Here is a 144,179-nt window from a genome sequence, read left to right as displayed (position 1 = left end):
ATACTGGCAACTGCAAAAATGATGCCAGGTACAACTTGATCAAATCAATCAAAAGGAATCAATTTAAAGGATTCTGGCTCTTTCATCTCTGCATGTTGACACTGGTAAATGTAGTCTTGACGAGGTCAGTTGTATGGGAGATGGCCAGGCCATTCAGGGCCTTAAAAACAGATAATATACCCTTAAAGTCAATCCTGAAGCAACTTGTAAGCTAATGAAGAAAAGCTTGGTGGGGACTGATATGATGCCAGTCAAAGGCCTGGTTGCACTGCAGCCAGTCATCTAGACAAGGCAGGGACAACTGGCTGAGGGAGCCACAATTATCAAGCCAGGTAGAGATAAACACATGGACCATGTAAGTAATTGGAAGAGAGGATTATTTTGACTCTGAACATATCTTGATCTGATATTATTTCTCACGACTCTTTTTATCTGCAGTTCAAGTGTAAGAGCAGATGAAAAATAAACGTCCCTTTACAGATCAGAGCTGTAACAATTAAAAGTTGTACCCCAAGGACAGAGCAGGGACCAAAGGCAGCAGAGTAGTGTTTGATGATGACCTGTGTCAAACTGCAATCATTAGCATATTAAGCTAATTAGTTTGCTTCTGAGAATGGTCAATAAGTCCAGGTTCAAGAAGACATCATAGAATAGCCATATCTGTGGTGTTGCAGGTTACGTATCTGCTCTTACCCCATGGAGATTTATAGCGTCCCTGCCTTTTACTACATAGCAGATGACTGGTAAGTAAGGTATGAAACGCTAAACTGTTGGGGGGTCTTCTCTTCGTAGTTTTTCGCTAAAGCCAAGCCAAGCAGATCAAAAGACTGAAAGAAACCAGATGGTCATAGCAGTACCAGCTCAGAATGAAAGACAAAAATGTATCCAAAGAAAAAAAAAAAATCCAAAAAAGAAATCATCTGCTTTCTCTGCTGAGACTGGTGCCTAAAAAGCCATCCATCAGCAGGGACAGAATCACTCCTTCTCAAATCAGCCAGACGTTTAGCCTCGATCCCAGGTGGGTGGGCAGTAATTGCCAGGTGTAACTCTGCCCACCTGGCCAGCTGCCAATGGGACACCAACAGGCAGGAAGAAGTGAATGAGGGAAATTTTCACGGTGCAAACAGACAGTTGGGACTAGCATGGAGAGGTGAGGCATTGCATGCCTGATGACTCATCTGAGATATGCGCTACAGAAATCCCATTTCCATTGTTAAGTCACTGTCATGTCTTTGCTCGTGCTGAGTTTGGCTGGCAGTGTTCCCCCTGTAAACACTGCTGATCTGCAGCTCCGCCATCCTGAGCCTCTGTGGTGCTTGTCATTATGCTGCCTCAGCAGCGCAGTGCCCCGAAGAGAAGCGCAATCACGCTGGTGGAGGATTTTAGATTTCACACCCGTACTGTGGGAGGGAATGGGACATGGGGGGCTTTGGACAAGGTGCTAATTGAGGAGGCGAAACACCACCTGTGTGTGATCCAAGGCGAGCATTCATCCAAATAGCTGATGCAGGGGCTTCAAAACCAAGCTGTGAAGTGAGGCGTCGTCTCACTGCTTCCTTCACTCAAAGGAATGCTGAGAGAGGCTTTTTTGAATGGGACCCCAGATATACTTCAAAATCCCCCTTAATTGCACTTGAATGTGGAAAACAACGGGCTTATTGTTATTTCATGTCTGCGTGGGTGTAATGCACCACAGCCTCCCAAAGACGTAATTGTCTGTCATAGCAGGGATTCCACACTTACATTTTCCACAGTTTGGAAACACAGAGCGAAGCAGGCATCGTCAGAGCGGAGATCTGCCAGTGGTTGTGGCGCTGATGGCAGAAGGCCTGATTCAGACGTCCTCTTGGCGATTGGGCCTGTCAGATAGGCTGGTCGAGGTAAATTGGAGCAAAGCTGAAGACTGCTATTCCAGTCATCAATCACCTGCCTGTAGCTGAAGAGTTGGCCAATCCGCGCGGATGTGGCCCCAGGATTCATCAGAGGGGACAAGACCTGACATCCAGAAAAATGAGTTCAACCCTGTAGACGTCAAGACAGATCAGAGCCCAATGTCACTGACTCACGCGGCATGAGAGTTTACTGTTCAAAAGGGGTACTAGAGATAGCAAATGCACAGATCCTCTCTATTTTTGCATATATTATGACACTGGGTCCCCCTTGATTGCAATCTTGACATCCCTCTTGCCAAAAGTTGACTGCAAAAAGTCTGCACATGTCTTTCGCTCTCCCCCACACTCTGATCCAGGGTTGAAGTGATGAAGGGGAGAGTCATCAGGCTGAAAATGATTAATACCCCTTTTTGTCCACCCTGGCATCTGGAGCACATCTGCCCCGCTGGGACCAGGATAGAGACGGTTCTCTGCTTCAGGGATTAAGCTGCCCTTTGCCCCCTCTCCTGAGGCTGCAGGTATGGGATCTTTCTCTGCAGCAGGCTCCGCCCCTCCTCAAAAACCCCTCTCGGGTAGTGCAGCCGGGGCCCACCTCAGAGCTCAGCACATTAAGCGGGGATGATATTTATGATGTGGAAATGGCCTGCTATTTATTCAGTACACAGAGGATTCACCGTCTCTCAGCCTCCTTTCTGTCTTTCTTTTTACCTCCTTTTCTTCACAAATCGGTCTCGCCTAAACTCTTCTCTCCTTCGATGAAATTAATTCCCCTCCTGCCCCTTCTCTCTCTGTCTTTCCTGTCTTGCCTTTCCATCTGTCAGGATCTCCCCTGCTCTCTATTTTGAAATATTCTCAGTGCGGTACACCTTTACGGTTTGTTATTGATACACAATAATAAACTCACTGAGGGCCTGGAAGTGTTCCTTTGGGTGATGTAGTCATGTGTTGAGAAAGGAGATTTTTGACTTTACCTTCAGACATAAAAGCGGAGAGAAGATTGATTGCTCACAGAGAAAGGATAGTGCCAATTTCCACAGAAGAAAGACTTAATCTTTAGGAGTTTACTGTCAGGTAAACTTGTGCTAATATCCATAACATTATAAGCTGACAGCTGTAAGGTGAGTATGTAAAACATATTTACGTGTCTGCACGTTCAACATATGCTCTTCATAGGTGAGAAGTGCCACTGCTTGTACATTAAAGTGTGAGCCATGAGGACTTTTAAACGTGCCTTGAGACAAAAAATATATTTAAAAAGGCTATATTATTTTTTTACGATCCTATCAGGAAATCAGAATCAATCATTTCTGTCTTATGAGGATGTGAAAAAAAATCATAATGATAATTTGCCAGTTGTTTAAACAGAAATTTGAATTCCCACTCAGTTAGTTGTTAGTGGGTGATGTACAAAAACACATATAGTCAAAATTGAGCATACTTGATTTAACACTGCTTTATACAGGATCATGAGGTCTATGGTAAACAGGGTCAAACTGGTTGGCTAAATGCTGCAAAGGCTGGCAGTGTTACAGCTTGTCCATAGGCTCCTCCTTTTTGTCTCCTTTTTTCTCATTTTTGTTCTTCTTCTTCTTTTTTTTTATTGTTAACCTCATATTTGGAGCTTGTCTGAACATTTCATGGCTCATTTGTTGTCCATTGACACCAAACTGCAAACTGGTTACGTTTGCAGCATATGGTCTGCAGCGGTGTTTTTACTTTTTCTGTTCCTGCATGTGTCCGGGGATCCTCCCATGGTTGCATTGTGTACACATGAGATCAGCTGTTAGCTGCTTGTAGCATGTCAATGCTAACAGGTGCCAGGCCCAAATGTTCCCCATGAGCTGAGGAGAAGGAAGCAAGGATGACATGCTGGTACTGTGGTGTGAGCTAAGAGGGGATGACATCAGCCTGTCCTTCTACCCATCATTATGAGGAAATACCAGCAGAGTAGCATCATGCTATTAACCGTCATGGCTAACAGGTCTAACACCAGCCACACTGTAGGATTTCTGTGAGCAAAGCAGGATGCAGGAGAGAAAACAGTGCTTTAAATTCTTTACTATGTCAACACACACACACACAACGTTGATAAAGATGTAGTCAACCAGCATGAAGTCACCATGAATGAGATTCTGTTTTCCAGGAAGACAGGTCCAAATAAAATGGATTCATAGCTCATATTTTGAATGCATCAACCACATCTATAAAGAGCCACAAATAGACTGAAAAACAGATGAAAGTAAATAGAAACATAATGCAAAAGCCAAAGCCCACAGGATACACAGGACACCAATAACATATCAATACCGCCAATACCACATCATGAGATCTGTGACCACTTTGAGGAGTGTTTTCTAGTCAGGCTGACACACACACACACACACACACACACACACACACACACACACACACACACACACACACACACACACACACACTACCCAGGTGGCTAAGAGAAAAGAGGGAAGCCGATGGGAGGAGTGTATGAGAGTATGACAGTGGATCAATAGCTGTGTTTGTGGCGGTGCTCCCACAGGAGAGCAGCAGTATATGAAAAGCCGTTGCTGATGGCTGAAGGTCCTCTCAGAACATTCCCGGTGTGTTTAGCCCAGAGCCAAGGTTAAACCCAGCACAAAGACACCACAAAACCTCCGCCCACCTCCCCGGGGCAACATACACTCACACAGGCTGGAGCCCACAGGAGCCTTTCTTCTTTTTTCGCGTGCGTGTGTGACACTATGTGTGTGCCTCACAGCAGCAAAACAGTGAATTTTGTGACACAGCCAAATGCCTGCTAAAAAAGCTTCTGCTCTTCCCTATTTTCTTTTTAAATTGTTCAATCATCCTATGAATATAATTGCAATGCGTGGTGATAATTAAATTAAAGGTGATAGTTAAAGCAATACAGTAGCTACATTTCATTTAGGGGGTAATACTCTTGTTGTAAATAAAAAATGGAATTTAATGGAAGTACGCTGTAATTGTGAGCCTAAGCAGGGTTAACCTCAGTGATATATCTCCATTTAATTTCCATCTTAAGGCCTCTTTATTGCTTTTACTAGCATTTAACAGCCCCTCTGAGAGAGAGGCAATAACTGTGGGGCTATAACACAGCTGAATCATGCTTTTAGAGCAGTAAAAGGTATATATCTAAGAATCACTACACCCTCAGAGACTAGAAACTACACTGGCCTGAACAAATAAATGTACCACTGTTTTTCTCTGGTTGAAGTTAGATGTACGAGTGAGAATAAGTCACTCTCCTGAGGATTATTTTTCTTTCAGAATTTCAACTTACTCTCAAGATTCTCCTCACACGAAGGCTGTGTTGTTGTTGTTGATTACAGAGATGGAGAAAAATAGGAAGCTTGTCCCACTCTCTACAGTAATGATAGGATACTCTATCAAGCGGCTCTCTAAGTGTCCACATTCCTTCACTTCAGTTGTCCTGCTCTCGTACAGGCTGTAACTAGCTGCGATGTGGCTCGACAGGCCGTCATCGCCACAGAGGACTGATGGAATACTAATTAGCGTGCTACTGCTTGAATTATTCATGCATCTTAATTAGCCAAGAGATTTCCCATTAGGCTTTTAGATGTGACTGAAGAGTTGGGCTTCTGTTTAGCGCCAGAGACAGTAAACAAAAAATGTATTCACATAGGATGCAATGTGGGATTTATGCATATATGTACTCACCTGCTCTGAAATTAGAATTTAATATCTGAAGCTAATGTGAAGGAAACATTTCCAGAGGCCAAAACAATCTAAAACTGCAAATAATTTATCACAACTTTACACAACATTTGCAGCGCAGCTCAAAAATGCCAGCTCACCTGAACTTTTCCTTTGTAAAAGTGTATGAATAATAAATAACAGCTGCTTCTTTGCAAGGCTGCACAGAAACATACTGGTTCTGCTGCCCTGTTGCAAGGTTCACTGGTTAGCTAATGTGCTACAGCTAGGACAGCACACAGCGGCTAACAGTGCATGATTTTCCTCTACTTGTCTCCGTGCTTCTCTTTTATGCTGAGCTACCGAGGGCTACACAGCTCAGGCTGTAGACACATCCATCTGCTGCAGTTTAGCAGGGAAATTAGGCGCTCAATGTAGCATATTTGTTTAAGTAAAGTAATTAATAACCTGAAAATATAATAATGTGCTCAGCAGCATAAAGCTCTTCTTCAGGAGAGTGTAGCTACCGCTGCTTTCAGTGTCTGTACACATGTGCTGCTTTTTTTGGAACATGAGGGAGAAATGACAGCAGACAGGTGAGAGGAGAGAAGGAATCAAATGTTGGTAAATACATTAGGTGAGACACCGACAAGGTGCTCTGCATGACATCACTCAACAAGGTGCACATTGGACACCCGTTTGGTAGTTAACACTGCAGCACTGACTCTTGTATCAGCAAAGTAAGGACAGGGGGTGAAACAGGAGCCCAAGGATTAGTGCGACATTAAACCCGGCCTCTAATCATGCTGTACAGAAATTGTTTTTTTTATAAATATTTGATGAAATGTCATCTGCAGCTCTGAGGTGCCGGGAGGAGGGTGTGAGAGCGGTGAGAAGAGGACTGGTATCAGTTGTCACACAGACTCACACAGAGTGAGCCATGTTCATTGAAAGATGATTGGAGGAAATTTATAGCCACTGTTGTGGAGATCTAACATAGTAAAAAGTAAAAGTGAAAGTTTTTTAAGCATCGATTTGAGGAAGTTGATCACACATCAATGTTTTGACCTGATTTCAGGGAATGTGTCTCTTGCACACTATTCAGCACCGGATATCCAAGCCACATCTTAAATAAGAGTAAAAATCATTTTGAATGTATTATTATTATTGTTATTAAGATTAAAGTGCATCACACTCAACAACATAAATACAGTTACCTCCAATAGGGAGGTTATGTTTTTGGGGGAGGTTGTCTGTTTGTCTGTGAACAACATAACTCAAAAAGTAAAAAAAAACTGATCTTGATGAAATTTTCAGGAAATGTTCAAAATGGAGTAAGAAAGAAGTGATACAATTTTGGTGGAGATCTAGATCAATTTCTGGATCCAGGATTTTTTTTTTAAAAGATTCTATATCATTGTGCCGTATGGCCGTTTTCACCATATGTGTATATAACCCCACGATAAATGGTCGGATTGCTTTGCAAAACAATACAAGTCAAGGTCACCATAATTTCTGACAGATGTAAAAGTACGATCCAGATCCTGGCAATACTCTGGATACTAAAATCTGGAATATGAAATATGTACCAGGTCATCATATTTTTCAACACTCTCAGGGTACAAATTATCATACAAACCTGCAACTAACACCAAATTGTAGCAGACAGTCTGCTGAAAGGAAGTATAACATTAAAGTAGGACTATAGTGATGTGTGACAATCACACCATGCTTGGCGAAGGTCTGCGCTCTTTCAGTGCTTTTCGAGTTAGAGCAGTTGCTCACTGTTGGACAGACTTACCTTAGGCATTTGTTAATTACATCAGAATCCAGGAGTCTTTTTTTTTTCTCATGTTCTTCTTTTATCATCTGCTGTCGGGAGTATCTAAAATTGTGCACTCCACAATGTCTCTTAATTTTCTTGTCAATACTAATTAGCACCAATAGGGCATTTCTTTTTTTTCTTTTTTCTTAGATGACGAGATAGACTTCTCACAATGTCAGCCCTGATTTCACATGTTCGAATACCAGTGGCTCTCTCCTTTATTTCTATTAGTGGATCATCTAAACAGCTAGATAACAAAGTTTCACAGCAGGTGTCGGGTGTTGGTAACAAACCTGGACCAGTACTTTTTCTTAGTTGTTGTTTGGCGGGTACATTGGTAGGTCTGAAGCTAAGCGGATGACACAGTAAATACTCTGTTTTCATCTCAGTTGTGTCAATTATTTATTTTTATAATGAGCGTCTCATTTTTATTGCAAAATCAGATGTTTTATCTTGAGTCTTATAAGTTATTTTCTTTCTAACCAACCTGCTCCTCCTGGGACTTTTTTCTTTTACAAAATAAAATCAGTTTGAAACTTCTCTTCTCAAAGCTTGTACTTATTCCCAGGTTGTCAAACAAACAAACAAACATCTGTGAAAGCCTCAGTGAGTCACGACAATGTGCAAGGGAAACTGAAGTGTCTGCATGAGATGCAGCAAACTCAACTGATCATTTTTCACTGAGATCTAAGACATCCAGAGCTGCGGTCTCTACAGTGAAAAAGTGAAAGGCTGGTTATGGGTCTGACACTGCAGCCCCGCTCTCACCAAGCGGTCTGGCTCGCTCCTGTTTGCGTTTTTACAGCCAACTGTTTCCCCCTCTTGGTAGGCGGCGTGTAAGCCGGGTAGTCACATCAGCCACATAATAGTGTGACGCCACAAGTAACCTGCACTTAATTCCACTGAAGAAGAAAAACGCAACACAGTAAAGAAAGAACAATGATGTAAGACATTTTTCTTTTCATGGGGTTGACATGTGGCTCTTTGTTACAAAGCGCAATCAAGCTTTGTTTCAAAGAAGGCTGCGTGCTGCTAGGAGAAATACAGCTGCTGTAACAGGGTAAGTGGCGATTCTTAGACCAGTCATTGGACTGCAATGTTTCTAGCTTCACCATCTGTGGTTGGATCAGTTTGTCTGGCACCCCAACAAAAAGGGTACAAAAACTTGGGCCACTATGGGTTGGTAATCTGAGGACCTGTTCTGGTTTTGGGCCCCATTTACACGACAAGGTTTCATCAGAAAACGCTGAGACGCGGAGAAAATTCAGTGGAAAAAAATCTGCGTTTACTCAGAAACGCTAAGGGACTAAAAACGCTATAGAAAGGATGCCAGGCCCGTAGGTGGGGCTTTTATGTCCAGAAGCCACTTTTGGGAGATCTCCACCAAAGTCGAGTTGGGCCGATCTTTTGGTGTAGTGGTGAATATAAAGTGCAGAAGTGGAGCAACAGATGCACATTTTGTTGAAAGTCAGTCAGCAGATTCAGCAGATTAAGCAACTCAAGCACAACATGGTAGTCAGCGATGATCGTAACAACGGTACTGTTGTCCTGTATGCACTTACTCGAAGCAGAGCGTGACGTCAGCATATCCACTGAAAACACCAGCTTACTATTAACATGGCAATGGTATCGGCAGCCTTTCAAGAAAAAACCCAGTCTGGAGGCTGTTTTCAAAAGTTTGTGTTTTAGGTCTGCTAAGACACTGTTTCTGTGTAAATGCGAGGCCAAAACGCAACAATACTTTTGAGTTTCACACTAAAACCGTTGTCGTGTGAACTGTACCTTAGTCAATGAAAATGCCACAAAATGCATGCTGTTAAGATGAACCGAACTGAACCGCTTGGTGGAAACTGGGCTTGAGAGACCAACGCTGGGATCTTTCATAAAGGTAGAGGCCAAAAGCCCTTGTGATGTTTCCCTTTACTGACTAAAGATTTATTAAATGAATCTAACCGTGTATGTATTTTAACATAAACCAGTTAAACTGAGCCCTGCGATTGACTGGCGACCAGTCCAGGGTGAACCCTGCCCCTCACCCAATGTTAACTAAGATAGGCTCCAGCCAACCCTGAACAGGACAAGCGGTTTAGAAAATGAATGAATGAATAGTCAAATAGAGCATTTACAGAACAAGCAATAAATATCAGACATCTGATGGAGAGTTGTGCTGACTTAGATCACTTAATAGATCTAGAAACAATAGGTGTTAAAATTAAAACTACTCTTGTTTTTCTTTTTGCCTGTTTGTCTTACATTTATAAAACACACACACACACACACACACACACACAAACACAACGGGTCTCCCCAAACGACTTCTGTGAGCAGCTGCTGCACTAAACTCCTCGGGATCATTGCCTACATGATCGAGCCTCACAATGGAGTTAGTCAGGTGTCCTTGAAAGCGTGCGCAGAGGACGATGGATCCAGGTGGAGGGAGACAGGAGGGATCTCCCTGATCGCTGCCTCTGCTCCACTAAGACAGAAAATTGACAGCTGTTTCACTGCTTGGAAAGCATTTCTTCGTCTCTGCTGAACAACAGTGAAATGACTCATGAAGAATGGTTGGTTCTCAGGTGTGCCTGTGCAGTTCTCGGTCTCATTGGCTTTGTATTTTTTTTTTTTTCTTCGGCACCTTGTTAAAACTGATGCTTTCTATCAGTCTTATATCCACAAACTTTGGTTTGATCTGGTTGGATTACTACAGTGGCAAACAAAACAGCACTTTACATAGCACTTTAAAGCAATATCATGACAAGTTATAGTATTATACAAAATGTTTTTGACTAATGTTGTCTTGTTAGGTAAAGCAGTAGTCCTACCACAGTAACTGGTGTCATATTTGTCTTGTGGATTATATACAAAAGGTTCCACAGAGATGTTCACACCTACTCCTCTTTATTATCTACTTCTTCAAGGTTTGTTGGCCACTGTGGAGACCTTGGTCTGTCATTTGATTTGGTGTGAAATGTTAATCCTCCTTATCGATCCAGATGGGATCATCAGTGGCAGCAGACCAGATAAATATGTATACTTTATTATGAAGTCGTGCCCTGAGGCTGCACCTGATATCAGCAAGAAAAGAAGAGTGCAGTCCCAGGCAGAGGAAGCAGGCTTATGCAGAGAAATGTGTGGGGATGGATGAGTCTCTGTTTATGGTGGCCTTGGTGGCAGCTTTATGGCTTGACATGCTTCTGCTCATACACAAACGTAAAAAAAACTAAGATGGTGAAATGGCCTTGTGAAAAAGCTTAGTCTATACATTCAAAGGGAAAATGTACCTCCATGTGTTTGTGCCACATGACCCTGTCAGCTTACCAGAGCTCATTACAGAAGAAGCTGCAGTAGCACTGGTGGCAATGAGAAGCAGACGTGACCCTCAGACATTGAACCAACATGAAAGTGCTCTGCTGACAGGCAAAAAGAGAAGAAGAGGGAGAGTAAGGAGGAGGGAACATGAAGAGCTGTACACAAGCCGTATGTGATATCTTACATAACTTAGGGTTAATGAGGAAACAACAGCATGTGAAATACTCTTCATGTTATCTCGGGTGGCTTTGCTCACTTGGGACACTGTTCATTAAAGAGACAGCTGTAACCATCCACAGATTCATCAAACACACATCCCACTCCATATAACATCATGAGCATAAAGTGAAAGTGACCCGCAGTCTCAAAAAGATGCTCAGGCTCATTTTTCCTAGATCAGTGAAGTAAACATACGACACCTCCACTCCGTTTCAAGCTGTGTTCCAGCATTGTCATCTACTTATTAACTGTAAGTTAGTATAAATATTTATACAGACAGATTTCCACTGGTGTAATGATGGAGACACTTTTAGAGCTAGACAGGATCATATGGCACTGCAAACCAATGCAAAAGGAAGTGACACTCCCTGCCAGCCTTGATGTGGCACACCTCACTTATGTCACTCAAATTTAAAATAATTTTCTTCATAAAATAATAAAATGTTTTAGCTTAAACACCAGACATGTTGTTTAGTCAACGTATAACACAGTCACAGTCTTACAGGAACAGGGTTGAACTTCAAGAGTTATTGCAGAGCTATAGGGCTTTGTTACTACTATGTTATAAGGAATGCATATGAAAGGGATAATGTAGCTAGCAGGTAGTTATAGGACATGTAACCCCAACATGTTGTGGCAAGATCCCAACGCAAAGCTATTTAACACGCTTACCAAAATGTTTAGGCCACATTGTTCAACAGTATCATCTTGACAGTAACTAACAGGTTTACCATCCCTCACCGTTTTTCTCAGAGCTCTTATCTGTAGACTGATTTGACATGACGTGTGATCATTTTGCCTCTGGTGTTGCTCATGTTAGTGAAAGTCACTTATTGAGGGGTTGTCAAAGGGTTTTAACCAATCAAAACCAAGCATCTCCCAAAGCCAGAGGATAAGTGAGAAACACAGGTAATGAATACCTGCAACAAACACCATTTAAATCTATAAATAAAGAATAGAATATATTCTTTAAGTAAAAAAAACTTACTATTTTCACAAGAACAAAAAAAATCAGCACTAAACAATAAACTATGAGTACTGAGATGATGTGTAAAAAAAAGCGAGTAGTTTTTGAATGCTGGATGGCATAAGGTATGAGTTCATGTTTGTTATGATTTGGTTTAAAGTCTTTGCAGACGGGAGAAATGACCTGTGGTAGCGCTCTGTCTTGCAGGGTGGGAGTCTGAGTCTGCTGCTGAAGGAGCTACTTAAGTCCCCCACGGTCTTGTGCAGTGGATGGGAGGGATTGTCCATAATAGATGCAAGCTTTGACAGCATCCTCCTCGAGGGAGTCTAGGGAACAGAACTGGCCCCCCTGACCAGTCTGTTCCCTCTCTTCCTGTCCCTCTCAGGGACATGTAAGTAACTATACTGAAAGATGTACAAGTTGCGTTCAAAGTAAGTCTTTAGCCCACCAGATTCTACTGGACCTGTCTTTGGGTTGTATTTCCAGGTGACAGCTACAAGTTATATTTCAATACAAACACGTTCCATGTTGCTCTTGAAAACCCACAGGCTCTGCACAGCATCAAAATCTGATGAAGGCCAGAGTTTGAATGAATCATTCACTCATATATAGAACTACAGGCAAAAGCTAAGTGGACACAAGATGTTGATATTTAACATGAATTCTGAAATGCCCTTGAAGTTCCTGTTATTTCAGTTGACATCAGCTGTGTATCATGTTAAAGGGGCTGTGAGGAGTTTGAAAGTAATCTTGAAAAAGTCTCCCTTCTAGATATATGCCTGATTGTAATCCACACTCTAAAATGAGATTATCAGGGCCAATATTGCTGGTTGCAGGTTATTTCAAATTGCTACTATTTAGCTTCCAGGATTGATTTACGGTACATCTAGGTCTCTATGACAACACCACACCGACTGACTAAGTTTACCAGTGAGAAGAAATAAAACACAGGGATCTGTGTTTTTCTCTGCTAAAAGCGATTTGTAATTTTGTAGTGATGGTGGACACAGGAGCCTAACTGTCAGACAGAAAAGGACAGAAGAGAAGTAGAAGAGGAGTGATGCAGCCCGATACAGTCTAGCTAATTAGCCTTTAGCTCTGGCTGTGTCACTCCACAACACAGGGGCTAAGCTGTTTGTGATAATGTTGATTCCAACCCACAGTCAGCAGTTACTCTGCAGTGGTCTGTTCAAACTTAAGAGTCTATCAATAAAATGAAGAGTGAGGTTACGTTAGCTCTGCTTGGTAGTTGACTGGAAGGACATAGCTAACCAGGATTCACTACCATTACACCTAACGGACATGTCTTAGAGCACCGAGCTGCCAGCTGCGCTAAATATAAACGGCTGCTAAACTACTTACAAACTAACAGAGTTGTTGTTATGTTAGCCTACAGATACATCAGAGCACCAGGCTGCTGACATATAACAGGCTGCTACAATGTTTGCCTGATGTCACGTTTCAAACCGTAGCACTACGTAACTTTACTGATAAGCCCCTTACCTTGGCGCATTGTATCCATTATTAAGTTGTCTTGAACAAAGAAAATTTGTTTTGACCTAATCTCCATTTAATTTCAAATCAAACCCAGCCTTGCTAAAAGTAATTTACGACAGTGTGCGGAGACTCCGGTCCACAAGGTGGCGAGGGAGTGCAATTAAAACAGATCCTCCTCATAGCATCTTTTAACATATAGAGAAAATGTTCCTAACTGGTAGCATATTCCTGCAACATAAAGTATTCTTCTGATTGAATTTAGTTTTTGTCACATTACTCTTGCTCTGTGATTTGAGTTAGAGATTCTCATCTTGTAAAAAGGACTGATGGTAATTTTTTTGGTTAAAAAGAAGCTCCAAACAGTCTTGAATAATTAAATCAGGGGAGGTTCTTCATTGGTGCATCATAGCTTTTGTTGATGTGACTTAATGAAAATAAGATACTTCCAGATGTGATCATTCTCAGACTAAACAGAACACATTGCATGAAGTTACGACAGAGTTTAAATGTGGCATTAAAAAGGCATGTGTTTGACTTATAATTGATCAAGTAGCCAAACACACTTTAAGTGTGTGTATTGTTTACACCCTGATGTTGCACGAAAGCGCAGAGGAAACCTTCACTTTAATGAGTGTTTCAGAGGGAGAAGCAGCCTCTGGCCCCCTCTCCCTCTGTTATCCTTTCAGGGGTAATTGGACAGAGGGATACACTGCTCTCTTCTTGAGCAGACACGTCTCCTCGGTGTACCCTCCTATGTGCCTAATCACACCTCTATTTGCATGGAGGGCCCTGAGAATCAGCCTCAATAACACCACACGCCTTTGAAAGATGAGTTTTTAATCTGGGAGAGGAGATGAGTTTCTGACCTGCGCCTGTTTGTTTCCATAGTTTCTTTTTCCTGTCGCATAAAAGTGACCTGTGGGTAAATTTGCAGAGGCAGGATAGCTACTCGGCTCCCTAAGTACTGTCATTGTGCATTCATTAATATCCCCATATCTGACATGGCGGGGAAAATGGTTCTTGGCGAAAAAGGGCGCTTGTCGCAGTGGGTGAGACTTCCTAACAGGCAATCAATGGACTGACAGCGAGTGTGTGTGTGCAGACAAAGAGGGCTGGGCTCTTTAGGAGAGGTGTGGATATTTATTCTTCTCCCATTGCCCTCTATTGACCCAGGTAATGGAGAATTTTACAAGGGGAAGTGTTTGAAATATCTTTTGGATGTGTGTAATGTGTTCATCTATGAGTGCAGCCTCTGCTTTCCTTACTGCATTATCAGCGTATCTATCTCTCAATCCATCACAAAACACAGCATCCTACATTGCAGCGTTACACTGCACATGCAATATAGCTTTATACTGATCAATGTCAGAGAGTTAATTACAAACCATTCAGCTTTATTTGAGTTTTGATCCTAATGTTCATGAAAAAATCCAGGACAAATCCTGTGAATCTGAACCTGATTTAATGTTTTTTAAGAAGTTTTTAAAGTCAGTGTCCTACGTATGAGTAAAAAAAACCCCAAGTAAAATAAATAAGGGTAGTAAAATAAGGATGCACAGTTGGAAGATTTTTTTCTTCTTTAAACTTGTTCAAAGATAAATTCTCCTATCGGCGCACTTTAACACAATTTAAAGTGTTACATCGACTGCATTTTACTAAAGCCAAACTTGCAAAAATATTTTCCAAACCTAAACCTAAAATGTGACAGGTGTAAACAAGGTCCTGCCACCATTTATCATATTATTTGGCTTTGTTCAAAGCTTGTTACATACTGGTCTTCCTTTTTTGACTCACTGTCTCAGTCTTATGGCCGCATTATTGCGCCCTCTCCCATAGCTGAAATTTTTGGTTTATTTCAAGCCCCAGCATCTTCAAATATACCCGCTCACATGCAAAAAGTTATAGCCTTTTCCTCTTTATTAGCTGGATGAGTGATTCTTTTTAAATGGGAGGATATGATATCTCCATCACACAACCAATGGCAAAGAGATGTGATGTTCAACCTTAAGCTGGAGGAAATTTGATGTACTCTTGACGGCTCCTGTAAGAGCTTTTATGTAACCTGGGAGCCAAAGGTTATCTGGTCTGGAACTTTGATGTAACACCATTTGGGGGTCTTTCCTTTAATTTTTGTAAATCAGAATGCACTCTTTTATTAATAGAATTATTTTGTGGGTTTTTTTTTTATGTGTGTGTGTGTTTGTATGTTGACGTGTGTATGTATATGTGTTTCCAAACTGTATAGATATTCTTATTTTATTTTACTGTTTACTGATAATTGACTTCTGTGTGTGTGGATTTATGTAATATTTTTATTGAAAAAATTGAAATCTTATTCAAATAAATTGTTTAAAAAGAAAAAATGGTTATACTTATCACTGTTTTGTGGAAAACTGTTAGATATTTTTTTTCCTTTTAACAGTGGCGATTGCTCTAAGAAGAAAGAAGGAAGAAGGAAGCTCAGCTTCCCCTAAAATGTCCCCAAAAAGTGGTGATATGTACTGCTGTGTGTATATTTAATTGACAAAATATACGCTAGAATTTCTTCATCTTTTGTTCAGAATCAGCTACCTATCACAGGTAACTGGCTCCACCTCCTTCTCATTCATCCCCGCAGCGTCTCAGTGCTTTAACACAGCTGGATGCTGAGCGTCTTCTGACTTCACCATGGACGCATAGAGTGGGTTCTTCCACTGTGGAAACTGGACGGTCATTGGATAAATGCTGGGCTTTGTCCCGCCCGTCGGACGCTCAGCGTCTCTTGGGGTCTTTGAGGCAGTGGGCTGGCCTGGACGCTGGGCTTCTGCTTGATGATTGAATGATCTGTCTGAGGCCGAATCCCTTTTTGATTGACAGTGAAATGAGCCAGTCAGCGATCTTGAAGTATAACCCTCCACAGGAGCATATTCTCAGTTGTTCTGAACTGATCGGGATCGTTCCCCAGCGAGTTTACCTTTTTAAAAAACGCTGAGCATTGAGAGAACACTGGTAAAATCCCTGGAAAAAACACCTGGTTGGTACGACAGGGTCACAGATCATTTTCTTGAAAAGGAACGGAGGGCAAAATTTACGTTCAAATAAATGAACAAATTTATGATGTAGGCCGGAAAAAAAAAGAGCTTCCCCTCCTTGACTGACCAGCAGTCGCCACTGCCTTTTAATGCTGTAGTTATCTGAAGAAATTATAATGCACATTTACACCTGCACTCAAACGATTTCTTTTGTTCTTTTTTTTTCTGTATACTTGTGTGGCATTTAGACACATAACTTAATCTGTAACTGCTCACTGCAAGCCTGAGCTAAAGCTGCAGCTAGCAAAGTGCTGATATGTGGTCAAGAAATAGCACAGGTATACAAGTGAACATGCATTAAATGTGGTTGTTTTTAAAGGCCCGTTTTTGCTCAGAGTTACATACGGATACTTATATGGTCAGAGCCCTCTATCCATGCTCTGCGTTCATTCCGTTCGTATTTCGTTTTCGTTTTTCGTTTCCATGAAGCTTATTGATACGGACCAAATGAAGCAGTTCCACTGGAAACCGTGGGGGCAGTGTTGCTGTTATCACCTGACACAAGGCTTTAGTGAGACACGAAGAAGAAATAACAATGGTGGCACTGTCCCGATGTATTTAGCTGCCTCACCAACCACTGCCTGTGTTTTTGTCTTTTATGTAAGTTGTACATTATTGTTACCCCCTCCACAGTTGCCATGCTTGATTTTGAGTTTCGTTATCACAAACTTTTGACTCTGGGCTGAACCCCCACCTCTGGTAGATGCATTGGTTAACTACAATGCTAACGTAGAGGGCGTACGCAACAAGCAGCAACCTCTGGTCTAAGAATACGAGACGTTGGGGAGACTGCGTCCAGTAATTATACAGTCTATAGTATGGAAGTATGTGGGCAGTGACAATAAAAACGGACGGATACATTTCGCTCGTAAAAGGAGTATAAATGGGCCTTTAGCCAAATAATGCTACAATATATGTACCCAAGCTATTTTTAAGTTCTCGGTTATACATTCCCAGTTCTCAGCAAAATATGGACGTCACAACACATTTATTTCAACATATCCAACCACGTCTAATTTGGTTTTGTCTATATTCATGTTGACTTCTGTCCTCGTCCAGCTCTCTTTCTTAGAGCTTTAGAGTTGACACACCTTTAAAGCCAGCCTGGGTAATGATAACAAAACAGAGCAGCCCACATTAACACTAATCTGACCAGTGTTCCTTGTTCTGCCTCTGAACTCCTCCAAGGCTTAAGAGCAGATCAGTGAGGAAGAGCAGAGCTCCTCTACAGCAGGTGGGAGCTCCCACTAATGAACGTGAGCTACAGAGTAAACACACTGAGCTTGTGTGCTCAGCAAAACTACCTCGGGTAAACAAAGGTAAGTTTACAATTACTCATCATGCTGTCAAGCATATTCAGTTCATGCAAATTGCTGCCGTATGATTTAAATGTTACGAGCCAAGATGTGTTAAGCTGGCATAAGTTTACCTCTAGGGGGAAGGAAATCATTTGCAACCCTGAATACAAACAAACCTTCAAGCATATTTCACAACACAAACAGCTTCCAAACAGAGCACACACACAAACACAAACAAACAAATATGCACCGTTCAGTTTTGATGTCCAGGTAAATTTTCACTCACATCCACAGCACAGGGGTAAAAATAAACAGTTACTGCATTAAACAAGTGTGAACAAGGAAGTCTTGGCACACATGCCCAACTTCTCGACCTTGTTTACTGAGTCTGTTTAAACTGGATATGCAAGTGTGCCCCAGCAGCCTTCATCTCGCCATTTCTGCTCCGCCTTATATCGTTGCCAAAATCACAGGTGACAGACCACTTTTACCAGGCGCTCTGCACAAACCCTCCACCCAGCATGCACTGCAGGCGCAGTCATTTGATGGGGATAGCAACCGACGTGCACAGGTATCAAATATTCAGCCCGAGTATGAGACGGCAGAGCGAGAAAAGGAGACGGCGAAAAGCTACAGTTATCGCTATTAACTGTCAAAGTCACCTTCTCCCTGAGGCAGAGCTTCCAACGCAAACACACAACACATTCACCACTGCAACTCGCGTGATTCATGAGGTCAAAGGATCAAGTTGGAGTGATGGCAAGAGAGGGGAGAAGCTTGGCATGTCTCACAGTTCAGCTAACTGGAGAAAAAAAAGATTTGGTATGAAAAAAATCTGAGAAAGAATCTGCACTGACAAAAAATTGATGGGTTCACCCTAAATTTCTTCACTGTATCCATATCATCCACTGGTTTAGACTCACCTTAATTTTGTTCTCAGCACAAACCATATAAGTATTGTGGGATGGTGGAGTCAGTGAGCGTGTCAGCCCACTCACTCCGCCAGGAAAACCTCAGGAGTGTAATTATCAGGCAACTTGAAACAGTATCCTGGTGTCTCAGTGCTGTTTTTAATCAGTAGATATCTGCTTCATAGTTCCCCTCTACTGAGCGTCATCCAGGAGACGGCTCTCTTCTGACTGTAGGCTTATATCCTAACGCTGTTTTGTGGGAGACAGGATCACTAATCGCTAGCCAAAAACAACAAAGTTTCTTCCTCTAATGTAAGACTTTGCAAGATTTGAAAAAAGGATGATTTGAGCACAGATTTGCTCGCTAAAGAAAATGAAGGTTATTGAACAAGAAAGCAGCTGGGAAGGAAGATAATGAGAGTAGTTGGGTATAACTGTGGATAAATACAAGGAGTCTGGTGCCAGGACAAAGAATCAAAGTTTGAAAAGATACGAGTAACAGAAGGGTGGAAGTAAGGAAGGAAGGAATGAAGGAAGGTTGTATGACAGTATGAGATTAAAGACTTAATGTAGGAATAGTGCTGTGGAATGAGGAGGTGTCAGACAGAAATGAGATGAAGGAGAGATGTGCAGTAGAAGAACAATGTCAAGTTGAACAAGGAGCAGATCCTAAATTTCAAAACAAAAAGCAAATTCATGGATGTGTGAACGATGAAACAGAGACAAAGCAGAATGGAAGGTAAGGATGGAAAAGAAGTAGATGATGGAAACAGCTTTTTCAACAGCTTTGAATGTGTTTCTAATACTTTTTACATTATGGTTGACATTTTTAGTTTCATTACAGTCTAATCAAGTACTTATAGTATAAACATCAACCTCAACACCATAAAAATCAGGCCATCTGCCTGAGTTCAGAACAGCCATATGTTGCCTCAAAGGTGATCTTAAAGGCTTTCTGCTGAATGATCGCTGCGTAAACAAGAAAAGCTTTGATGTAAAGAAGTACAAACACACACACACACACACACACACCTACACACACACACACACACACACACACACACACACACACACACACACACACACACACACACCATACTGTCAACCTCCTAGAAGAGGTTGTTTTGAGGATGGATAGAGATTTTTTTAGACTGTTACTATTTTTAAATCAGTCTGCTTGGGTCTGCTGTCAGTGGTAGTTATGGTCAGTGACATCATATGTCTTAACTGCTCAATAACTGTTTGATGACTTGCATTGATTACCCTTTTCTTTCTTGCACCTTCTTTTACATCATGTTGGACTAGCTGGACTCAGCCATTAGAGCTAATGATCAAATAAAAAAAAGATAACGTGTAATGCAAAGTCGTGTAACATAGCATAGAGTAAGTTAGCTTAGCATAGTGTAATGAAGCTTAGACTAAACTGTTCATTGTGATTGGATGATGGAATTTGAAAGTTAAAACCCTGTCAAGGTAAATCATTCAATCATTCTTAGACAAAAATGGAGAAACTAACAACCATTGGACCATTCCACTATACATTTTGGCTGAACAGTGGATATTTGGCAGTCTGAAAGACAAACAGGGCCCCAATGGGGATGAACCAAGGTGGACCAAAGCTCAGAGAACATTTCTTTGCTTCATATGTACACATCTTTATCTAATCTTCTCATAGCATATATCTTTGTATTTTTTTTTCACTTTTGCATTATTATTATTATTATTATTATTATTATTATTATTATTATTATTATTGTTGTATTTATATATATATATATATATATATATATATATATATATATATATATATATATATATATATATATATATATATATATATATATATATATATATATATTTTTTTTTAAACTACTTGCACCAACAGGCCAAGGAAAATTCTGTGTAATCTAGATCATTCAGAAAATTCTTTTTTTCTTCTTTCTTCATATTCCAGCTTGAATAAAAACAAAAAACCTTTCTTTTCAAAACTCCGACTTCATCCTCGGAGTCCAAATAAAATATATAAAATCAAAACAGATAAAATATATAAAATTCTACTGATATTCCCCCCATCTCTGGAACTAATATTCTTCTCAAGGATAGAATTTTTGGGATGTTTGGAAAAATTAATGAATAAAAGTTAGAACAGACTTAAAAAAAAATGTCTGAGAAGGAAAAAAGAGTTGAGAAAGAACGAAAAACCTCTAGTGTCAGAAAAGTGGTTTGGTCATATGGACAAAAACCATGTACAACCAGATCAATGTTGGATTGAAGGAAGGAAGGAAGGAAGGAAGGAAGGAAGGAAGGAAGGAAGTGCATGATGGGTAACTGTCCTGGAGATGTTCCAGAATTTCCCAAGAACAAACTTGTGACCAAACTTTGCACTCAAAGCTCAAAGACGGTCACATTGTATTGATTGAAGGAGAAGCTCCGAGATGGGCTGAAAACAAGACATTGTCATGGAAAAGGAAGATTCAGGAGGTGTGTTGCTTATTGCAACGCTTTAAATCTGCCTTCTCTTCGCTCAATTTCTGCAGACAGCCAAGGTAATTCAAATCGATCCTAAGTCCTTCAATTATGGAAACACTGACAACAGTTTGGAGAGAGGGAAATGGATTTTTCTGCTCATCCACGAGCCAAGGCCGAGTCTGAGGACCTCGACGTCAGGGTAGTATCAAAACACAGCGCCGTCAGCCGGGCTGCTCCCTCACTCTTGACGTTTTTACTCTCTCCAGCATTGTGGTGCTTTTCATCCATAAAACCTGTCAACAGCCATTTTTTATGATTTCAGGTAGGTACTAAGACAATAACAGCCAATCCTGCTGTCTCTTCATATACTTCAGTGAAAGAGAAGAGAAAAACACACAGATAAGAAACGCCTCTGTGTTCAGATGATCCCATGGGGGGAGATAATGTTTGCTTTTCTTTTTACAGAGATAAGAACTCTGGCAAAAACACAGGTTTACACTGCACACAAGGACACATGGATATGCTGACACACACACAAGGGTTGAGGACAGAATTCACTACCACACACACACACACGCACACACAGACACATTAACACACAGGCTCTGGCCTCTTATCTGCCCACTGCTTGGTCGGCAGATACACAGGCGGAAAATTGTAAATATTGAGCAACCCCTTGTCCCGGGAAGATGAAGTACTATAGCCGGAGGGATTTCATACTGCTATTGCTTTATAACAAACTAATGTGCTCATAGTTGTTGCCTCCAAACGACTCAATAAATATCCAATACTTCCTGAGAGAGAAAGCCTTGACCCTGTTGTCTGAAAGAGACTGCAAAGTGGCAATTACTGTTTTGACATCAATTCAGAACCCCATGAAAAAACTGTCGCGTTTTGAAGAGGCAAAATGGACAATTACAGCGACAAATAAGCGAGCAAACAAAGGTGAAAAATAAAACTCTCACAGAATAACAATTCATCTTAATTAAAGGAGTAGTCCGCCCAAAGGATCGTTTAAAACTCATCCCCAGAGGGGCTGGTTGGATTTAAAGCAGCGGGTAACATGATAGAACTCTCCCGGCTGACCTCCAAAACTTCCTCCCTCCCTCATCTGTATTTATATGAAGCAGCAGCACTAATTTTGCCCGGTAAATCAGTGCGCACATTTATGTGACCTCCAGCTTGACACTGAATTAAACAATATCAGGGCCCTGAGAAGCCCGTTTTAACAAGCCTTAAATTCCTCCTTCCAATCCATCAGCAGGGATATTTCTGACACACGGAGGGAAGAGCATGAAATAAGGCAATTATTGAACCCTTCAGTAAATTTTTACGGCTTTGCACACCGGCACAGTCCCACACAGAGTCACAGACCCCCAAGTTAGATGCCTCTGGGTGATAGAGACACAAAAAGAAAAAAAAAAGAGAGAAGACAAATAAATTACTGCAGTCAAAAGCTAAAAACTTCTGCTTATTTCTCCCTCTACTTTGTGTCAAGTCCTGTTGACTTTGGTTGTATAAAGAAAAGTAACTTGCATGTGAGACACAAGCTCCAGTTTGGAGTGTTCCTCAAAACCTCTGGTGCATGCGGCAGGAAGGAGGGGAACAAAAAAAAAAGAAAAAGAAACAGCATTGTGCGTGTGTCTTTCATGGAGGTGGCAGTCGATCCTGTGTGTCTGGGCTTCCTCTCAGATTGCCTGACAGATAATCCATCACACAGTCAGTGCATCTGACAGGAAGAGGTCTCAGTCAACTCTCAGTCTCCGTACGACGCACACAGGGCCCATGAAGGACACTCCTCTGTCACTCCTCTCAAGTCTCTCCTGGGACGACGCTCACTTGAGTTTCATTAGAGAACTGAAGGTGCGTGATTTGTGGAATTTAAGAGTGTTTGTAGCTAGAAAAGAAGAAAAAAAAGCAGGCAAGATTGATATGAAATGAAACATGTAAGAACGTCGGAAATAAGTTGCATGGATGTTTTCTGAGTAATTTGTATACAAATATAAGCAAATGGATTGCAAAAGCTTGAGCTTATTGCAAAACTTGAATCCTCACTGATGTATTAAACATAATTAATGTGATCAATGAAAGATTAAAGTCTTTTGGAAAAACTGTTTTGGATTAATTCTTCTGCTGATTCAGATTAAAATGTTAAGCTATAAAAAAGCCTGTTCTTGTTGAAAAGTGAAACAATACATTTTATTTTACATTTCCACTAATTCTCAAAATTTTAAACTGATTTTATTTTGCTGATTAGCTGTGTTTTATTTTGAGCAGGACTAATTTGTTTCTCCATGAATTCAGAGTGTAAAGACAGGTAGAGCAGCAGATGAGTCACACTTCTGGTGGTTTTAGCTGCTCTGCTGTGTTACATTATGTTTATGTAAAAAAAAAGAAAAACCCATGATTTTAATCTTTTTTTTTCTGTCGAAATAACCTAAAGGCATTGTGTAAAGTTTCGAATAATTCTTAAATAATTTCGCTCACAAACTGACGCCCCATCATGACCCACAGAGGAAAACGAAATAATCAATGACAGGAGTATATTTCCTTCTCCTGAAGCGTACTGGGTCAAACCTGAGTGAATATTCAGCACTCACTGGAGGATATGTTTTAAACTTTGGCAGTTAAGAGTGAGTTGATAAGCAAAAGTCTTCTTTTTTTTCTCCATTAGATCATTTTATTTCAAATTAGTTTGTTCTCATGTTTGATTGTGAAGCAGATTTAACAAAAACCTGCTCTGTTGAAGTATCGTTAAAGACTGGGAAATTCTACACCCAGAGCTTTGCTCGGTCAAGGACGAAAGAGTAACAGTTAAACAAGAACCAGTAACTATTTTAAGCTAACAGAAAAAGAAATCTTAAAATAAATAAATAAATGAAACAAACAAGCAAAAAACCTGTCTTCCACTTTTTTTTTTTTTTGCCCTAACAACAAGGTAGAGGTCATGCAACCAGGGTTGTCTTATGTTAAAGACAGTACAGTTATGGCTACCTTCCTCCTGGAGCAGGGGTGGCCAACCTGCGGCAGGGGAGCCGCATGTGGCTCTTTGCCTTTCAGTGTGCGGCTCTTTGATCCAGTCATAAAAATATTATTACAGTTAAGAGTAGTGGTGTGGCAATCAATCTAAAACATTGGTATACTGATGCCAACGTTGGGATCAGTGTTGATCAATGTTTGGGTGTACAGATTGATACTTAAGTTTCAGTGTCTCTTCTCTAGTACAAATTTAAACACACTTACAAACACAATAAATCTTGCTTTGAAAATTGGAAAGTACTGATTTTCATTTTCTGTCATTTCGTTTATGTGTGAGAGGAAGTGTGTTTGTAAGACCACATGTGTGACGTGGCTCTCTGTAGTACAATGGTCATTTTTGTGGCTCTTGGTGTCTGACTGGTTGGCCACCCCTGTCCTGGAGACTTCTGTGCAGAATAAATTGAAATTGAAGTGGATGATCATCTGGCATAACTTTTAATTAAATTATAATTTATTTCATTTTATATTTGCTCCTGTTCTATGTTTTTATGTATCTTAGTATTGTATTCTGTTACTTTTGCTGCTTTTAATCTGTACAGCACTTTTGTCAACTTCGATTGTTTAAAATGTGCTCTATAAATAAAGTTTGAGTGGAGTTAAAAGAACAACAGAAACATGGATTTTGTCTTTATTTATTTCAAATTATTTACACAGTTTCTACACTGCATTCATGATATTGCATTAATATACATTCATGATTAAAAAATACACTTAGTACATTTCCCTCATCCATTTTTCTTCTCTTGACACTTTTTGTTTATGAATTTATTGCTTAAATTAAAAAGATGGCAACATGGCTTACAAAAACTTTTAGCCCTCAAAAAGCAAGCCTGATATGAACAGCCCACTCACCGTTTGCCACAGAGCACCGTACAATTAAGACATGATGTACAAAATTCACAGAGAGGATTCTTCATCTTCCTCGTTTGAGAGACGGATAAGGCATCAGATGGAGCCATGGATCGTGATCTGTTTGAACAAATCAGTCACTACAGGTAAAACTGATCCACTGTGTTAACATCTAGCTGTTATGCTGCCTTTGTATTGCCACTTCATCTGAAAAAAAGGCAAAGACAGGATGCCTATTTGACTAATGTTGTGTAAAAATGCCACAGCCTACAGTAAAGGAGGCCCCTTACCTTGAAAAAACATGGAATGCACGAAATGTTGCGTCTCTTTCTAAGTTGAGACATAAGAGCTTGAAGATCACACATCAAGGTTTTAAAAATTAAAAAAGTCAGGGATGCAATTACTGATTTAATGATGAAAAGCCAAGTGTTAATGAAATCCTGTCTCATGTTGAGCTAACATCACAGTTCAAACCCATGATACTGACACTCATTTGGCAAAGATGGTGTGATTTAAAAAGTAAAGGCTTCTGAAAGCAAAGGCTTCAAGTCCTAGAGGTTTGCACACTCAAACAAAGGCTGATAAGAGGCTCTAATGAACAGTGTTCAGTGTTGGTGGGTGGACAAACTGCAGTGAGGTCTCAGTGAGAGTCTCTTATTTCTTGATGGCAGCCACTGCCTTCTTAGCAGCGTCATCCAGGTTCTCAGCTGCTGTGATGGGCAGACCACTCTCTGTAAGAATCCTCTTGGCCTCGGTGACGTTGGTTCCTAGCAACAAAAAAAGGGCACATTTTCAACTGGCAACAACAAAAAGAGACAAAAACTTGGCAAACAAGGTTGGACCTCGTCTGCCATCTGCACTGACGTAAAAACCACGCTGTGTGAAAGACGAAGAGCTCCTTTGGAGAAACCAGAGCGCCTGATGACAGATGGATGGAGTTATGGGTGAACGGCAGCAAACTCAACCGCTGATCCGAGAGCAGCTTTGTCTCTGAACAATGTCAGTGAACCAAGAGGGCAATTTGTGTGCATGTGCTCCCCTGGCTGCAGTGAGGTCAGGGGGAGCAGGTGCCGGGTGATGCTGTGGAGCGCTGACCTGCAGCCAACGAGAGAGAAAGAGACAGAGAAAGAGGGAGAAAGAGAAAGACGGTGACACACCCCACAGCCCTGGAGGCTCTACATCGAACTGACTGCCTCCCAGCGCCGCACATGGTGCAGTCAAACATGAGCCTGACAAGGCTGTCACAACATGGGGCAGGGGGTGCCGCAGTGGACGCAAGGACACGAGAGAAGGAGAAAGAGGAGGAGAAGGTCAAATCAGGCAGAATCACCCACACTGCTTTTTCGACAGACAGAATCTGTTCATGTCCTATTTACAGACTCCACACATGAGGACGGATGGCAAAGAAAATATGTAAACAAACTAGAAAAGTACTCAGAGAGCGCAGACCTCCGCCAAGCATATTGTGATTGTCACACAACACTTTAGTCTGTCTTTAATGTTGTACTCCCTTTCAGCAGACTGTCTGCTACAATTTGGTGTTAGTTGCAGATTTGTACCATAATTTATTACTGACAGTGTTGAAAATTATGATGACCCAGTACATATTTTATATTCTGGATCTTAGTATCCAGAATATTGCCAGGATCTGGATCTTACTTTTACATCTGTCAGAAATTATGGTTATCTTGTCTTGTATTGTTTTGCAAAGCAATCCAACCATTTATGGTGGAGTTATATGCATATGGGGAAAATGGCCCTATCTCACAGTGATAAAGAATCCTTTAAAAAATATCCTGGATCCAGACAGTGATCCGGATCACCTCCAAAATTTAATCACTTCTTTCTTATCCTATTTTGAACATTTCCTAAATATTTCATCCAGATCTGTCCCTTACTGTTTAGGTTACATTGTTCACAGATAAACAAAACAAACAGTCAAACTCAACCAAAAACAGAACCTCCATGGCGGAGGTAAATATATGTTGTAATATGGTATCAGCTCTTTCTAACTTGTTGTATGTTCATACTTGTTACTTCTACCCTAACTTGATATATCTTTAGGCGACAAAAAATTGGTCTTTTCTTATCCATCCTAATATATGTGTTATACAGGTTTTGGTTCAAATCATCATGTAGTCATCAAACACCACACACATCTGTAATTTAACAACCATCTGTACAATCAGCATCTACACCGACATCTTTCAAATGCACTTAAAAAGATCCACAATTCAACAAACTCCCAAAACACTCCTCTAATCTTATTGTTGGTATTATGTCTTATAAAAAGTACAGCTAAGACACTGTTCTTTTTCTTGACTGAGTAACACTGCTTCCAGCCTCCATCTGCAGAAAGTTTAAGATAACATTCTCAGTGGTATTGCTGTTGTCTTTTTATGATGTGTGACTGAACCAAACTAAACAAATCTTAACTTATTTCCTTTGCAGCAGGCATTGAAAGTTTATTGTTGTTTTCCTTTAATGGTGTTAGGCCTGTGTCTGTTTAATCTGTCACCTTTCAGATTTCTCTTTCTCTGATGTGCACCAACATCAGAAAGTTGTTCATAAAAACGATCCTTGCTTGTGTTTATCGTTTATCGCAACTCTGTGGCATTTTCATTTCAAACTGGTCTCGGTTAGCTCTGCTCTCATATCTAGTCTCTACACTTATCTTGTCACAAACACATGCGGGTTGTAATTTCTTGAGAAAAACCTCATTTAGATGTCTTCAAACTTTGAAATATTTCAAGAGATGAGAATCCTAGTGGGGGAAAATGAAGTAAAATATGTTTTTCTTTACTTTGGCAGCCTGCTGGTATTCATCCCATCCTGCTCCAAACTTTTTGCGACAGTGACAGAGTTCCTGTGAGAAATGATGGTCTTGTTCTCAACACTCCACCAACATTTAAATGTAGGTGTGAGAGAGGTGTTCATTGTTTAATCAGCTGAATGTATCACTCTCTGATTTTTTAAAGTTTCAAATTAGGGCTGCACGATATTGGAAAAAACTGACATTGCGATTTTTGGGGGGTTTGGGATATATATTGCGATATCAAACAAAGAAGAATTTTCACCAGATGACTTGAATAGCGCTGTTTGGGAAGAATTTGGTTGACTCACAATGACACCATTGTATTCCTATAATACAGTTTAATCCAGGCTAAGGGGGTTTATCTGTGAATAATGAAGATTGCTGTCTATGAAAGAGATCCAGGAGGCCATGTCTCTGTACAAAATAGAATAGGTTTCAATTTCAGTTGCTTTTTTCCCGTTTCTCCAATAAATTGGGGTAAATGCGATAGTCACATCACATGCGCAATGTGACTATTGCGCATGTGCATATTGCGACGGCGATGTTCAAAAGATATATTGTGCAGGCCTATTTCAAATGTACAAAAGGCAATTTTGACAGCTCACCTGGCACCTACCCCACAGTATCAGTCACTAAAATTAAAATAGCTTTGTATATCGAGGTCTTGTTTCAGTCTCGTATCAGATTTGTTTCAAACAGTTTTGTAGCAGATAAAACCAGAAAAAAAAAATCTAAGGTCAGTCTTCTTGCTGATGGGACTTAGGTCAAACAGAGGCATCAGTATTTGATTTAAGCCTTTTTCAGAACCAGCTTCAAACTCTATGCAGGAGAATTTAAGGACTTGATTTTGAGAATATAACAAAACCATAAAATCACTTCCTGCTTTTTTAATGTGCCGTTCTGACTCTTCCTTGACAAAAAAATGAATTTCTTCACTATTTGTCAATCAAAAAAGCATTTAACATCTAATTAGCTTTTTATGAAACAGATAAATTATCTGCAGCTGTATGCACATTAATCATAAGCAACAGCCTGACACATATGTGTTAAGTGTTTACTTTGGATAAGTAATTAAAAATATGTGACAGACATATAATTGCCTCTGGTGCACACTTGTGTCTGCCGTCACTCTTAGAAAGAAAATGTGATGCTAAATGAATGGGGCCCTGTGTGTGTGTGTATGTGTGTGTGTGTGTGTGCATGCTCAGACGCTTACAGGTTGACCTTAGCTCTCTTGGCTTGGCGTGTAATTAAGACTGCATGATATGTGAATTCTCTGGAGGCTCCGCCGCCCTGATCAATAGACCTTTCATGAAGAATTCTATTACCAGCTCCACTTAACGCCTAATATTTCATCTCTTTTGTCCAGCCAGAAAATAAGTCATTCCAAACACATTTTTTTTTGCAGGCTCACACTCCCAACAATCAATTCTGCGATGTAATTAATTAGAATAAGAGCAGGAAGAGACCTTGCTCTGGCACGCAAACAGGGGATTGAGTGTCCCAAGTCATTTTATGTTCCAATAGCACACGATATTCTCTCTCAGTGTGTCCTCAGACAAGTTTAGAGTCTGCAGAAGAGGTGTTAGCTCCTACTAAAGAAGGAGGAGTGCTGTATGCTTCAAAATCATTAGGCTGACCTTTGACCCTCACTGGGGTTGATGGATCCATACTGTCTTTTTTGATGGGTTTATCCATCAGATGTTTGATGCAAGATGAAAAACATCAAACTTGTTACAAGACTGAGGATGCTTTATGAGCCCACGGCAAATACATAATCCAGGAGATGCTTGGAAAGATAAATACGCCTATGGAAATGCATATAGCACTAATGCAAAGTAAACAGCGCATTCATTTTTATTTTTTTTTCATTTAATACACAAGAGACAGGTGCATGTGCAGCAGTGATAGAACAACCTGTGTTAGCTGTGTAATGTGTAGGTGGGTGAATCACACGTCTGAGGGAGAGAAGACGGACGAACATACATCTATGTGAGTCTTTGTCTATATATGTGTCTACCTGTGTGTGTGTGTGTGTGTGTGTGTGTGTGTGTGTGTGTGTGTGTGTGTGTGTGTGTGTGTGTGTGTGTGTGTGTGTGTGTGTGTGTGTGTGTGTGTGTGTGTGTGAGAAAGTGAGCAGAGTGCAGTTCCAGTGCAGGCAGTAGGGAGCACTCATAGCTCACAGCACAGCAGCAGAGAAAAGGACAGAGACCAGCTGGAGTAAGCGTGTGAGTTGAGCGTGTGTGAGTGTGTGTGGTGTGTCTGTGGAGAGTATACCAAGAATAAAAACACGAGTGTTCACCTGCAGCCACTAGGTGCTGCCAGAGACCTACTCACAGCCTGGGAGCAAAGACTTGGGAGTTTTATGCATGCACACATGTGGGAAACCGACAGCATGAAGAGGGTGTATTTTTTAGTTAAAAGCCTCAGAAGCGGACAGAGCAGCTAGAAATAAGGGGAAAAAGGGAATACAACAAATAGAGAAGATCATCAAGCTGTATCTCCAGGGTTTTAGTTCCCTATGTTTATGACCGTCTGTTTAAACTCCCATTCTGCTCAGCTGTTTTCTTTAAAACATCCTCTCATATAAACCCAAACAGTATTGTTCTTCCCAAACGGCTAAACAATGGCATGAGTCGACCAGCCCTACATCACCCCTCAGCTCGGAGTCTCCAAACACACTGCTCAAGCCAAAACAATACAGCAGCAGACAGAGTATTTGGCATGGTGATCTATTGCCACTTCACAACACGTTTCTGTTGAATCTCTGCTCTAATTAGTAAGCTGACTTGTGACTATTGTGGAAATGTCACTTTAATGCGTGTGTCGATTACAGGCCTGCATATTTCAACTACCCTCAGAGCTGTGCCAAAAACTCCAACCAGATGAGCTCTATTGCTGCTGCAGTTTTTAAATATGAGAATGTACCGAGTTTGGGATGTGATAAGAGACGAGTCGTCTCAGAGTCGTCTCAGTCTAACAGAGTAATTCTGTAGTGAAGCTGGTTTCTTGAGTTTAAGAGGTAAAAGAAAGTCTTTGAAGAAGGTTAAGATAAGAAGAAGCAATACAGGGCCGAACATCTTATCTTGAGACTGTCTGTAGTTGATAGGTCTGTTGGAACATTTCTGAACTTTTCTTTTTTTTCTAACCAAACATTATACTGCAGGTTACATGGAAAAGTCTTGGAAAAAGTAGCTCCATTCCTTGGCTAACAGCAGACTACATTAACTGCAGCTTTTTGACCAGCAGGTACTTCATTATCTTTATTTCTATACTAAGATGATGATATTTCGAAAACTTACAGTAACTTAATTAGCTGAACCTACTGTCTGATGACAGTAGGTTGAGTAACTCAGCCATTATCAATTCACACTTGCGTTGTCATATTGAAGATTGACCTCATCACTGGAAATATAATTAAGTTAACTTCTCACTTTTATGCAACTTGGGGGAAGTATCATCATGATGCAAAGACCTGTGTGAAATGTTTGTTTGGTAAACTGTGACATTTTCCAAGTAATGTATTATTAAAGACTTCCTAACCTCTCTTGCTAGATCACTTTCCAAAGAGATTTGGCAGACTTTACTCTCTGTTTTGGATTGTTTTAGACTAAGTGGTGGTTTCAAACAGATGGAGAAGAATCCCCATGTAACAAAAAAATTGCTAAAGGCTTTCTGGCAGATTTTTCAGCTCTTTTGGCATCACAGCTGAGATTCTTCCATTACTCTGTTGACACCATGACTAACAAGTCTGATATCCCTTCCCTTAACATAATATACAGCACTTACAAATGAACATTTCAGTTGCAGGCAGGCTTGGTAACATTGCTACCATGAATGACTGAAAATGAACATGTGTCTTTCATCACTCAGCGTTATAAGACTTGCTCTGGCTTTGATTGTTAATCCTTTTATTAATCAGAACCAAACATTGAGAGTTTTCACCCCACAGCTCAAAACAGATGAGTCCTGCTCCTCCCACCTTCATCCTGTGTGTCAGACATCAAATACTTTTGATTCAAACGCATGGCTAGTCCCCTGAACAATGCAGACACACTCTCTCTTTGATGTGCTCGCCAGTGATTAATCAGTGTTTTCATGTTTCTTGTCTAGACGTTTGTTTAAGAGAGACAACACGACAGGCAAATGTGTTAGATCCAAAGAGCAGCCCTGACACTGATAGTTATCTAGTCATTAAGGTTTAATCCAAGTTGAACTGACAAAAAACTTCATTGAATGAAGAACAAACATTGCAATAAGCTGTGTAAACAAGTATTTACATCGGGTCTTATCTGAAGAACTATTCAACTGTTGTAAGTTTTCAGAAAAAAACACAAGAAACTATCTGGTAAATGATCAATATCTATAACCCAGCTTTAAGTGACAACAGCCAAAAAAAACTGTGCCTCTGCTGACAAGTCAAGCTGTGGATTACACCCCTTAAAGCAGGGGTCACTTACTTTTTGAAGATGAGGGCTACCTCAAAGAAAATGAGTGGTACGAAGGACTACAAACTTCCTAAACAAGACTGCACACATCACTTTTTATTACCAATAATAATAGCAGTAGTAGTGACTATAGCCACATTTCCACCAAGCAGACTGGTTCGGATCGTCTCGGTATGGCGCGCATTTTGCGGCGTTTCCACTGACTCATCCCAGGACGGATCCCTAAAAACTGAGACGAGCCGGCCTACTTTTTTGGGACCCTTTCGTATGGGTGCCAGACTGAACCGATCCGCTCTCAGAAGGTGGAGCAACAAACTGCAGACCGTCGATTGGTCAAAAGAATCGTCACTTACCCCGACAGCGGCTGCATTTCTCCTGGCAGCACACAGACTTCTCTGAAACAAAAGCTTGATTGCACTTTGTATCAAAGGGCTACATGCCAATCACAGATAGAACGAAATGCTGCACGTCTTCCATCTGTGCTCTTTGTATACTGTGTTGCGTTTTTCCTCTTCATTGGATTTTATAGCACGGTAAGCTGCAACAGTGTTGCGCTATTTTTTAACAGCTGCGGCTTTAGACATCTGGCCTACACGCCGCCTACCACGAGAGGGCACAGTTTGCTGTGGAAACACAAACGGGATCAGGCTTAACTGTACCAAACCGGCCCAAACCGTACTGAACCGACCCGGACTGCTTGGTGGAAACGCAGCTTATGTGAAGCGACTGCTCACATGTCAATGTTAATTATTCCACAATTATTACTAACGATTTACACAACAATTATGGTAGTAAACATACATATCTGGAAAAAGCTGGATTATGGCCAGTGCTGTTTTTTAGAACATGCCTCGCCGGCGCCTTGAGTTCATCTTGCAGGCGCCCAGGTTACCACGGGCACTGTGTTGGTGACACCTGCCTCAGGGAATCGCAGAGAACTACAGATTTACTGTGGCAGGCTCAGTGGATGTTGTTATATTTAATACTTTACTGTACCATTACCTAACTTTGTACCAATTTACCTGAAAATATCTAAGAGTGCGGTCACACTGGCCATCCAAACCGGGTCGTGCTTAAGCATTATTTACATGAAGCGCGATCTCATCAGAGTCAGCACAATGAGACACAGAGAGCACTGCTACAACTTTAGAGACTTTTGGACTTATATTAAGTAGTTTTTGCCCAACACAGCCCTCTAACACCCCGCTTTGTTTAAAATGAGAGTCGAGATGAGCGCTCGCAGTGATTATACGCCATGGATCACACGCACTGTCCGTGTGCTTGTGGTCATGCATGAAGTATAAACCATGCCGAAGCCCACCTCTCAGAAGCTTGCCAAAGCAGAGAAGTGAATCGTGCTCAAGCATGGCACGGTTGGCCAGTTTGACTGTGTCCTAAAATACCAGAAAAAAAGACTTAAACAGAAAACTAAAAGGGGTGGGGGTGTGCACAATTCTTTATTTGGAACTTTAATATACCTGAAAAAGTCTCTATCCCTCAGTTTCTATTTTTTTTTTTTTTGTTTTCTTAGACTGATAAAAGAAAAACAACAACAACAAAAAAAAGCAGATGAATAAAACCCTTTCTCGTTTCTGCAACAGTACCAGTCATGATACTTGGATGTGAGGTCATCTTATTCTTGACCTTTTACCTGTAGCTGATTAAATGTTATCATGTCTTATCTACAATATGAACGTTGTTTTTCCCTTTCAAACAAAGATCTATATATTTATTGACATGTGTGTGTACAGTATGAGAGTGTATGTGTGGAAACTGCTGTATAAAATCACCTTTTGTATTGTGTTCAGCCCCTTTTCCATGCAATACTTATCTGTGCTATTTATAGAAACAACAAAAAAATGTTGGTTTACACAATTTAATTTCATACATTAAAATCTTTAGTACTTTTATTTATCTTAACTTCCCTCTTGTTATTAATGATGTTAACATTCTATTATTGGTGTTAATTTGATGACATTGCCCTCAGGTTTTCTGAGGTATCTAGGGATGAATAAACAGGCGTACAGATTGCTATGCAGAGGCATAAAAAAACAATTGACCTGACTGCATATTAATTCAAAAAGCTAGGTTTGTGAGATTGTGTGTACGTACATGTACACATGTGTACATGTTTATCTGTGTGTGTGTGTGTATGTGTACAGCTGCAGCAGATAGCCATTACAGATGTAATGACACTGTCAGGGCTGAAAGGCCCATCTAAACCTGACTAAATGACCCTTCGTCTTTTTTTTTAATTAAAAGGAGGAATCAATAGGCCGGGGACCAGAGTTAAGCGAATGCAGTCACTTTTTTTTCCTGAAGCCCTGAGGGATATTTAGGGAGATTTTTTCCACAGTAGCAGACAGCATCCTCTCTGTGTTATAGTGTATGTCTATGCTCACACTGTGGCCAGAGGGGGCAGTGCAGTTCTCCTTTTGGTATCTTTTTCTACCAAAAGGTTCAAACACATCAGAAGGTTTTCCCTATGCTGGGTCTCTGTTGAGTCGTTGCATTTACTTGAAATGTATTTACACTGGTCCAAATGTTTTAGTCTGAAAATAATGTGGCTGAGACTGAATCCTCAATAAAACCTTCATGCATCCCTGTCAACTGGTTCCCCTCGCTTCCAGACCACATGGCTCTTCTTCCCCACATTTGGGAATACATAACTCAGCGCCAATGCAATCAACCCTGCCCCTTTTTAAAAAGAACCATCCCAATTAAAAGTGTGCCAGTTAATCCATTCTGATCCTGCTGAAGAGTGCTGGGCTGTTCTCACTGCCCTGCGGTCAAGCCGAGCAAGCTGAGCTGATTGATTCTGAACCAATCTTCTCCACGAGACTGCAGCCCAGGATGTAATGACCCAAAACTAAAGCTTGGATTAGACTCTGGCCAAAGGAAACGTGGTTGGACCGACTGCCAGCAGTCACCTTCTGGACTCAGCCTGTTTGTGAGTCCGATTGGATGACATGGTCTGCTAGGAGAACTGTGGTGTCTAATTAAGGGTCGATTTTGATTGCCAATATGTTTTCCTCTATGCGGACAATGAACCTGCTCTTTGAGGAGATGAAGACAGACAGCTGGGATATTTATGTGTACAGGTCTTGACAGACATTGACAGAGAACAACACCATCAGGTGTTATTGCAGCAAAACTTAACTTTCCACACTCCATGGCGCTCTGACCAGTCATGTCCACACTGCACTGTAGTACCTCTGCGCACAGCTGGGTTCTAGGAAGCACTTACACACCCTGACCTACAAACCCTATTAGCAGAGTGTGGGAGGACACAGAGTAAGAAGTGTTAAGGTCTGATACACACACATACACACTTATACCCGCTGCTCTCTGCTCTGGCCGCACCACTCAGCAGGATCTTGACAATTAAGCTAACCGCCGACTGGCCCTGTGCCTTCAGGAGTCACCACTGCAGTCCCACAAGCACACATACACATACAATAGAGAGCAGGTTACATTAGCATACACAGGTTAGAGGTGAGCCAATCAGTGCTGTCTCCACTGTTATTCTAGCCACTGCTAATGACGGGTGCGGCAGAAAGTGACACGTATGAGGAATGCTCTGCTGTTCTCACTGGGACACTGGGCCACAATGAAGATGGATAGGCTCCAGAGGGTACAGAAACAATGATACAATAGCCCCAAAGTTTAAAACAATGCAGGAAAGAGGGGCTCTAAATCAAGCTGCTCTTGAGCTGTTCACCAATTACCCTGGTACCACATAACTTTATATTTGATGCTTTAAACAATGATTTTTTTAAGTGATATTATCGGACTTTTGTTGCCTGTTTGCTTTACCAAACAAAAACCGAAAAAAATCATTATTATACAACCCAAGTTTCATAAGAGTTGAAATGATGTGCAAAATGTTAAAAACAGGACTGCAAAAACAGGGTTCAAATTGTTTACCTGAGGATTTGTGGTTGTTTCTGGCTTTGACCAGACAATTTAAAAAAAAACAAAACAGCAGTATAAAATTCAGGGGGCACCATGGTTTAGCATGGGTAGCAGTTATATAAATCACAGATGTATGACTTTGACTATAACTGTTGAATTTTTGACAGCATTTCTTTTTCACTTTCAAAACACAAACTCCTTCAGTTCCATGCGTGTTTCTATTCGCTTTAAAAGCATTTTATCGATCCATCCATCACATTATTACATATGATTAGCTCATCCTTAAGACCTATTGGTCTTAATGACAAACTACTCAATTCAGTGATTGACAGGTGCTGTGGCGCTGAACATGGTTGTAAAATGAAGCTCAAAGGCCAGTGTCATTAACCAGCATCATGAAATCCTCATTAGGATCAATATCTTTATGACCAGGCCAGATGGAGATCAATGGTGCATGCGTCCTGTAGGGGGATGTCATCCGTTGCATGTTTTCCAGGGGTCCCTGAGGACATGTATTGCTGAGTAGGTCAGAGAGGCCGGACCTGGATTTTTCTGAGCGTTTTAAAAAATGGGACTGTGATCTCACCTTCAAGTCTGACAACCAGAGGCACCTTCAGCTCCAGCTCTCGACAGGCCTTGGTGATGCCGTTGGCGATGATGGCACAGTTGACGATCCCGCCAAATATGTTGACGAGGATTGCTTCAACCTGTGAAGCAAAGGGTGAAAAAAAGATTCAATTTGTCAAGTATTTCCAAAAACATGAAAAACCTCAAGGCTGATAAATTACTCCGTTACATAAAGGTTATTCCTGAAAACACATTAAAGGACATCTGGATCAAACCAACTTTAAAAGGGTTGAAATCTCACTGCTGAGGGAAACACTTTAAGAGCCTCACTACCAGCTCCCTCTACAGCAGACCACACACCTAGAGGCTACACAGCACTGTCACAGAATAAAGCAACGTATAGTAAAATTCAAGAGGGCAGCAGAATGTGAAAAAGGCAATGCTAGGGTCAAATAGTAAAACTGTTTTTCTACTTGAAGAGGTGAGATAACCACCACAAACAACAACAACAACAAAATGCCTACACTATTCTAGAGCACTCATAGTACTCAGCAGACTCAACCATCTGCATCCATCCTTACCCTGACCTTTTAATTCCAGTTATAAACAATATACATCTTAAAACAAGGAGCCTTGCTTGCTGGGTTTCATGTTTTTGAAAAGCCTTCAGCAAAAAATCAGTCTTTTTAAAATGTTTCAAGAGTGCCAAACCACTTAACTGCCAGATGCTTTGCTCACTTCAGCTGTTGTGCAGTTTCTTTACCAAAGGTATCTTTGACTTTTTCACCAAGTTGCCAAGCCATGCAGCAGTGTGTGTATGTGTGAGTGTGTATGTGAGAGGGAGAGTGAGTGTGCGATTACACTAACAATCTAGCGCTTGGTAATTACCCTGGCTAGCTCAGTGGAAAAGTAGACTGTGAGCACACAGGATTAATCCTCCATGTTTGTTTATAATCACTGCTAATCTGTTACCGCCGATTTGGATGAGCAGCTTGTGGGTGTGTGCTTGGATGTGTGTATGAGAGTATCTTTGGAGAATATGTATGTTTCCAGTGTGTGGTAACGATGTTTACAGGGAGAAGAAGATCAAGGACTTGGATAGCTGTCAGAAAGTCAGCCAGGGCGCTGTCCTCTGTGTTGTATCCAAATGAGCATCTTATACACAGCAGAGAGAAGTAAGAGCAGCACAGGACTCAAATATAGAGACGGGAGCGGGTGGAAAAGAAGCAGACACCAAAAAATAAATTGAGAAAGTGTTTTCTCTGGTCAATATGGATAACTTTTACAAGCAGATTAAAAAAGGGTGAGACCAGGCAATGAGCTCTGTACAGTAAACTACTGTAACACCACACAAATAAAGATAAATAATCCTGTGCATGAGTGAATATTGTTCCCTGAATAAAACTATGCTGTCCAACGTTCATCACCTCTGCCAAGGAGGTTATGTTTTTAGGAGCGTTTGTCTGTCTGTGAACAATATAACTCAAAAAGTAACAAACTGATTTTGATGAAATTATGAGGAAATGTTTAAAAAGTAAAAAGGAAGAAGTGATTAAATTTTAATGGCAATCTGGATCACCGTCTGAATCCAGGACTTTTTTTTTTAAAGGATTCTTTATCATTGTGAGATAGGGCCATTTTCAACACATGTGTATATAACTCCACAATAAATGGTCTGATTGCTTTGTAAAACAATACAAGACAAGGTCACAATAATTTCTGACAGATGTAGAAGTACGATCCAGATCCTGGCAATATTCTGGATACTATGATCCAGAATAAGAAAAATGTACTGGTTCATCATAATTTTCAACACTGTCAGGTTCAACAGCAAATTGTAGCAGACAGTCTGCTGAAAGGTAGTATAACATTCAAGTAGGACTCAAGTGTTGCATGACAATTAGGGCTGCACGATTATCGCAATCGCAATGTCAGCACATGCAATTACGTAATCGCAAAAGAGGTTATCGCGATTGCAATCGCAATGTCAGCACATGCAATTTAGATTTTTCTCCATGATAACCAAGCAAGTCTGTAGACTCATCATGACACAACTTTTTTTATTAAATCGCAAGCACAATCGCAATCGCAATATTGTCCACCTAATCGCAAATCGCACCTTTTCTCCAAATCGTGCAGCACTAATGACAATCACAACATGCTTGGCGGAGGTCTGTGCTCTCTGAGTGCTTTTCTCGAATATAATCAAATCCGAAATGTTTGACTTGAAAAATGTTTTCAAAAATAATGATAAAGACCATTTTAGGTGTGTGTTTTATCCAACACCTACCCAGAGACAGCATTTATGAGTAATAAATAAAACCAATTGTAACTGGATGTAGTGACATCAGTATTCATGTCAGTTTTTTTTTTTTAACTTTCTTAAACCTCTTCACAAGGACTTTGACCTCTGAATATACACCAACGTGAAACAAAAAACAAATAAAAAATGCACTGGATCTACATTTTTCCCTCTAAATCCCTTAATAACATCTATTTCAGAGCTTCATCACATCAAAAATCAACAAAATCTTTTCACAAGTATGGTACAGGAGTTTCTTGAGCTTCCAGTAGCTTAAATTTCTCATGACAAGCTTTATTGTGACTGTGCTGCAAGCTGCCTCCAGCACACACCACGCACCACAACATGTGTGAATGACACAGTGACCAACAAACCCAGCAGGCATGTGGGTGATCACAGCCTGAAGGTGTACACATACCTTCACAGAGAAATGTGCAGTCACAAGCTACACAGCGAAAGAAAAACCCATATAGAGCGCTGATGTATAAGTCACTCTATAAATGGATTTGAGATGATGTGAGAAAAGTGGAGACAGTGAAAACACAGGGTGGGAGCTGCAAAGTGAACAGAGGTGTGAGTTGATAACAGTTTTTAAAACTCTGCTATGTATCCAACTGTTGGCCTGACAGTCTGTTAGACACAATCTGCAGTTCACCAAGTGTGTGTGTGGGTGTACTTTTGCTGCCTTAGGAAAAATCCACGTGTTTCTCTATAGCCGTGTACATACATGGTCTGCGCGGTGCAAGGTCAAAACTGCAATAAGTTTGACAAATATATACACAAGCTATCAAAATGAAGACCCTAACATGAATATATGAATACTGTATATTACTGATGAAATCTCATACTGTATATCTGTCAGCTTGACAACAAGACTCTGTGAAAGGTTTTTAAACTGAGCTTTGAGGAAATGTCCATGAATAATATACTATGACTGAATGAAAAGAAATAACTGGAAACACACACATACAAAGGAACACAATATGGGATTCAGAGGGTCCAACAGAATGGTACCAATAAACTCACATAATGACGACTATACAACATGGATTTTGGTTGTGCAGCACTTCACAATCTGGCTCATAGTCTGGGAAACACACACATAAAAGCACACACACATAAAGCACTGTCTCACTCCCACTGGGGGGCAGCAGAGATTTAGATGCTTTTTTCCAGGCTCACTAGGGAAGGCTCTATTCTTACCCTATCTACAGCCCATTTTTCAACCCTGTCTCTATTGGGAAGAACCATATTTCTTCCATTCATGCGACTACTATTGACACCCATGTATATTAATGATACACAGGACATGATTTATGTAGCTTGGCACAGAAGTAAATGCAGTTTATAGAAATATGGATGTGGAGAGTAGAGTTGCACTTTACCTAAAAGTTGTTGTTTTTTCTTCGTGCTATAATTTTTGTTTTTGGGTTATGACAAAAAGTTCAGCCCAAAGAGGAAAAATGTTTTCCTGGACAAGCAAACTTAAGCAAACATTTGATGTACAAGTTCTGAAACATCTGTCTCTTCAGTTAAAATATCAGATCCAGAGCTAAGACGCCCACACACACATAACCACATCACTGTAATTTGAAGTGAGATAATGTGATAGTATGTGCCCAGAGGGAATACAGACGTAAATTGAAATTATGCAGAGACACAGGGGGTAAAAGAGCAGAAAAAGCACAAATGTGCATATCCTATTCATCTCTCTAATCATATTCTCTCCTGAGACAGTTCATTCAGCTTTATAGTGACACAACTTTGGTCACATATTCTGTCCTTTTAAGGGAGAAAAAACATTTCTTTCTTTTCCTTTTTTTTTTTTTTTTTAGCAAGGCACTGATTTGTAGCAGACTTAATGGCAATACTGATGAACTAGTACACAAAATGGGCCAAAATGGTCAATCTCAGAGATTTTCTGCCCTCTCCAATCAAAGGTCTCACATATTGCTCTGTTCCATTTTGCTCACAGTGCCCCTGAAATCCAGCCTTAAGGTATAAAATAGCTCTGCACTCTCCAATCCATCTAAATTCTCCAACATCACACTCTGAAGCATTTTACCTCCTGTCACAGGACCAAGTACAGCCTCTTTCCTTAAAGGCATTCATTTCAGGTGAGCTAACTTGGCAGCAGGGTGGATTTCTTTCATCAGCGCTCCGCAGAAAGGCATCGGGAATAATGTGCCAGCACGTTCTTTTTTTACAGGATCTTTGTGTGTGCTTTCAGGCTGTTACGGCATGAGCTGGTGCCTTCTACCTGGGTCCCGGTGAAATGATTCAGATTTTTACAAAATAGGATCACTGCTTCTGGCACCCGATACCCTGCCAAGGCTTTTTTGCGTCAAAGTCAAAAAAGGGCCTTCACAGGAGAAACAGGCTTTTCTGCCTGCTATTATACGCCTCACCAACTGCATTTAGAGCAAGTAAGAAATGTAGCCCAGACAATCTGACATGCTCACGTGGCCCTGCATTGTGCTCTCCCTGTCTGTGTATCTTTATAGAAATGTCTTGAGTGCAATTTTGATGCAACACGTGTGTTGGTATAACAGACACATGCACAATATGTAACAGTACATTGAAATCTCTATGAAGAGTTAATGAGGACAACACAACAGCATATGCTGTATTTGAGAGTCTTCATATTTCCTCGACAGACTGATACATAACAAACATGATGTACTTTTCTCCTCAGCCCAGGGGGGGAGTGAAAGCATTGTATTCCTACTCATTCTGCAAGGCTCCCAGTCACAAGTTGTGCGTGTGCTGCTGAATTATCACTCAAATACACATTTTCATGCCCGCACCGCTGTTAAGAGCTGCTAATCTCTCCGCAGGAAAGGAAGAAAAGAGGAAGCATCTTGTTTCCTTTGTTACAGAGAGCAGATAGGAGTAGAGAAAGGCAGGGCTGGAGATGGGTGTGTGCCTCTCTGTGGCCTATTAAGGGCTATTGTTCTGTCTTATCTGCTGGAGACAGCCTGTACTGTCACCGCCTGTTCTGGCAGCCCCAGTGTATTTGTATTCTTCGATCTGCTGGGGGCCCCACTGTTCGGCCCTTCGGCCACAGGTTAACACGAGGGGCTCCCAAATCGAGGCAAGTCTGCTGGCTCCAGTCTCATCTTGGAGTTGGAGGATGACTAAAGCGATTAGTCCATATCTGTCTGCATTTGAACTATGATGCGGTAGATTATATGATGTGGTCAAAATGTTTTTAAGGATTCTCAACAGCTCTTTTGTTAGATGTTGCATCCAAATAAAAAGAAAGTCTTTGCTGACAGCTTTTTACTTCAAGTGAAAGAAAATGGAGCGTCGATCACATCACATACTGTAGAGATTACATTACACTTACTTCACATAAAATGTGTTGTTAGATCAAACTTCAGTGAGGAGCAATGCTGCTACATTTCTTGTCCACACAAATAAGCACTATCCACCCTTCTTACAATGCTGTCTGCCACAACACAGCATTCAGACTCTAGGTACAGCGAACAGTTTCTTAGCATCATTCCTACTTTGAAATGGCGCACAAAGTGTAATTGTGCTGGAGGGATGGGGTGTGGATAAAAGGATGAGACAGATTTCAATGTGTTCTTTGTCGTATGTGTAGGGAGCATCAAATGAGAAAAGCAAGCCATGAAATAAAGATGTTCATGTGACAATCTTTTATGTCGCGTTTACTACTTTGAGCATTATTTCTGTCAGGCTCAGGAGCTATTTTGCCTCCGCAGATCTATTCTTAGAGAGGGTATGGAGCAAGAAAAAAGAGAATGACACAAAAACAGACTGAGGGGAAAAGAAGGTCTTGAAGTCAGAGAGTGAGGCGAAGTGAAACAGATGGAAGAAGAGAGATGGAGAAGAAAAGAGACGGAGAGAGGTGATGGGAAGTGGAGCGGTCCCTGGTTTCTATTGAAGGCGAGGATTGGCCCTGGCAAGGAGGGATAAGAGGGAAATAATTATCCGGCCTGCTGAAGCATGACAGCCCCTTCTTGAGACTGCAGAGAGACACACTGAGCGTTATGTCAAAGATTGCCCGTGTCACCGGCTGAGACACCTCTTGACAGACAGTGGCATCTGAAGTTTAACTTGACGGCAAAGAACATGCTGCAACGGGCAGATGGATGCATGCTTGGATGATGTCTGGTGGAGCAAAGGTTTCATCTCAGGGACAAGCAGTTGTAAAATCATGTTCTACACATTTATTACCTCACTGTGCTTCCTTTTCCATGTCTCATTGACATCTACGAGCTTAAAGATGGAATTCACGATACCAAATGGAGGAAAAAACACGACTAGCTGCCCCCCCCCAAAAGGCAAGTCATGATGTAAACAAAGAAAAGCAATCAGAGTGCAGACCTCCACCAAGCATGTTGTGATTGTCACACAAGACTTTAGTCCTACTTTAATGTTATACTTCCTTTCAGCAGACTGTCTGCTACAATTTTGTGTTGAACCTGACAGTGTTGAAAATTATGATGACCCAGTACATATTTCATATTCCAGATCTTAATATCCAGAATATTGCCAGGATCTTGATCATACTGTTACATCTGTCAGAAATGATCGTGACCTTGTCTTGTACTGTTTTGCAAAGCGATCCGACCATTTATGGTGGAGTAATATACACATATGGTGAAAACGGCCCTATCTCACAATGATAAAGAATCCTTTAAAAAAAATCCTGGATCCAGACAATGATCTGGGTCATCTCCAAAATTTAATCACTTCTTCCTTATCCCATTCTGAACATTTCCTGAAAATTCCATTCAGATCCATTTGTTACTTTTTGAGTTGTGTTATTCACTGACAAATGGATGGACAAACTCTCCCAAAAACATAACCTCCTTGGCGGAGGTAAATATACTGAATGAGAAAAATATACTTGAGTGTTACAATAAATCAGTCTGAATAAGATGAACAAAGTGATGTCTAAGACCAGGGAGATGAGACCACAACATCAAAAAGGAAGTCAATCTTTACTTTCTTATACGTGTGAATTTTTCACTTTTTTTTCCCCAGAAGCCGATATGTGCAGATCATCTCAGTAATAAATGTTATGATTTTTTAGTAATAATAAAACAAAAAAACCTTCAACACATACAAGTCAATAATTTACTCTTATGTACTCAGAGGGCTGAGTCACCATTTCAATCAGTCATTTATCCACACCTTGAGTCTTCTCACTGTTGCCCTGGACAGCAGTACTTCATGAACACTTAGCCACCTCCCACCTCAATTCCACTCTGACTGCATTTTTCTCTGAAAAGTCAAAGAAAAGAGGCCAATCGAGGCAGAAATGGCTCTGCTTTCAAACAAAAATAGGCTGGTGTGACGGCATGTGTGTGAGTAATGCAGAGAGAAATGTGTTCAGGTGAGATCCGGATCTTAAACTCGGACATAAAAGCCTAAAGGTTGGCCTTCCATTGTGAGAGTGATTGACATAATATTACCGTGTTTGACTGTTCAATTCCTCTCCTCTCATGAAATCAAGGAAGTATTTCTCAAAATCTCTTCTAGCAATCACTCACTGCACTGTGGGTTCTGTTGTGAATCCTTAAGCCCAAACCCACATAAAATGACTCATTGGACTTAGCAGGCTTTACATGTTAACATTTGGATTGGTACCACTGACACAGCTCCTATAGCAAGACTTCCTGGGCTTGATTGAAACCAGAGATTTCAGTCCCTTCCAGACTAAGCCTCTGGTTCCAAATGACAACATAAACAGAAATCTAATCGACACTTTCGGGGATGTACACACATTACATGTTTTGGGCCACTAAAATTTATGATTAGATTGTAATAACTGATTGAATTGAATGGGACCTGGTCCGTTCCAGTTTGGGCCAGTTGGTGTTGACAGTTGGGAGATAAAATGATACAGCATGTGGTGTTTAATGATTATAATCATTCGCCTTCTGATCCAGTCCCTGCCAGGCATCCCCATTAATATTGGTTTAAACATGTTTGACAGGTGTTAGCTGCACGAATAAGGCTAATTACCCAAAAACGGTCCAAAAATGGTAAGCAAAAACAAAAATAGTGCAATCATCACTGAGCATTATCGCATGATTTCTCCCTCGATGATCTCACTTGTTTTTTTTTTTTTTTTTTATTTTTTACTTCAAGCAAAACAGCATGGATGAGCAATTTAAGCTGTGTTTTTTTCTGTGAGTGAAGTTAGCATTTTACTCTTTGTGAATATTGTCAGCTCTATACTGCCTATGTCTTCTTTAAGTTATTTTTCGGGCTTTTTATGCCTTTAATTAGAGAAGACAGGACAGCTGATAGAGCAAGATATAGGGACAGAGTGAGGAGTGACTTGAGGCGAGCAACCTAGACCGGTGGGCTGCCTATTTTATTAATAGAAATGCCATTATTTTAGATGTTTACACCCTTCAATTAAAAAGAAGACAGACAATAAACCCTTAACCTGAAACTTTCAGTAATTCCAATGAGTTTCTAGCAAATTGATATCCCAACTCAGCATTAAATTTTCTGTCCAGCATCGACTTAAGTTAAACATTTTCACAAAGTGTCTTGTGATAAACTACTCACCTCACTATTTCTTAAAGATACAAGGCAGGAAATACACGTTTAAGTGTTCCACTGTGTGAGTGAGAATCTCTGTGGTTTGGACTTGGGTTCCACCTTTATCTTTCTGTATTTCCTTCCAACCGTTGGATAGCACCCTTAATGTTATGCAGCACAACCACAGGGTTTTTCATTGTGAGGAACTCACAGAAGCTGTGATGACATTTACCACTTCAGTATAAACAACTAAAAAAAGTGAACTTGTTAGATGAACAGCTGCAGGCTACAAGCACTCTGCTGGTTGTGTGAACTTGCAAACCTCCCTCATGTCATCAAGGTAAACAACACCTTTTATCATTCCAGTCTGTTGTAGGGCAACAGTTGCTGCGAGCACAAGTTCTGATTGCTGTAGTTGGCTGCCTGCATGGTTGTGTACCAGTATTCTTCTTGGAAGTGTGCCATTAATTAGCAGATGAACTACCCGGCAATCTGTCCTTTCCAATAAGGATCATAGCTTTGTTGGAGATAACTCTCACACCACACCTTCTTCACTTTTGACACGAAGTAACACGCCTGAATTCAAGCTGTTCCACTACTTTAACTTCACCATGAGGATACACACAGAACTCTATCCTTATTCATCATTCATATCTATGAAACTTCTGTGCCATTCACATTCAAGGTCCTAAACTTTTCTAAAACCAAGTTTAAGGATCATTTTCTCCAGCTCTCATGTTTTTACATTTGTGAGGAGATTTTGCATCATTCACAGAGCCTCAAATGCCAAATCAACATGAGAGCCAAGCAAATAATCAAACAAAACATGGTGACAAGTTCAAAAATAGTCCAAACTGCATGAGAGGAAAAAATACCAAAAGCATATTTTGCAGACATCTAACTCATCATCAACATTATTATGACTCACACACAAAGAACAAGCTTTCATCCTGACAGAGTTTGAATTTGAGACCAAACGCAAGTTGCCTCAGGCTGAAATGAATTTCTGCGAAGCAGCGTAAAGTAGCTCCTCTTGCTTCCACCACTGCTTTATAGTTTCTCTTGCATTTTATATCAACGTTCTAAATTGAGTAGTGTTGTGAAGTTGTGAAATATTCAGACGTCACTAGCTTTTGCTTTGATATCACGCTTCCTGACCTGCACTGCCTCCATCTCTTCTTTTGTCATCCAGATGGAAAAATGGAAAAGGATGAACATGGTTTGATACAAAAACCTTTCCAAGGAAACCCCACACAGGTAGAGGACCCACAATCAGCTAAACTTCACGTAGAAACAGTAGCGAAACGGTGGTACAATTAGCAGAGCTCAAATACAGAATGTGAGGTCTTTTACAGGCTGGTATAACTTCATGTGTTAGTATTTTCCAATATTTGAATAATCACACCTGCAGTTCTCTTTTTCAGATCTCAAAATTCTTTACCATTCAGGGGTTAATAAGATGCCAAAAAGTAACCTGTGAGGTGATACCAGGGCAAGAGTGTTGACTGTGCATTACCTACAGCCAAAGAGGCACTTGTTCCAGTGCTACATTAAATGTAGACAAATGCATCAGGTCTCAGGGGTTGCCGCTTACAGTGGTTGACAGAGGGACAGTGAGAATCAGCAACCAGTTCAAGCTTGGCATGGCCACAATAACTGTTCCTGAGTATTTATTTCTGTGACCTTTTTAACAAATCTAAATTTAAAACAAAAATATACTCCATAATCTTTGCAAGAACTACAGCTGTTATGACACCTCACCAGTTACAAGGCTTACGATGGGATATTCCTTGGTCCAGTACTGGTATCAATCAATGTATCTGCTAAAACATGTACATTTTAGATATTAAGTTTCGCAGGAAGTGACAGAATAAGGGGACAAAGCAACAGGAAAGTGCTGTGCATGATGCAGAGAGAGGAGGAGGGACACCAACCTCTGCGGTGAGCAAGGTTGGTCGGGTGTCAGTGAGGGATGTAGAGCTTGTCTCCTGCTGCTCACCTCAGGGTATCACAATGCCCCTGAACCCACACACTACTTACTGTACGCCATTCAACACACATTCACAAACACACATGCACACCAACCCACTGCAAAGCTATCATCAGCCGCACACACATATACACACCACTATGTGCACGAAAACCACTTGGTTGTGAATTGGACTCCACAATTGGAGCCAGTGTAGGGCAGGCATATTATTCATCCCCAGAGGGTGTCATGTCACCGCTGACAGGCAGACATAAATATTCCACAACCTCTCCACCAAGGGTTAATGGCTGTCCATCAGGCAGCAATGAGACGTACAAACCACATGGGCTTGCTTTGGCACACACAGAATGGCCCCTTTCATTGAAAGCACAAGGTCACTTATAGGGGGGACAGAAAGACCCCCCTGAACAGACAGGTATACTCTGCTACTGTGTTTACATGGACATGAACACAAAAACCAAGATTTATAAACACTACCTCACACACACACATACACTTCCAGCCTTTGCACGTTTTTTTTTTTTTTTTTTTTTTTTTTAAGTGATAAGTGAGACTGAAGCTTTGCCTAAAAAGTTAAGTAAAACTCCAAGTGTAACTGTGTTTCATTCCTCTGCTCAGTGCAAAAATTATTTTATTAAACTGAAGAAATGCATAATAGTTGGGGAATGGCATACATAATCACCTCAGAGACCGGGTACAACAAACCAGCAGCAGAATATAAAAGAGCCAACATTTCCTGCTTTGTTCCTAATGCTGCACGGCCAATCAAAATTAATTTATTCTAATGTATGCATACAGAAGGTCAATTATCCAAATGATTCCAGTTCAGATTGCACCTGATCTTGGGAGCCAATGAGCCATCGAAAGGGCAGATGGGTGTGCTTTGCAAGGCAAATCATTGCTCTGGCCCTCTCTTTTTTGTCACCTCCCCACTATTTGGGTGTATAAATGTGCAGGCTATCTGCTTCCCTGAAATGCATTCCACTAATGGATAAACAACTTAGCATTTCAAGTTGTGTGGGAGGAATCAAGCCACAGAACAGGGTTGTAAATTAACTAGGTGTTGCAATGGTCAACTGCTACGCACTGGAGGCTAGTTTAACCAAAGGGAAAGTTGAAATTTTTTTTTTTTTTACAAAAATACAAATATTGAGGGAAAAGAAAATAGGTTTTAACGTGTAACTCTTTGAAAGGATAAGCATTGATGGATTTTGTCTGAGCAGGACTTTCTCTATTTATCTCCCCACTAAAGGTTGTAGGCTCAATAAACTGGGTAAAGTGCAGCCTTAGGATGTGTGTCTTAGAATAAAATGAGTTTTACCTTTATGTTGATATCTAATAAAAGTACTAGAGGAAAACTTGAAGGCTGACTCCTACATTCCACAGAAGACTGTCAGTGCCACACACATAGGAGCTGATCCACGCCAGTACTAGTCAATGCTTGCGGGTTCACAGGGTGCGTCGCAGCATGTCTTAGCTCTGCCTTAGCTCTGTCTTAGCTCTGTCTCAGAAATCATCTCCTGCTTCTTCAGCTAAACTCTAAACTCTATTTTCAACAGAGCCTGCTCACAACGCCTCAAGCTGAACAGAAAAGATTGACCAGGAGGGGAGGTCCAACACAGGAATAGCTTAAATCGTTCAATGAATTTCAAGGTAAAACCCATAACTTGACTTTTTATTTTAAGATTGTACAAATAAAAAATACTAAATGTTGGGAGATTTCTTTGTAAAGCCACTGCTGCGATCTACAGGTGTGAACCACAAGAAAAACATGTGCCTTTCACTTTTTTATGTAAAAGTGAGACAAAGTGGAATACATTCTAAAACATTTGAATCAGAGAAAAATGAAACCTCATGATTAAGTATCATGCTAATGCACTGTGGTGAAAATTTCCTGATTGTAACCACACTTCAAAATGAGATTTTGGCTTTTTCACAGCAGGTTTAATTTACAGCAGGTAGTCCCAATGACAACACCACAGCTGACAAAGTTTAACTGTGAGAAGACAGATGTGTGTTTTTCTCTGCTGGAAATGATTTCTTAAATTTATTTTGTGATGACAGACACTGGAGCTGAACCGTCAAAAAGAAAAAAAAGGACAGAAGATAACCAAACAGGTGAGTGACAGAGCACGGACAAAAGGCTAAACATGGGCAAAGCTGTGTGTGACAATGTTAATTTCAACCCACATGCAGCAGTTACACTGCAGTGCAGTGCAGCATAATTAATTGGAACACAACTGGAGAACGTGCAATTATGTAATCAGGATACAAATGGCTAAATATGTACCTTTGTGTTACAACCTTTCGTACCCCCATCAGCTGCTCAGCGTGTGGTTATGTGCAGTGCAGCTATGACAGTAAACTAGAACCGAAGACACAACAAAAACTGGTATGACATAAAAATGTTCTTGTCCCTTTCTGGCACCAGGCACCCTGACGGACACACATTCTTTGTGCCTTAAACTTATGGCATCAACAGTGCAAAGAGTTAAATGCAATAGAAGTCTTATAAGTATAACTTCAAACCCTTTTCCTCCAAGAGTCTGCCTTCTGCTTACTTTTTGATTGTTGAATCACCAATATGTCTTTAATTTTTGAACAACACGAAATGTGTTTTAGTGGTTGAACACATTATTGGTGAATTTGTGACTTCTTAGAGAATTCCAGCACACTGACTCAAATCTGGGGGAAAAAACCTAAATCCAGTTTTAAATTCCTCACTCCTGTATTTTTGTAGAGAACTCATAGAGAAATGAGGACTTAAGTTAAAGCATATAATGGTACCAGCAGGTTTTCATGTTCCCCAGTACCTTAAAGACTGGAAAAGCTGTGCAGGTGAAAATACAAGCATCTTGTCAAATTTAAAATCCTCTCGTAATTTTTTGATGACAGGTCTAGGTCTGTATAGGATGGCGCCTGGGTCCGAAACCTGGACTGTGGTCGGCCAGTTGATGACCCCTGATCTATTCCATCAGCGGAAACCAATTCTTTAACCTGAGAAATCACTAGCTTTTCCAGATAGTCATCACAGCCTTTTTGAGTGAAACATTATTCCCCTTTTTGTTTTTCTTTTCTTTGATACCACCTGTGAAAATCATATTTCTTACAACACATGGCACTATCGCATCAACACACCAAAAACACTTCCAGTATGTTTTCAAAGACATACCAAAGTGCTAATTTTTGAAACAGTGTGATTCTCAGTGTCGTAAATTTAAGAGCCAGGGTTGTAACATCAATGCAACACTTCTAAGAATACATGTGGGCACACAATGCCTCAGGGTGTCTTCAGGAAGCAACAGAGACCAATTAAGCAAGAGCAAGTATAGAAGATAATAGTTGTGTGAAATTTCAACATGCCAAATCAGCAACACCTGCACAGAGATAACTGAAACCCTGAGCAACACTGACAAAAATTGCTTCTCCTTCTGTTCACTTTTTCCTCATCTTATGTGTTTACCCTGCATCTCTGGCCTTAATACTTTTCATTCAGAGTATGAAGGGAATGAAATGAAAAAAGTGGAATAAAGGGGAAAAAAGGTCTTAATGTTCTCTTTAGTAACAAATATTTAGCTGAAGATGTATTGGCAGAAAAAATTACCTTTGAGACCAACGATTCTGATAAATGGAAGGTTATATGGTTTTCTCAGTCTTTTTCAACCCCCTGCTTTACCTCTTGGCTTAAAAAGTAGTTAATTTTGATGGAAAAGAAACATTTCACTGTTCACCCCAGGCTTTCTTAGCGCTCTATATTATTCAGGGTCTGGCTAAGCTTGTGCTAAGTTGCCAGAAATTCAGTAACCTGCTTATAACCGATGGGCACAGTTAGAGTTGAAATACAAAAAATAAATAAAAAGACATGGATACATACACCGATTGGCAATGTGAGCACACTTCGCCTTGACTTTCTTGCAGCTTTGGGATTTGTTTCGTAAAATGTCCCTAAGTTGGAGACGTGATCTGTTCTACTATGTAAATGTGAAGGATTCTAAGTTGTCTTTCAAAACGGGGGGTGGAGGGGCTCCAAGGCTGACATTTGGCCCTGCAGACTTCTGATGGAGCTCTAGAGAACAGAGCCGCATTTCAATTAGCCATTAAGGGTTTGCTCAGGTATTAAAGGGATCAGAGAAACCAATAAAATCCTCAAGAGGGAAAGGGAGAGGCTGAGTAGACTCCAGATTGATGAAGGTCTCATCCAGGGGCTTGCTCCATGTCAGGTAGTGCATATAAGGTGGACAAATAATGAGACCTTTCACCTGCAGAGGTGGGCTGAGGAGATTATCCTAATGAAGACCTAACACACGATGGTACTCAACTCCTCTTGATTCGTTGTGGACGTTTGAGACATTCCATATTTAGTAAGAAACAGAGTATTTCAATGCTGTTGTAGTGTGGGGAGTTTTGAAAAGACAGCATGAACTGACCAAAAAGTGATTTTAAAATGACGTCAGATGCTTCAACAAAGGTACAAAGATTTTGATCAGGCATAACTTGAACCAAAAAAACAAAAAACAAAACAAAAAACAAGCATATCTTCAAAAGGTGTGAGTTCAAATTAATGAAAACAAATAAACAAAAATAGTAAAACTTAAGTGCACTAAAGCTCAGAGGTAATCACCCACATCTCCAGAATACGATGGGCAATCTAAAGTTAGAGTCTAGTCTTAAACACATAAAGCACTGAAATTTATTAAACTTCATTTATAGAAGGTGCTTTAAACTTAAACACAACATTAACTTTAGTGACAAAATCCTCATCCGACATCCCTTAGAAAATATTTTTTTGCTTGTTTATGTTTGCTGGTTTTTGAGTCAAGAATGAACTTCCAAAATGTTGCTGCTGAAGTTCTGACTGGGACTGGGAAGAAGGAGCACATCTCTTGGGTATTGGCTTCTCTACACTGGCTCTTCGTAAAATCTAGAATAAAATTCTAATCCTTCTTCTGACCTACAAAGCTCTTAATGACAATGCGTTATCATAGCCTAAGCAGCTCATAGGGAGCTCTCCAGATTGCTGAGATGTCACCATGCAGGCCTGCCCCTTGTACTTACAGTCTCTAAAAGTAGTATGGGAGGTTGAGCCTTTAGTTATCAGGCTCCTCTCTTTTGGAGTCATCTACCAATCAGGGATTAGATCATTTCTCTGTTTGTAAGGGAAGGCTTAAAGCTTTTCTTTCTGATTTATAGTTTATAGTTAAAGGTAGCTCAGGTCAAGACCAGCACTCGGTTATGCTCCTTTAGGCTTAGACTGCTGGGGAGGAACTGACAGACTAAGCTTAAAGTTACTAACCACAGATCTTTCTGGGGGTCTCTGAACTCCAGTGTTTTGTAGATCCCTCTAACTTAAGACCTCTTTCTATCTCTCTTTCTTTCTTTCTTTCTGCATTTCCCTCTATCCCTCTACCAACCCCACTATGGTCAAGGGAGATGTCTGTCCAACATGGGTCTGGTTCTGCTCATGGCTTATGCCTGGTAAAGGATTTTTTCCCTCTCCATTGTAACTTTCTAAATGCTACTAGGTCTCTTCAGATGGTGGGTTAAGATGAGATAAGACTCCTTATCTTGTCTTGATGTCAGGTCATTGTTTGTAATATAAGACAAGCAGGTTTAGATCAGCTAATGTTTTATTGTTAACAACTTAAGGCTACATTAATGTGATTTGGGCACCTCTTGAGGCTCCCAACCAAAACTTCGTCAAAACTCCTCAAAGTTCCCCTCGTCATGCTACAGCTGTTACTGACCTGTTTCAAAGTTGAAGCGTTAAATGCTAGAATTTTACTTCTTTTTTTCTCTTTAACAGATATCAAAAATTGAATCACTGTAAAGTACATTGCTGTGTTTTCCTGTGTGGTTTAATGTCTTGGACTTTGACCTGCATTTGCTGAAAAACCATGTCTGTGGATTTATCCCACTCCTCTGTAACACACAATAGCACAGAGAGAGTCAAAGTAGGGTTAGGGGGGTTTCCAGTCCCACATCTCATTCGTTCTGCTAGCTGCTGTAGTAAAACTCCTCTTAATTCATTTTTTTCCGGACCATAAACCCTACCTTTAGCACCTTTAAAATCACCAGTGTGTTCTCCACTCCTGTCGTCAGTGAACCAATGAGCGAGGTGCCACACTCCCCTCCATTCCCACCGCTGTAGATAAACTCTTTCAGTTCCTTGAGAATAAACAGGAACACAGCATCTGAGCACTCTATCAGCCCACTGTCCCATATACCAGTCAAGCATCAGATGGCTTGGACATGCCTGTTTGTGTGTGTGTAGATGTGTGTGGATGTGTGGCAGAAAGCAAATGGAAGTCCTCTAAGGCAAGATGAGCTCCAGTGATTACAGCCTGAGACAGTTTTCTAATTATTCTGTCAAACATCAATCCTGTGGGCTGATGCAGGCCGTCCTGTGGCCTGATGGACAATGTAATCACTGCTGGACCCCCTCCCACCCTGACTCCTCCACCCCTGCTCTCCACACCCATTTCTACCCTCTCCCCTCACTCTCCAACACTCTCATTTTCCTTTCTTCATCGCTCTTTTCAACACCACTCTACCTCCCTCTCTGTCTGCACTCCTCAACTCACTTTTATTCTGCTTTCAGCTCTTACCTTGCTTGCTGCTGGTTAAAATAGACACTATGAGTCTATACCAAAAAAAAAAAAAAAAAAAAAGATGAAATGTCATGGGGCTCTCAAGCCATTTGTAGGAAACCAAATGCAGGATATAAAGGGGAAAAGACAAGGAAGGAACGACAGACAAGGTTGTGTTTCTATCAAGCAACTTGATCATACTGGCTTCAGGATCTTCATGGGAACTTGAACTCAAACTCATGCCCTAAATAAGTCAGGTAAATGTTTTACAGTAATCAACCAGCTAAACACTGTGGCTTGAATTTACCTACCACCTGACTTTAAATTCTAAATCACAGATCAAAAGTTGAGATGGAGAGCAATTTTCAGGGAGCTGATAACTTTTCAAAAGTCCTTTAACTATACAAACATTAGCCGGTTAAATGTAAATGACACAAAGCTCTTTAACCATCTTATATCTTATCTTTTAAACTCACATGCCATACCTGTATGGTGAATTTTGTATTTTAAAGTTCAGATGTGCACCTGTATTCTAAAAGCCCTTGTCCTAATCGCTGCAGCTGTTCCCAGGCCTAGCTGTGCAGATTAGCATCAAAGTGGCATAAGTGACAAAAACTGGGGTTTAGACCATTTATCATTATGGTTTATGCACCTCACTTCGACCCCTACCTCTGTTACTCTCTTTTCTCTACAATCTGTACTTTGATGAATGAAGCTACACTAAAGCAGGGGGAGCAATTTCTATGACAAAAGTAACCTGGAGTATTAGATATTCTGGATTAAAAACTGCCAACATTAGACTGTGACAAAGGAGGAGATTTTCTGGGATAAAGAACAAAAATCAAATCAATTCACAACCAGCAACCCTGTCCACATAAAACCACAAACTACAGATAAATTACGGAAAAAAAAGTGTCAGAAAAACAAATTTTAAAAGTTCTTCATTTCAAGGGTTGATACTAGATTAAATCAAATGAAACTAATAACAATAATAATAATAATAATAATAATAATAATAATAATAATAATAATAATAATAATAATAATAATAATAATAATAATAATTATAATAATAATAATAATAACAGTAATAATACATTTAAAAACATACAAATATATAAGACCCCTCCTATCTTACAATAATGAAAAAAAAAGAAAAAGAAAAAAAAAAGGAAAGACCTTGTATACTATTGCTGAGTCTGGGAACAGATCATAAAAACTTTTGCTGAATCCATCACAGAAGTCAAAGGGAATTTTCTCCATCATTACCATGGTCATTTTCACCTTAGCTTTGATGACCTGGTCAGCCTCACCACATACAAAAAAGCACCAATGTGGCAACCCAAACATCTACAAAACCATAGCATTTGCAGGGTAAACCTGGTCTACAGTGGTCAGTAGCTACAGAAAAAGGGTCCAAAGGAGGAAAACCAGTAAAATCCATGACCAGTGTGAAGGCTGACCCATGTGGTCTGTTCCAGCTAAAAAGCTCACAGGAGTTCGAACTGCTGATTTGAGTTAATCCAGGGTTAGACAGAAAGTGTGAGATCGCACAGGGCATCACGGTTTGTTGAAGACCAACCAGGGTGTCTAATGGAAGAAGTTGGTGCAGGGAAACGCTACAGTGCACAGGGATGTGTTGAACAAAGGAGTACAGTCCATGGAGGCCACACCTCACTAGTCCAGGACAACGCTGATGGGATGCACTTGAAAAAACAGGACCCTGAGAAGTTAAAGCGAAGAAACCTGAGGATAGTAGACAAAAATAAAAACTCTTACGTTTAGAAACATAGATAACATGTATAACTGAGCACTTGCTCTGATGGATGAAAGTTAAGCTTTCTCAGGTTAAAAGTTTGGACTTCACAGTTTCAGTTCTGAGTTTTTGGTTTTATTTTGTTGATGTCTTTTATGCCATGGCCAGGCCACTGCCATGGTCTTGGCTACATAACTCAAATGTCATTTTCTTGCTTTCCTGAACTTGGCTATCAACCATGATACTGCTGGAAAAAAAAAAAAAAAAAAAAAAAAAAAAAAAAAAACTACAAGAAAAAGCTTCATTCTCTACCTCAGAGTGTGATCAGTGCAAGAACACATTGTATACTATCATGCACAGGCATCTGAAGATCTGGTTCTGTACTTCCACTCCAGCATGTCATGTAAGGTCATGTAGGTCAAACAACACCAGAGAATAAATCTCCTGTCGTAATGGTTAAAACAAACTCAAATTCATGTGGGATTACTTAAGCTGGAAGCTTGCCATTTCCTCTTAAAATAAACTAAACTGAAACAAAGCATACAGTAAGGGTGGGTTAAAAAAAGAAGGGAGAGAGAAGAACTTTTAACATGTGGATGACAGAAAAACATTTTGAATCCTTTAAGAGTATTTAACAATAAAAGACTGTTACAGCTCGTGCACTCATCTCTATTGGATCCACACGGTTCTCAGACAGGCACTTCTTCTACCAAGGATACTGATTATTCTGAGAACTGATATTGTCTGGTAGAGTGCTTTAAATAAACCCACCAATGAAGACCTTGGAGGCTGTTGTCTTGGCAACCAAACCTTGGTGAAGCAAATGTCGTGTCACCCATAACCACTCTAGAAAGGCAATGATTCAGAGGAAGTGACGAGGACACGGTAGATACTCTGTCAAATTGTAGATCAAGAGTCAAAAAATGATGTAAATGAGTTTAAAATGTGAAGTTATTACTTGATGGGAAAGTAGCTGCTTGAGTAGAGTCTCTTCAATTACTTTAGAGATGGTCTGTTTGCATGTAGCATGAAACTTAAATTCAATATATAACCCTGTGTTTTAAACGTCCATCAACAATACCCAGAGCTTTTGCACTTAAACTGATACGTGAAAAAAATGCACAAAAAGGGCAATATTTAAAGTTTTTTGATTTGGTTAAAAAATGAACCTTCATTTAAGCAGATTAATTTGAATATCTAACACAAGATTCCACAAACCTCATCTGCTGTATAACAACTTTTTTCCATCTTAAAGGTAGCTCCAAGTTTTTCTGTGTTGAATCTCCTGTCCATCTGTTTCCTCCTCTGGCAGTAGCAGATATTGACTGAGATAACAGTGTCAGTGAGCTGTGTTCGACAATGCCTTTACTGCTCACTGAACAAGGCAGACTGCAGCAGGAGACAGTCATGTCAGCTTGAGCAGGGACCCAAAACAGCCCTCCAATCTTTCAATCTGCTGTCAATCATTATGGGGTCAATAAGAGCTGAATGAGGGGAAGTTTGAGGTTATTCATATTAGTTGAGCACAGATAATGCAGATGTAATGGTATTAAAATGTACAGACTTTTGAACAAACTAAATGTAAAGGAAAATTGAGCTGAAAAATCAGAATTCTTTCTGATGTCAACAGAGCATGTCGTACATATGTCTGTCTCTTTGTATGTGCACAATGTGAGCGCCTCTTTTCCACACAGATCTGCTGCTTTCTATCCTGACCCTGAGCTTAGAAACTAAACAAGAGATTTCTCCAGAGAAACAATGAGCCTAACGTTTCATGTGAGCCTCAACGTCTTTCCATTAAGCTAGATAAAAAAGAAGAGTGTGGATCAGACAAGAGGCTCGTATCAAATCAGGCCTGGAAAAGCCAATTACACTGACAATAATCTCTCGCTGTACTGCTGCCGGCATGTCTCGCCATACAAAGCAAGCAATACCTGCAACACAGTGAGTGAGGAGGAGGGCCACTGAGCGGAGGACAGGACATTAAAGAAAGGTAAGTATGTTTGGGAATGCTTGCTCATTAGGCTGCAAAGTAAAGGAAGAAGAAGCTGGGACTCCAAAAAATGTTCTAGGTGTTTTCTGAATGAAAAGACGTATTCTGCATCTCTGGAAGCTTTTTTTTCATCATTCATAAAAATGAACAAAAAATAAGAAGACTAGTCAAAGTAAAGCACTACAGCTGTCCTCACAGGTGTTGCACAGTGTTTGATGGAGGCCGAGAGCAAAGAGCAGCTGGTGGAGAAGGTGGAGAAGGGCTGACATCTCCCATGACCCTGGTAAAAACCCACAGGGCTGCAACAAGAGAAAGTGCAAAAAGGTTGTTGGGTTTGAGACTAACATCAAAAGGTTAATGTGAGTCCTGAAGGGCCTTGAGCTATACTGGGCCAAATGCACGCTTCAAGAGCACAGGCCCAAGCATGTTATCTCAACAACAGTGGGATGCATGAGCAGATACTGAACAGTGCAGTTGACAGCTCACATACTTATTTAAGAACGCCTTACAACAATTCAGACCCACCAGTCTTATCGATCTGTCTTATCAGTGAATTTATCCTCAGTGTTGTAGAGTGTAAAAAACCTCAATGCTGACTCCAGATAGGGGGGGGTTTAGGTCAAGTCCTACAATTCACAAGGGATTGTATGAGGTATTTCAACACATTTCTGCTCATACAAAAAAGCAGGACAAAGGAAGGCAACACATTGTAATGCATCCACACACACACACACACACACACACACACACACACACACACACACACACACACACACACACACACACACACACACACACACACATATATATTGAAAAGAAAAGTAGAAAAGTTCAATTTTGGTCTCATCTGACCAGACAACATTCTCCCAGTATTCTACAGACTTTTCAAGATGCTGTTTAGCAAACTTTAAACGAGCTTCAACATGCCTTTTCTAGAGGAATGGAGTCTTGCGGGCTGAGCGTCCATAGAGGCCATAGAGGTGGAGTGCATCACCTATAGTTTTCTCTGTAACAATTGTACCTGCTGCATCGAAGTCTTTCTGGAGCACTTTCAGGGTGGTCCTTGGCTCGTTGAGTACTCTTCTGACTATCTTTCTGACTCCCTGGTCAGAAATCTTGCAAGGAGCTCCTGTGCGTGGCCTGTTGATAGTAAGGTGGTGCTTTTACTTGCGAATAATGAATAAGGTGCTTTGATATAAGTCTGTAACCAGTTTCATTCTGATGCTGAGCAACAATCAGGTTGCGAATATCTTCAGAGCTCTTTGCCTTTACCCATCATGAGGTGTGTCGTCAACTGCTTGGTGAAAAAACAAACTTTTTTTTTGGACCATCAATTTGCTCTAGCCCAGCTGATGTTGATCTGCACTAATTGGAAGTTCAAGTAATAATTACTGACAGATTTCTGGTGGTATGGTGCATTTCCTTGCCAAAGTATACGGCCTTTCCATGGTGTGTTCAATACTTTTTTCCTGTGTTATTGTACTTAATTCCACATAATCATTATTCATTGACCTGAATGTCGTTATTTATTTTCATGTGTGGATTATCTGAGTTAATACCAATGTCTGGTAGAAATTTTGTTTGAATTGCAGCTTTGGAAATAAATGTAATGAGAACAAAGTTGACGCGTTCAATACTTATTTTCCCCACTATATATTTGGAAAATTAACCTATTGCCAGTGGCAGGGCTGACAATTTTTATATCACGCACCTAGTGTCAAAAGAACGCCTTGTAACAATAAAAACCTTAATTTGTAAAAGGACAACTGTTTGGAGAACGCTAAAAGCAAACATGTCCATCTGTTTATAGCGATGATACAAATGCAAACACTTTAATTGTAGCACAGGTTCTAGTAAGTCCATTTGCCATCATCTTGTAAACATGTCAGCCTCTGACTGCAGGGGAATTCTGATTCTTTCAAGATGATACAGAGATCTACGGAGTAAGAATAAATATTATAGTAAATAAATATTTACTAACACTAACACAATATTTTAAAGCCCATCCTATCTGCCAACATAAAAGCTGTACTGAGCCAATTAGGCCTCTACTTAATAGAAAGAGGCAATCAGAATGAAAAAAATGGTCATGAGAAATGAAAAAAAGGAGAGAAAAAATAAGATTGGATGGAGTGAAAGTGGGACTTTGACTTCCAAACTATTGCAATGCACTCCTGACAATGAGCAGTACCGTGTGTTGAGCTGTCTCTCCTTCACAAATGTGTATCGACTTTTTTTTTCAGAAGATCTGCAACTTGGGCGAGAAAGTCCTGCTGATACAGAAATTAACACGCAAATTTAAAACGTGACCAGGTGCAGTGTAGAAATGAGCCCTCCTCCATGTCACACATATTTGACATCTCAGGCCTTTTATATATAACCTCTGCGAAATAGACTCACTGAACCAGGTTAGAATGAATCTGTATTCAGCGTAAGAAGTGGTTGACACAACTGATGCTGGCTCGGTATCAGCTGTTACATATGGGAATCTCTTGATGTGTGCAACCCCAGCTTTGAGGCTTCATCCATCACTTTTGATGACACTGTTTTACCAAATAAAATCAGAGGATGATTTAAAACAGTCAACCATCTATTCAGTTCCTATATCACTGCTTCCATTTGGAGTCACAGGGGACTGGAGCCTGTTCCAGCTGTCATAGATGAGAGGCAGGTACACCCTAGATAAGATGCCAGTCTGTCACATGACTACCATGCAGAGACAAACAACCATTCATGCAAACATTCACATCACACCAACGAGCAGTTTAGGGTAACCAAGTAATCAGAGGAACACAGGACGAGAGCTGTGGGAGGAAACCAGAGAATGCTTGCACAGAACATGCAAATTTCAAACAGAAAGGCTCATGCATGACTTGGCAATTCAACCTAACACCTAATTGCAGCTATTTATTTATTCTTTATTTATTGACTGACTGATTTGTTTACTCATTTATGATTCAGATGTCTTATTTAATGATATTCTTCACTCCTTTTTAAATAATGACTTGTGGAGGCGTCGTGCTATCATGTTATGGTGTTTAAATCATTTTTTGATTCTGACTGTCTTGAGTGCTTTCATGTTGGCGCTTTGCAAATGGATGTCAAACTGGATGTCATCATCTAGCTGTAAAACAAATCGACCTACGGGTACAATAATAATTCAACCTGAGGCTGATTCAAAACATGATTCATTAAAAAGAACCTTGAATGTATTACTTATTTATTACTTTTTGTAAATGCTGTCTGCTTTAGACTCTGATCTGTTTTTTTAAATTATGGTGTTTTGCAAGGCTGTTAAGACTAGCCATTTTATTTATATATGACTAATTAAAATTCAAAAACGCATTATAAAACCCTGCAGTTTCAACTGAAATTAAAACATTTAGATTTTTTGTCTTGACTTGCAATGAGGTCATGTTTGTTCTGAAGGCACAGATTGTCTAACTCACTCCTCAGCACAATTTAGCTGTAGATTGCAAAACACTTCTTTTCAAACATTGTTGCCGATAAGCTAAGGCTAAAACTCAACTTTACACATAATGTTTAGAGTACTTCTTCGTGGTTGTCTGCTTCAGAGTGTGGAAACTGAAAGTTGTCAGTGGGTTTTTTTGTCGTTTGCAGTCCCTTAAGTGTAAATTATTTATTTAGTTTGTTTTTCTGAGTTACTTACAGAGTGTTAGTCCTGACATGCCAACATTATTTCTGAAAAAATCCTGTCTTCACAGAATGATATGATATGTACACCTCTGTAAATAAAACCCTTTGACAAGACAAAGTGTAAGCACTATGGCAAAGTTTCTCCAGTGAGTGCGGCATGCCACAGTGAATAACAGAAGTTAATGGTGTTCTTCACGCTTTGACCAACTTGAGTCAAAGGGTGAAGAGAATAAAAGAAACATTTTCCAAGCTTTGTTTTGTTGTTGGTTAATTGGCATTAAACACTTTTACTGCTAATTGCTCTGCGATCGCATTCAAAATCTATGATTGCAGTTAACCCTTGTTTCAATGAGGCAGTCTCAACCTCGACAGTTGTCTGTAAAAATAGAACGTGCAATAATATCCCCAGAGAATGGGGAAGGGCACCGTGTTTGTTGTGTCAGTACATGGCTCAGAAAGCACAAATGATCTCATCAATTGTGTGTTTGAATGGCCTCACATAATCCTCCAACATGTGCACACATAAGCGTCAGGGGAGCGTGAAATGAGAGGGGCCTAACAGTCACGCTTCCATCGTAATGTCTCTCTGCACTGGACACGTCTGTCTGACTGAGATGGTGATACTCCCTCAGGTCCTGGAACACAGACAGATGAAGAGATGGAGAACTGGAATGGTGGCAAAGGGTGGAGAGATGAGAGCAGATGGTTTGGAAAGAAGGAATCTCCATTTATAACACCAAGAAGAATTCGAAAGCCCATTTTAGGAACAACTCTGGCCAATAACAGCAGGCTGATCTAAAACAGTGTGTTAGTGTGGGTTACTGAGCCATAAATATGTTGAAACTCGTCAAGTGTGTATAGCTTTAACTATCTTCTTAGTCGTGAGTTAATGTGAAAGCAAAGTGTATAATGATTTTAATCTATAGACAGCTTTTGGTAACCAGTGTGAAGCAAAACAAGCTGCTTGGTTTAAAAGATCAGAAAGTACTGTCACATGACGGCTAAAGTGAAAACCATTGATTTTAATATTCTGACCTCCTGAACTGTGCAGTGGACGGTGAAATCTAGTTCCCCCTATCATTCATTTAGGCGGATGAAGCATCAAACAGCTGCTATACAAGCACATGAGAATAAATGAAGCTCTCTTCTTTTTGCTATGCCCTTCCTCCGAGTGCTCCACTTCACAAGGTCACTCAATCACATGCGGCTCCTCTCCCTATGGCATGCAAAGGCCCTATCTGATCGCTGGCTGGCTCCCCCTGGCCCCATGGTGTGAACCAGGTGCTGCGATGACAAAACGCTCCTGGCAGCAATAAGAGAACAGAGAGAGCAGAGCTCAATTAGCCCGTGCTCCAATCCCAGATCCTCTATTGATTTCCCACAGATGAGGAATGGCAGACAGGAGAAAGCTCAATCAGACATGCCCATGGGACCTGTCTGTGTGTATGTGTGGGGGAGTATGTGTGGGTGTGTGTGTGCCAGTGTTTGTGAGGATCAACAGGGGATGAACTGGTGCCGAGACAAGGTGCTGGGATGGGGTGAATTCATTAGTAATCCATGGTCCTTATGCATACATGATGGTTAAGTAATAGCGTTGTCTGCTGGTGGTGCAGAGGAAAACGACACGGGTCTTTAAAAGCATGCTGTGAAGATCTAACCCAGATCAAATGGAGGAAGAAACAGACAAGGCATTAGTTCCCTGAAGGGCAAATCAATCTGACAAGTCATCAGCTCCATGGTGCATCTCTGGACGTTTCCTTCACTTCCTCAAATTAACCTTCACAAGAGGAATGAGAGGTGGACTGTACAGTACGGTGTCTGACAAGCCCATTTGTCCTGCACTGATGGCTTGAGCCTTCCTCTTTGGGTGGGGAGTGTACTGTTTGACCCAAATATGATACTGAGACAAAGATTGTGTATGAATGTATTTGAATATTGTTTCCTCAGAGATAAAGAATGAATGAATGAATGCACACTTTTCAGAAAAATGATTGATGTAATCGCCTTTTCCAAGCTCACAACTATTTAAGGCAGAGGCTGCTTACACAACTCAACAAGAGGAAAAGTGGAGGGTATGCACATGATGTCACAATTTATCAAAGTCACTGCAATTACGCCCACTGAAGAGCAGAAAGCACATGTTGCCTTGTGTTCCAAGTTTGGGCTGTTATTCAGCAGATTAGTATTGTATTTTCAGTCATCATTTCTTTTAAATGGTCATCATCAACAGAAATAATTCTTTAGGCCTATATGCTGCGTGAAGCTTTGACTTGTCACTCAATGAAGCTGGAGAATGATGTCAAGCAGTTGCAGTAACAAATACTGTAAACATCACAAGACAGAAGTTTCTACATTCCATTTTTCCCCCTTGAATATTTAGCATTCATTTTCATTTATTAGTATAGTTAAAGCAGGCCAAATGGTGGACTTTTTTGTGCAGTATATGACAACCAGACATCATGGCTGGAGAGTGATGGACGAGTGGTGGACGGGATGTCTCATCTATTTTCTTGTGGACCTTTTTGCACTTCCTATACACTTTCTTACTTTTGTTTTATTGATTGCTGCTGTGACTCCTGAATTTCCCCTCGGGGATAAATAAAGAATTTTCTATTCTTATCTATTCTATTCTATTCTATTCTATTCTATTCTATTCTATTCTATTCTATTCTATCATCTTTACTGCAGGTGAACTCAACCTGAAGCACAGAACCTGAGTTAACAGAGAAAGCTAAAGAAAAAGGATCAATACCATTGAACGAAACAGCTGGATCCCCTCACCCCGTCTATATGTCAGCTTTAGTCTGTTTCACCTCCACCTGTAACCACAACAAGGCTTTTGGATATCTTCCAGCTTTTGTGCACTACCCTGACAGAAAAATCACAAACATGACTTCTGGCCACGTGTGAATTTCAGTGGTAAACAGATATCTCTGTAAATTTCAGCAGGTATATTTCTATTTTGTGGCTTTTTTCTGTTTAACACAACTGAAAGTAGTCATGCAGCAGTCTGGCCAATGAGTTCCTCTGAGATGACATGTACTGCTGGGATTTACAATATTTACAAGTACAGTGAATGAAATGCATGCATCACTGTTCATCTAACACACACGCCCAGGACTCTGCAGCAGAACTGTTCTTACTTGGCCGTGTCTTTGCTCTGTGCAGTTCTTGCAGCATTACAGCCAGTATTAAACCCTCTTGATCTAGGTCAGGCTCATCACGCCGGCTCCCATTGAGAAATGTAAATTTCATTCACAGTGTAATCGAAGCAAAAAAAGTGTTCCTTATGCCCATGAGTGAATCTTAGACAAAGCTGTACAGTGAGGTGTAAAGTTGCTGCTGTGACATTTATATGACAGTCCACAGATTATTGTCAGTGCCAATTTTGCTTTGAACTGTGAGTTGTGTGTTTAAAAATAAAGAAGTCATCCATGTGCTGCAGCCAACCTGCGTTCGACATTACAAGTTATGGTTGAATGACACTCCTGCTGCGTAATTAGTGTGTTGAACTTATATTTTCCCGGAATATGTTAACCTGGTTTTTAGTTGAGGGAATTTTCCATCACAGGGTTTCATCAAAATTTGGAAAGACTAAACTATAAAGTGTCACGACACGTTCAAATGGCTACACTAAATCAGAATCTTTTGAATATAAAAAGCTCTTAAAGCAGTTTGATTGTACAAGAAAATCACTTGAAATGCCTTTCTGACACTGCCTCAAGTGTTTTGGGTGGACAATAATAGTGAGATGCTCTCACTATTCTTTGGGTGAGTCTATCACGCAGCCAAATCCAGGTTATCCCAATTTTTATGCTGAAAATTCATCAAACTAACACTGTAAGACTTCAAGATTATTTTAAGTCATTCTCCGGGACAGACAAACCAGCATCATCAAACACCTGTGGAAGGACACAAGCTCTCTGAAAATGCGCCATGGGTATACATTAGATGTAATTATAGATCAATGAGAGGAGGACAGGAGAGGGTACTTATAGCTCTTATGAAGTGGTGGTATGGCAGAAAAAGCCCTGAACACCAGGGGTTAAATTACGCAGAGGAAGCACTCAGCAAAGGATTGTACTGGTCTGCTAAGCACACATTAAGTCTAAAAACCCTCTGATTCATTTCTCCTTTTCGTTTTGTTCAACCCATCTATGGGATCCAGCTCTAAGGACTGAATGGGTTACATTAAGACAGTTTAGCAGTTTTTCATACTCAGTTACACATAAGACACAAAGTGTGCGAGTGAACAGAACCCTGTCGGATCAGGCTTGTTTTAAATCATGTCTACGGTTAATACTGAAATATATTAGTGGATTAATTATAAAGAAATATTTTTTCAACCCATCTACTCAATGCACCATGCAACTGGTGAATCAGAGTGAGTCATTTACCTCACACGCATGTCTTTAGACTATAGAAGGGAACTGAAGCACCTGGAGAGAACCCACGCATCAACAAGAAGAACATACTCAGAACCAAAAGATCCTAGACATGATTTGAATCAGCCACCTCTTTACGGTGAAAAAACAATCCTAACACATCTATGGGAGTAAAGTTGAGGCTTTGATGGCATCATTGCACAAAACAAGTCCAGAGAAATACCTTAAGCGGGCATAAATAACTATCTTTTGATCAAAAACATGGGGGCATCCTTATCACCAGTATGGGTAAAGTTGGAGAGCAGTTCATGAAAGCTAGAGGATAAATCTTTTCCATGTTACAGTTCAGAGCTAAATTAAAAACTGCATCTCAGTGCCAACAGCTGCTTTGGACAACAAAAAAAGTTGACCTCATCTAAACTGACTTTTATCTCAAAGTTCCAAAAACTATGAAAAGCTAGACATACAACTAATTTCACCTACTTTTGGAAAGGTTTGTGCTTTTTTTGTGCTATTCCCTGCTGTCACATAAACACTACAACACAAAAGCTTGTTTGAATTTTACTTCAGGGAGTACCCTCCAAAACACTCAACACCTGCTGTCACAAGAATAATGACTTAAACATGTAGTCCCAGTGGGCTTGTTCACAGAATACATTAAAAATAGAAAAGTGACAAACAAGAACATAATACATCTAAATCAGAAACTGTAACTTCCTGTCAACTACTTAACAGTTTACCAAAAACATGAAGCTGAGTGAAATATATTTAGAAATTAAAGTGACAACATACCAAAACAAACATTAATATTTTGTGTTGTTTTTAATTATAGTTAAGATTGGGAATTCATCTCTTTTTTTAACCAAACTGGGGAGGCTTTTAGAAACTAAGAAGACCAACTGCTGAGATTTTGACAGTGTACTTATTTCCCATGCTCGCTAAACACAAAATTTCAGCTGCACAACTGCACAGCTGTTTGGGGTCTCACATACTGCATTTTGTGTTTCATGCAAGGCCAATAAGTCCCTCTACTTTATAATAGTTGCAGGCTGCAGCTCAGCAGAATATACCAACCAGAATGAATGATGTTTTCACAGACATACAGGTTACCCATGCCTTACCCATGCAACCCCACACCATCAGGCATTGACTGAAATACTTGCCGATAACAAGCTGGTTGGTCCCTCTGCTATTTAGCCTTGAGCAAGCAGTCCACGAGTTACAAACACAATTTCTAGTTTTTACTCATCAGACCAGTTTGCCTTGGTCCATCTTAAATGAGCTCAGGACCATGGGAAGGGGATAACTGGTTTATAATAGGGGTGGGAGAAAAAACTCATGTGATGTGCACTTTATGGGAAAAATATGGCTCCTGATAAAGTCTGTAGACATTACCATCATCAATTAACATGTTCATATGGTCTGGTGTTAAAAAAGAAAACTAAAAATCGCAAAAATTGTAAATATCGAAGGAAAAACAATTTGAACCGAATCAGCACCCGAAAAATTGTAACAGAATCAAATTGCGAGGATAGTATATCGTCCCAGCCCAAATTCATATATGTTTACATATTTGCAATAAGCAGTTTCAACTTTTTCAACTTCAATTTGTGAATGCAGCTAGTGTCTTGACAGGGTAGCTTTCAAAAGTTTTCCTGTCCTTCAGCAGTGATGTCCACTACATAATCGGGTTTCAAGTAGCTCTGTCTGAATTTATGTCACTTCAGTGTTTCTTTTCAGATTTCTTAACAATAAACACAGATTATTTGTAATTATTTGGTGAAACACATGTCATACATTGATGTTCTAATTGTCAGAACAATCTTTCACAGAATGGTGAAAATCTCCAGAGAGACTCTTTATACTCACTGATGTTGCTTGGCGCTTGTTAAGCTGATAAACTACCAGATGTTCGATCAGATGTTTTCCTCTAGTATTGTACAATGTGTCAAGTTTCTTGTTCTTCTGACTCAATTTACTGAAACCTTTTTTGGCATAAAATTTAAATGTGTATGTTGTCGTCTAAAAACCCGTACATTTCTAAGTTTTTACATGATATGTTTTCTTTGAGTTATTCCTGATCGAATGTGAAGTTTCACAGCTCTAACTTAAACAGAAGCAGGGTTAAAAGTGCAGAGAAATGGACAAGAGCTTTCATGGGTCTTCACCAAAGATGTCCAATTGATCCATGGGTTTATAAGTATAATGGACAAAGATTTTCTCAAGAACACACACACACACACACACACACACACACACACACACACACACACACACACACACACACACACACACACACACACACACACACACACACACACACACACACACACACACACACACACACTCAAAGAAGCTACATACACCCTCTAATGGAAAATCTGAAACAAAAATGAAAAAAATGAACATGCAAACCAATATACTGCACAAGGCTCATGGTGAATACATTTCAAGGACTAATGCATGGTCTGTAAAGTCTGGGCTGAGACTAGAACATAAGTACCCCCACTGTAGCAATGTATTCAAGCACAAGAGATCTCATGAAATACAAAAACCCACCGTATATCCAGCCCTGAAGCAGGATCGTAATGCTCAGTAAGCAAATCTACAGGAAACCCATTACATTGCAAGGCTCTTTCTCCTATAATGTAAAACCAATACAATGACCTGAACTGCATATAAGTGAAAAAGTAATACCTCACCAAGAGTGCCACTTCTCCCTTAAAGCACTCAAACCCACATACTCTCTGGCTGAAACAAGCACTGTTCGTTCTTTCTGTGCCCTGGCCCCAGAATGGCAGCCCCAGTGCGTTGGCTGTACTAAGTACCCATCCCTCCATGGCTGGCCCTCTATTTAGTACTCGTGTAAAATTCTGTAAGCTGCGAATGAACTCCATTACAGCCGTAGCTTGTTTTCTCCCTTTCTCCCTGTTCCCAACAGCTTTGCATTTCTTGTGTTGATAACACAGGGATCCGACATTTCCCAAAGGGCTGGGCTGCAGGCAGAAAGGTGATTACTTTCTCTCCAAAATAACACACCATGGGGCTCTTACATCGCAGGTGACTCCTGTGATTAAAAGCTGTTGTGCCCCTGGGGGGCTGCATGCCTGTGCAGATGCGGATGCAACAATACAAGCATGTATTTGCACCTATTTACACTTGTGTACAGTGACTGAATGAGCTGTGTGTCCTATCACACTCATGTGTTGTAGGACCCCGTGGACACAACCCCGTAAAATACAGCTCTTGTCTGTTCACCCATTGCTGTGTGAACACAGAGTGCTGTACCTTTCACAATGTGTTTCTCTGGGTCATATAGCTTTGACTGCAGCCGCTGCCTTTCAGTGACTCCATAGGTCTACATGTTGAAGCTCATTAGACATGGGCTCAGACATCTCCATATAGGGATGAAGAAGGCAGTGCCTTGGCTCCTGCAGGATTTAGCTCACAGGCATGAACTGGGGAGAGCTATTCACATTGACTTTAACAGGATTTAGCTAGATGAAAGGCTACAGAGAAGAAAAGAGAGATACAAAGGAGCAAATAGACTATGGGAGAGATGGAGTAGAAAATAAAAGGAAAGGAAAGGAAAGAGCTGCACTACAAAATAGTTAGATGACAGACTGGCAGGGAGACACACTGGGATGGTGCTGTAGATATTCAGGTTAGTATCTTCATGCAGGCATTTCTGATTTACAGAAATTAAGATGTTCAACAGAAAAAGGTGTGTTATTAGAAGATCTGTTTCCCTGTACGGGGACTTGGGACTTAGAGCTCATCAGGCTCAAGTGTCACTGTAACAAGGAGGAGAGTGGTTAAAGAAAGATCGCAGGTGAGCCAGCGCACAGTCACTGAGCTGGAAAGAAGGAAAACAGTATGTAGTTTTGCTCGAGGGCCCTGGGAGGACATGCACACTAACCACACACAATCAGGGAAGGTGAAAACACACAGGGAAAAAAAATGGATACACAAACACACTCTCAGGTGAGCGTTAGCATTCTCTAAAGCTTGATTATGTAACAATATTAACACATGCACATGAACACACCTCCATATTTGCCCAGGAGGCAGGACACCGAGCTGAACTAATGCTAATGTGCCAATCTGTGCCCCATTGCCACTAACATGCATGTTATTGCTTTAAACAGTGCAGCAGCACAGATCGACCGCAGTAATGAGCCTACAGGTAATGCACCTGCAGGCTTCTACATCAAGTGCTGCATGCAAACACAGTATAGAAAGGTCTAGTTTGTAATTTCATCTGAATATGACAATAATTTTGATAAGTGCTGCACAATTGCTACCACATTTTCCAAATTGCTTGTTTCTTTTTAAAAAGACAAAAATGTCCCCAAAAGGAAGCAACTCATTCTAAAACCAGCACCATCAGTACAGCAAGCTGTTAGTCTTGGGGGGGGTTCAGCATACCCTCTATAAATACCATAGACAGTGTCTTGACTCTGTATCTCCAAAATACTTTTAACAAAAAACTGCTGAATGTGGTTATGAAATGGAAACACATTGTAAAGATTCAAAGTTTGGTAGACAAAATGTATTGAGAACATCGTGGGGGAAAAAGAAAATTATCTCCTAAAGAAAATGTAACAACCTTATAAAAATAGAGCAGTGCGTGTTGACGTGTAAGAAAAGAGTTGCACCCAAAATAAAAGGCATGACAACTTTTTCTTTAAATTCCAATTTTGTATTTTTTTTTCACTTGATTTCAGATAAAATTTCAAAACTGCTAATTTGATGAAATGCATTTATTTTTTTGCAGCGATGCAGGAAGTTTGAAAGAGCCAATACGTGGAATATTTAATACACCCTTATTTAGTTATTACTCATAAAAACTTTTTGACAAGTCTTCACATTAAGAAACAGAATGATGATGTATAATCCCTGGCACAATATAGAGACGAACAAGTTGCAACTGGCTAACTAGTGGGAAAACATTTAACCACTGTGGATGCTTTTCACTGTTTTAGAGTACAACACCAAGTATTGCAAAACATGGCCACAAGTACTTGGGAGGATGAAAAAAGTCCACAAACTTTAACAACTTATCTTTCAAGTTTTCAAAAAAGTTGTCATTCCATCACAGCTTTGAGTGAGAAATGCAAAATAGCACTAGCCCAGCCTTTACATCTGCTCCACAGCACACAGCATTAAAAATACTCACATTTCCAGGGTCCAAGATTTGTTGGTGGATGGTTGGTAATGCGCCTGGATTCAGGATTAGTCTATTTGCTAGCCCTCTGTTGTACTGTCCAAAGTTGGAAAATCAGTCGGTCGTGAAGTGACTAGCACACACATGCACAGTTTTACTGAGTGTAGCTGGCACATTTCCTTGATGAATGAACTCTAGCGACTTAGTCTTGTCTTCTTCCGAGATGGGAAGCTTGTGCATGGAACTAACTATGTCACTGTTTACAGCCAACAACAAAGCAGTGATGACTCTTCAACTTTGGCATTCTGGAGAGATTTCTCTCCAGCAGCAGGGAGAGGGTTCAGGAGTATCTGCTTCGGTGGACCAACTTGCTCCTGATTGGTCAAAAAAAGGAATCGCTGATGTTGGCAAATCCCCAAATAACAAACAGCTTGTTTCAGGTCAGGATTTTACATTCACAAGGACTACTAAGTACAGGTTTTGTTATTAAATATCACATTTTGTGGGCTGGGAGGAAAGCCAAAGACCCACAAATTTCACTGAAAGACTTAATAAAGTGATGTTTGCATAATATGGGACCTTTAATGTTGATGGATGAGTGCTCCAGTTGGCCACAAAAAAAGAGCTCAAATTACTGACTCATCTGCTAGCAGGTTCTTATTAGTTAGTTTTTGTCTGCTAAAAAATTCAAATCATCATACACTTCTAATTTTTACCATGATTCTAATCTTTGATAAAGAACTGTTTGATACAGTGGAGGCCTCACAAAAGCGACAGTAAAAGGTGTTATAAAATGTCATTTTTCACTTTAGTTCATAAAACCTGAAATAAAATGCCCTAAGCTCTAAGAACAAGATGGCTGTTGAGTCGACCCAAACATCCATCTTCCTCTTTCTTTACAGCACAGGCACAAGGCAATAACAAGGTTATTTGGATGTAGGTATTTGTTGCCTTCTTCTGCTTTGTGCCTAAAGGTGATGTGAGGGAAACCTCAATAAATTCAGTCATTCTGTCAACAAACTCTTCTTTACGTGCATATGAAGAAAGTGAAGCTATTTATTTTAGCATGAAAAATAAATACGTCTCTGGTTATAGAGCCGGGGGCCAAACTTCAAACAGACCTGAATGGTCTACTGCACCCAGCTGAGCTACATAACATCTCACATGTTTAACACACACACAGACACACACCACTACAAACTGTTTCACAATTCTCTTTCTTGGTCCAGCCCTTTCATTTGACTTTTTTTCTCTACTGTGTAATTTCCACTTCACATACAGTATTCCAGTTTCATCTGGTTTCCCCCTCTGTTCTTTCAGAGAATAATAATGTTTTAGGTAATGAATGCTTTAAGGGTAGATACTGAAGAAGTGAGCCAACGACAAAAAGAAGGCTTTGTCATCTTAGACTCCGTCTCTGCTATTCAGAGCCAGCAGTACACTCACAACACTTCCACACCTCTCAGCACAATGAGTCTGAGACATCAAAGCAGAGACCAGGAGGAAGAAAGACGGAGGGAGGGAGACAAAAGCCTAAAAGAGAGTCAGGAAAGACAGAAAAAAAATGGACCCCAATACCTGTTTTTGTAGAAATGTATGGCATCATTACAGCAGGCTGTTTCCCTCCCATGGGCACTGAATGCACTTGTGTCTTTCCCACAGTATATAAACAATGGTAATGGTCCTAGTGAAGAATCCTAGCGCTCTCTAATATAAAGCAAATATTCATGTATGCAGCAGAACACTGATGGCCCTGCCTACAGCTGCTATCAAACTCATTTTAGGCTGGGCCTTTGGAAATCAGCATCACGGCATATGCTATCTGAACTATTAGCTGCAGGAAGTGGAAATAAATAAAAGGGCGGGGAAAAAAAGTCTGTGACTTTAAACAGGAGAAAATGTCAACAAAAGGTGTGATATGATGATTTCTAGAAAAAATGGTTTGTAAAGTTATTTTTGAGATTTATAAGTGATGATAATGTGACAGCGTTGATAATGTTGATTTTCTCTAATATCTGTTTGGCTTAATTTTGTTAATTTTGTTAAAAACATAGGCTAGGCTTAGATAAGCGTCTTGCTTCTGCCTACTCCTTTTCAGTCAATACTTAACAAAAGAACTTTTTTTTTTTTTTTTCAAAATTTTTTTGTTTGTTTCAAATGTCTTTCTTGTGGAAAAATAAACACTGCTGGTACAAAAACTGATTAATCTTACTACTACTACTACTACTACTACTACTACTACTACTACTACTACTACTACTACTACTACATATTTGGAGACTGTAAGCATTGATTGTTTTGATATGAAAGGTGAAAATACATCTTCAAAAACTTACACATATAACCAATAAGTTGTACTTTGTCTAAACAAAGGCCTGTTTTAATTTCAATTTCTGCACATATTTTTGAGCCTTGTATGGTGATTTGAGAAAAAGAAGGGAAAAAAAAAGAAAAACTAAATGCAAATGAGACGCTCACTCTCTCCCTCTTATTGTGAAATGATTAACATTCTCTCCAAAGATCAGAGCAGGTTTCTCGAGCTCCCATGGTTGAAATGAAATGCTAATGGTGCTTCCAACCCAGTTTAATGTCAACCCTATTCTACTTTTTTCTCTGTTAGGGAGGAGCTCCCTGTCTCTATTTCCATACACAGCAGCAGGAGGGACAGACAGCGAGCTTACTCCCCCATCTGGATCTGGGGAATCAGCCCAAGACAGAAAGAGAAGGAGGCGTAGGAGGTGGGTGGAGGAGGATCCCCTTGTCCATGCAGGAGTGTTTTTTTTAAAGGGAGGGAGAGACACGAATGCAGACTGTAAAACCGTGTTTTGCCTCAGTAGAATTCCACCTCGTTTTAAAAGGGTTCAATAATAACCGATGATGGCCCCATACCGGGAGAGAGTGACAGGTCTTTGTAGTCTTTCCTCTCCCCTATTGATTGCATTTCTTTTTCATCCACCATATTAATTTTTATTGTGCCGTACAGACCAGTGGGTTGAATTCACATGAGACCAAACAGAATCTACACACAGCAGAAACCTGAGTGAGGCAATGCATCACCTGCTGGGGTGTTATGGTTGGTAGGATTTTAAAATTCATCTGTAAAAGGTGTGCAACAGTGGTCTATTCACTGCTGTGAAATAAATATGAGGCAGTACTTTTAAAAAATACATCTATTTCCAGGAACTCACTCCTACACTCAGTCGTATAAAACATCTACAACTGAGAATTAGATTGGGACAAAAATGAGCTCTACAGAGCTGTAATATTGACAGAATACCTGAGGAGCAGACTGAATCACGGATGATCATTTTAATCTCTTAATCGCCAATGTTTTGACTTTTGAATCAAGAAAGTCTGTGTGTGAAATGGTGTTAAAATGTAGACTCCTCTCATTAAAGGACAAATGTAGGTATGTAGGGAACTGATTAATGAAGAAAAAATGTTGCTTATTTTGGCAACTTATAATTAGACATGTTTTATACTTGGTACAAAGTGCCATCTTTTCAGGACAATGGACTCACATTGTTTCAAATCTAACTCTGTATTCTGCACAACTAAGCCCTGCCAGAGATGCTAACACAGAGGCAACCAGAGATCAGTCCATGGATGTGGGAGTGACAGCAGCGGGGGAATTAGCGGTGTGAAAACTGTCAACACACAATCAGCACCGCAGTATCGTTACAAGGCTCATGTTGTTTAGTTTGGAGTCATTAGCTTTCTGAGCATAGAGCTGAATCACTTCTAAAACTGCACCAGCTGCCACTCATCCAGAGCCCCGAGACTTCAGGAAACATACTTTTAGCTACATTTATTTTGTTCATAGCTTGCACATGAGCCTGTAGAGTGTCTGCAAGTGTTTTTGTGTCATGACTTATCATTTAAGATAGTCTATCGATAGTAGTGAACAGAGATGTGACCATAACACCTCTGCAACTGAAAATTATGGCAACTTATCACCTAGCCTCTCACAATTTCCCCCAATGAAACATGATGGTATGCTGTCCTTCATTTAATGTGCACTGTTGTCACAGTGACAAAGTGCGAACTAATAGGCAGTGCTGTATCAGTGTGCTTTGAGTGAAAGATCAAAGACAAATCAACAGGTGGTTTTCTTTGAAAAGTCACAGGAAATAGTTCGGCTTGGCTTTATAAACTCCACTGAAGCAATGAAGAGTAAAAGAAAAAAGCAGTTAAATTGTCCTCTTACCTTTGGGTCAGCAGTAAGCAGCTTAAAGGCCTCGTACACCTGCCTCTCTTTGACTCCTCCTCCAAGGTCAAGGAAGTTTGCAGGCTTTCCTCCATGAAGGTCGATGATGTCACATGTAGCCATGGCCAAACCGGCTCCATTAACTGGAAGAATGGGTGGTCAGGTTAACACATGAAGGCAAAAAATCTATGAAGAATATGACAAAAGCAAAATTCATATAGGCCCATAGAAGTTTCCTCCCTAGAGCAGTGTTCCTAACACATAGACTTTTTTAACCTTATAACAAATTGAGATGGGAAGAAATAACTCGATCTGTCTGCATCATAAACTTAATGACCTCTTTCCAACAAGAAGCGACAGATGTAACCTCTCATGGCTTCACACGACTTTCTTCTCACTGATCATTTTTTCTCAGTACATGACAGTGATGAAGCCTCAAACAGCCACCAGTGTGACTTTTACTTAGTATTTGACATCTTCAGATTTTTGCCTCTGTTGGCTAATAGCTTAGCTAAAAACCCAAATTTCTTCTGATTTAGGGACATGTTTGAGAACATATTTAGTCAGATTTTGCACGATTTTGACAAATTCTGACATATCAATGGAGACTTAACAGTTGTGAGCGCAATGGCCTCCATGTCTGTCAAACATGCCACCACAAAATCAGTCAGGGATCATGGTAAAATACAGCACTTGTGAAAATAAGGCCTAGTAATGCAACTGCTTGCTTTATTACTTTGCTTTTTTCAGGGCATGTGTTTATTCCACTTTCATTTGAAGTCTTAGTAAATAATATTTCAAGAATAACCAAAGAAAAAAAACTAAAACAGGGAAGATAAGAGCAGGAGCATTGCAAGAGTTTTTGGAAAGAAAACACTCAGAGTGAACTTTTTATCAAGTGAAGCTCAAACAAAACATTTGGAGATGTTATTGACAAAAAGGAGACTAAAATTATGAAGAGAAAAATGACTAAAAATCTTCTCAAAAGAAAACTTAATCAAAATGGCTGTCAAAGTTATGAAAGGAAGGATATGAAGTTGTAGCTTCTCTTTCTGAATCAAAACCTTCTTATGCCCTCTGTATTTGAGTTTACGATGAGCTGGCTCTCACTTCAAATACCTCCTCTGTCAGGGTTGTGGGGCCCATCAGGGAGCAATGTGGTAAAGTAAAGCGTTATCTTACACGGCTAGCTCACAAGAAAGGAGCCTGGGTCTAATGAAGGCGATTAGAGCTTTTTTTCAGGTTATGGTGGCCACTGAGGGCCATGCAATAGGACATTTTGTCTTTTAAAAAAAGCACAAGGGCCTACTTTTGGTGACCCTCACTGAGTTAATCTACTTGTCTTATGTGTAAGACACGTGTCTTATGTTTGTTTTGAATTAAAATAGAGATCTGTTTACGTCGCCAATGCCAAATCACTTGTTGGTTTTGGTAGTTTCAAAACAGTTATTCACATCTGACTTCTAGCAAGAAAAGGCAGGGAAATATAAAAAAATACACTCACCAGCCACTTAATGAGGCACACCTGTCCAACTGCTCGTTAACACAAGTTTCTAATCAGCCAATCGCATGGCAGCAACTCAATACACTTAGGCATGTAGACATGGTCAAGACGATCTGCTGCAGTTCAAACGGAGCATCAGAATGGAGAAGAAAGGTGATTTAAGTGACTTTGAACGTGGCATGGTTGTTGGTGCCAGACGGACTGATCTGAGTATTTCAGAAACTGCTGATCTACTGGGATGTTCACACACAATCATCTCAAGGGTTTACAGAGAATGGTCCCAAAAACAGGAAATGTCCAGTGAGGAGCAGTTCTGTGGGACAAAATGCCTTGTTGATGCCAGAGGTCAGAGGAGATTGGACAGACTGGTTGGAGCTGATAGAAAGGCAACAGTAACTCAAATAACCACTGGTTACAACCGAGGTCTGCAGAAGAGCATCTCTGAAAGCACAACACGTCCAACCTTGAGGCAGATGGGCTACAGCAGCAGAGGACCACACCGGGTGACCCTCCTGTCAGCTAAGAACAGGAAACTGAGGCTACAATTCACACAGGCTCACCAAAACTGGACAATAGAAGATTAGAAAAACGTTGCCTGGTCTGATGAGTCTGGATTTCTGCTCCACATTCAGATGGTATGGTCAGAATTTGGCGTCACACGAAAGCATTGATCCATCCTGTCTTGTATCAACGGTTCAGGCTGGTGGTGGTGTAATGGTGTGGGGGATATTTTCTTGGCTCACTTTGGGCCCCTTAGTACCAACTGAGCATGGTTTAAAGTCCACAGTCTACCTGAGTATTGTTGCTGACCATGTCCATCCCTTTATGAGCACAGTGTACCCATCTTCTGCTGGCTACTTCCAGCAGGATAACGCTCCATGTCATAAAGCTGGAACAATCTCAGACTGGTTTCTTCAACATGACAATGAGTTCACTGTACTCAAATGGCCTCCACAGTCCCCAGATCTCAATCCAATAGAGCACCTTTGGGATGTGGTGGAACGAGAGATTCTCATTATGGATGTTTTAGCTGACAAATCTGCAGCAACTGTGTGATGCTATCATGTCAATATGGACCAAACTCTCTGATGAATGTTTCCAGTACCTTGTTGAATCCATGCCACGAAGGATTAAGACAGCTCTGAAGGCAAACAGGGGTCCAACCTGGTACTAGCAAGGTGTACCTAATAAAGTGGCCAGTGAGTGTACATGTTTTTTTAATGGACCACTTTCTAAGACATGCTGTTAATAGATATACTCAACTAAGCAAAGCTGCTTCAGGAAGTTAAAGACCTGAGGTGAAGGTGTATGTGTGGGGGACAGAATTAAGAAAGGCATGAGTGTGAGTAAAACTAAATTAATTTGTATCATATGCAGCCATAATTGTTTCATTAAATGACTACCTGCTTTTAATGCTAACTTTCTTTGAAATATTTTGAAAAACAAAACAGATGCTTCCACAGTCGGACATAGTTAATCTGTGGGAAAGATCGTACTGAGAGGTAAAGCATGCATACGTTTTTTTTTGCTAAATAAGGATTGAAATTACCACTGCCTAGAAGAGACACAATGCACAATATATAAAAAAAAATGTATTTTTCGCTCATTTGATAATGAAGCAAACTCCGGCCATAAAGTCTGGGCTGAGGTCCATCTTTTAGAGACTGAAACAAAAGTCCTTGAGAGGAAAGTGTGAAGCCTGCAGCTATGAGTTGATCAAAAAACATTTTCAGCCACTGAAGGCAAAATGACGTGCTGTAAAAAAACACACAAAAGACTCCAGCAGTAAATTATCCACCACAGAAGTGCAAATAGCTGAAAAAAAAATGTCACACTTAAGAAGTAAATCGCCTGGAAATCTTCTAATCAGTAACATTCAATGCTTCAAGTCGAGTAACACAGAGAAAATTTGATTAAGACCCGTCTCTCGACTTCAGAAGAAAAGCGTTGATTAAAAGAGGTTCTGCTACGCTTTTTTGCGGTCTGTGTCATCATTTAACCGACTGCCAGCTCGGCTACCCTGCTGAGTTGTGCCGGAGCCAAGTGCAGAAAAAAATGTCTTACCTCATTTGGTTTAGCCAAGCTGAACTTGTGTCCTGGCAAGCGTCGCAACCAAGGTCTCAATAAAAGGGAAATTCGTTTTAACAGCTGTCACTTTGGTGGCTTACTGAGCTCTCAAGGAAGCTGCAGGGCCTTAAAAGCTGTTGTTACTTTAAGAGAGGCTGGGAGCTGGGGATGCAGAGTGTGTGTGTGTGTGTGTCTGTCTGTGCGTATGTGCATGAGTGTGTGTATATATTAGAGGGGGGTAGTGCTAACAGACAACTAATGTGTTTATGAGGCTATGGGGTAAGGTGTGAGAGCACCTGTTAGTGCGGCTGTACACTGTAAAAGCTTTGATTTATGACAAGAGAGGGGGCCTTTAATGAGAATGCTAACAATCTGGCTCACTGGAGACTTTCTAGGCGGATTATAGCTAATTAGAACGCATTGGTTACGGCAGCATTCCTTCTGGAGTGCTCAGGAAGCTGCTTGTAACATGGACTGGAGGAGAAACGACACAGCTTTTACTCTGACTAAGTTTTAACTGTGTCCAAGCTTTATACTTATGAGACTTAAGAGAGGTGTTAAAGCCTTATGCCGGGAGGGGTTCGCTTACAGGGTCATTTATTTAACAGCTGATGTGTGTAAGAGTGTGTGTGTGTGTGGGTGCAGGGGTGAGTTTTGATAAAGGGTTCTGTGTCTGTACCAAAGCAGGCAATGTTTCCATCCAGTCCGATATATTTGAGGTCCCACTTGGCTGCCTCCATCTCTGTGGGGTCGCTCTCAGTCATGTCGTCCATGGCAAACACAGCCTTCTGACGGAACTCAGCGTTGTCATCAAAGTTGATCTTAGCATCAAAGCAAACCACTGGAGGGATGAAGAGACGACAAAGACAGAGTAAGGAATAAAAAGCAACAGAGGAAGGAAGCACACGTCAGGAGAAGGAGATAGCAGGCAAGGGAAAAGGAAAGGATTCTTCATAAATAAAAAGCAGACTAATTATAGCTTCCAAAACCTCAAACTTAAGAACTAATGAACTGAGGTCTATCCCATCTGCCTCGTGGTCTTAATTATTGCTGAGGTGGGCTCTATGAGGGATGGGTTTTTGACACTGCCTCTGAGGGATAGACCATTACAGTAAATGGACACATCCTTTACATTTCAAAGGGAGCAGATTTCAAAGAGAGCACACTCATGAAACTACCTAGAAAAAAACAAGCTAAGAATGTCATAAATGAGATGAAGGATTTTCATTGAAAACACTTTAAAAGTAAAGAAATCTCTCAGGGAAAGTTTTGCTGTCATGCTCCGATGACTGAGATTAGAAGATTGAGACTACTTTGCTTTTTTCTGTCTATTTTGTTACCATAAAGCACCTTCAGAGCAGTTCAACAGAAGAACATAAACTTTCTTTTCAAAGAAAAAAACAACAACAACAAAAAAAAACATTTTGCTCATTATGGCAGCGCCTATTTTCAAATAAAGTGCAGTTTAGCAACGCTGCAATTACAGTGCCCTGTGGTGCGGAAGTGCAGAAAAACTGTGGCCCAGTGAGTGCCCATTTGAGGCGGGCTCCAAAGGACAAAAATAATCCATTATTATTGTGCTTTGACTTATTTTTATATTGACAAAAACCTGTGCAAGGGTTGTTATTTTGATTGTCAATCACTTTGATTTTTCTTGAAATGAGGCTTAGAATAATGGACAATGAGGCACAATTAGGAGCAAGGCTAACATGTGGGACTGATATGAAATCCAAGTTGGCAACATGTATGCTGTATACTGTCTAAGGAACAGATCAGTTATTTTCTGTGGCATTCAAGCAAGCTAAAAGACTGTTAAGTATAACAACTATGTATTTCTTATTCTTTTATTGAGAGAATATTTGTTGTTAAATGATAAGAATATATGTTGTATGGAAATAGCAAAAAACGCATCTGAGGGATGTTCTCTTCTGGAGTATCTAATTTCTGTGCAAAAATGTCACGAGCACCTGACCCTGATAATCCACTCATTGTTCAGTTTGAATTTAAAAATGGAATTTTGCACTCAACTTTATTCTTGTCCACCCCTCATATTACATAAAATCAGCTCTGACCAGCAGAACAGCTGGACCTGTAAACTTTCAACCATTAAAAACATAGCTTATTAAAATGGTCATGGCAGGTGGTCTACAAAAACTTAAGCTCTTTTTTTAATGAACGGTGCATTACATAAAAAAACAGCTAGAACACGGAAATGACAAAGTGAAAAAAGGAGACACTGGTTCATTACAATGTGGATGTAAGATTTGGCTGGATAGGACTGACAGACAGAGAGGCTCACACGTACACAGGAACACATTACACACCAACAGCAGACTCTTCTGGGACTGGGGAATAAGCACACTATTTCCTCAAGGTAAAGTAGCTCCTCCACAGCTCAATTCCTTTTCTTTTTGTTTTGACATGTCTATTATTGCAGACCATCTACGAAATGAATTCAGCTATTACCAAATCAGAAAAAAAACCCAATTTTTCCACCCAAGAGAAATTTTCCTTACCCCGCATGTTTGTCGAATGCCTGCCGGAAAATAGCTGCGCTCCCTTGTGACATGTTTGCAAATCCAACTAAAAAATGAGCTTATTTTAATGTGAAGCTTGTCTACAGAGGCTGCCTCAATCACAGAAATTACTTCATCCTGCTGATAGAAAAGGAAACTCATACCTCTCAGTAAAAATTTCCCATATGAAAGCAGTTGTTTTATTTATTAATACTTATAAAAAGTCATGAAAAAACAAAGTACTTCTGTCAATTCTTGATAGAGCACCTCTAAACAAAAACCCTTTTCTGTTTTTTGAAGAGCCTAAATAACATCAAAGAAGTGATGCATCATCACTGCGTTGTAATACATCTTGAAAGGGCACATCACATTCAATCTGTGTAACGCGCTACAGACAAGACGATTGTTCTTATTTCTCAGGATAAAACAAAGTTCAGTCCAAGTTCAACAAAAGCAGCATCACAGCAGTGAGAATGTAGAGCATCACCATGTACATCTTACCTATCTGGATTTTAAACATTTGAAATGTCAACACCACGTAGTCTTTAACTTTTGTGTTGTCACCTCTGGAGCAACGGGGGATTGGAATTAACTTCTTTTTGGGGGGGAGTTATGAATTTGTTTTCCTCTATCAAGGAGCACACAAGACAGGTTAAGATGAAAACAAATGCTTAAACATTGCTGCTGCAAGTGATGATGAAGTGAAGCTCGACCCATACGGTCTGTTAATACTGATCAAATCCTTTTGTACTCGACAAGAATCTAAGTTTACCGACAAGCTGTGGGCGTTCCTCTCTGGAGCTGTAGAGGACACTGGCATACAAGGATCAACTCATTTAACAGTTTGGAGGACTTCAGAATCCTAACGCTAACTCTCAATTTAATCCAGTGGAGACAAAATCTTATTGAATAAGTACAACAGCTAATTTAGATTTAAATTTAATCCACAATTAGTGGCACTTTTTGCGTTGCCTGTAGAGCACCTAAGTAATGAGCCAAAGGCCTCAGTTTGGACCTCAGTGTCACTATGAATTTATTTGAAGGACTAAGGGAAGAGACTTACAGAAGAGGCCTTATCTATTGCTTGGCTGAACAATATATGTATCCACAATTCAATTACCTACAGATTATTTCAATCAACTGAACATGAAATAGGTTCAGCTGTGGTGCCACAATGGCAATAAAGGGTGGTGATAAATTCTTTACTGTACAATTTAGTCCCCTTCATAGTAACACATGTATTACAGAGAGTGCTCAGTGATGGGTAGGAATGGGTACCAAATTAAGCACTTATAAAAGTACTGACTGAATTCAGTCAAAAGTAACGGGTTAGGGTTAGGGTTAGGGTTTCATGTAAAATCAAAGGAACCATGTTAAGGTACCTAAATGCATCCTTGTGACTGTGGGGGAGTGGAAGAATAGGTGATTTTTCCATGCTGGACATGAACACAGCATTGTAAGGCTATATACTGAAGAAAAAATATGTTGAACTGAAAAAAAAAATTACATTTTAGTGCTAAACAAATTTATACTTTTTACCACAAACACAAAAAAGTATCGGAAATTGGTACCGTTGAGTACTGATACCGATTGCAAGGTACTGGGTATCGGTGCTGTATAGTTTCAAATGTAATGTCCCTACTGATAGGTTTGTATTAAAAAAAATTAACCAAGTATGAGGTAGGGCTGCACGATTATCGCAATCGCAATCGCAATCGCAATGTCAGCACATGCAATTATGTAATCGCAAAAGAGGATATCGCTATCGCAATCGCAATCGCAATGTCAGCACATACAATTCAGATTTTTCTCCATGATAACCAAGCAAGTCTGTAGACTCATCATGACACAACTTTTTTTATTAAATCGCAAGCACAATCGCAATCGCAATATTGTCCACCTAATCGCAAATCGCACCTTTTCCCCAAATCGTGCAGCTCTAGTATGAGGTAAACTTACAAGATGAGAACTTGACCAAACAATTCCCTCAAGGCATAAAAGTTGAGAAAATAATAACACTAACAATAATGCTTTGATTTTTAAACAAGGATATATAAATAATTGCTGCAAAGGGATGCTTTATGGTTATCATCATTAAATTATTATTTTTGTGTTGCTCCACTGTTGATCATTTCTTTCAGAGCTTTGTTTTGTATTCAGAAATTATTTTTGCTTTGCTTTCTTAAATATGACACACATGCTCTTCTGCCTGCAGCACATTGGTCAGCTCAACGAGGTCAATGTGTACAAGTCACTGATATTTTATCACATAATATTATGTGAATTGATGTTTTGTTGTTGCTGTTGTTGTTGTTGGTGGTGTTTTTTTAATTATTATTATTATTATTATTTAAATTTAAATTAATGTTGTACCTCAGCCTGACATTATGTTAAGTGATACATAATGTAAATTCTCTGGCAGGTGGAGTAGAGTTTATTATTTTACCTCACTGTCCCTCAACAGCTGTGTATTTGATAAGGCAGACAAACTGTGCACCATGAATTGTGGCATTATAGTAATAAAAGTGATAAGGGTCAAAAACTAGGAGACAAGACTTCCATACAGCTTTTCTGAATTCACTTCTGAAAGTTGAAAAAAGGTGGGGAAAAAGAAATTAAACAAAGCAGTATTCTCAGTTTGTGGGCATGGGCTAATAGTCCTCACTTTTGTATATCCTCTCCTGCAATTCACTTTGCATAAAAGTTTTTCCCCTTTTCTCCTACAGTCCACTGGGACTCATTCATTCTCTGTAAACTCCGGTTCATAAAGTTGTCCCCTTGTGTTTATGCTTTCCATACAGCTAGGGATGGGTACCTTTTACATGGTACCAATGCCTGCTGCCTGGTAATCAGTATCGGTACTCAATGGTACCAATTTTCGGTACTTATATGTGTTTATGTGGCATCAAAAATTAGTATTTTTAATAATAAAACCCCAAATGTTTTTAATAAAACATATTTATTTCTCAATGCATAAACTTGCAATGCTGCGTTCATGTCCAGCATAGAATATCACCTTCCATTCCAAGCCCTCACAGTCACAAGGATGTGTTTAGGTACCAAAACGTGGTACCATTTGATTTCGGTTCATTTTGAATTGGTACTTGGTACTACAGACAGAATTCAATCAGTACCTTTAGAAGTACCTAATTCAGTACCCATCCCTACATACTGCACATGTGAGCATGCACATGAGCTGTACGTAGGGATGGGTGACCTTCAACACAACAGTCAAGCTAATAGCACTCTTTGGCTTATTCACAAACTACAGAGATGTATGTCACATAAACACATTCAAAAAACTGACCTGTTCCTTTAATTTAGGAGCAGTATTTGGGATAATCTCCTTTTTTGGTATCCAAAAACATTGCTTTATATTATCAATCAAATTCTGTAAGGTAAATGAGTTTTGCGTCTGTAGCTGCAGCTGTGGTTACTTGTTCCTGCCTCATTTCTGGATGATGACAGCCTGTAAGCCTTCATTAAATCACCGACAACCAGGAATCATCCACAAATATCAACACTCGGTGAATATGAAGACTTCTGCCCCCTGAAGCCGTTGGTGTTTTGAGACAGTCATGCTGACAAGAAACTGACGTCAATATGTTGCAATTACGCTTCACATTTGTAAATGTATTCAGACCTGAGGAAAAAGCACGCCTGTATCCCACAGTCAGTGATAAGGAGGGCTGCTTGTTCTAACAAATTACAGAGTTCTCTTTTCATTGTGTCAAACTATTACAGATGTTTGACATTATTCAGGAACAATTAAAACCATGTATGACAAAACTTAAATTCAGATATGTACAGACACACAGGAAGCTAGAGGCGAAGTCACACACACAGACACAAGCACAAAGACAAGAAATTCAAATGTCACATCCTACCTTGTCCTTCGGGAGTCTCCCCAAGAGGATTGACTTCAACTTGAGTGGCATCAACTTTCAGGAAGAGATCATAGAGCCTCTTTATCTGATCTGCTGCCTGTAAGGTCCACAGAGGACAGCAATTACCTGATGGTTCAGCTGTGAGCGGAGAGCATCACCACAGCCACAGCATCCCACACAAGCTACATGAAACATGTCAAATGAGCCTCAACAACATTTTTGTCTGACTTTAAATTACATGAAAAGGGAAAAGGGCTTTTTAATGAGTTTTTCTTTCAGAAGTCTGACTACTGAGATGGCTTGCAATGGGTACCATAACTTTTTCATCTAATGTGGATACATACAAATCTCTTGTCATATACATTTTAGCAGATCCCACCAGTTTCAACACTAAGGGCTTCTGTCCATTAATACTGAAAATGGTGCTACACTTATTTTCTACAAATAACAATGCAATACAGCATCTTCAGTGCTCACTGTGCTTTTTGTAGCTGTGCTTGCATTCCCAGGGGAGAACTGTTGCATTTTGCAACACCACCACGCTCGTCAATGTCACCACTCATTGACCACATAGACCTGAAAAAATATAACCTCACTTGCTCAAGGTACAATTTTCAGATCTATCTGTTAATGCTACGACTATAACAATCAATAGTTTTCCACCCTGCAAAATGCTATTGAATAAAAGCAAATGTAAGGCATACAGTTCAATTTCTCAGAGATTTAACAATGGTTACAAAGAAGCCTTTATTGACCTTGCAACAATAAGGATGTGGGAGCTGCCATCCCATAAAGCTGTTGTCAATAGACACAGGCCCTTGTGCTTTTTTGTGCGTCATACTGTCGTTGCACAAAAAGTCCTTGGTAAATTTACGATACATCAAAAGAAAACAGCTACGCAGATATTCTAACTCAATCAAAATATCTCTCATAAGCTCTCAACTTAAAAGAATTTCAACTGATATCTCCAAACCTCCAGCAAATGTTCTTCAGTAATGAAGACAGCTCATCATGGAATTGACTTAAAAGCATTGATGCAGAGTTCCAGACACACCTCCCTAATCTCACTCGCTTTCTTTTTCCCTTTCACACAGCCACACACACTTCTGACTTCACAAAGATTCTGTCATCCTTAACCTGATTGAAGACAATAAAAGCTATTTTAGACCTTCTGTCGTTATCTCTGAATCAAACCGTCTGGCAGCTGACTCCCAGTAACCAAGGAGAAGCTCACTGACAATGCAGTCACTTAACCAATCACTCCCTATTTCTCTTGCTCTGTTCAAAATCAATGCCCATTCAGTATTCTGTAAAGAAAGACTCAGATACAATGGTATTCAACAAACGCTTAAACACCTTTGACTCTTAGTTTGCTGCTTGGAAACAGATTCTCTCGGCTGATTTGTATGTATCCCATGTGTTAAGATTCTAAGCTAATCTGATTTCTCATGCCACCGTGCCTGTGGAAAAGAAAACAAATTAGTGATCTGATGCCAGGAGACAAATGGCTCTGAAATGAACTCAACATCCGAGCACACATACCCACTCTGAATGTGAACATGTTGTGTTTCTGGGCTTTCCTCCCCTGCCTTATTTTACTTGCTTATGTTGTCTGAACAAGTTTTATTAAACTTGAGGTGACATGTGTTTTTGTTTCATTGTCCTCAAACTCCCATTGTGATGTGATTTGTTTTTTTGTGCATGACTCACTCACAAAATCAATGCTCTTCATATTTTCACAAATAATGAAAGCACTGGTGATGTCAGTTCCCTCAGCCTGGCTCAGGACTTGGCATCACTGCCAGGTATGACAATAGACCACCTGGCATTAGAGTCTGGTGTAATGATGACACTTCACAACTAGCATCTGGGAAACTAATAATAGCCAAAGTTTGGTCTGCTTGTGAGTGAGGATATCACTGTCCGTGTTTTTTTTGTGTGCACACATTGTAGATGTGTCTGGCTCTTCTTTGCGTTGTGACTTTGAAGCCTTCAGCAGGCCCATTACCTGTCTCTGCAGAGGCCCTTTGAAACCCAAATTAGCTGCCATGCGAAGAGCCTGTTCATCTCGCACACCTTCAAATATATCCACAACTTCCTAGAAAGATATGCAGTGAAAGTGAAAGACAGCGAGAAGGAGAAAAAAGAAAAGGGAGAAGGTGAGAAAGAACAAGGCTTGAACACTGGGCTGTAATTTGACACAAAGCGGATGTTCATATTAGACTGCCAGCATTGTAATTAAGTAGTGGCAAAGTGCCAGACATGAAGGAAAAGGCAAAGTTGGGAGTGAAACCGAAGATTTATGATCATCGCACTCCTTTATCTTTGACTTTCAGATGGAGAGAAGCTCTGTTATCACTTATTTCAGAGGTATAACAATGGCTGAAGGATATCAGGGCTGTGGAGAGAATAAAGTATAAAACTGCAGCTGTCGTTCAGTATGCACCCGGTCTGGACAATGCAGATTTTAATGAGATTTGTGAAGGTGCACTTCTCCACTGTGTCTGTGTGTGTGTGTTATGGCTTTTTCACAGCTGTGTGTAGCTAACACGATCTGAAATAGTGTGCAGATATAATGAATGACACCAATCTCAGCTGGATCTTTACAATCTGCTCGAACATCTGTAAACTACAACAAAATAGAGATAAACAACAAAAGGGAGTGAAGGCAAACTCCATCTGTAAAGCTTAGATTGTGCATCTGTTAACAACACGGACCTGTTGCTAAGTAGCCAAGGGACTACTGCAGATTAAGTTCTGAAACTGGAGACAAGTTAATAGCAATGTGAAACACAGAAAGCTGTGTATTTGGATGTACTGGTTGATGCTCAAATTCAGAGTCTGGCTTTTTTAATTGTGCATCATGTTCAGCTGCTGAAGAGTGCATGCTGACATGACAACGTATTCAATTAAATTTGAGGTAAAACAAGCAGAGAACAGCTTCCATCTGTGAGACAAAATCTTGGCCTGATTTTCAAGCCAGTAAAGTTTTTATCAGTTAAAGATGGTAGTGGTAGTAGTGGTAGTGGTGGTGGGGTAAAGTTCTACTTTTTGTGTTGCAAATTGACTATGGCAAAAAACATTGCATTGATAATTTAAAAACAAGAACACAGAGGAAACCGTACCTTAAAGATGAGTTCTGGGGTGTTAGCAGCAACCTCCTCGATATCCATGCCCCCCTGTGGGCTTCCTACCATGACAGGGCCATTACATGCACGGTCCATAAGGATGGCAAAGTAGGTCTCTCTGCTTATGTCCAGAGCCTCAGCAACCATTACCTGCACATGGCACAGCAAAGACAAGGTAATTATGCTAATAAGAGGTAGCTTTGTATCAGAACCTCTGGCTCATTTTAATAACTGAAATAAGACACATCTTTATGAAACATACATAAAACTACATCAAACACAACAGATAACTAGCAGATGAGCGGAGTCCATGGTTGACAGAGCATAGGAAGCAAAGCTCAAAGCAAATCTTGCATGCTGACAGTCATAGGCAGGAAAGCAAACAGAAAGTCCAGCCGATAAGCAGAAGCAAGGGTAGCATTTAGGACAAAATAAGAAAAAAATCTGACTGATACAATCAGTGTGGTGGTTAATGGGCTGTTAGCTTCCTGGACGAGGTGTTTGTTTGAGCATACACAGGCCTTATGTTCTGCTTTCACCCTCTCACCCAGCCAACGAGGATGGATGGCTTGCTCAAGAGTTCTGTGTTAACAGACAGCACTCCTATCTCCTTGTCCAAATGTTGTCTCCCCTAGTCACTCAAACTTCCTTCTGACTTCCCCTCTTGTCTGACATGCAGCCCGATGTTCACTCCAACCAAATATATTCTATTTCCTCTGTCTTGTTCCCTATCTTCATCTTTATCTTAAATCCCTTTTATGTCTCTTACAGTTTTCCTTAACAAACATCTCTTGCACCTCCCTGTCTTATCTTCCCTCCCCCCCTTCTCTATCAGGTCCATGACAGGAAATCCATGTGGATCCTGAAGTGCTGCCTTCCTTTCCTGTGGTGCTCTCAGCTCATGGTGCAGTAAGGGTTTAAGAGTTGATGCAAGCTCCATTGGCAGGTTGACAGCTAAGCTCTGGTTGACATCTGACAGACAAGGTTGTGACTACACGGTTACAGTGCTGAATCCTTCAGGGACAGTCGACGGCTGCTCCTGCCAGGTCTGATTTCACTGCTACAAGGTAAATATGATGTTCTTGGTAAGAATACCAGATGGTCATATCCCCTCTGGTTTAAACTTACTCATGTTATCTTGTTTTTTGTTTGCTTTTTCCTCAGCCTCAGGAACACGGGGTGAAACCTAATAATTCTGATTTCATAAAGTTATTCTAAGCTCATGAACTTCCTGTTCTTCTGGCACTTTCTACAAAACTGACAAGTTCGACGCTTATTTGATTCCAGCTAAACTCTGCAGCAGGAGTAGGAGCTGGAGTTTGGGGGAAGCAGGGGTAAACAGAGAGGAGTAGTGACAAAGAAAGAAAGCCTAACCAAGACACATGCCACAGACTGAGAGGGCTTCATCACCTGGAAATGTCAGTTTTGAGGACGCACTGCATGCAGCATGCGAGTAGAGAAAATAATATTCTTGCTTGTTAGTGGCGCATAGAAGAAGTTGTTTACTAAACTATAAATTCACAGCGGGTCAGGTTCAATTTATGCATGGAGATGAAACACCAGCCGTCACAAAAAAAAAACAAAAAAAACAACAGTGGACATTTACTTTTTTTAACCCACCATTAAAAAAGAGCCAGAATCCACTTACACTTATTAATTTTACAGAACTACATCACTGGACTCAAAATGAATTGAAATTGGGCCAAACAAAACAACATGAGCACAAAAACGAGACGAACAGTAAACATGCTTTTATTTTATCTCAGTCTAGGCTTACCGTCTTAACTTTCACTCCTTCTTTGGGTGTCTGCTTGGTAGTCAGGTTGAAACCCAGCATCTTATTGGCCAGTTCACCGACCACTGCAGGGCTGAGGAGGAGAGGTTACAGGTCAAACAGTTTCCTCTTTCAGGAACATTCACCACCTAAAAAACAGTCTCTGAAAGGCATACTTTTACAAAATCATAGAAGTCTCTAGAATCCTGTTCTGTTGAAAAGATATGGCCAAACTTTTGGGCACTGAAAGCACCTTTCACACATGAATGCACTGCAATCTTGGAAATTTCAGTCTACAGTCAAAGCCAAGCACATATGTGAGCCTAAAAGGCTGGACCTTTTCATCTGGACGTAAGGCAAACTCTTTTTTTGGCAGCCTCCCAGCAAAGAGTCAGTGGGATGCCGCTGTTATGAGCCAATGTGTGAATCAAGGTTTCTACTGCTTTATTCTTGTTACTGCTCACCTTATATGGCCACAGATTCTGCTGCTTTTTGGGAAAACCTAACAACAATCTTGAACACTATGAATTGTAAGGCAGATTGGACACCTGCTGTAAGTTACATTAGTAAAAAAGCAATTCGATGAAATATCAGCGCCTTATCCAGTAAATGTCATGAATGGAGAGGGCTTAATGTCAGTTGTCCTGAAAAAACACCACATTTTAAGATTATCAGGCACATCCAGAACATCAAATCAAAAAAAAAAAACTTTGCGCATTACTTTGTCTTTAAACAGGCAGCAAAATGTAAGCCTGCTCTGGTTTTAAAACTGAACAGAAAGGGAGCAAAGGGTTTTCTCCTCCTATGATAGATGAGAGGAAAGTGAACTGTGCGCTGGTGTCACTGTCTGGGGATGACAAACTTCAGCGCATCTGGCTGCAAAAAAGTTTCTGGCCATTTCCAGCCCTGAAGTGGGGTGACGATGATACATCTCTGGAACAATTGTCATAAATCACTTTTTTTTTGTCATTAAGGAGGCAGTAAGAGGCAGAGACCTTTACTACAAAGAAAGCAGTAGATGAAAAGCTGGGAAAGAAATGCAGTAGTTGAATAGAGAAGCTCTTTGAAAGTTGTTGTTAAAGCCTTTTGAAGAATTAGTGGAGCAGATAAGTGAAAAAATCGTTCACATGATGATGCAAGCATGAAATTTGGTACAAATACTCTCTAAGGGACACTTTTTTGAAATAAAACGTTAGACACGCCAAAACTCAACATGGCGGCCATTTTTAGAGATGGACGCCATTTCTATCAGACGATTCTTATTTCAAAAGTTCATATGGTGATGCAACCATAAAATTTGGCACAAATACTCTCTAAGGGACACTCTTTTGAAATAAAATGTTAGACATGCCAAAATTCAACATGGCGGCCATTTTCAAAGATGGACGCCATTTATATCAGGCGATTCTTATTTCAAAAGTTCAAATGGTGATGCAAGCATGAAATTTGGCACAAATACTCTCTAAGGGACACTCTTTTGAAATAAAACGTTAGACACGCCAAAATTCAACATGGCGGCCATTTTTAAAGATGGACGCCATTTATATCAGACGATTCTTATTTCAAAAGTTCAAATGGTGATGCAAGCATGAAATTTGGTACAAATACTCTCTTAGGGACACTCTTTTGAAACAAAACGTTAGACACGCCAAAATTCAACATGGCGGCCATTTTTAAAGATGGACGCCATTTATATCAGACGATTCTTATTTCAAAAGTTCAAATGGTGATGCAAGCATGAAATTTGGTACAAATACTCTCTTAGGGACACTCTTTTGAAACAAAACATTAGACATGTCAAAATTCAACATGGCGGCCATCTTTAAAGATGGACGCCATTTATATCAGGCGATTCTTATTTCAAAAGTTCAAATGGTGATGCAAGCATGAAATTTGGCACAAATACTCTCTAAGGGACACTCTTTTGAAATAAAACGTTAGACACGCCAAAATTCAACATGGCGGCCATTTTTAAAGATGGACGCCATTTATATCAGACGATTCTTATTTCAAAAGTTCAAATGGTGATGCAAGCATGAAATTTGGTACAAATACTCTCTTAGGGACACTCTTTTGAAACAAAACGTTAGACACGCCAAAATTCAACATGGCGGCCATTTTTAAAGATGGACGCCATTTATATCAGACGATTCTTATTTCAAAAGTTCAAATGGTGATGCAAGCATGAAATTTGGTACAAATTCTCTCTTAGGGACACTCTTTTGAAACAAAACGTTAGACATGTCAAAATTCAACATGGCGGCCATCTTTAAAGATGGACGCCATTTATATCAGGCGATTCTTATTTCAAAAGTTCAAATGGTGATGCAAGCATGAAATTTGGTACAAATACTCTCTAAGGGACACTCTTTTGAAACAAAACGTTAGACATGTCAAAATTCAACATGGCGGCCATCTTTAAAGATGGACGCCATTTATATCAGGCGATTCTTATGTCAAAAGTTCAAATGGTGATGCAAGCATGAAATTTGGCACAAATACTCTCTAAGGGACACTCTTTTAAAATAAAATGTTAGACACGCCAAAATTCAACATTGCGGCCATTTTTAAATATGGCCGCCATTTTGTTGAACACTTGTTATTTCAATATATTTCCATTGGTGATGAGAGCATGACTTTTTGCACTTATACTCTCTCACACTCATGAAAAATTAATTTAGACACCCCAAAATACAAATCGGTGACCATTTTTTATGATGGCGGCCATTTTATTCAAGATGGCCACCATTTCATTTGAACACTTATTATTCCAACTGTTCAAACAGAGATGCAAATGTAATATTTGGCACCACTACGCTTTAAGGGCCACTGTTTTTGAAAAATTATGTTAGGCATACAAACCTGAAGATTGCTGCCATTTTTCAAGATGGCCACTATTTTGTTTTAAAAGCTCTGTATCTGAGAACATTAGTAATAATGACAATACTAATAAATTAATGGTAAAAACAATAATTACATGAATGCTAAAAAGAATACATTAAAAAGTGTTTAATAATAATAATAATAATAATAATAATAATAATAATAATAATAATAATAATAATAATAATAATAATAATATCATTATTATTATAATTTTAAGAAGAAAAATAATAATGACCTGAAAAGATTACATACGTTTTCTGCCACAGAGGTCAGAGAAATAAAATACAGGCATTTATTTAGCAGGGATTTTTTTTTTTTTTTTTAATCAAACAGCTTAAGGTTGTTAAAGGGTGAGGCCTCAGCCTTAATTTGGCCGCAATCCCAAAAATGGCAACTGCAAATCCCAAGTTAGCCAGGAGGCTAACTGACTGGGAGAAATGTTGTCTTTGTCAGACAGACAAAGGAGATGAAGCCCTCCAATCACCACCCATCAGCTACATTTCCCAAAATGATGGCTACACCATGCTTGCCACCAATGTTCCACTATTTCACGAGCTCAATGCAATGCCAATGAGCCTGGACATGGAAAGGCTGGATGAAGGTGAAGGTATAGAGGCTACTTTGAGGAGGCACAATGCAAAGTATCACTTTAAATGTCGGGTTCTGTTCAACAACACCCAATTGCTTCGTGCAAAAAAGCGTAAATCTAATGCTCAATGTAGTGACACAGATGAAGACAATGCAAAACAACGTCGAACTATGATGTCCAGGAGTCATGATGATCAGGCTTGTATTTTCTGTGATAAAGTATCGCCTGCATCTGACCTCAGACAGGTAATGACAATGCATATGGATGACAGACTGCATGAATGTGCAGAAACACTAAATGATGGAAAACTATTGGCAAAACTGTGTGGTGCAGATGCCATAGCACAGGAACTCAAGTATCATCGTGTGTGTCTCACCAGTCTGTACAACAAAGAGAGATCCCATCTCAGAAGGCTTGAGAAAGAGTCATCTCAGGGTGAAACAGAACCAGATACCTTTCCTCTGGTTCTCTCAGAACTAGTCAACTACATTGTAGAAACCAGTTCTGATGGTCCTACATCCTTCCGTCTTGCAGATTTGAGCAAGCTCTACCAGCAGCGCCTTGAGCAACTGGGTGTTAATGTGCCTACAGTAAACTCTACTAGGCTTAAGGAAAAACTGTTGGCAGAGATCCCCGAACTCACAGCTCACAAACAAGGCAGAGATGTGCTCCTTGCTTTCCAGGTAGATGTTGGCTTGGCTCTTTCTCGAGCCTCCGAATACTCAGAGGCACTTACCATGGCCAAGGCTGCAAAAATCCTGAGAAGGCACATTTTGGATCATCAGTCCAGATTTGATGGAACATTCCACAAAGGGTGTGTTAAAGATTCTATCCCTCCTCTTCTCCTGCAGTTCATTGGTATGGTAGAACATGGAGCTGACATTAAATCACAGCTGAGATTTGGCACTTCACAGACTGACCAGGCTATTGCTCAACTGTTGCAGTACAACTGCTTCTCCCGATGCAAAGAGGGAGCAGCCACCCATAGACATTCCAAAGACAGGGAAACTCCATTTCCAGTATACATTGGTATGTCTGTTTATGCCAAAACCAGGAAAAGAAGCCTGGTTGGAATGCTGCATGAACATGGTTTGAGCATTTCATATGATAGGGTGCTGGAGATATCAGCTCAACTGGGAGATGCAACTGTCAACAAGTATGTTGAGGAGGGTGTGGTCTGTCCTCCAGTGCTAAGAAAAGGGCTGTTCACCACTGCTGTCATGGACAACATTGACCACAACCCCTCTTCAACAACTGCTACTACATCCTTTCATGGCACCAGCATCTCTGTATTTCAACATCCTACCAAGGAAAGCAGTGGTGAAGAGCGTCAGCAGCTCAGGTTTGGTCCAGAAAGAGTCAAGTCTGTTCCGGAACTTCCTGACTCTTTCACCAATATTCACCCTGCCTTTTTCAAGACAAAGAATCCTTTGCCACCGAATACCCCAATGCCAAAGCCAGCCATTGATGTGTTCAGGTCTCAACTTGCCCTTGAATATGAGTGGCTAGAGAAGGTAATAGTGATGGAAGAATTTAATGATACCGTGAGCTTAACATGGTCAGCACATCATGCTTCATTGAAAAGGGGCCCAGAATTTAATATAAGCATCACATCAATGCTTCCACTTCTCAGAGATCAAGCCCACTCTGTTGCTACAGTTAAGCATGTGATGGAGAAAGTGCAGGACATAGTGGCATACCTGAACCCAGGCCAAGTACCTGTTATCACAGCTGACCAGCCAATATATGCCCTTGCAAAGCAAGTACAGTGGCACTGGCCAGAGCAGTATGGAGAAGACAAGTATCTTGTCATGTTTGTGGGTCTCCACATTGAAATGGCAGCACTCAAGTCAATTGGCACTCTTCTTCAGGGTAGTGGGTGGACAGGGGCCTTGGATGAATCTGGGGTGGCTTCATCTGGCACTGCAGATTCATTCCTGACAGTTGCCAGTATCACCAGAACACGACAAATGCATCAGGTAACAGCATGTAGTCTTTACAAACTCTTGAAGTCAGCATACACTGACTATTGCCAAGAGAGGGCAGATAAAAATGAAGAAAAGCTAGGCTTTGAGGAGTGGTGTGAAAGCCGCAAAGAGCAAAGTCCACAGTTTCGATACTGGCACTTGATTCTCTCCATGGAACTGACGATCTTCTTACTCATTAGGTCATTCCGTGAGGCTAATTTTAGTCTCTACTGTGAGGCGCTTGGTGAGCTGATACCGTACTTCTTTGCCAACAACAACGTCAACTATGCCCGCTGGCTGCCCATCCACCTCAGAGACATGTTAACCCTGGACAAGAGGCACCCAGGGCTGGCTCAGGAGTTCAAGAATGGCAACTTTGTTGTTCACAAAACCAGTCGCAACTTTTCTGCACTTGCTCTTGATCAAGCCCATGAGCAAGCAAATGCCATCATCAAGGCTGACGGTGGGGCTATTGGTCTCACAGAGGATCCATCTGCCCTGAGAAGATGGATGGTTGCTGGCCCTGAGGTTAGCCGTCTGGTGTCACTGTATGAAAGTGAGGTGCACACCAAAGAAGCATGTGAGCATACGCTCCACCATGAGCAAACACCTCAAGCTCAAAAGACTTTCCTGGAGAAGGTCAAGAAACTGTCTAACTGTCTGCAAGACCTAGGAAATCCATTCCAAGAAGAGAGTCATGATTTGTATTCCATGGACACAAGAGATATTGCCAGTGCCAGCTCAGCAGAACTCTTACAGTCACACCTGAAGAAGGGACAGGCAAAATCTCAGGAATTTGCACAGGGTCTGCAAAAGAACCCTACCACTTTCTATGAACCAATCAAGAGAAATAAAGTTGACTTCTTCAGCCAAGATGCCACTACTGTAGAGCCACCAAGGCAGAAGTTGGTGAAGGAGGATTGCCAACTGTTCTCCAAACTCTTTATCTCATGTCAGAGTAGAGAATGTGACCTGCAGGAGTTCTTCCAACATGAGAATCAGCCCTACCCCACTGCACTAAGTGACAGTGGAAAGCTTTATGCTTGCCAAAAATCACAGCTGGTCTCAATCTTAGAGACCCATACCACATCTCCAGACCAAGAACCAGACACTGATGTTATCATCATAGATGGTTCAGCTTTTGTCCATACACTACCGCCAAAAAGATCAAAGACATTTCAGGACTATGCAGAACTGGATGTTCTACCCAAAATACATGCTTATGCCACAAAGTACAAGAGTACGCACATTGTATTTGATGTGTACAATCCATCAAGCCTCAAAATGGAAACAAGATCCAATCGAGGCCAGGGAGGTCGAAGACAAGTGAAAAACAATAATAAAGTTCCATCAAATTGGCGCAATTTCCTTAGACATAATGATAACAAGACAGAACTCTTCCACTTTTTGGCTGACAAGATCACTCACATGATTGTGCCAAACTTGGTTGTTGTAACCAAGGGACCCAATGTCTTGAGCACCTTTGGAACCTGTTTGGACAGCCTGGATAAATGTTTCCATGAGGAAGCTGATAGTCGGATCTTTGTACATGCTAAACATGCTGCAGAGCAGGGCAGCAAAAGCATCATGATCAAGGGCAATGACACTGATATTGTTGTCATAGCATTAAGCATCTTCCCATCCCTCCAGGTACTTGGTCTCCAGCAGCTATGGGTTGCATTTGGGCATGATGTGAGCCTAAGGTGGATTGGTATTCATGACCTGTGCAGTGCTATTGGACCCATGAAGACCACAGGCATACCGTTCTTTCACGCCTTCACAGGTTGTGATACGGTATCAGCCTTTCGCAACAAAGGCAAAAAGACTGCCTGGCAAACCTGGGACATTTGTCCTGAGGCCTCTCCCATCTTTGGCAAATTAAGTCAATACCCTCCTGTAGTGACTGATGGTGACCTTGGGATCCTGGAGAAGTTTGTGGTCCTGATGTACGATAGATCCAGTACAGCTGTTAGTGTGGATGAGGCTAGGCTTGACATGTTTGCGCGAAAGCAGAGACCCTATGAAGCCATTCCTCCAACGAGAGCAGCTCTGCTTCAACACACTAAACGTGCTGCATATCAGGCAGGCTGCATTTGGGGTCAGGCAACCAAGCGCCAACCAAAACTAGAGAGTCCCGCTGACTGGGGGTGGAAAAAGGTTGGCGAACATTGGGGGGTCTTCTGGACAGCCAATGCACCAGTTGCAAAAAGTTGTGTACAACTGGCCAAGTGTGGCTGCAAATCAGAGTGCTGTGGAAGGTGCAAATGTTTCAGGTTGGGGTTCACCTGCACAGCACTGTGCAGCTGCAAGTGTGAATAGGAGAGTAAGCAGCCAGCTTGAGTCTTTGGTATGGCTCAGTCTTTGTGTAGTTACCTTTTCGTTCTTTCTCTGTCTCTCTGTCCCTTTCTCTCGCTCTCTCTCGCTCTCTTAAAAAACATAATAAAAAGGAAAAAAAATATACATATATATAAAAGCAAGAAAGCAAAAAAAAAAAAAGGAAAGAAAAGAAAAGAAAAAACTAAAAAAAACAAAAAAAAACAAAAAAAAACAAAACAAAAGCCTCCCTTGTGGCTGTTACCTTGTCGTGGTAAGGGAGCTTGTGTACTCTGATGAACCCTGTGAGCTATGCCGTAAGGGGGCAATCCTGGCAGGTTTTACCAATTCGGACAGGTCAAGGGTAAGGAGTCAGACAAAACACAGTCAATTAAACACTCATGGCTTACAGTTTCGAAGTTTCAAGTAGCTGTAAATGGTTCCTGGTAAAGTGACTTTACAAGCACACTTAACAACAGTTTTCTAGTATGGTGGTGGCTATCCTAAAAAATGACTACCATTTTTAATTGTCAAGTGTCAAATGTCCTTGTTCAAATGAGTGGCTCAGAGAGAGTATTTGTGCCATCTTTTGAGCTTGCATCACCATTTGAACTTTTGAAATAAGAATCGCCTGATATAAATGGCGTCCATCTTTAAAATGGCCGCAATGTTGAATTTTGGCGTGTCTAACGTTTTATTTCAAAAGAGTGTCCCTAAGAGAGTATTTGTGCCAAATTTCATGCTTGCATCACCATTTGAACTTTAGAAATAAGAATCGTCTGATATAAATGGCGTCCATCTTTAAAAATGGCCGCCATGTTGAGTTTTGGCGTGTCTAACGTTTAGTTTCAAAAGAGTGTCCCTAAGAGAGTATTTGTGCCAAATTTCATGCTTGCATCACCATTTGAACTTTAGAAATAAGAATCGTCTGATATAAATGGCGTCCATCTTTAAAAATGGCCGCCATGTTGAGTTTTGGCGTGTCTAACGTTTTATTTCAAAAGAGTGTCCCTAAGAGAGTATTTGTACCAAATTTCATGCTTGCATCACCATTTGAACTTTTGAAATAAGAATCGCCTGATATAAATGGCGTCCATCTTTAAAAATGGCCGCCATGTTGAATTTTGACATGTCTAACGTTTTGTTTCAAAAGAGTGTCCCTAAGAGAGTATTTGTACCAAATTTCATGCTTGCATCACCATTTGAACTTTTGAAATAAGAATCGTCTGATATAAATGGCGTCCATCTTTAAAAATGGCCGCCATGTTGAATTTTGACGTGTCTAACGTTTTATTTCAAAAGAGTGTCCCTTAGAGAGTATCTGTACCAAATTTCATGCTTGCATCATCAAGTGAACGATTCTCTTGAAATTTGCAGTTATCTGCTCCACTAAATGCACAGTTTCAAAGGGAGTCATTCATGGAGGACTACACGCGACACACCTTGTAAATCTAAACTGGAACGAATAAACGTTGCAAAAGCAAAAAAAGGCCCATCGAAACAGAGAGAGAGGAGCACAGAATGGGGTGCATCACACTTCTGTTGACCTTAGATTCACTTTTCAACATATAATCGAGGGTAGTTGATCCAAAAACAAGAGACTGCAAGGAAGAATAAGTGTTTATTTGCAGCACAAGTGATCTTTGTGTTTCAGAAACTTCTTTAGAGAGCTCTTTGAGCCTACTTGTTCTGAAAGCTGTCATGGGTGACAAAATATGGATGAATCCCCTACAGTCACTCATAGAGTGAAATGCATGTTCAGGGCATACTTACTCCTTGGTTAAGTGCACTCCACCTTTAAGGCCACTGTCGAACACACCCTTGCCTCTGCCACCAGCCAGAATCTGAGCTTTCAGCACAATCTCCTTGGCATCTGAAAGATGGAGAGCAATGGTTTGAGAAAGAGAGATAAACAAAAAGGGGGATAGACAAAGACAGAGAGATGGAGCACTTAAGAGGCTCAGCACCTTGAATGCCCCTTGAGTCTGCCAGTTATCTATCTATCTGATTGAAGAAGGGAGGGGAGTAGAGAGTGAGGTATGTGAAAAGATCAGGAGTTATGTTGAAAAGGAAAAAGTTTACAATCCCAAGTTTAGCAGCCAACTACAAAAAAAATGATCCCAGCACTCCTTATGAAATGTTGTGAATTTCTGCACATCAAGGGACATAAGCACATTATTAATAATATCACTGTATTTATTAAGATTGTGATGGTATTTTGGTAAATAAAAAATATATATATATATATATATATATATATATATATATATATATATATATTTACTTCTGGATATGCTGAATAGATTTAATTATTTCAAAACTTTAAAGCTACAGGGCAAAACATCAGTTCTTACTGAGTCCTACTCCTAATATTCAACCATCAGACATGTTGATTTTGACGTGTCTGCACAAGTGAGTTTGTGAAGCAACATAGCTAAAGCGTGGCGATCTTCAATTCTAAATAGTCAAAAAGAATACATAGTTCACCTTGTATTTAGCTGCTGACATTACCATAATTTGCACACTCTGTTTGCGCTACAAAGGCAATGAATGCGTTTTTTACCACAGTCTGTGGCAAAACTCTCAATCCTGTCTCTGCATCTCCGGTTTCTGTCCATACAGAGCAACTATTGGACAAAAGCTCTGTCAAGTTCACTTTCGACTCCTTACCGACCCTTTTAAGGTTGCAATGTTAAAATATGGTTGCTTGGCAAGCACAAGACTTCAGAAAATCCTCATGTTAATTTAGACTGTGAAGTAATTTGTGTTAATACCCAACATCAGCTGCAGGTTTTTAGAGTTGCTGAGGATAAAAATACAAGCCATTAGTTATTAAACTATCTTTTGACAAAGTGGATATGACATAAGAACTAAATAGATCCCAGCAATCAGCTTTCAAATCCAAAACTACTCTTTTAAACCTGTAACATGACATAAAACCTTGATCCAAGTCGTAGGTTGCTTTTGTTCAGAACATATGGAGTCAATGTAAGGTGAATAATTTTGTTTTACTTGGAGCATTGTTAAAGTAATGTCGCAAGAGTTTTCTCTTTAAATGTTTAGAGAGGTAGAAGAAAATGAGATAAAAGGGAGGGAAAATGAACAGTTTAAATGTGAGAGACTTCCTCTGTAGACATTTGTGCACCACCTGTGGGACTCCACAATAAGCAGGGTCTGCTTTGAATCTCTCTTTTTGAAGCTTCAACTTTGAAATGCTCCCAGACTGTATAAGTTTTAGGATATGACTTGACTGGCACTCTTTTGCAATATGTTGTCTTCCTGCCACTTCCAAATTGCTATTCTGCACAGCTAACACCTCAGCGGCTCAATGTTGGTACGGCTGCTCACTGTGTAAAAAATCCTGCATCACGTAACCAACGTATTATCAAAAACTGAATTCATCTTTCATTACTACTTTTGTCTTCAGTGTCCGTCAACAACATTGGCTAATTGTTGGAAATATTACTAGTTTCAAGGTTATTTAGTCGAATTTAGGTATAGAAGAAAGTGTGATCTAAACTTAATGATGGTACTGGAGGATGTTTCGATTAAAAGGATTTTTATGAAGAAGGTACTACCATTGCTGTTTGCAATTTAGTCACAGTCTTAAAATTCCCAGTGGAAAAAGAAAGCCAAAACAAACTAATAAAAAACACCAAACTCATTGGGACTTAATATTCTGGGGAATAAAATTTCATCCTTTTCCATTTAATGACTGCAGAGATATTTCTGTCTGGTTCAAAGTGGTGGCCTGAACAACAAAATGATGTTGGCATTTTAAGAAATATATATTTATTTCTGCTAAAAATATCATCAAAAGATCACACCCTCATTTTGTTTTATTGGCATTATAATTTTATTCTTTTTTTTTTTGGACTGATATTTGACTGCACCTCAGTGCAGCGAGGAAATATTCATCTAAAAAAGAATGGAAATCTTCCAGATGACCTTGTTACATTAATATAACTTTCCAGCATCCCCTTTCCTGTCACTACCACCTTGCAAGACCTCACACATCAGGAGGAGGCCCCTCAGCTGTCTGTTCAGCATCCTGCCCACAACCTCCCTGTAACCAAATAGGGTGAGGACACTTGATGAAAGACGGTCTCTGGCTAGGTTATTATTATCTAGGTGGGGGAGTTCAGCCATTGACAGGTGGCTGCCATCAGGGTAGGAAGTGGGTGGTTGGAAAAGTGGAAGAGGATGATCCACGGTGAGATGGCTGGAAAGACATCATGACCTTGATGGCTGGAGGCGAGCTTCCTCCTTGACTGCATAAAAACACACCGAAAAAAATTGTACAATCAAGGTGGAGAATGTCCGCAGCTGGTGAGAAAAGAGAGTCTTAAAGCTCTGGCTGTGCTCACTGCTGCTGTAGCAAGAAAAGGCCCCAGAGAAAATAGCCTCTGACAGGGTGGCAGGGATTAAACTAACACTGCATTAGTGAGACCTGTTCTCTGTGGAGAGTTTGGAGCTAAGAAGAGAAACAGGGAGTGAAGGAGAGAATGAGAGAATAAAGGTGTGTTCATATGCAAAGGGGCTTCGAGAGGAGTCATAAATGAATAAATATGTTAATAAAGAACTGCTACTGCGCTAAATTTAAAAGAGTTCAAAGCAAGATGAAATGGAGTGTCCTGCGGGCATGTGCAGTGGAGAGGGACGGCACAAAGGAAATGACTTTTGCTTAAAGAAGAAAAAAGAAACAAGTTAGGGAACAAGGGTGGAACAAAATAGGTTGGTTGCATTGTTTGAGGTGTGAAGAAAGAAATGACGTATTAATGAGGACCTTAAAAAAAGGAGGACATGGTTTTAAACTGAAGATATATTTAATATATTAAAAGGCATGTAATATGCCAGGGAAGTTAATGGGGTGAGAACAAGGCAGGTGTTCATTCCTGCTGCACTGGTAATTGATAGAAAACTTGCTTATTATGCGGCACAGAACCAAATAGTGTAGCAATATCAGCAATTATGAATGAGCGCTGGAAAAGTAATGTGCTGATAATAAAGTAAACTCAATCAAAGAAGACACACCAGGAGTGAGAAAAGCAGACTGCAAGGGCTCAAAAAGTATTCACGCATGCTTCTTGCAAAAGTTTATGTATTTGGAGCAGATTCACTTTTTTTTTTGTCAGCAGCTAAACCAGATGTGTGTGAGAACACATGGAGAAGATAATGATGTCCTCAAAGATCACAGCAAACATGGTGCACGGTAAAGAGCAGGGCAACCATTATCTGGTAGTTCGGCAGACAGGAGACGGCCTCTAACACTTGGACAAAGGTTGGTCCCTAATGACTGCAGAGCAAAGCAGCGATTGGGTGAAAAAAGAAGCACCGGCATGTAAAATTACGGACAAGTCATTGATTTTACTGATGCAAAGACACTGCCGTGAACAGTGGAAAAAAGTGCATGTGTCAAGTTAATCAGGAAAAACAGTAGTAGGGTCAGAGTTTAAGGTTTTTATGCAACAAATAATGCAACATTAAATCCTTCAACCTAGAGGTCATGCTAATGAGGAGGAAAACACATCCAGTTGAGAGTATATTCCATCAGACAGCAGCTCAAGACGCTGCCTTTAATGTATGTTTTCACAACTGTGAATCCACAATAAGCAGAGATACACAAAAGATCATTTCCAGACTTGTTGCAGCCCAGATAATTAGAAAAGCTCCAGCAGAAAGTGCTTCAGTTATTAGTCGAATGCAAAGCATTTTCCTGGGGGGGAGGGAGCCGCAGTTGCATAATCATTTCCTCTGCTTCCATTTGTATCCTACACAGCTCACTGTGAAGATGCAAAGAAAGATTTCCATCTTCATTTATTTCGCTATATCTTGGGGACACAGGAGAAGGAGATTAACATTGCAAAACATCTCCAATCAAATCACATGTGATAGGAGTAATGCGGTCATCATCCTCAGGCCATACTCATTTCCCTGCAATGAGCGCAAATCAACTCCCAGTCTGTTTTCCAGTGACAGCAGCTGGCAGGGAGGATGTTACTTCTGCAATCGGTGTCTCTTCCACCTTCTCTTTCTTTCCCAGTTTAGAAAACATATTCTCTATTCACCACACTCTCTTTTCCTGTGTAGCCAGTATCCGGCCAACAGGGGAGTTAGCTTGGGTCTGATTTTTAATTAAGCCTCAGAGGCCAAGACATGGGGGGGGGGTCTGGCAGGTAGGGGACAGATGTAGGCTGTGGGCCAACACAAAGTCTGTAAGATGTGTCCACTAACTGAATTGAGGGAGAAAAGATCAGGATGACCCTCCCCCGTGTGCATGTGTGATGTATTGAAAGTAATATGGCAGCTGAGTGGGTAGACTAATGCAACTCTTGGGATGGCAATGAAAACAAACACTGGAGCACCAGATAAATGTCATTAACATTTTGGGAAAACTACAATAAAAGACCCATTCAGCATGTGTGTTTATTAGGACAGGCTGTGAAGCAGGAGAGTGGTATTGCTGCCAAATAGGGAGACATTAGTCTAGAGTGAATAAAAATGGTCAAAAATAGCTTGCATGATGATTACAATGAACTATGTAGTCATAAATAAACTTGTGTTTTTTTGTTTTTTTTTGTTTCTTTTGTTCTGTTTTTGTTTTTTTGACTGGTAGGTTGCAAGCAGCTGGAGTATAATGCATTATTCAGGAGTATTCCAGGTCTATAAGTAGAAAAAAACAGCAATCTGTGCTTCCATTTGCTTGCATCGTGTGGCACATGGCGCGTCTTTAAATAACTTCAATTATGTTGTCAACTGCTTATTGATGGCTGCATAAAGCTACTGGAGCAGCTCAGGCTTTTGACTCACTTCCCCACAGGGCTCTTAGCTGTGCCACATCCATGGCTTACTAATATTAGGCTCAGTAAAATCATAATCGACTATATTAAAAAACATATCTAATGAATATGATTCACTAACTGTTTGAGGAACATTTAGTAAGTGTAAGGACTGTTCCCTCATATGTGTTTAAAAGGCCAAGCATAATTTCAGTTGGATGTTCAGTGTAATAGCCCTGCCAACACATTGTCTTTTAACTTTGCCATTTCCCGTTCTGCAAGAAAGAGAAAAGGTAACATGGGAAATGTTTCTTCTTTCATGTGCGGATGGCAGGTGAACCAAAAAAGAAAATTTAACCATCACTTTTTCATCAGCCCTGGCATATTGTGGCTTTTGAATTTCCATGCTGAACGTGTGAAAAGTTGAAGAATTGATAAAACCTAGCAACACTTCACAAAGCCAGCAAGCTTCAGACGTGTTTTAAAAAAGCAAATTTTAGAACTTGTTTAACAAGAGACAAACAAAGGGATTTGGACACAAAAAAAAACTCTGATAACAACAATTTGACTCGTTGGGCAACTTAATGTATCATTACTGTTTCAGTATTTTGTCTGTGTTAAGACCACTATCACCGCGTCCATCTCTTTCTCTAATGATGCCGTCTCAGTTCTGCTTAACGGAGAATATCAGCGTCCCAGACCGACAGCGGCACCTCTGTGTGTCACCTCCTCCAGTCACTGCTTTCCTGACTGCTGAGTCCTCATTAGAAGACAAGTCCACCAGGCTTTCAGACAGAGACAGCACTTCTAATGACATCCTGAGATGGCCCTGTTCTCCTCTCGGTGACAGAGGTGCAGTTCAAACCGCTGGCTCAGGATTCTGCATTGCAACACAACCACAGGGGTGACAGTAATGATAATGTTGTTGTGGAGCAGAGGGTGCTAAATGACCACAGGGATATCTGTAGGGGGAATCATTTGTTTGAGAATGAAGCCTGGACAAAGACATTAAGTTGTACCAAGCCACCATTTGAGACAGTTAACAAGAAGCATACTACATCTGGGTTTCAGACAGCACAGTGTTCACGAGGACCCCATTAAAATAAATATTTTTTTAAAGTGAACACGAGGCTACACAAACATATGTGGCTCTGCTCTCATTATGGACTGAACATTTCTCACCAGTTTAGCTAAACAACAGCAGATAAAATATTCCTAAAAGCAAAAATCTGCCTCAGCTGATGCACCGGTGGAAAAAGCGGAGCACTTTCCATGCCATTTCCTCTATATGAGTAATGAAGGCTGCCTAATGGGTAGAGAAAAGCATGATAATGTTTGTACATTTTAGTCCTCTAGTACAACTCCCATTCTGATCTTTGACTTAACTCCAACACAAAACAAGATAGCCTGTGAATATGCGAAGCACACTGTCATAAAAAATTAAACTACATGTTCATTTCTGCTGGCACATAGGCTTCATTTTAATACGATACAGGCAGTGTGTGAGAAGTAATTCCATGTCTCACCCGCAATATGAATAGGTTAGGATGCGTAATGAGGAGGTGGAAACACTAAGCAGCTTACAAAAATCAGCTCTTTGAGAGACAGGCCGCTTTACCCTGCAAAGCCTATTTACAGCTGTTAAGACAATTTCAGATGTGAGGCTTTTTCCTTTGCAAACGAGAGACCTAAGAGCCAGCTAATGCACTGGATGACAACAGGTCCTCAGAGAGGCCAGAGTAATGTGTGTTTGAACTCCTGTGTTCTCTGTGTGCGACAGTGAGCATTTGTATAACATTTCACCGCATCATATGCAAATGTTGGGAGTCATTATTCAGCCAACAATGTTCTCCTGATAAAAGCTGGAGCAGTGTGTGTCAATGGGTTGCAGTGTCTGAGTTAATAACCTTATGTTTCAAACCAGCCCTGTCTTCTCTTCTCATAAGGTGCGTGTCATCTTGGCAGGTAGTAGAGACGAGAAAAACTGCAGACTAACATCTGTCTTCCTGTGTGACAGGCCAGCCGTCTGAAGGAGCAGGAGCTGTTCCGTCCATCAGCCCTGCAGGGAGTGAGGGGCTGGGGTGAGGCAACCTGCAGCTCACTTCAGCTAACTCCCTGCCTTCGTTTATTTCCTCTCTGCTGTGATCAAAGTGGCAAACACGACTCAGAGTTACTGTTGTAACACTTTGTGTATTCTACAGTTGAGACATGAACTGTGGGGTTAAGATCAAGGCAGCTAAACAACTCATAAGTATAAGACAACAACAGACCAAAGGTGAGAGTATATACAAAACAAACTGGTTAATAACAGGGAGTAAAGCCAAAGAGAAAAGAAAGATCTGATTTTTTAAGTAACATGATAGTGAAATGGGCCTTAACACACTCATGTAGGAGTTATTAGCATAATTTCTTTTCTGGCCGAAAGACAAACAAAACTAACAAACAAAAACAAAAGCAGCACAGTTAACAGTTGCACATTTGTTGTACACTGCTGCTACAAGGGGGAGAAAACAAGATCTGTGTTTTATATGCAGACACAAGCAAATACAACTTAAGGCAAAAATACATGGAATTAATGTAAATTTAATTACCTCTGCCAATGAGGCAATGCTTTTGGTAGGGTTGGCCTGTTTGTTTGTTTGTGAACTACATAACTCAAAAACTAACAAACAGATCTGGATGAAATTTTCAAGAAATGTTCAAAATTAGATGAAAACAGTGATTCAATTTTAGAGGTGATCCGGATCACCGTCTGGATCTAGGGCTTTTTAAAAGATTCTTAATCATTGTAAGATAGGGACGTTTTCACCATATGTGTATATAACCCCACGATAAATGGTCAGATTGCTTTGCAAAACAGTACAAGACAAGGTCACCATAATTTATGACAGATGTTAAAGTACGATCCAGATCCTGGCAAAATTCTGGATACTGAGATCTAGAATATGAAATATGTATTGGGTCATCATAATTTTTAACACTGTCAGGTAACAAATTATCATACAAACCTGCAACTAACACCAAATTGTAGCAGACAGTCTGCTGGAAGGGAGTATAACATTAAAGTAGGACAAAAGAGTTGCATGACAATCCCAACATGCTTGGCGGAGGTCTGAGCTCTCCGAGTGCTTTTTTAGGTACAAGAATGAATCTGTCACAGGGTCATACTTGCCTCATTGTATCCCATAATTTGACAGTTCCTGCTTCCCACTGTTTAAGTGGGAAACAGGATGGCAAAACATTCCTTCAGTTGATCATTTTCCCCCAAATCTTTGGACACAATAATCCTGAGGTGAAATTCTAATATTTAGCCATAAAGCATTCAAATAAATACTTCTGTTAAGGCTGATAATATATTGGCTCGATGCACATTGAGCATCCCTACCCATTCCCCTAAATACAAAAGCAGCTTCCTTAGTCCAGTCCCATAGACAAACATGATAAGGACACACTATGGGCTTCAGATGGTTCACACACATGCTTCAAGAAGGCCTCCTTATTTCTCACTACTTCAGACAAAGACAGAAGCCAGAGGGCCATTGTTAAGCCAACCTTACGCAGCTGTAACTGCCACTGTCAGCGCTTTTCACCACAGAGACACTGCCTTATTTTCTGAAGGGGAAAGATGAAAGTGGTCTTTAAAGGTGCTTGAAGTGTTGAAGCACATGAGGCTGCTGTAGTTTGGAGTGTGAATGAGTAGAGGATGGGTGTAAAGTCAGGAGAGGTCTGGCTATTATCCAAGCTTGGACCAGGTTTGATAGTATTTGTACAACCACAGACGACGAGGGAATGAGCCCTCTGTGTCCACAAGTTTTGTATTAAAGCTGTGTATCCATTGAACAAACAATTAAAACCCCGGCCATGGCAAGATACAGGAGTGGTATCACACAAAACAAAGAGCTGAGTAGAAAAGAAATGAATGACAAAAGACCAATGTGACACCAAATTATCTATATTCCTGGTGGGCAAAAAATTGGGAGCCAGACTGGAATGAATACAAAAAAAGCCACACAGAGGGGGAAAAAAGTAGCGCTGTATGGCTTCTTACAATTCAATGCTCAATGAAGCATGGAATAGCCTTAATAAAACATGCAATTTAGAGCCAGAATTATCCCAATAAAAGCTTTATCACTGAGCTACTGTTTGGATGAAACTGCAAAGAGAGGAACTGAGGCATGAGTAGTTCTGTAGAGTCACAGCAGTGTACTTCTTTTCAACACCCACTTCATGACTCCAAAATCTCTTGACAGAGCCCATCTTCTGTCAGGACACTGACAACCACATATTGTGTATTTACAAGTTTCAGGTGAAGTATAAACCAGGCTTCATCTCACTAAAAGATGTGTTGTCATCCTTGTATGTTCATGTTTTAAGTGTTAATTTGAAAATAGCCCATTCTTTATTAGAGTTGGACATCAGTGACACAAACATATCCATGTTTCTGCAAACAGGTCTGCCTTCCTGCTGTGATAGCCTGCAGACCTCAGGTTCACTATATTCTGATGTTGAAAAAGCAACTGCTAAATGCAGTGACTAAATTAAGTGAGAAAGCACAAATTATCTACTGGCACATGAAGCAGCCAGGATGGGAGTGAGAGGGAGGGAGCGCGGAGTGAGAATGAGGGATGACTTGGGCGAAATGCAAATGCCATGCATAGATAAGAAAGTCTTCAGACCGGCTTGTGGAGATGCCAATGGTGGGGAGGAATGGCCAGGACAGATGGCACAGGCTAGGCAGTGTTTTGGGTTAGTGAAGAAGCATATGGTACTCTCTAGATGATCTCATACACTAGCGCCAGGCCCAGTCGGAGGTGTAAATGCTTCTTTGCACCCAGCCAGAGGAAGTGGAACAGTTGATATCACCAGCAAAAATACTGTGGAGCCACACCAAATAACAGCATGCGTGTTAATCCACACTGTGTCTAATAACTGTGACTCCAGCCTTTTAATCACACCTTCACGGATACAGCATTCCAATGCTGACAACTAGGATTTTTATAAATTGAAGCAAATATCCAGACTGATATTTGGAGAGCACGTTTTAATGTTAATTAGGGGCATCAAACAGTTTTGTCTCCAAATGATGGGTGAATGCAGTTACTGTGTCTGGGAGTTCATCCAGTGGAGGCTGCTGTGCCGGGACTCTCCTCTGTGCGTCAGAGCACAGTGGAAAACTAACTACTGGATTCAATAAGAGAAGAACTTAAGTAATTTTTCCCTCCTGAAGGTTTTCTGGCACATGCCTTCACTCCTTAGACATTCACTCTTTTTATACTCTTGTTTTGAAATAAACTGATGGACTTTGGTAGATTAATGTTAATGGTAGGGACTTTTTTATTCCTTTACAAAGTAGGCCATTATTTCAAACAGTAAATTCAACTTTAAGCTGAGCCTAATATTCCGATTAGAATTGAGTTGGAAACCAAAACAGAAAAAAAAATGCTCCACATAAACACCTCAATCGGAATAAACAGGCCAGATCCGAATTAAATTTCATTTGGTTGCACAAGGGTTTCCCAAACCGATTGAAAGTAAAATCATGTCATGTAAACAGTGAATGGTAAAGTTGTCAGGCTGGGTTCTGTCTGCACATGCTCTGTCTGCTCTGAAATGTGCTACCTTGGATTGCCTGGAAATGTATGAGGCTTCCTCTGCATTGGGCATCAAGATAAGCTCCTTTTCATATGCCCTTACAAAAAATGTATGTGAACTTTTTCATTGTGCTTTTGTGAGTGCCAAACTGGTTGGAGACAAGGCGGTATTCTGCACAGCTACCAAGTCTATACAGAACATAGACTGTAAAAAAATGGACATCCGCTTGCTCGGCTCAAAGTGACTTATTTAGAGCACTTATTTAGTCAGGTTTGCCTCTAGGAATGACTAACTTTTTAAGGCTTTCTGTAAAGCTAGCACCAAGACTTGCATTTCTGCATGCTCTTGTCAGTGGTGGCAGAAATGTGTTGCAAAATATGCAGTTATATTAATCCCTGAAGCACTGCACAATGTTTGCGTTCTCCATACCTACTATCAGTGTGTATGCATATCTAGCTCATTCAACGGCATTTACTTTGTAAACTGGACCTGAAAAACAAGACCTTGTCGGCTGTTAAGAACTCTGCTTCAAATGAAGAAGAGTCCGCAAGGGTGCAAATGGTGCAACAGTGAAAGCCCCTCTGATAGAACTGACCAATCAGAGCACAAAGGGCTGTGACGTTGCGAGGTTACTGGAGGTCATTCTCAAAACAGAGCGTTTCAACGAGATCTTCAGAATGGCCTAAAATGAGGACATTGAGAACGCTATTGTGGGGCAATGAAGGAACTAAATGACTTGTATTGAGGGCAGAAATGCTTTACAGGCATCCTAGTCTGGCATAGTGAAAAGGAGAAACAAGCATGATATGTCCCCTTTAACACTGCATGTCACAGCAGCGCTGTATTACACACATCAACTACTGACTGCCAGAGAGACTTTAACTTGTATTCCTCCATTTACTGCTTCAAAGCATATCACCTGTTTAGGAGCACAAAAGAGTGTCATTTCAGCAATCTGACCAGCAGAATCGAATATCTGTAAGCTTAGAGCCACAGCACAATGACTACAGCTGTAAGACGTTAAACTAAAAGTAAAACTACTGTCATTTTTCCAGATAAAACATTGAAATTCTGTTATGTAACTTCAAGGTCTAAAGGATAAAAAAAAGAAACCTACAGCCCAGTGGGTGTGCTGTCATATTCACATTCTTATCATGATAATTAAAAGCTTTGCTTTGTAATGAGGGGATCTGGGTCACTGGTTTTGGACAGACAGTAGAAGTAAGTGTGTCATTCTCCAAGTGTCCCAGTGGAGCACATGACAAAAACTTTAGACTTTTGAACAACTCCCTGCAATGCTCTCACAGTATGAGGCCTCAGCAATCAAACCCTACTTTCCATGAGCTATTAGCTGGCTGTGAGTCACCCATCTGCCACAATGTAAACTCTCCCCTAAGAGTTGTCGTTCACACTGAATGGATTCAATGGTCCATATCGGATGTTTGAGCTCAAAGTTTCAATGAAGGAGGAGAGAGGTTTTTAGTTTTTTCTGCCCAGAGCAACAAATGAACAAATCAATCTGTGTCCACTTTAGGAGAGTTAGACCACTCTACAGTACATGAGAGATGTGAGAGGAGTTACTACAAAGCATAGCTGCAATTGAACTGTCAACTTAACCACTCCATGGTTAAGTGACTACAGCAGAGAGGGGGATGCTGGTAGGAGTGCACGCCTGAGTGTCTTTGTGTTTGCGTGCCTGTATGGGAAAGTGTGCTCGACTCTACACACGTCACTCATCTGTGGCTGTGCTACCATGCCTGACTGGTTCATCATAACATTGTATGCAAGAGGCCAGCAGCTCCAAGCAAGAAATCAGCACCACACAGAAATCCACTGACGTTGCTTATGGTCATGTCTCAGGAGCAGTGTTATAACACTGTTATTACACCCTGTGTCCTCTACAGTAGAGATCCATGACATGAAGCTCCATCCAGCGCTGGATTTACATCCTGCTGGCTCTCAACCTCCCCAGAGTTTGAGCTTGAAGGTCAGTTTGCATTCCAGCCAAACACATCTGAAGGAAAGAGGTTACTGATCCCTCTTTCCCATCATTCTCTATCACACTCATATATGACCTAACAAAGCCCAGGAATGAGCTGTGAATATTTGTGCGTGTTTGAAGAAATGAAGCATTACTAGATGCTCACTTGCATGCTTTAATAGTTTGCCAGCAGTGGTTGCATGATATAAAAAGTATGAGAAACATACACGCACATGCACCAGGACACTGACCAAAGCTTTGTGCTCAAACAGAGAGGAGCAGATAGAGCTGTTTGGCTGGGGGATTAAAGGGTTTGATTTACTGCATCAACCGCTATTTCATGTCAGAGCTGCAGAAATGTGCTTTTGGGTGCGAAGTTACTAATGCTTAGGATGCAAGTGGTAACAGCCACAGCTGAGTTAATCTGACTGCACTCCAGCTAATTAAGACCTGATTTAGTGCACATCTCATTTATTTCTTGAAAGCAATGGAGCAGGGCAAAATGTGTGACTTTCCTGCTTCTAGACTTGAAATATTGTTTGAAGAAACCATCAAATATTTCTCAACTGCAGTCAAACAGTAACCTCTAGGGCACAGGAATTCTGCAACAATAAATCACTTACAGACATGATTTGTGTTGAGTTCCTTTGCCTCTACTTAGATGGTTTTTGTGCAGTTCAACAAAGAAATGATCCAACACAAGTGACAAAAAAGGAAAATCCAAATGTGCATTCTGTATGCCACTTTTCAGACGCAAGGTCATTTAAATCTGAACCCTTAACATTTTCATGACTAAAATCACTTTATCAGAATCAGAACTAACTTTTTGGTTTTTAAAAGACCACGATAAAGGGGCTGTGAGGAGTTTCTAAGTGATCTTGAAAAAGTCTCTCTTCTAGATATATGCCTGATCATAATCCACACTTTAAAATGGGATTATCAGTGCCAATTTTGCTGGTTACAGGTTATTTAAAATTGCAACTTCTTAGCTTCCAGTTCAGGTCGTCCAGGACTGGATTGATTTACAGCACGTCTAGGTCTTTATGACAACACCACGCTGGCTGATGAAGTTTAGTAGTGAGAAGAGATAAAACATATAAAAAAAATCTGCTAAAATCAATTTCTGTGACTAATTTTGTAGTGATGGTAGACACAGGAACCTAACTGTCGGACAGAAAAGGGACAGAAGAGCAGAAGACAGCTAAACAGGAGACTGGCAGGACACAGCTAACCAGGATTTTTTTCAACATCACTTAGGCCCCTTTTACACGACAAAGTTTCATCTGAGAGCGCTAAAACGCAGTGAAAAAATCTGCATTGACACAGAAATGCAGAGGAACTGAAAATGCTGTAGTAAGCATGCCAGGCCTCTAGGTGGTGCTGTAACTGTCTTGTCCAGAAGCTGCTTTTGGGAGATCTCCACCGAAGTAGAGTTGAGCCGGTCATCTGGTGTATTGGGGAATACTAAGTTAAAAAGTGGAGCAAAAGATGCACATTTTGTTGAAAGACAGTCAGCAGTTTCAGCAGATTGAGCAGCACAAGCACAACACGGTAGTTCACGATAATCGTAACAATGCTACTGTTGTCCTGTTGTATTTACTCGCCCGAAGCAGAGTGTGACATCAGCGGTTTCATTGAAAACACCGGCTTACGGTTTACACTGCAACGGTGTTGGCAGCGTTTCAGAAAAATCCCACTCGGGAGGCCTTTGGAGGTTTGCGTTTTAGGTCTGCTAAAACAGTGTTTCCATGTAAATGTGAGGCTGAAACGCAACAAAAGTTTTGCGTTTTACCCCAAAACTGCTGTCGTGTAAACGGTCCCTTAGAGCACCGGACTGCCAGCTGTGCTAAATATAAACGTCTACTAAACTACTTACAAACTGATAGTGTTTACTTGTTGTCACGTTAGCCTACAGATTTGTCAGAGCACCTGACCAACTAACAGCTGGCTACTAAGTTTGCTGGATGTCACGTTTCGAACCATAGAGCTACGTAACTTTACTGATGAATACCTTACCTCTGTGTATCGTATCCAGTTAAAAGTTGTCTTTGTTTTGATCCAATCTCCATTAAATTCCAAAACAAACAAATGCCTCACCAAAAGTAAAGACTCCGGCCACAAGGTGGCGAGGGAGTGCAATCAAAACAGATCCTCCTCAAAGCATCTTTAAATATTTAGTTTAGTGAATAAAGCTTTCGGCATTGTTAAAGATTTTTATGCTTGCTTCAATAGTTATCTGTTTCTGTCACAGAAATGTATAATATCTCATACCAATTGAGTGTATTCTGTCTGTATTGCAACCAAGGCCACTGAAAGCAGCACCCCAGGCACTGGAGCCCAGAAGCAGCAGAAAGAAGGGTGGCACCTTACTGGCTTACAACCAACCTGGGCACATTATCAGAGAGTCGCTGCTGTAGTCAGAGAGAAAGCTGAATAAAATATAAAGCTGCCGAGGGTTGGGAACACACACTGCATGTAATGGGTAGTTCAGTGTGTAGGGGAAAAATGTAGGGGGACAGAGAAAAGAAAGCTTTGAGTGGGTGTGAACAAATATGTGTTAAACCATCTTTGTTCATGAGAGGACAATGCATTTGTGAAGAGCTGTGTGAGAAGAATAAAATTAGACTCTGAGTCACTTCCTTGGCTTTGTGTCAATGTGGGGGCAATAATCCAAATTGTAACCAAAGATTAGACATGAATAAATTAAGAAATAAAACGTGAGAAACCGAACACGCGAGGTTGTGAAAGAAATTAGTGAGATGAGAGCGTGATGTAAATGGAGTGGGCACAACCATTAAACTAAAAAGAAAAAAAAAACGTGCAAGCAGCATAAAGATGCAATTAAACCTGATAAAACTTCAACACTGATTAGACACGGTCATTTCCATGTCCTGTAGCAGAGCCACAGAGCCATGAAGCACAAATAGGACCATTAGGCTTCACACGTACAGCTGTGTAATTACCAAGTAATGCCAACCAATCCAGTTTATAAAATCATACTACTATCCAGTTACATTTCCTTGTGTTATGTGCAGATCTCTAAAACACATGCAGTGAATGGAGCTTGTTCCTGTACAGCCAGTTTTCTTTTTACACTGTATTTCAAAAATCTGGATGTGTTGCTGGAGCAAAGTGTAGCCCAAAATGGTGAGTGAACTTTTACTTATTCCAGGCGGCTCCACTCTCTGTGGTTGGAAAAGATGCAGGTGAACAGCATGGCTCTCTACTTACTGAGTCTCTTTGCTGCCTCCAGGGCCTCAGAAGCTGTGTCGGCCACATAGAAGCGCTGGACAGCCACGCCACTCTCTTGCATCAGCTTCTTGCTCTGGTACTCCTGCAGATTCAGCCATCTCCTGGGACTCAACCAGGTGCACTGGATGGGGTGAAAGAAAAACAGGGAAGAGGGAGAAAGGGGAGAGTAAGTAAGTGACAGATAGTGAACATGGTGCTGTAGAAAAGTAGCACATCTCAAGGGTTCCACATTGCTAATGATAACAGTTTTTGTCTCCCTGCTGCTGTTTACATTACGAAAACACCAAACTTGTCCAACACCTTCCTCAGACTGCTACATCCTCTCTTCTCTTCCTCCTGTCCCTCCATTCCTATCATCCCTCTTTCTCCTTTTGCTGTAATGAGGCAGGCAGCCGGGTCTAAGCTGCAGGACAGGTCTGGAGCTGTTTGCTCCATCAGCAGGCGCGGGCCTTGTCAGCTCCAGCTGTTGCTGCTATTAAAAGGAAATTGGCTTTTTAATGTGATGGGAAGAAACAAGCTGTATCCCTCCACAAACCCTCCACACCAGCAAACACTACTGTGCACACAGGTGTGAATGAGTGTTTGTGGGCACTGACTGGAAAGTGTGAAGTCACAAGTTTGCACGGGAAAGGTCTTCAGGGTGTCACTAAAGGGAAAGGGTCAAGGCAGAACAAGGATTTTGAAGTTAAAAATGTTAAAAAGCTTCAATGATTGCATTTCCTCACATCAAACTAAAAATCCAGTTCCACAAGTTGTTGGAACATTTCTTGAGACCATAAAAAGGATTTAAAAGACAGAATCAATCTCCTGACCAGGACATTTGTTTTTAAACCCAATAGTTGATTAGGGCCCCTTTACCTCAAAAATAATAAATCAAGGTTACATTGCATGGAGGTGATCAGTCTCGGCACAGCTTCCATTAGCAGTGAAGGGCTAGTGAAGCTTAGGTTTCTTTGATCACAGCTGGTTTGTGTTTCATTGGGTGTTACAAAGATCCTCCTGACAAATACCCCACAAGGTCCCAGTCAGGTTCACTTCAGGCCAATTTGCTTTACAATAAAGCACAATAAAATGTCACTACAATTACAATTTAATTGTGAAAATATGACTTTGAAAGGCCGCACATGCATTACACGCAATGCTCCTTTATAAGACTCACCATCTGGGAACACCTGCACATTTTTCAACCAATTTCAGCCCTGTTTCTGTCCCCATCTGACCATAGCTGATCAATGCAGAGCCCCTCATAAATGAAAATGCATAAGAATGAGCCACCAGAGGTGCAAGAACTCATGGTCTTTGTTCAAAGGATCTCTTTTACTGTCTATTCTGAGGATCAGGACTCAACTTGGCAAAAAATCTTTCAAGCCTGCTGCTCCCTCTAGTTGGAATAATTTACAGAAAGACTAGAACTTTCGAAAACTGTGATCTCTGGATGCTTTTAAACGGATCTTGGAGGAACATACATCCATCTGTAGATGTCTTGTCTAATGCTTGGTGTTCTGAGCCATGGAGGTAGCTGTCATCATGTATACATGTTGTGTTGGATTATTATGTGTATTTCTGTCTGTTGTAAGATGGTAACTGTGCTGCTACTGCCTTGGCCAAGATACTCTTGGAAAAGAGATTTTTAATCTCAGTGAGTATCTTCCTGGTTAAATAATTAAATAAAAATAAATAAAATTATACCAAGCACCATAAGGCTATAAAGATATGTATATGTGTATCGTATCGTATCGCATGGAGGTTCTTGCCAATTTTCACCCTCGCAGTAAATACTGCCACAAGATAGTCTTTTTAACTTTTTACTTGGCCCTGGGTATAGATTTGTTTATGTTTACTGCCATGCTAGCAGCTGTAACATCCAGTAGATGACACCTCCCACTCTGCACACCTCGTGGGTTATTTCACCGTAGGCTGTCCAGCCATGAAAACTTACGATTGAAGATCCAACACAGTGGAGAGCAGTCAAATATTCATGTTGACACCACATACTTAAGGATTTTAAGGAAAAATAATCGAATATGATGAGCCCCAAGACAGGTCAGGGCTGATCACCTGTGGAGGCAAATTGGGCCCTAAATCTGTCTTAAAATTGTCTTGTGTGTTGTCAGCCTAACGCCTGAACTACACCGGATACGCCTGCAGTGCGACTCCGTTGTGCTGGGTCTTGATTGCATTTTTCAGCTCACACTAGCTGTGTGCTATGTTCGACAAGCAGCGCGACTGACAGACAGCTGGAGTCACAGGACCGAGGAGTTACCACACTTCTCACTCTATTAATAAGTCTCTTGATTCATGTTGGGCTATAAAACCTCAAACCTGTTGACTCCTGGTCCTGTTCTGCTCCATACACTGTATAAAACATGGACCTAGTCTCCTCGAAGTCACCTGTTTGTTTCTGAAACTGAAAATGAAGCATATCAGCTAAAAATAGGATGGCTGCGTATTACCTGCAACACAACAGAGCAGCTACGCCGATGGACCACATCAGAACGAATCCAGTGTGAGTTGACAGATTGATCTGAATGAAACCTATGTGATCTGTTTGCCGAAAAGGAATAGAGACATACTGCAGACGTATCCTGGTTGGTTTTAGCCATAACAGAGATGTGCATGTTTTATTTTGGAGATTGAAACATGTTTTAATGTAGTGAGTGATGATTTAAGGTTAACGAGTTTGATAAAGTCACTGTAATATGGAACAGCAGAGCGAAACACTTAATGAAGCACATCGTCAATCAGCCTCAACCAAAACAAATCATGACTAGTAAATCAGAATGCATGCCAAAGTGACCCACCCTGTGCCATCACACACTGCATTAATCTGCTTTCTTAATCTGCTTTCTTCATTCACTCTCTCATGAGGGGCAGTCGTAAGACTCCATTAGAGCCAAAGAGGGTTGTTTTCTAGGAGAACAGTATGTTGATCCATATTGGCCCATCCTCTCGCATAACTGAATACAGTAATGAGGGGCATCTGCAGGTCACCTCTGCACTCTCTTCTGCAACAGCTCAACATTCATATGTTTAAGTTATGGCAGTTTCAATGCGTGGAGCTATGCTTTCTTATTCTCTCCCTGCATCACTTTCTGACAACCCACATCGATGATATGAGCCTCACAGGAGCCTGCAGGGTTCAAAGGCAGGGCAAGAAATAGATTGCAAAACTGCATTAAGATCTGCATAGCAAAATGATTAACGAGAAGAGAAATATATGACAGAATGAAACATTTGGTAAATATTAAAAAGATTGGACAAATATTGATCTGCCTGTATCTGTATTTTGTTAGGCAAAACTTTTAAGCATTGACTCTGTTTCCGCCTATCGCTCATTCCTACATGTCCACTTAAGCGGAACATATCCCACAGCCTTAACAAGCCGAGCTGCAGAACAACTTTTCTCTGTTTTGTGGACTCATTTGGTTGCTGTCAGGCACCTGCAGGGCTTTTCTCTCTTAAAACATCCACTTCCCTTGCTATTTAAACTGTTTGCCTTGGGAGGATCAGCTCTGCTGACTGAGTGCACATCTCCATCTGTCAGTCTATCTTTTGGACAACAAGACTGTGCTCAAGACGGACACGCCGGTGGTTACATCAGCTACACTGCGCCCTGCAGTCATTCTCAACTTTAAGTTTTGGCAAACTCATCAAGCAGCTTAGTTTTGGAGAAAACCAATCCAGCAGTGATGACACATTATCATCACTTTTACATTCACTGGTAGAGAAACTGAGAGTGGTTTAAGATAACATTAATAGCATACTTCCTTTTGCTGGCTGCTCCTGCATAACTAAATCATACATCACTATTTTTTATCCAACATTATTTATAACGTGGCTTAGAATATTAATGTGGTTTAAACGCAGAGTTAAACACAAATTCTCAAATGTACCACGCTACAGCTCATCGGGTGGAAAACGTAAAACAGCCAGAACCAGAAATGTCCCGATAAGCCTGGTAAAACAGAATCTTTAAGTACTTGAATATTTTAAGATACAGACTCAAAAGCATTAAGCAGATTAACAAATGCTCTGGTAAATAGAAAAGTGATTCCTCAAAGCAACTGAAGGCCATATCTGAAAAGATAAAGAAAAGATCACTCTTCATGAAATAAAAGCACATATATGTAAAAAAAAAAAAAAAAAAAAAAGCACCAGGTAACGGATGACACCATCTGGCTTTCCAAACCAACGAAGAGTGTTAATCAAATCGACAACTTATTCACTGAAAGGGTTCTCGTGATAAAGAAAGAGTTGTGAGAATAAGGTAGAAAACAGTTTGCAGACTCCTAAAAATATCAGCAGCTTACAAGGGAAGTCAAATCAGGCTGGAGGTGTCCCTCTAGGCACTTCAGTCTACCTGCGGGCAAAACACCAGAGAATAGAAAAGAACCTAAAGCACTTTCTAGAACACACCTTAACCGCTGACAGAGAGTGTTACAGATGGGATCTTACATGGCAGTCCTGCATGTTCTGTTCCTTCAGTGATGCATTTAGTTTTCAAAAATAAAGTAACAAGAATGGTTTTAAAGTTACAAAAAGTAAAGATGTCGAGTCCAAAAACCTTAACTATGTGAACTTCACCAGTGAGGGATCAGAGGATTCCTGGTTTTCTTTCTAAGCAACCACCCAGGTTCAATACTTGATTCTGCCTGCTCAAAATCTATTCAAATAATTTGAACTCCTTGAACAAGAGATCACATTATGTCATATCAGCCTGTGGAGGAGTCCAGTACATTAATACAGTTCTTTTTGTTTGTTTTTTTACCTCTTTCTATAAATAACGAAGCCAAAAGTCTTCAATTGATCTTGTCAGACGTCATCAAACCAGCAACCTGAAGCTTTTATTCTTTGGTGACAAATAAATGAGAGAGAGAAGGTAAAATAATAAGGCTGGGACAATGTGCTTTTCTTGGGATTCGATTCTATTACGATTGTTGGGGTGCTGATTGATTTACAATTTTTGTGATTTTGGGTTTGCTTTTTTTAACACCAGACCATGTGAAAAAGTTCAGTGATGATGATAATAATGTCTGCAGACTGTATCAGGAGACAAATGTTCCCATAAAATATACATCACATGAGTCAGAGATAAACATTTCACCCTCTGCTGGAGAAAAGGTGATTTATTTTTCCAATCCAGTTTATAAGCAAAGACTGGCACGAAGAATTTGAATTTGAAAAAAAAAAAAGTTTTTTTTCCGCAATTTTGTTTTACTTGTTGCAATGAAAAATAAAGTTCTATCTGAGATAAAATCCCAATTTTGATATTTTCAAACAAAAAATCCCAATATATCAATTTTCATTTTTTTCTCCCACCCCCAGTAAATAAGTGAGGGGTGTATTCACACAAGGAGCACAGTGACAGAGACATGGACCATAGTGAGGAAAACAGACACAAAGTAAACCCTCACCAGTTGTATGGGCATTAGGCTGTATGATAGCCATGGTTGAGTGAAAAGAAAATGCCAGAAAAGGTATAGAAAAGGAACTAATACAGGTGCTGCTGATATTTATATCTTTTAATACTCAGTTAAAATTAATATATTATTCCCTATTGCTTTAAATAGCGATTTGACATGCTGTTGATAAGCATAAATCAACAGCATTGTTTTGAAAATCACTGTAGGTCTGAAGAGCTTGTTTGTCCACCTGACACACTCTTTGGAGGAGTGAGGTTTTTTGTGACTTAGTTTTAAAAGTATCTGCATTCACTTCACCCATCTGAACTCTGCCTCTTTGTCTGACATTAGGCCCGAAGAAAGTGAGACAAATTCAACTTTTCCACTTTGTTGACTGCCATGAACAGGCTTCGAAACTCTACTACAGAAACTATCGGGTGACAAGTCTTATTTTACAAGTTTTAACAGTCAGCAAATTTAAATTAAGATTTGAGCATGAATGAGAACATTCAGTTAGATGTAAATTTGACCCCCTTATTAGTGTGATAATAACAACTATGCGGTTGAAGTACCACCACCTGAAGGACTGTAATTTAAGCCATATAATTAGGTTAAATGAAGTCAATAAAATTGCCTTTACATCCATACTTGGTAGAGTTGTTAAAGTACATTTGTATGAGTGTTTTGGTACTGTATGAGAGTTATGAGTGGGGATGTGCTGTATCATACCATCTACGGTTATACCAGCATAAATTTTTTGACGATATAAATGTCTCATTTCGCAATATTTACAGTGCAGAGACGCAATGATGTACAAAGCTCACTGCTGTGTACAAAACAACAATGGCAGAGAACGAAAGTAGCACGGCAGCATCAACTTCGTCCTCAGATGAAGATTTAGTGCTTAAAAGAGAAGCTAGCTTAGTGATGTGGAGGTGGTTTAGCTGACTAAAAATCAGACATGCAGCAAAACACAATGAATGCAAAATGTGCAAGAGAACTACTACCGCGAAGGGTGGCAACACCACAAACATGTTCCACCATGGCCACACACGGCCAAAAACAACCAGACTATGAAGACACGTGAGGAGGATGCGAAACGTTATAGGTGGGATTTTTGGCCTCTACGACGGACGTGTGGTCGAGTCGAACATCCAAACCCTACATCAGGATTACCCCTAATTCACAAGTACAGCGTGAGCGCCTCGCTGGTAGTTCCACAGATTTATGGATGCATCTCCGGAGCGCCACGCAGCACAGCCCAGGGCAGCGTCCAAAGCAGCTGGATACCTGAGATCACATGAGAACCATATGTTCCTGCCAGAATCCCACCCATGACAACATACTTTTATGGTAATTAATTAGCAGGTTAAACTCACCTGGTCCCCCCAAAACTTCACACCTTTAGTCCATGCCTTCACCTTTCTGTTGGTGTCCTTATAGAAAGAATGTGTTGTGTCGTATCCAATTATGACATTTTTCACCTGCAAGATTAATTTTTCCTCCTCCAAAACGTCAGATTTCCTCTGTATCTGACATACTTAATATGTTCACATTTCAAGCTTGTGTAACAGTAGTAAACGATTGGAAAAGTGGCTTCTGTACTGTGTGTGCAATAAAAATGCTGTTATTCAGAGGCAGCAACTACTAATAACAACTTGTTGTTTTTTTCCCCATATCGTCATTAATATTGTTATCATAAATTTCCTTAAAATATTGTGATATAATTTTGAGGCTATATTGCCCACCCTAGTTATGAGCTCTAAAGAGCAGAATGCAATGTAGACCATGTCATCTGGGAATTTCAAATGAACTTTTTTATGATATTCTATTTAAAATGTTGTACAATACAAGGACGTAAAAGCAACCCCCAATTACTCATAACTTTAAAAAAAAAAAAGGTGTTTTTCCTCGAAGCTGTTTGAGAAATGTGTCATACCAGTCAAGCAATGTTGTTTAAAAACCTGCATACATTCACATATGCTTAACACCATCAAGAGGTGACAGAAAACAAGGTGTAACTTTTGCTTCACCTGCCAAGAGAAATTATAAAACATTTTCTTATTACTTATTAAAATAGAACTACACTCTACAACAATGCAACATGCTGCTTTTTCAATTAGAAGAAAACCATCATACACTTTCAGAATCATCAAAAGAAGTGAAATATGGTAACTTCATTAACAACCTGGCAGTTTTTTGAGGATTAATTACAGTTCCCTTTCTGTTGAGCAGCACAATGTGACAAGCAGCTGATGTGAAAACAGCAGGAAAATGGCAACAGTGCTGCTAGGAAATCTATTTATGAGGTGTTGCCGTAGTTTAAAAACAGAATGTAATGCCAACAGAGTAAGAAGAAAATCTGTGGTTCTTAATCAGAAAATCACTGATAAAACCTTATCCTGATTTAATAGGAGAGGTTTCCACTCAAAGCTCTAAATGGAAATTTGCTATCCCTAAGTTTGAAATTCAGCTTCATGTACAGCAGATGGAGATCTTAAATTGGGAATTACATATCTGATTCCACATTCATGATTCAAAAAAAAAAAAAAAAACACTATGACTACTAGGTGTAAGGGGTAAGGGCAGTGGCATTTATCTTTTATATAACAGCCTTTTGCAATAAAAAATCATTGTACATCTGCTACAGGCTGGATTTGTAAATTTGACTGGTTTTATCACCCAAGCAGTGTCAGCTATTTCAACAGATATCATAGTTTATGGCCGACAACCATTATGCAGTACTGCGAAGCCTTTACTCAACGGTCTCCAGATCGGGACTGTAGAACGTATAAAAGGACCAGGTGACGTGTGTGACAGATGGGAGAGCACAGAGACACCCTGCAAAAAGGAAGAAGTAAAATTTCAGATGCAACTACTGAGGAATACTCTGGAATAGGGCTGGACAATAAATCAGATTTTAATCGTGATTTCAATTTTGCCATCTGACAATCATAAAAACAATATAATCGTAGAAAAACAATTAATTTGCCACACAGTGTAGATGTATGCAAGTTCCTGTGCTTCTTAGGTCTTTTGTGTTCCATGTGCAGCCACAGCGAGTGTGTGTGACTTATGTGTATCAATAATACTGTATGTGCCACTTGCTGGCTCTTTAAAGTTGTGTTTAAATCAGTACTGAAGTTTTTGAATAAATGAATAATTGTTTATATTAATTGTGATTTCAATATCACTTAAAATAATCGGGATTCTTATTTTTACCATAATCGCCCAGCCCTACTCTGGAAATAACTTGTTTTCTTGCAGTTGTACACAGTATGAATGAAGTGTCTAACCCTCTGTGCTGTGAAAATGTTGACAGCCGTACAAAACCGACAGAATTAACACAGGGCTTTGTTAGAGACTTCATTACCTAGCAGTGCTGCCAGTTGTGTAATTCAATCCAAAAGTATAACAGATAAAACTACCACTCTGAGAGTAGCCAGAGAGGTTTTCCTTTGGACAAGCTTCTCAAAAATCCCCCGTCAACAAATCTTGACTGCTGAGGCTTCTGTCACTCCTTGTCACAATTAATTTTATCAGATATTGGAGTCATGATAGTGCTGAGGTCTTGACACGAGAGGGATAATCTGAGTGCTACATGTCTGCCCTGGAAGAAAGCAGTAACTGGCTGGCAGTGTGGCAGTGAGGCAGGCAGGCACGCAGGCAGCTGGCCTGCAGTCCCTGGAGACACTCTTTCTACAGTAATTATCATCAGCAGCACTCTGGAGACAGTCCTGCCCAGTCCTTCTTCCCAACTACTGCTCCGCTTATCCTTAATACACACACACGCACACACACACACACTAAAAGAAGACGAGAATAAACACACATGTGATGTGCTGTGCACACTGGTGAAGTCATATGATGACACAAACAAAGTTGTGTGCTCAGACATGGGCCGAAATGGCATAAATATTCACAAGAATCTCCTATACACACAAAAGCACTCAGGAACTTTCATGAGAATGCACCTGGGTGACAGAAAGCAAGCTGCAATCACAAGACAGATTTAGAGTGACAGTGGCAAACAGAAATATTCTCTATTAAGACGTAAGACAGAAACAAGAAGAATATGTTTAGGAAAAAACACACAATTATTCTGCAAATAAAACTGACAGGATTCTTCAGGACTACTTTCTCCACAGAACAAAGGTAGAAAACGATGCAAGAAGTAAATGCATGTACTCACATTAGATGCCAGTCCAATAAATTGACAAGAACAGCCTTGTCTCTTTTGCTACCAGTTTTTGTTCAATCAGCTATTCTGACAAAGCACTTGGCTCATCATCAAAACACCTAAGGCAGGTTCCCAAAAAGACCCACAGAAGTTTTAACGTGCTCTCCCTTCAGGTTGTACGCATCAATTTTTCAGAGGTTAAAATAAGTCATGACTATACACATGCAGGAATTCATTATTAATGTGACACCCAGCCAATAATAACCCATCTTATTTTCATTATGCCTTACACAGTTGGAAGTGCCGTTGGCTCCTGATGCAAAGGCAAAAAAAAGACCTTTGGTACAAGATTTAAATGAGGCAGAGGGAAAGGGAAGCTGAAGTTTTGTAGAGAAAGCACTTATTCTGTGAAAGAATTTTGCTTTCAGCAGGCTTGCAGCAAGAGTCTTGACATTCAGGCAGTGATCACAAAATGTCACGTACGCTGCAGCAGATGAGGTGACTAACTTTTCTTGTCTCTTTCTTTCATTCCTTCCGTTTTAAAAATGGCTTCTTGTTTAAAGCCAGAAACAGAAGTCTTACTCTCAGTCCAGCTTTCGACTGATTTTTGATCAAAGTGTCCGACTTTGAAGAAACTCACACAGCAAGGTGCAGCCCTGCGTGACTTTCAACACAAGTCCATCAATATTAAACCAGTTTGGGGTTTGAAGTGTTCTAAGGTTAAATCTGGTAAACAGAGGATAACTTCTAAAAGAAAAATATCATGGTGGATTTCAGTAGTGTTTTGTGATATATTTTTAATTTGGGGTGTTCTGAAGTGACTAAATTTACCATTCATCTCTATCTAAACAAAAATTCCTACTAAAGTTTCCTACTGATCTGAAAGTCAGAAAACTTCAGAAAGCGCCAGAAAATGTGCAAAAAGCTTTTACTCCTGGATCACAGTCTGTAAGTGGGTGGGGCTTGAGTTAACAGAGCTAGCACCTACACCCTCTAAACCGCTATGTAAGGTAGCATTCGCAGACCTGAACTCAATTCGAATTGCTCTAATTGAAAGGTTATCTTCCAGTTAGAGTGGTCAAAACACTGCCAAACCTTGTTGCAAAACATGTTGTCATCTGTCATCATCTACTATCTGGGTAGGGTATTTCACCTACCATTAAATGGAGGGGGTCAAGTTTATATTATTTTCCATGTAGAGGGATTGTCAGTCTACGTCATCATAAAGATGCACACACATCCTGACCAAGCGGCAACCTCTGGTCTGGGAATATGAGACAATGCGGAAGTGCTAAAATCTGCTGTTTCTCGAGTGTTTGCTTTAGCTGATGTGCTTCATTTTCTGTTTCAGAAACAGACGAGTGACGTCGGCGAGACTAAGTCCATGGTTTATACAGTTTATGATCCTGAACGCAGAGGCAGCATTTAGCTCCATTCATTCAGATGGGTTGGCAGGTTTCAAACGCTAAATTCAACCTGTTATCAGTATAAAAATGTACGGTAGTTTAGTAGTCAATTTTTAGAAACAATACTCTACAACAGAGGCAACGTCTATCAAGTTTGGACCATCACAGAGCAACCGGTGTTTTGGTGTTAATAGCGGCCACGCTAACTAAACTGGTGAAACACAGCCAACAGTATCAGTGATTGACGGCTGAGAGACACCAGTTAACAGGGTCACACTTTACACTGAAACACCAGCGACGTCTATGGGTGAATAATTAAATGTGCCATCTTTATGTGATCTGGTGCAGTTATCTGGACGTAGCTTTCTGGTTCTTTTATGAACCAACTCTCAGACTCGGCAGTCTGTGTGGTGTTTTTTCTTTTTTTTTTTGTTTAGGAGGGTTTCTGATTTACTGACACACTTTTATGTCTTGGTATGTCACAGTCTGGCAAGTATCCACGGATAATGCAGTCATTAACAACAAGTGACAGTTGTGTGTTTGAATTGCTGTCTGGGTACGCACCGTATTTCTCGGCTAAAAAGGTCTGTCCACCTAAATCTGTCCACTTGCTGATCTCTTCTGCTCACTCACTGCTATTTCACAAACCTGGGAGCCATTTACCATCCGTCAAAGTGATGGTAGTTAGTTTAAAAATGCATTTTTTGGTGATTAACTCCTCCAAGTCAGTTGGTAAAGCATTATACTCCGCAGTGCTTCGGCACCCAAATTGCGCGCGCATCTGGCGTTGCTGATAAACAAATAATCCCTCTATAGCGTCAGATCACAGCAGAAGTAAGAAGTAATTTAACTCTCATAAGTCAGGTCTATAACTTGTGTTTTGATTTGTTTTAATTTAACAGACTAAGAAGCCCTGTGTTATTCATCTAATTTACATGATTGGGTGTCATTTGTCTGTAAATTGTCATTCACATTTCTCCTTGTGCTCTCTCGCGCATGGTGAAGTGCTGCCCCAACGCGTTCACAGACACACAAACACGTGTGCACACACAAACAAGCACAGTCCGTATTGCGGACAGAGAGCTGGGAAAACCCGAACCCATAATCAGCCCGGCAGATTATCGGCCCCCTAACATAACACTTTAGTCGGACCAGCTCAGACTGAGTTAAATCTCGTGCAGTTGCAGAGTGATGTCGAGCCTTTTGATAGACTAATCAGGATAAAAACTCTCATGTAACACGTGTTTCTGCTGAGCAGGCTATGATCATCTCTTACAGAGCGTTGAGGCCAAAGTAGAAAACAGCAGAGACTTTGTTTTGATCACCTAAAGAACCTGAGATAAGACAACCTCTAGACGATATGAAGGTATGCAACACAGACTTGTTGAAAATGACAAACAGTGTGAAGTCAGGAAAGACCAGCAGCAGCAGCAGCAAGATTATGAAGTGCCAGGCAGCATTACCACAAAAAGTTTTGGTGGGCTTGTCTTTGCCTCCTTGCTTTCAGGGGTGGAGGAGTTGGTTGATATCATGTTGTTGCTTGAGTAAGAGAGCAGCAAAATGAGAGAGAAAGAGAGATATCTATCACCAGGACAGGGATCTTATCTAATAAAAAAGTCTTTGCACTTGAACTGAGGAGGAGAGGAGCACAGGGTGGAATAGCATCCACTTTGTACATGTAACACAGCTGACTGAATAAACATTGTTGGTGCATGGCAACACCTGACATCACATGTCATGTAAATACTAGCACTGGCAGGCAATTAAAAAATTGAATCTAATTAATTACAGGAATTGTAATTAATAAGTCTTATTAATTGCATTTTAATCTCATATCTGCTTTAGGTCCCTAAATAAAGACTTTAAATTCTAGGACATCACAAAATAGTAGTGCATAACTAATCAAATGAAAACACAAAGAAGAAAAGATTTGTAAACCTAAACTGGTCAATATTAAAATGTCCATGCTTGTTGCGACTGATGTCTTAAGACGTCAGTCTGATTGCAACTGTTTCCTGCACTATAGAAGTAAATGATGTTTTTCAGCAGGTGGAGGTGGGGTCTGGCAGAGCTTGTCAATCAAATCATGCTCATAAACCACTGTGGGTGAGAGCAGTGGCGGACTGGGACTGAAAAACAGCCCTGGACTTTGACTCTGCCGAGCCCACAACAACAAGACGCGTCCCCCCCGATCATGGAGAGGATCAAAGGATGGAGCTCCTGAGATGAACGTGATCAAAAAAAAGTATGTTTTGTCCGTTTTTTATGGATCAAAAACAGGAAGAGAGACAGAAAGGAGGAGATTCCACTCTTCTTTGGTAGGTTTGGTGTTTACATACTCAGAAAACGTTTTTTTTGGTCTTGAAAGATTGTTCAAGATGCACAGAGTTAATCACGTTAAATTTTTTTTAACACATTAATTTGCAGTGTAATTGATTTATCTAATTAAAATGCTAAAGTGACAGACCTAGTAGATACTAGACACCGATTGATCTTAATGATTTCCTTAGTTTTGGGAGATCAGTGATACCACCGGGAAGGTCAGCCAGGTATTGTTGCTTTTTGCTCTGAGACCTAAAACTCAGGACACTATTGGTTAAGTTAAAACATAAAGATTTTATTGTTTTAACGGTATTGTCCAATTATTTTCAATAAAGTAAGATTGGAACAAGATTGGAAGATGTGCTGTCAGTTATAAAAAATAATAAATAAAAATCTCTATCGGCCAAAATTGGTATCGGCAGGTCAGGCCTTTTAGAGATCGGTGATCGGCCACAAAATTGTGATCGGTGCACCCCTAGTAAATACTTAACTTTGGTTCCTTAAGTCAGGATCATTTCAATTCAAATGAAGAAATATTGTCCATGTTAATGTGACAATTGAGATGATTGGTGAAACTAATAGACCTGCAACAAACACTGCTACAATCATGTAAAACTGAAAGTCTTACCTCAGACTATGTGATGTAAAACTGCAGAGACAAAGGAAAAGAGAAGAAGCTAAAAGTTGTGACACAAACCTTGAGACAAAAACTCAGAAAGACCTTTCTTTAAACTAAATTGTGTTGACATTCAAAAGTAAAAAAGAACAAAGAAACCCTTGGAACATTGAAATGTGCTGAATAAACTATGTCACCATACGGCAGCGCTCTTCACAGAGCACTCAAAGTGGCTTCACCCTCTCACAAAGACACAGGGAGGGCAGACGGTGCTAAGGCAGCAGCTGCATCAGATTGCCAAGTCCTTGTGGCAGCTGTACGGATCCACGAGTGGCATTGAAGGACAAATTCCTGGAAAAGTCAACACTATTCCCAAAACAGTTCTTTGGATGATCCATATGGTGTTCAGCACAGCATCATGCTACATCAGGACTCCTCTTAAGAAAAACGAGATTGTGCAGACTCCTGTTTGAGAGCAGCATGCACAATGTCAAACCACACTTGTTGTGAGAAGTGTCATCACACTGAGGGGATGTCTGATTCCGACACTTTGCAAAGTCATTTCAAGACTACTACTTTGTCGTTTGCCCTTCTGGTAAACTTAAGGAGTCAATATCCTCAGGCTAATTCGAAGCACTTGTCTTTTTTACTATGAGAGAGAGGGACAATGTCAAAAAGTCACCATCTGACAGAAGAGTTCTGGCTCCTTTGCAAATTTATTAGAGCCATAAGCTTTGATTTACAAGGGGAAGGTTACAAAGCAGCCAATCACCTTTGATCAGGCCCATAAGCAGCAGCCAGTCAATGCTGCACTGCTCGTTAATCTGTCACTCAAAAATTCAAAGGGTAGACATCACGGGTCAAAAAACACATTTGTTTCTTGAATGGTGGTGAGGTCAGAAAAGATCTGGCCAATAGTAAGTGAGAATGTGATTTGACACTGGCAGTCGCTAACACTTGAGAAACATAATCAGCAAACAGGGGCTAGTACATTAAAACTATGGATGCAGTCATTCACTACCTGGCTGTGTTGTACTTATGATTTTGATGGGTTTAAAGGGGACATATCATGATTGTTTCTCCTTTTCACTATGCCAGACTAGGATGCCTGTAAAGCATTTCTGCCCTCAGTACAAGTCATTTAGTTCCTCCACTGCCCCACAATAGCGTTCTCAATATCCTCATTTTAGGCCATTCTGAAGATCTCGTTGAAACCCTCCGTTTCTAGAATGACCTCCAGTAACCTCGCAACGTCACAGCCCTTTGTGCTCTGATGGGTCAGTTCTATCAGAGGGGTGGAGGGGGTAGAGCCAGGGGGCGGTTTTTGCTGCATGGCAGTATTTACAAAATCGCCACACTGAATGGAGCAGACAGAGCAAGTTTGCTGTTTGCCAAAACTTCACCGTAAGGCATTGATAGCACTAACAAAATGGCAGAGTGTAGGATACGTCCTTTTGTATTGGCCCCCGAGTCAGACCAGGACGGTTCTGCAGCTCAGGAGGAAGAAAATCCACCTGGACACAGATCATCTCAGGACGCTTCAGTGTGGTGAGTCAAACCAGTACAGTAACATGTATAGTTTATACGTGGAAATATAGGCAGACTTCACCAATAAACTATTTCTATAACAGGGCTCCATCCTGCTCCTTCACTTTTCTCTGTCTGTTTTATCCATCATGCTGAAAGTGTAGTCTAAAGATCGCCTCTACCGTCAGTTCGTCACTATGTTATTACCGCCGCATTATTGTGGTCCAGGTTCACTGTGCATGTCAGAACAAGCATGCAAACATCACAGTCTCACAAGTATTACGATGTCTGCTAAAACTACAGTGTATTAACTGCTAATTCACCATGTAAAGTCGAGCTGCTCAGCAGAGCAGAGTCCCTGCATCCAGCACTCAGTCAGTCGGCTCTTGGTGGGTGTATCCCTCGATGGCGGTTGTGTGACTGACTGACATCACAGAGGACGAGCTGCTTTATCAGATTACTCCAATAAAAGGAAAGGTGTCGTCACAACGGTCGAAATCTCGCGGCCAACTGGCAATGACCTATTTTCAGAGGCATCAAATCTCGTTCTAGGATATCAGAAAAAATACAATATCTCCTTTTTTGAAAATGTAGGGGTTGTAAGGTCTTGGTTTCAAATTTATTATATTATATGTAAGTATTAAATCAGGGATCAGCATGATATGTCCCCTTTAAACTCTATTCACAAAAGCAACGCCAGGGACAACCCCATCACACACACACACACACACACACACACACACACACACACACACACACACACACACACACACACACAACACTAGTTGGCAAAAAGGTTTGTTTTAGACTCAGGATGGTCAGAAAGTAATGACAGTAAACAGGCACAAATGTTAGACCTGCCTGGGAAGCAAATGTGCCCAAACTATCTCTGAAAGGAGAAAAAGTGGAGGAAGATCCTTTCCTGCAATCTAGGCAGTGGCAGCAGTGCTGCTGGAGGCATCTCTAAGTTTTAGATGGCTCCAAAGTAAATAAAAGCACAGGCATAACAATAACAGCAATAATGTTGATCATTACAGTAGAAATAAAAGACAAGAGTGACTTGACTGACAGGTGGGCAGATTGTAGCTGTTAGTAAAGAGGCATGAAGCACGCCTCAACTCCACCTCTTAGCCCTTGTCAGGTCATAAAAGATGGATTAAGTCAGCATTTCCATTATGTTTTTCACACACAATAGGCTTCAATATGGTAACAAAACAAATGAGTGATGGCACAGAGGCTATGTCCACGTTTAACATGCTGTAGTGTCAACTGAAGGAGGAGGGTGGTCAGAAATGTCAACATACATAAATCCTACAAGAGTCCATTCAGCTTGTCCAATTTTACCGTCAATGGAAATGTTTAGTTGAATGTCATTCAGTAACAAATCTGGCAGACTGATGTTTTATCCTTGATTGTGAGTTGAAAGGCTCTGCTGAATATTAATTTGCACCCCAAAGAAGCAGACTGCTGTGGAATTTAGAGGGACTCAAGTTTTAGATGAACAAATCATTTTTAAATCAGTAAAACCATCCTCAAATCAAATTTTGAGTCAACATGTCATTAGTTGAGTAACAAGCAGGATGATCAACAAGTGACTGTGAAAATAACAATTAGCAACTGGCAGAGACAAGACCCTCATACGCTGTCTGCAATAATGATCCTGAAAGCAAATAAAAAGCTGTCTGAAACTGTAGCCTTGAGCATTTTCATCAATTTGATGACTTTTAGAGTGCAAACGATGATTTAAAAGTAGGGTAACAGAAATGATCAGGCGGAATTACAAATGAAAACCAATTTTAGAAACAAAAATGTAACGCAGAAGCTATAAGGATTATGTATTTACCACTAACTGTTTTGTAATAAACATCGATCAATTATAATCACTAGTCTTGTTGTAAAATTGTTGCGTTTCAGGCGGTGTTTTTCTCCAGCTGGTACTGGTACATACCCACTGTGCTCAGTTCTGAACTAGATGAATTTAAGCAGCTAATGTCTTGGAAAAGACTGCTCTGATTGATGATGTAGGAGACACATGCAAAGTGGTTGCTGCTGCATGAACCAATCAATACCTAATAGGACACCGGCACAAGAGCCGCCATCACTCACCAGCCTTCACAAGTCAATGAAAAAGTAACAAATGACTCCATGGTGTTTTTTTTCCAGCAGCTTATAAATTATGAATACATTTAAAGCACCATGAGGAGCTGCATTAAGGCAGTAAGAAAAGCGGGGACCCTGAATATACTTAAAATAAAAGATCCCAGCCCACTCTCACAAAGGCCACCAATCATTAGAGAGCAGCTCCATTGGAGGAAGTTTTTGGTATGTTAAGCCCAGGCTTTTGAAAAAAAAAAAGAAAATTAAAAAAGATTACTGGAGAAACAGTATAATTCTGGACTGGCATATTTATGAGAAAATTACAGATTTTCACTGACCTGCCCTTAGAGAAAACTACTCTGAGTAAACAGGCAGGGAATGATTTTAATCACACAGGAGCTAAAAAGGCCTCTGAGATCATCCAAAGTCTTTGTACATCCTTTTAGCAACTTGACCTTCTAATGGCAAAAGGATTAATCCATTAAAACTCTGCCTGGATTTTATTTCTCTTAGTTTACCAGAAAAAAAAAAACTGTGAAGCAGAAAAGAGAAACTATTAAAGAAATGACAGATTGTAAATCTTGTGATGGGTTCATTTTACATGAGTTAAAAAATGCAGTTTAATTCTTGTTGTTATTCTCCAGTGTGCGTTTTTTGTTGAGTAGTATCACACCAAATTCTCTAAAACTGAAGTGAAACTTTAAAGAGAAGAAGCTGTTACTCCTGCGTGACTTTGTGTGCAGTGAAGCTCTAAAACACAAATGTGCAGTCATTCAGCTGACACATTTCAGTCCCTCAGACAGTCATTCTGTGAAATTGCAGATAAATTTAGGATTTTTTAACTTTGAAATTGCAAATCTAGACTTAACTACCAAAGGCATTTTTGAAAGTGTGCAACGTAATGTCAAGAAAATGGATATTTTGGGTTTTCATAAGCCTGGAATTTTGTTTTTGTTTTGTTCTTTTTTGTTTTTTTCATTTTTACCATCATTGGGCTGAAGACAAAATTTGACTCATTTAGTTATAAGTTTAGTTTGGATACACTGCCTTGCCAAAAAAAAAGTTGCCACCAAAAAAAAGTGCCACACATTCTGATATTTCGTTGAACTGCCTTTAGCTTTGATTGCAGCATGTAAGCTTTTTGCAATGTCGCAAGATTTATTTCCATCCAGTGTTGAATACATTTTTCACCAAGATCTTGCGTTGATGATGGTAGAGTCTGTTTGCTGTGCAAAGTCTTCTCCAGCACATCCCAAAGATTCTCAATGGGGTTAAGGTCTGGACTCTTTGGTGGCCAATCCATGTGTGAAAATGATGTCTTAAGCTCCCTGAACCACTCTTTTACAGTTTGAGCCCAATGAATCCTGGCATTGTCATCTTGGAATATGTCCGTGCCATCAGGGAAGAAAAACTCCATTGATGGACTAACCTGGTCATTCAGTATATTCAGGTAGTCAGCTGACTTCATTCTTTGAGCACAGACTGTTGCTGAACCTAGACCTGACCAACAGCAGCAACCCCAGATCAGAGCACTGCCCCCACAGGCTTGGACAGTAGGCACTAGGCATGATGGGTGATCACTTCATCTGCCTCTCTTCTTACCCTGATGGCCCATCACTCTAACCTTGCAGAGCAGACGGACCTGCCTGATTCAGTTTCTGAACTCCTACAGGTCCATCTTGCCAGGCTCCAATGACCAACGATTTCACTTGGCTAAATTCTGACCGGCCCAATCAGGGAAGAGAGGCGGGAGCTGTGGGAGCAGACGTGACGTCAGCAGACTTTCGTACTTGTCAGCGTTCCTTTGATTCTTAAGATAAATTTATAAAAACGGAAGCTGTCGTCTAACGCCTTTTTCACAGCTGTTTCTCGTGATTCAGTAGTTGTTCATCTATTGTTTCTTAGAAGCATCGGCTCACATAAGCTACGTCATACCGTGGCTTGATGTGGATTGGTCCGTGGAGAGTGTGTTAATCAGAACGGTCGTCCAATCACCAGCTGCGGATTTTTTTTAAAGTCCCGCCTCTGAAAACAAATCGGAAGAGCTGCTACCCAGATGTACTTGTGAAATATTTCCATGGCGGATATATGAAACTGTTCGTCTGGCGTGTCAGGTTACCATCACTCTGGAACAAGGTCAATCTGGACTTATCAGACCACATGACCTTCTTCCATTGCTCCAGAGTCCAAACTTTATGCTCCCTAGCAAACTGAAGCCATTTTTTTTTCTGGTTAGCCTCACTGTTTGCTGACCGACAGCGGTCAGACTCTACCATCATCAATACAAGATCCTGGTGAAAAATTAATACAACACTGGATGGAATTAAATCTTGTGCCATTGCAGAAGCTTATCAAAACAATGCCATAATGAAAGCTTAAGGGGGTCAAGCAAAATATTAGAGTGTGTGACCTTTTTTTTGTGGCAACTTTTTTTTTGCCTGGCAGTGTATTTGCATATAACTGAAGTGTATCATCTGAGCCACAGGTTCACAACTGACTGACCAAGGCTAAAAACAAACACCAGTTGTCAGCGCTGTCATTTGAATGAGCATTTTAGAAACAATGCTGCAGCTCAGTACTGCTGTCTAAAGTTGCAGCACTTGGAGAGCAGTTACTAGGGTCACTAAAATCAGGTTCTGTTCGGGTTTGTTATAAGATTTTTTTTCACTAACATTCAGTCCTCAGAATAGCACCATGTTTCTGTGAAAAGGAACAATAATGGAAGCACTAATCTCTTTGTAGAACAGCCGTCTAATAGAATTCAGTGTAATGTTTACATACCACACACCAAATGTTCGATTAAAGATATCATTTGAGATGAATTACCACACTGAAAATGGGGAGCTGAAAATGGGATATGCTGTACTGCACAATGTGGACTTTTTCCAGTTAAAACAAATTCACTAACTCTGGCTTGTGGGGAAAAAAAAACACATTAAGTTTTAAAGTGCTAACCACAGCAAGTGGACTTCTGAGTTTCCAGAGCTACTGAATATTACATATTATGCACTGGTATCCCAAGATGTCTGGTGAGGTTAAAATCCTCATTATTTGTTATGGTCAGACCCTAACCCCTTTGAAATGACACTGGCTTATTAGTGCCGACAAATGACTGCAGAGTTAATTAACTAGAATGCTCTTAAGGGGCTTAATCAAATGTTTAAGAAATTAACAGATTGCCCGTTCAACATTCTCTGTAATTGATTTGTTCCCATTCAGGTTATGAACTCATCTCTTTTCGCCATTCATTTAGCTAACCATCCAGGGGAGAATTTTAAGGGGGGGACTTTACAGTGTCCACTTGCATGGGCACGAGCTTCATCAGGGGGAGAGAGCAGTGCACAGAGCAGCTCTCAAAATCATTGCACTACTGATTGCAGGAGAATGTTTCTCTGCTAATGAGGTGGCAGTCTGCTACTTAGTTGCAACTCATAAATACAGCCTGTAAAGCAATCGGACAAGCACTGTGCAGTAAGGCGTGTGAGAGCAAGACACAGTAAAGAGAACAGAGGAGGCAAAGAAGCAGAGTTAATGTGGATTTTATGCATAAACTGGCCAGCTTGAACCCCTGCTGTTTAAGGAGAGCTAATAGAGGCTAATTCAGTGAAGTGAGCTTGTTGGTCACCTTTAATTAACAAGTATGAGGGAAATGATGGTAAAAGTTCCCCTCTCTGTCCTCAGCTCGCGATTTATCTCCATAGATTTCTCCAAAGAGTAATTGCTAAGATAGTGGGTGTGTAATACCAATGTGACCCAAGTCCACTCTACCATTTAGTTTAATAAAAGCCTGATGCTTTTCCTCACAAACACAACACTGCAGGTGAATCGACTGCTTTTCCTCGGGTAAGTACATCGAAGCTTTCATCAGCCTTTACTTTCTGCTTAAGCTTTTACAAAACGGTGTTTTGACCTTAGCTACATCTCATAACGTCCAGACTGCTCTTTGATTAGATCAGTAATAATGTCTACTATTGAACTATAATGTAAGCCAGGAGATAAATCTTGTAGTATTGCATAGATACGGCACAAAAGATGTACTTTTTGCTCTTATTACTGCTCCAACCCACTCAGGGATCTCTTTGCGTCTTTGCCTCTAACGAGATAAGGTCGAGGCCAGACCAATAGAGTGCAGAAAGAGAAATGACATGTGTCTGTTAGAGAGCCGGGAACAGAGCATTAGAGCAGAGACAGAGGCGGGAGCAGTGGTGCATGGCTCCTGGATTTAGATCAGTGAGATTTGCATCATTGGCAGGTCTTTAGGCAGGGCAGGTCTAATCTCCTGCAGACAGGCTTAAGAAAGCAAAACCTCACTGTTGTGTCTCTGCAGATAGGGATTTCAGTAATTAGCATAATTAATAAGAGAAGGTGTGGAGGCATATTCAAAGGTGTCAAGTCTAAGGGGAGGATAATATGGAAATGAGGACGAGGCAATACAAGGATTTGCAACTATGTCAAAGTTCACCAACAGATCTATATTTACATGTATGAACTTCGGTAAAGCCATGTACGCCGAAGGAGGTCAGGAGAGTGGGTCTTTTTTGTTTTTTTGTTTTTTTATATATTGATTACAGAAAAGGAGAACCACAGCTTACAGCATTCAAAGCATGGCTAAACTGGTTTCATGATAAATCAGTCTCTTTGCTGCTCGTTACTTGGATTCACAGTCATCTCCTATTCTTCAAAACCAACAGACCCAGAAATTAAAACCAGTAAAACACTAAATCAAGCTTTTTCAGGCTAAGAGTCAGTGTCAAGTCTGTGCAACTAACAAAAATTCATTAAATTCTACCATCGCTCCCTGATGCAAACAATGTACAGGCAGGCCCTGCCCAGGACCACTACCTTTGAGCTATTTACATGACAACAGATGGGTTTAAATGGACCATCTATAATCAGATTATTCCTAATTAGAGTAAAAAATGCATCATGTTTCCACCTCATTAGGAACAAATAGATCTAACCCCTTCCCATTTGGGGATATTACAATCCAGCCAAGATTACCAGCCATTTTAAGTTTGAATCACTTGCCATGTAAACACTTGATCAATTCTTTATAAGAGAGGTTAAACTGTTCCAACTGCGTGTGTCTGTTTCACATGACGTGAAAAGTTTCTGCTTTTCCTTTCTTCCTTTCTGTCACAACTATTTTACCGTAGACTAAAAAGAAATTTGGTATTGTTGAATTAGAACGTCTACATAATCAAACTAGAAAAGCACTCAGAGAGCGCAGACCTCTACCATACATATTGCCGTTGTCACCCAACACTAGTCCTTCTTTAATGTACTGTCTGCTACAGCCTGTTAGTTGCGGGTTTGTACAATAATGTGTTACCTGAGAGTGTTGAAGAATATTATGGTCCAGAACATATTTCATATTCTGGATCTTAGTAACCAGAATATTGCCAGGATCTGGATCGTACTTCAACATCTGTCAGAAATTATGGTGACCTCGTCTTGTATTGTTTTGCAAAGTAATCCAATAATTTATTGTGGAGTTATATACACAGATGGTGAAAACGGCCCTATCTCACAATAATAAAGAATCCTTCAAAAAAAGTCCTGGATCCAGACAGTGATCCAAATCACCTCCCAAATTTAATCACTTCTTCCTTATCAAATTTTGAACATTTCCTGAAAATTTCATCAAGATCCATTTGTTAGATTTTGAGTTATGTAGTTCAGAGACAAACAGTCAAACTCCCCAAAAAACACAACCGCCTTGGCAGAGGTAAAAATAATGAATCAATAAAGAGTCAGGTGAAGAAAAAGGGCACATATGGTGCCCAAATGGTGCCTCGGTAAATACAAATAGCAATGTAGCCCCCATGAATCTATGGCAAATCAAAAAGAAGATCAGTAGAAATAAAAGTTTGCCACCACTTTATCAACTCACAACATCTGTGCCTGAACACCAAACTTGAATTTTGACATCTTGCAAAAATGTGACTGCTGCTACTGTATCCAACCAATTGCATGGACATGATTTATCATTTTTAAGTTTCTTAAGGTGTCTACAATATTTGGCAGCAGACGTGTCTTTCTGTAACACAGTGCAAACTGTACTGTAGAAAAAGAAGCTTAGAAATCATACAACCACAGTGTCAGCATTCAATTTTCTGAGCATTAATGAACGAAGGTCCTGTCCCTGCAGCATAAAAAAATAACAGGAATAAAAGAGCAGCTTAAGGCAAATTAGAATATAAAATCCTTGTCACTCTCTCTCGATATGTCTGAAGGTCCAATTTCAGAGATGATGGATAAGCTAGTGTGACAGCTGAACTCACTCTTGAACATACGGCACTTCTGATGAATTACAGCTGTCAGCTATCCCTGACATTGTTTTCTCAACTCATTTCCAGCCTCGCCCTCTCTTTTTCTTCATAATCTTCACTAGAACAACAACAGGAATTAAGCTTATCAGAGTGCATTCACTCATTGCATTCCCCATTTCAGTGGCTGCCAACAATTCCTAATGACTGCAGCCCTTTTAAATTATTGAAAAAGCCTAAGCACCTCACCAGCTACAGAAATGGCTATTAACCTTGGTGAAGCGATATTCAAATCCAGTTAGAGCTAACTTCGTCCTCCAGTATCCCTTGCGGGGAGGAAATGTAAATGTGTTCTCGCTGAGACAGATGGGGAAGCCGCCCGCCGTTTGAAGTTCCAGAAAAGAAGTCGGTGCAAGCATCGTGCTCTCCACCCCCCTCTGTAAAATATTCAGGACTGAGTCTCATTGAGCCACCTCTCCTCCCAGTGTTTTCCTTCAAACCATGCTGGGCCTCAGCACTGCTGGGTTATTACTGAGCAAGAACACCTTAGAAAAAATGAAAAGTTAGCAAACGTTTACAAATTCACCACTGTGCAGCGACAGTGAAAAACAGCCTGAGGATTATCTCGCTGTGCAGACAAGAATTCAGGAGATTTGATTTATGAGAGAAATTGAGAAAGAGGGAGAGGGAGAGAGGTTGCTGGGGGAAAACAACATCCAACTCCCTCTTTTGGAGCATCCTGGAGCTTAACCATCTGAATATTGTGATGTCCTCTGCATTGTTGTTGACAAATCATCGTAAATTGAATTTCTCAGCTCAGCTGACATAATGTCAAAGCTGATTTGATTCTATTGTAGAGATACTGGGCTGTCAATCAGTTTCAGGCTCTGATACTGTGCTACAGAGCTGGGAGAATCCCCCATCATTACTCTTATCACCTGACTCGGAGAAAGAAGGAGAAAAGAAGGAGGGACACAAATGGAGGCAGTGGAAGAGAAACTGATACAACAGTCAGTAAATGTGAGGAAAGGAGTTTAGACATTCTTTTTAAAAGGAATGCCACTGAGTAAAACCACACATTTTAGGAAAATTTCACATTGTTAGCATGTTGGGGGTATGAAAACCAAATCAATTGGAAAAGATAAAGAAAACTGGGAAAAGCATCTGATTTTGAAAAGTGTGAGAAAAACGAATGTGAGGGGTTCTAATGTTATGTTGATCTTTAGGCCCCAATTACCGCTTTGCTGTTTTGTCTTGTTAATGAAACCAGACAACAACGTATCGCTCATCGTTCAGAAACAGGTAACAAAGAAAAGGGTTTTATTTTGCCATGCTGCAAACCACCATGTTTAAAATCGACTCCCCGCATGGCAGTTACAGACATTAAAAGATGCCACATGATTTTTAATGTAGTTAATATTTGTTGTATTTGCTTTAACGGGCTTAAGTCTGTGTCACAACCGGTTACAATTTCTTCTCAGAAGCTTTTAAATGAAAAACAGTACTATCAGGGCAAATACTCAGGATGAGAATTTTAATCAAAAATATCACAGTCATTGGCATCTATTTGATGTTTATTGGTAACATGAATACTGATATTGTTATATTGTTAAACTCATGTTTGAATGGGGGAGTGTAGAGCAGATAAAATAAACAAAATGACTTACTTAGATAATTTGATTAAATTCTACCTCATGCTTGTGCCTAAGACATGGTGAGATTATGCTGTTATTGAGCACTCTTGATGATATTATGATAGGTATAAGTAGACTAGGGATGGGTACCTTACACATTTGAAATGATACGGTACCGATGCCTGGTACCTGGCAATTAGTACTGGTACTCAACGTTACCAGTTTTCAGTGCTTTTTTGTGTTTATGTGGTAAAAAATATCAATCTGTTTAATAATAAAATATATACTTTTTTTAATTTAACATATTTATTCTTCGATATATAACCTTGCAATGCTGTGTTCATGTCCAGAATAGAAAATTGCTCGGTCTTCCACTCCTTCACAGTCACAAGGATACATTTAGGTACCTAAACATGGCACCTTTTGATTTTACATGAATCGGTACCTGGTACTTTTGACAGAATTCAGTCGGTACCTATAAAAGTACCTAATTCAGAACCCATCCCTAAAGTAGATTATGAAATTCACTGGTGTGGGGCACTATCCATGGGAGTCCACTGCCTTTAAAAGCTGATTTTGTTATTAAAATATTTCATCAACAATATACATGTACAATTTCTCATAAAAAGATATTTACAAGGTGTTTATAGAGAAAAGTACCATGCTATAATATGCAAGATAATTATTTTGCAGGCACATAAACAATTAAGTCATCTTCCAGTCAGTATCCGGATCACCAGATGGTACAGCAGTTATTGATATTTTTAGCCCGAAATGTCAATCAAATGTGCTCTCACAGGTCAGGGCCATCAAAACTAATTGTTGATTTTGTGCAAGTACCACACTTTTTCACCTCCATTCTGCACCTTGATGACCTTCATGCACAAAATAAAACATAACACATTTCCATTGCTGTATTAAATTTGAACCAGTTTGTTCTGTAGTCACTATGTCTCCATAACCCTCAATTTAAAACATGTTCCATGTGTAAAGACAATACACTCCTTTGGAAAAAAGATGGATCAGCTCAGTGAACATTGAGATAAAGTAAATACAACGATGTATGATAGCCTGACTGTTTACACAGCCCCAAACACAGTGTTCAGGCTTCAGAGGAACAATGTTTACAGTATCAACAGGATTCTGCTCTGTTCCTTCAGTCAGGACAGCTCAGCTACAGCGACAAATATTTACACAAACACAGTTCCAATATAGGCCAGGCATCTGTAATTGACTCAAGAAAAACTGATATTACTTGGCTCTCTTGAAAATGGACATTTAAAAGGAGAGCTCTGCCCTCTGTGAGTATATGGGGGTGCGCTGAAAAGTTCATAGTCTGACTAGGGAGGATGTATGCCGTAGTGATGAAACTTGGCATGCATTAAATTCAACTTTTTCTGACACCTACGGCATGGTTTATTTTTCAACACAGTCTGTGTTTTCTTGGGTTGTGGCTGCAGCAGGAGGTCCAAACCATGGGTCATTTTAAGGCTCTCCCTACCTCTCTTGAATTCTGCTTTTTCACAGTTAATAAAGCTAGAGCATCATCCCCTGATGTAGCAACCATGTCTGTGTCAATATCCTTTGGGGTTAACCCCTTTTTTTGCAGTGATTTGATAACACCACAGCGCCAAATTCTATCCATATTCACCAAATGTCTCTGGTTCTACTTCTTAAAGTCCTCAAACAGAACATCAGCATCAGTTAATCTGAAAATAAATCATGCCATAAGTGTCAAAAGTTGAATTTAGTGCATGCCAAGTTTCATCATTATGGCAGAACCCCTTCCTGGTCAGGCTACAAACTTTTCAGCCCTCCCCTCGTACACACTTTTTAGTTTTTTTCAAGTCTACTTTGTGCTTGTGCATTATTGTCTATTTTATTTGTTTCTGCCATTTTATCTTTTCTATTCTTATCTTTCCTATATGTGCCATCGTATAGGCTGAAAAGTGTTATCAGAAAAGTCTATGAGCTGTTTTTTTTTTTTTTTACAGAGCTCAAACAGACACAGGGGGAACAAAGTACAAGAGTTAACCTTTCCTCTGTGGTCTTATCTGGCAAAGAGCTACAGTTAACTTTGAGCTGTGTCCTTTAAGCCCCACTTAGATAATCATACGTTAGCTGCTAAATTGTGCTGTTAATAACAAAGTGAGATAGATAAAGCTATTTAACCTTAGGCTAACAGAAAAACCCTGACATTCATGTTTTGAGATGTTTTCGTATTGAAAACTTAAAAATCCCTTTTAATCTTCATGTCCTTTCTCAAGGACATTTCAGGTGTACATGAAGGTTTACGGGGGAAAGCGTTGCATATCATTTGCATCAGACATTATGTAAACAGACTGTACAGTTTTGTAACAGTTAAGATTTCATTAGGGTTCATCCCAGCAAAGTTTAAGTTAAAAGCAGCAGTCATGTCATGATAAGTCACGAGTGCACTACAGTTTACCATGAAGCGTGGTGTTACATCAGCATCGGACTATCTCACTGTTCAACTTTGATCTGTCAAACCTCCTCTGCTCACACATGCTAACCTACTAGCCACGTAGCCACACAAACAGACCCCAGAGACGATGACAGCAGACACAACACAGCTGAACCGAAGCGTGAGAGGTGGGAATCATACTCTTAGTATTGTACGACGAAGAAATACCTTTAGTTTGTCCAGAAGGATGTGCTTTGAGGTTGCTGTCCTCAGTCCTCTTGCTGCAGCCTGAGATGCCATGGATGCCGCCATGTTGACACGGAAGACTTTCCTGAGATGACGTCGGAGCATGTGCGAGTTTACACAGCGCCGTTCATAGGTCAACTGGTGGACATGGGCGGGTCTTAAAGCGAACACGCACGGCACCAAACTTGATGTGCATACACAGGCTGGACTTAATACTTTTGAAGCATCAGATTCTAGTTTAATTCTCTGAATGTATGCACGACCTAATGCTTGGCCAGTCATAATTAGGCAGCTGAACTGCACTGAGGTAGTGTCACTCTATAGATAGATAGATAGATAGATAGATAGATAGATAGATAGATAGATAGATAGATAGATAGATAGATAGATAGATAGATAGATAGATAGATAGATAGATAGATAGTGTAATTAGCCAGTAATTACCAAGGAACAACATCAGGCTCAGAAAAATAAAACCTATGCAG

General features: G+C 40.4%; 1 protein-coding gene across 1 annotated transcript; it reads right to left on the bottom strand.

Moving 5' to 3' along the window:
• Positions 1–24,794: 24,794 nt before the first annotated feature.
• Positions 24,795–143,805, bottom strand: suclg2 (succinate-CoA ligase GDP-forming subunit beta). The gene is made up of 11 exons (XM_074680541.1): positions 143,677–143,805; positions 115,550–115,691; positions 99,740–99,839; positions 90,215–90,305; positions 88,435–88,587; positions 87,318–87,407; positions 85,310–85,406; positions 79,586–79,747; positions 75,336–75,478; positions 36,783–36,903; positions 24,795–25,785 (listed from the first exon to the last, which is right to left on the bottom strand). Exons 1-11 carry the CDS (start codon positions 143,797–143,799, stop codon positions 25,673–25,675), a joined length of 1,335 nt encoding a protein of 444 aa, XP_074536642.1. The 5' UTR covers positions 143,800–143,805; the 3' UTR covers positions 24,795–25,672.
• Positions 143,806–144,179: the final 374 nt, after the last annotated feature.

This window comes from Halichoeres trimaculatus, unplaced genomic scaffold (assembly GCF_033239565.1).
Source record: "Halichoeres trimaculatus isolate MK-OKI-2021-1 unplaced genomic scaffold, fHalTri1.1 fHalTri1_scaffold_1, whole genome shotgun sequence".
NCBI classification, from domain to species: Eukaryota; Metazoa; Chordata; class Actinopteri; order Labriformes; family Labridae; genus Halichoeres; species Halichoeres trimaculatus.
The sequence above is the reverse complement of the archived record's forward strand: the minus strand, read 5'-3'. Positions and strand labels throughout refer to the sequence as shown.

Coding starts and splice junctions, on each gene's coding strand:
- suclg2 (XM_074680541.1), bottom strand. CDS start 143,799: ATGCTCCGACGTCATCTCAGGAAAGTCTTCCGTGTCAACATGGCGGCA. Junction 88,588..90,214: donor AAGGAGTGAAAGTTAAGACG/GTAAGCCTAGAC, acceptor TGCCATGTGCAG/GTAATGGTTGCTGAGGCTCT. Junction 25,786..36,782: donor TCTGGTTGTCAGACTTGAAG/GTGAGATCACAG, acceptor TTTTGTTGCTAG/GAACCAACGTCACCGAGGCC.